This window comes from Calypte anna, chromosome Z (genome assembly GCF_003957555.1).
Source record: "Calypte anna isolate BGI_N300 chromosome Z, bCalAnn1_v1.p, whole genome shotgun sequence".
Taxonomy (NCBI): domain Eukaryota; kingdom Metazoa; phylum Chordata; class Aves; order Apodiformes; family Trochilidae; genus Calypte; species Calypte anna.
In genome coordinates, this window is record NC_044274.1 from 40511728 (window position 1) to 40646727 (window position 135000).

At 38.7% G+C, this 135000-nt stretch overlaps 1 protein-coding gene across 1 annotated transcript; it reads left to right on the forward strand.

Moving 5' to 3' along the window:
* The first annotated feature begins 19163 nt into the window (after positions 1 to 19163).
* Positions 19164 to 120865, forward strand: SLC24A2 (solute carrier family 24 member 2). The gene is made up of 11 exons (XM_030467231.1): positions 19164 to 19229; positions 21169 to 22266; positions 75014 to 75052; positions 76119 to 76227; positions 90271 to 90321; positions 96358 to 96453; positions 97514 to 97602; positions 110790 to 110918; positions 117939 to 118028; positions 118473 to 118639; positions 120478 to 120865. Exons 2-11 carry the CDS (start codon positions 21331 to 21333, stop codon positions 120725 to 120727), a joined length of 1956 nt encoding a protein of 651 aa, XP_030323091.1. The 5' UTR covers positions 19164 to 19229; positions 21169 to 21330; the 3' UTR covers positions 120728 to 120865.
* The last annotated feature ends 14135 nt before the right edge of the window (positions 120866 to 135000 follow it).

Genomic DNA, 135000 nt, shown 5'->3' on the forward strand with positions numbered 1-135000 from the left:
TAATAGTTTAAAATCTTAGATGCAGTGTGTGCCACCCGCAATCATGTCTTTGCAGTATTACTTATTAAAAATGATCATAAAAAAGTAATTAGCAAAAATTAAATCATCATGTTACCTACCAGTGGCAGAGAACCAGGCCTATTGGGTTCAGTGGATAAGCACAGCAAAATACTTTTCCTGACAGTACATGGCTGGCAAACTGAGAAGAGGCACAGGCTGTAAACATCAACCTTCCACCTGCAAATATTTCACCCACTTGTTTTTCTACATGGAGTTTGTGAGTCAGTGGGGAAAAAAATACACTAAAAGTTCTCTGTGTTTTTCTGCACTTCTTTTATGTTAGAATTTTAGAAGGTCTTTGTGTATTTTATGTTGTTACCTTGAAACTGTGCACAGGGGTCACAATGACAAATGTTATCCCCCTGCACTGCATCTGTTCTATTTTCTGAATAGCACAAGGCTGCCTGCCTTCACAAAAATGTGGTGTGCGTAAGTGCTGCTAGCTCTAAAGGCTTCAAGAGAATTGAGCTCTTCTGACATTATTCTTTAGATGGCACTGGGATGAGTTCATTCTGCACTGAGTGTATAGGTCCTACAGGACACAGAACTTCAATATAATCTGTCAGGGGCTCCAATGGACTGTAATTTTGCTTTCAGTAATTGACTCATCTACTGAGTAAGCATCCTTCTGCAACTTAGTGTGGATGTGTCAGAGAGCAGAGCTTCATCTTCTCTTGTCCTCGTGTTCAGAGATAAGTGGCTGAAATACCAGTCCAGGACCTGCCAAGGTAGTGGGATGCTCTTTCACACACAGGTTACATATCAGACCAAACCCAGACTCTCCTCCATCTTCATTGCCTGTTGCACCTTCCATCTTGCACCTTGTCTGTGCTGCTAGCTTTATTTTGCTTCATCATTTCCACTGAGCCAGACCAGAGCAGGTCAGACAAAAAAATGGTGCCAGGAGGCAAAAAACATATGCCAGTCATTTCATGGTTTCCAGGATAAGATTTGGAGAAACTGCTGAAATTATTAGCTGGAAGCAGCCTCTTGTGACAATACTTGTGCTATCTTAAGACTGTACAAATGTGCTACTAAAATTAAGCAAATCATATAGCCTCAATAAAAATGATCATGGTATTAGCCTGATTTTCTGTCCTGCACACTGAGTCAAAGGACTCTTAATTGATTAATTAGTTAACTTTTTGATGATGGTGTGTGTAGAAGGCTGAGGGCTTTTATCAGAAATGGTCCACACAAAGAACTGCCTGGCATGAAGGAGATAGTTCCAGGCTGCTGTGCTAATGACCTCTCAGGACTCACTGATGCACTTAAGAGTCCCTGCTTCCCCCATTATCTCAGCTGTTTGAATGGAAGATGCCACTTGAATGAGATAGAAAGCAGTTAAATATGCAGCTCTGGCATGAAATAATTGCTTCTCCAGTTCTCTTCTGCATATTCCCAGAGGGTATTCCAAGAAAGTAGATCAACCCCATTTTTAGCTCAGTCTTAAATTATTGAACATACTATACACCAGGCCACCAATTTACAGAAAAAGTAGTTATGAAAAAGACCTGTGCATCTAAAAGTACAGGATCTTTTTTAGAAATATGATAAAGTACTTTCTTTTTTTTCATGTATGTGTATGACAAGTATACAATTATTTTTAAAATCAAATTTTTTCATCTTGTGAGGATACGTTTCTGTGGACGGGAAGGATAATTACTGGGATGGTAAAAGCCATGGAAGTCAATGTGCTTTTTATAAGGTCACCTTCTTTATCTTAAAGGGACTCTTGTACAATGTAATGTTAAATCATGTAGTGTATGGAAATGCCTACAACTCCAATACCCCTTATACTAGAGGAATACATGCACTGATATCCGAAGTGTGACTCCTGTACACACAGGTATCTGCCTCACTTGGAAAGCAGTAAAGCTGCAGCAGGGCAAGATGAATCAGAGAATCATAGATTTGCTCAGGCTGGAAAAGACCTTCAAGATCATTGAGTCCAGCCTTGTCCTAACCCTATTACTCTGTTCCTGATGACCCACCACTAAACCATGTCCCCAAGCACCACATCCAAATGAATTCAGTAAATACCCAGGAGCTGAAATGAGTGGTACTATAGCTCTGCTGCTAATGGTCTACAAAATGTTAAGTAAATGTACTATCTATATAAACTGTAAGAACATCTCTGCATATACCACCAGTTCACTAGAAGTATTAGTGAACTAGAGACCTTAAGTCATAACGGGCTAAGTGTAGGCAAAACAGACCAAAACCTGTGCCCAGGAGCTTGCTAGCCATTTTATAGCACAGTATGGTACAGATGCACACATGGTTCCACAGTAACTACAGCCTGGCATTTGATCTGCCCTCCCTCCTTCCTGCTCTGCCTGCTCCATGATTCCCTGAAAGTTCCTGGTAGCTCCAATGAGAATGGCAGTAATTGGCAGGTCAGAGGGACCAGGTCTACAAGACAGTAATTGGTAACAGTTGAAACACAGTAAAAAAACAAAAGAAAACAGGACAGTGAAGCAGTGGAGTAGGACCTAAAAAGAGTAACCACTTCACACCACTCCTTGCTGGGCTGATCTGAAAAGAGGTGAAGGCTGCTAACAGCTCAACATCCAGCCTGACCACCAAGACAATTAAACAGAGTAACTTCCACACCCCTTGCAAAAATGCAGTGTCACGTTGGTGCTGAGCTATGCATATGGGAGGATGAATGAATTATACAGGGCTTTTTGAATGCATCTGTGCAATCAGCACGGAGAAGTTACATAAAGCTCTTCATCCTGACAAATGGGACAGTATTTGTCTTTCTGCAGCACAGTTCACCCAGGGACAGGTTCCTCGCAGGAAATCACTGGCCAGCTGGCTCCCTTGTAAAAGACACAGAAAACAAGCTGACAATTTTCGCTGTGGTTCTCAAAAACATTTAAGAATGGCCAAATCCTAGATCCTTTATCAAGCCTGAATAAAACAGCTTTTGGGTGAAGGATCTCAAAAGGGACAGGAAAGCCTTTGAAAGCATAGTATCTGAAGGTTTCCTGCAGGTTGTGCAGTCCTTCCTTCCTTTTGCAAAGAAGAGAGACTAAAAAATAGACATGCATACCTTTAGATCCCCATTGTTACATCCCCATTTCTACTCTGGCAGGTGTTGTACAACCTTCTTTGGCATGCAGGAGTGGTGAGCCCCAGCTCCTACATTGAACAGTCTCCACTTCTGAACTGCTGCCCACAGAGCTTCCTGCAATCACAGACAAAACAAAACCTGCCACAGGGTGGCTTGTAAGCACCTAAAAGCATCTCAGGTTCTAGGAGTGTTTCAGTGACTATTTCACAGAGTACACTTCACAGAGCAGTTGCTGATACTTCCTGGCTAGTAACGTGTTCAGAATTTTTTTCTGGCTGCTTTAAGAAGACAGATGGACAGAGAACTGAGAGTCCTGAGAACTCTGCTTAATATTTGGAGCAGTGTAGTAAAGAGTAGCTAAAGAAAACCTTATTCACACACTGAACTGCAATAATTACATGTTGTTTATTAGCAGAAAACCCACAGTAAAACATGCTAGCCCAGTGGAACATGATTTTTTCTTCACCTCTGCAGTGGGCTGAGAGTAGCAACACGGACAATTACCATAGCTCATCTACTTGTACTGGCTTGATTTGGAAAATTACTTTGTGTTTTCAGTAGTTAATCTGCAGTAAAAAAAAGTAGGTTTTTTTCATTTACAGATGTGTTTGTGTGTTTTTGTGATACCTATGTGACAAGAGAAAACATGGCCCAAAAATGTTCCAAGTACTTATTAGAATTTTCTGACACAAAACCTCTGTGACTGTCACTACTGTTCTCTCAGTCTGAATCTGTCTGACCCATTTCTATAGCTGAATGTCTGGTTAAACCTCCTCTAACTCTTCTACTGTTCTTGGAATCAAACTGGCAAGAAATTAGATTTCAGCATTTATTTTCAATGCTATTTAAATAATAAGATATTCAGCAGTGACATCTCTGCTGCATGGTCTTCTTGCAGATGGACTCCAGCCACTGATAGAAACCAAAGGAGCAGAAGCGTGAGTGGATTGTAAAGCAATCTATTAATTTATCGTGACTGGGAGGACTCTGCTTCCTTCTTATCTGTTTGTAGCTTAGAAAGAAAGAGACAACAGCAATACTAGCAAAATCCTAGTACGGACCTCTCAGTTTCCACTGGAAAAAAAAAAAAAGTTAAAATTTACCTCTGGCTCTGGCTTGAATTCCTTGTTTCTTTTTGATATTTGTCTCATTAAGTTGACAATTATTATCACAATAAAATCAAAACATAAAAAGTACCTAATTTCACAGGGAACAATAGGACAATTTTGGTTGGAAAAGACTTTGAAAATCATCAAGCCCAACTGTTAAATCCAGCTACTAACAGGGGGTTTCCTGGCTGTTTCTTTGCGTTTCTGAAACACCCTGGAGGGAAGAGAAACTTGTCCATGTGATGGTAGGTCCTTTTCCTCCTCATCTTTGCCCTGCGGTCACTGACCAAGAGGATCCTAACCTGCGAAGCCTCCCCACCCATTGCACTGCTGATGGACATACACTTGACAGAGCTATTCCTACCAGGAATAGAGTTAATGACTGAAGAACAAGGGGCTTGAGCTACACAATTCCAAAAAGGGGGATTCCATGTTCCTCTGAGGTAGGCACACAGTTGAGTACCCAAGGCACTACTCAGTGTGAAAAAAACACTGCCAATGTTGAAACACAGTTCTGAAGAGGGCATCTGGAAGAGAAAGAAACCTGTTATAAGCTCTGAACTTCTGGAAGATTCAGAGAAGAACCAGAGGCTTTAGACTGTGAACAGTAGATTATACTCCACCAGTCCAAGGCAAGCCTGCTGAGGCCAGAACAGGGGCTACCATTAAGCAGAAGATTACTGACATAAAAATTCAAGGCATCGTGGCTACAGTCAGCTGAACAAGAGTTCAGAATGGTATGTAAGCAGACAGATAGATGAGATGAAACAATACTACCTGTCTTGGTGAGTGTGTTCGAAGACAGGAGGATGGGAAAAACTTTTAACATATGAGGACAGGACAAGTGGGAAACCTTATATCAAAGTTATTTCTTTTCCAGTCAAGTTAGTCACCCTTCACTGTCTGTCTCTGTGTTGCTTTTTTTTGATGTATAAAGTTTCTCAAGGCTGAAATCACTGTAAACACTGGCTAATAAATTTGCATGCCCACATGTAAAGACAGCCTCAGTAAAGTAAGTGAAATGGACTTGTTAGTGAAATCAGCAGTGCTGCAGGACTTGAACACTGAGCAAGCCTGATATTTTGTTGTGCCAGAGCTTCTAGGAAAGGGCTCTGGACGTTGTTGGAAAGATGACCCCATGGAAAAGTCTTGAAGAATAGCAGAATACATAGTGAAAGGGAAAGGGAAACGGGAAGACTGCAAGACAGAAGTAAAGGTTAAGGTGAATCTACATATGCTTCAAAATAAAAATAGGCATTTTGACTTCACTTATTAATAAAGATAATGGTGTTTAACATGGAAACAGAGAACATACTTACTGAGGTTGGTACCATGCAAGCAGAAAGTTATGTCAGTAGTACCTGTATTTAAAAAGGGAAATCACAGACTGAGTCACTAAGCTGTGGTTGTATGATAGTTGAGGTCACATTTGGACAGCAGCAGATGACCTCTCAGAGGAAAGCTGAGCTGAACCAGAGGGAAATCATGATTCCTATTTCTGTTAAAGTAGTTTGCATATACAATGGGTTTTTTTATACCAACTTCACACTATCTGTAGGAAGAAAAATAACACTTGATCTAGTACAGAACCTGCTCAACTCCCTCCAAAAAAAGCTTAGCATGGTTTCAAACTGACTGAGAGATTTAAGACCAACTCATTCCCTTGTATTATAAGCACTGGATAACCTGCATAAGTTTTTTAACCATTCTTTTGAAACTGGATTTACGGTGACATGACTACTGCCTAATATAGCCTTAATATCACATAAATTTCCAGATAAAATTTTGAATGTGAGAGGAGTTAAACACTTGGATGCAAATAGGATAAACCAAAGACAAGTTGTACAAAGTATAAAAGAAATTAAAACACATTCCGTTTTTTAGGTTTGGGGTTTTTTTTGCAGAGTACCTGAAGTTTCCTGTTTTCCAGCCAAGTAAAATATCATAGAGCTTTCTGAAGCCTTTAATACACTGCCACATGCAAAATTAGGTGATAAAGCAGGGCATTGGGCTATGTAACCCTGGAGATTATCCCCAGTCACATGTTGCAGGTTTTGCAGCAGTGAAGATATAAATGATAACCAAATAAGAAGTGGCTGTCAGGAGTGTTACTGCTGAACGTCATGGTCACTATAGTGATTTTTTAAAAAGCATTATCCCTTATGAAGTTTGTATTTACTGCTGATTGTACTGTAAAATTTTCACAAATTCTAAATACTTAGTCCTCTGTAGATCCCACCTGTTTTTTTCTTAATGTACTTCACCTACTGGAAGTACATTTTCTTCCTTAAGAAGTAAAATATTTGACAGAGAGAGGGTATCTTACTATGAACTATATGCACTTGAGTTTAATTTAGCAGTGAAATTATTGCTGTAATTTTCTCTCATTCTTTGTAGTACAAGGATTTATACTTTCTTACTGCATTTCTACCGACAGTGTATCATAAGGAGCCCTGGCTGGTGGTAATTTATGTACACCTGATTACTTAGCAAGTCTGATCTCTGTGAGGTCAAGGCTAATCTGTTCTAAAATCCAGACCTTCTGCTTTTGTTTAATATAGCCCTCTGAGATTAAAATGGGATTAGAGCTCATCTGATCAGGAGAATAACCTCTGCAGATGAACTCTTCTACTGTTCTTTTGCAAAAATTGGTTGGTGGAAATTATGTCTTGGAGTGGCCGTGGGTCTTATACATCAACATATATAAGGCATTTGATGTATAATTTTAAACAAAATCTTAAACATACATAAGGCATCTTAAAATTTTTTTGTGTGTCCCTGTGACAGTTTTGAAACTAGACTTGGAGTATATTATTTCCTGGAGCCAGATCTAAGTTGTTACTTTACATCTGGAATACCTGAATACAAATATTAGGATGGGTAGGGGCTTTGTCATTCATGGACTCCCAGTTTACTACAGAAATAAAATTAAAGTGAATTTAAATAACTAGAAATGTTAAGCGTCACATTTAATAAAGTGTTTAAAATTTCACTCATTTCATTACCTACTACCAAGGCTTCTTTCAAAGTTTTCTCTTCTTTAAACACATGCAAGTGCTAACTGTGCAGAACTAAGACATTTTCAGCTCATCTTGGTTCAAAATATACATTATAGATATCACAGAAACTAGCATGTCTGTATGATACAAATGATATTCCTCAATCTTGAATTGTGATGAACCCAAATGTAAGGATTGACAAAACCCAAGTAAACCTAGTAGTTTAAACTAAACTCTTTATTTTTCCCTAGTGTTTTCAGTAAAGCCATTCTTCTGTAGTATTTCCTACCTCAAAATTGCATTTTTTATGTTAAAGAATAAGATTGCGATGTGAGCCTAATAGTGGAAGTAAACAGAGAAAAATATGTCGACAATATGTTTTTTCATTATCCAGATTCTGTGAAATGCAAAAATAATATAACTGTTAATTATAAGATGATATAAAATATCACCAGTAGCCTGCAGTGAAAAGCTCTACAGGGAGAGTTCTGAAAGTGCTAAATTTGCACAGAGAGGATGCTTGGCTGCTATCCTGGATTTCATCTTGCTCTAGGTGAGGTCATGCTGTGGCTAATGTAATTAACAAGGTCAGTCTCACCAGTATAAACCTGTACTAATTCTACTAAAGCACAGAACTAGAACTGGGAAGAAAACCTGGGATTTTGTCCTGGGTTGAGGTACTGCCCATGCTAGCAATGATACCAGGTTGTGCTGCAAGCATATTTCAATGCTTCTCAGTTCTGGCATGAACCTTGGCCATTTCATACCACTGATGCAGGGGGAGTCGGAGGGGGGTTGTTACTTCCTAAGAGAAATCTGAGAATGATTCAGCAACTAAGGTTAGATGCTTACCTTCTCTAGCATTTAAGGTTTGTCTTTGGTCCTCTTTAGGTACCAGAGAGAAGGAAAGCCCCCTTAAAAGATAAAAATGCATGTTTAAAGATTTGTCAGAGTTCTTAAAAATTTTTCAGCGCAAGCAACAGAAGGTACTTTTAGTGATCTTTGTAATTACATCTGAACCATATGGGGTGGGCTACCATATGCTTTTTACTTGAAGAGACAATTCATCAACTGAAAATATCAAGTACCTCACTAAATGTGAGACATCACTAGATGTGGGAGGGTATCAGTATAAGCCCATAAAATTCATAAAAAGCAACATTACTGCAGTCATCAGCATATTATAATAACGTCCCATCTTCCTCTGAAAAGTTACCTTGCATTCTCACCTTATCAGAAAGCACGGATCATATTTTTTTATCTGCCTATCATGCATGGAAGGTTTTCCTTGAAGATTGCCTGTGCTGCTCATTATGCAGAAATTTTGATGTGGTAAATTATGCAGAAATTTATTTTCCACTGGTTTTGAAAAGTCATAACAACCCACAAATGTTACTTCATTCACCATGTCATTATAGAAAAGAGGTATAGAAAAGTTGATTATTTCATTAGATTGAATCAAAATTACTGTGGTTAATGTGATAATGGAAAGTATAGCTATTGAGAAACAAACATGTTGATGTGTTGGTGCCCAGCTATGCTCATTTTGTAAACTATGATTTGAAGGCTGCACAACTAGCATATTCCAATTTCTTAATTTGCTTTGCAGAATGATTTATCTTAATGGCTGAAAATGGAGCTTCAAGTTTTAAACCATTGCCCCCTGTAGTCTCACTACACGCCCATGCAAAAAGCCCTCCACGAGTTTTCTTGTAGTCCCCCTTCAGATATCAGAAACTCACTACAAGGGCTCCTCAGAGCCTTTTCTTCTCTAAGCTGAACAACCCCAACTTCCTCAGCCTGTCTTCAGAGAGGGGGGGCTCCAGCCCTCTGATCATTTTAGTGGTGCTCTCTGGACACATTCAAGGAGCTCTATGTCCTTCTTATGCTGGGAACTTCAGAACTGGACACAGTACTCCAAGAGCAGAGTAGAGGGGGAAAATCACCTCCCATGGTGAGTTGTCTATACTCCATTTGATGCAGTCCATCATATGGTTGGCTTTCTGGGCTGCATGCACACATTGACATCTCACATTAGGTTTCTGGTCCACCATCACTCTTTTTTTCTCCCAAACTGCATTCATGCATGGCATTGCTCTGACCCAGGTGCAGAACCTTGCACTTGGCCTTGTTGAACTTCATGCACCAAGCCACAAGACCACCAAGGTCCCTCTGGATGGCATCCCTTCCTTCTAATGTTGACTTCACCACAGAGTTTGCTATCATCAGCAAACTTGCCGAGGGTGCATTCGATTCCACTGTACACGTTGCCAACAAAGATGTTAAAAAAGATGTTAAATTGCACTTGCCCTGCAGCCCTGGAGGACCAGCACTTGCCACACATCTCCATTTGGACACTGGCCTGTGAGGAGCAAGAGGGCTCCCCCCTGTTTTGCACCTGTTGGCTGCACCAAACCTCAGCTGCTCACCCTCCCTGTATCCTGATGGTCTGATCCTCAGATGCTCTAACACGGCTGTCCCAAGACCAGCCATGCAAGACCAGCAGTGTAGAGCTGCCTAGTTTCTGCGTGGAATTCCCTCCTTCCATCTCCATTTCATTTTTCATATCAACCACAGAGCATGTGGTTCTTCTGAGGAAGGAGAAGCACGTTGGTAAGTATCCCTCTGCTAATTTGTCTGTGACTTTTACCCTCCTCTGACACTCATGGTACATGTGCTCTGCTTATTTATGAAACATCAAGGTTTGCTGGAGAGCAGAGAGACTGTTTGGAAAAAAGTGTGTTGATTTATTAAGAGAAGGCATTGATTTATATTCCAAATGAAGTTGCAAAAAACAAACATTAAGGATGAGTATATCATACCTACGTGAAGAAGAGCATTCCCTGTCTGCACATTTAATTTCAGATTTTAAAATGTATTAATCATCAGTGTAACAAATTACTGACAGAATGTGTCTCACGTGAAAATAAATCCAATCAATAATTACACTTTCCATTCAAGTGCCAGCAAAGTCCTCCTTTTGAGAACCTTGTTTTGAAAGCAGCATGACAAGCAGACAACGTTTTCTCCTTACTCCGCCCCCCCCCAAAAAAAAATGCAGGGAAAAAAACTGAGCTACAGCTAGGTTGTGAGGATTTCAGACAACATACACAACCTTGGCAATTAAGGTAAATTCCATGTCTGGTTCATCCAATTTGAATTCTTGGACTAACTAGGCCACAAATTAAATTAAACAATACATACCTCTGGGCTCTTCAGGAGGTTACAGAAACCACTCACAGAGGCAAAAATTTTGACAAAATAAATCTGGATTTTATATTTTGCATGCAAGCCCCCACAAGTCACTTCAGTGGAGCTGGTTCCATCCAGAATGCACCTAAAACTCGAATTCTTTATTTACCATATAAACTCCTACACTAACCCAAGTGACTTTCAACCCTGCAAGTGTCTAGCACAAGCTTCCTTCCTACACCTCCCATTCCTCCCCATAATCATTTTTGTAAGGTATGGCCTTTGCTAGACAACATTTCTCTGACTTCCAAACATTTTGGTATTACTGCATCCAGACATTGTACACTGTTACAACACAACAAAAAGCCTGTGTGCAAAGGATGAGGTCTGGAGACGTAGATTTCCTGTAAAGAATGAAGTACCAATGCTCCTGCTAACAAAGGCCATGAACATCTCTTATCCACATGTTGGGCAGCTAGAGGTAATGACAGAATCAGTGCTTTATGTCTGAAAGCCAATGTTGAACTGCTTCACCCTGCAAGCTCTTGCTGTACGTGTGTGAATCAGGATGTTCCTTTAAAGGACAAAAGGAATGAAGTGGTCCAAAAATGTAGATTTTTAATTTTTGCCAGGAGGGATTTCTAGTCTTTTACATCAGCTTCAATGCACAAAATCTCAGCATGCAGCCACCCTTTTCCCTAAATCTGTCAAACCTGCCACTTAACATGGTATTATGTTCATTTACTGTTCTTCCAAGAAGGTCTGGTAATCAAATTGCTGAAAAAAAATTCATATAGGCATAGGCTGGCCTGCTTGATATCTGCCCAGTAGATGCATGGCAATCAGCAACACTTTTTTAATATAGTTGTATATCACCATGATGATTTCCAAGTCCATTCCTCCTAAAGAAATCATAAAGCTGTGTGCATTATAAGAGGCAACAAAACTTCAAGAAAGAAGTACAGTTTTCATTTCAAAACATCCTGGAGCATATCTAAATTAGTTCTTTTAGATTTTAGGGTGTTCTTTTCTTGCACTGTGCCAGCAAGATGCCTAGAAACCACCTTCAGGCCAGCAAAGGGTTGTCAGTCATTTGCTTTGCATGTTTAGGAATAGTGGACAAGTTGTATGGACCCTCATTAACTGGGCCCTACTAGAGGGGTCTCCGTGTAGGTGGAGAGAACCACAAGGTACCACTTGCTTTGTGTGGTTCCTTGTTGCCCCACAGGCACACTCACCAGAGGCAGTTTGTTTTCTTCTTTTAAAAGCAGAGATGTTCTTAGCCCTGAAAATTTGTGGCTCAAACTCTTTATATAGCCCATGCTGAGAAGACCTGCACCAGAGCTTGGGTGCCAAAGTGGTCTGTTGGTTTTGTGAAGAGTATCAGTTTTCTCTTATTTTGTTGAATGCTTCCCCTTGTAGGATCACCTGCAATATCTCCACTCTCAAAGTCTTAAAAGGACTTCTCCTTTCTCACACTGTGCTGTAGGTTTTGCTTGAACCACAGTTCCAGTGGTAGCATTGATTAGTAACCCCTTTGATCCCTCAGATCTTTACAAGTTCAGCTAAAATGATGGATCAAAGGTCATTATAGTCCAGTATCAAGCTTAAAACTGCTTACTCATCTTTTCATAGTCCATGTGATACCTGCTGCTCATTGATGTCTTACCTGTTCTCATGAATTGGACTTCTGCTTGTAGAAATTATTACGGATGTGTTTGATAAAGACTTCATAAACCACAAGAATGTTGTTAGTTTAGTTTCTTTTGCTACTGTTGAAAAATACACATCTTGACTACCATGTTTAAAAGAGAATCAACACAACTGTACTTACAGTGCTCAGTATAATTTCAGCTGTGTTAAATCTTCTGTTCCTGTAAAATCTTCTCTGATCTGGGAGACAGTACATATAAGTTACTAATAGATATGAAGAAATCATAAAAGGGCTACTCTTTCCCAGTGATTACATAAAATTGTGAAGATCTTTACTCGTTATTTGCATTAAAATAGAGATAAAAGAAATATAATTTGTCACATACTAAGTATTTCAATTTATTATTTATATTTATATGATTTTGTGTCTTAAACACACATAGAGAGATAAAGTTGACAAAGGTCAGTAACAGTCAATAAGGCAGTCCAAATCTGTATGAAAACCACAGGAAAAATGAGCTCAGGTAGCACCTTCTAAGCCCTTATGGCATGAAATATTGGTCACTGCAGACTTCATTCAAGGTTCCACTGGCCATTTGGTATTTGGAGGGAGACTTCCAGATTCGCAGGAACTGATGCTGATGGTCCAGATGGCTATAGCTGCTAAGTCAATGTCTTTTAGATCTGACATAAAGCAGAGATTTTCAGCTTTAAGGATCACATATCTGGAAAAAAAAAACAAAAAACAAGTAAAGTAATTGCATCTGTCTTCTTGAATTGTTGTTAATGTAATGAACATGTTACAGTAACCTTTAAAATATCTACTGGGCAATGCATTTGAGCTTTTTGAATATTTAAGCCACTTTCCAAATTACATGTCATTTGTTTATTCCTATTGTAGCTTCCAGAGTGAACTGTGTCATGAACAAGATGGCTTTAAAAAAACAAACAACCTCTGAATGTTTGATTTCTGACCCCCTTATTGTATTTTCCCTTATATCTCCCCTACAGAAACAGTTATTTGCTGCTTCTTTCCAACAGCCATGTTGGTCTGTTTTGTTTGTGTGATTCTTTAAACAGCTACTGCAGTATACCAAAAAGGATAGTTGTATTTTATCCTACAGAATACAAATTTTTAAGCTGAGGGAATTTTGCTAGGCTTGGGGTGTAAAAAGTAACAAGTCCTTAATGAATGCTGAAAGATTACATGTACATGAATTATTTATTTTGTGACAGACTTCCATTTAAAAAACCTGTGTATCTTGTCTTCTGAAAGCTTCTCAAAGCACCCATTTATTTTGGTTCCAGCTTTCCTTTTATGTTCTGATTCCAGATTCTCTTATTAGTTTGAAAGGTCTGGGTTTTTTCAGCTGATGGAAGTAATTTTGTGGTGCTGCTTTAAACCACTCTTTTGATCTTAGTCTAAAATTCAATACAGCGTGACTCAGTGCTGTGACGACTACTAAGTACAAAGCCAAATATGTCAGCTATTCTCTAGTGCAACCATTGAAAATTTTGAAACTCTGCTGATAGATGGACTCTTTGGTCTATTGACATGGGCATGATTTAGTGCATGTGATAAGCGCTTACAGTGCATATGTGCAGCAATATTTAATTGAGCAGTACTAATTAGTACTATGCACGTAAGGACCTAACAATGTAAAAGGGAAATGACTCTGTGACTTTTCTTTCATTGGAAATGTCAAAGGGCCAGCACTGACCTCAGCTCTCAAATGTTTTTGTCATCTTTGCCTCTTTAATTCTGCATTTGCTGCACACTAGCCCTGTGCATGATTAGTCAATCAGGAGATTGTAATATTTAATTTAATAAGTTCTCATCATTTCACATCTCATTATTTGAGGATAATTTTTACCTGATATTTATATTCCATGAGGGTGGAGAAGATTACTTGAAAACTAGATTACTACTGAGATAAAGACAAATGGTTTATAATTCATCAAGTGCAAGCAGTATAAGAAGGCTGAGCATAAGGACAGAGAAAAGAAGAAAAAGGTAATTACTGTGTGATGGTATAGCAACAATTTCAAGGTTAACCTCTATCCCTGAGGCACTCCTAAGTGTTGCAAGTCACAGGAGCTGAGATTTTCATGCTGAGGCTCCTAGCAACGTGATACCTGAAACTGCTGGGAAATTGGCAAGGATGTTGGAGCTCATCCATGAAACCAACAATTGTTCCTAAGCCTGCTGACTTGCCAGCTTGCATGTATTCTTCTAAATGAGACTGGTAGGCCACAGATTACAGCAAAATAAGCACTCCCATTGACTTTAGGGCAGTTCTCTGGGGTTACATTACAGCACTTAGATACAAGTATCTTCTGAGGCAAAAATTATCACACCTGAAAGTTGTGCCACTCTATGCTGCTGGTTTTGGAAAGTGCAATTACCCTGTAAGTAAAAATATTCATCTAGGTATAAAATACCTATATCATGATTTCAATCATGATATCCCATACTGTATTTTTTTCCTGTTACATTGCTAGGTGCCTGACTGCAGTGGCTCTGCCCTGATAGGGACATCTTAGGCCTAGAAAAAGAGGAGGAAGATTTATACTCTTAGTGAATGAGATTCTCATGTTATGATTACATTCACAGTTGCCATACATCTAATTAGTATTTTAAACATGACATTATAAAAACATGTTATTTGGTGTTTTTAAAATATTACAAATAAGCTTTTGTCTTTTAGAATCACAGAATTTCTTCAGTTGTAAAACATCTTTAAGATCATCAAGTCCAACCATTAACCTATTACTCCTAAGTCTACCATTAAGCCATGTCCCTAAGAACCTCATCTACACTCACTTTTCAAATGCCTCCAGGGACAGTGACTCCACCACTTTCATGGGCAGCCTGTTCCAGTGCCTGACAACACTTTTGGCAAAAATATTCTTCCTAATAGGCCAGGGAAGATTTATCTTTAAATGCATACTCAATTTATATTTCCCTATCACTGCGTTCACTAACAAAAAGTGGAATAAAATAAAAAAAAAGCAAAGAAAGAAAGAAAAAAAAAAAGACGTTAGCTTTAGCCCCCTTAATAAAGACATTTGCAATATTTACTGTAACTATGCAGAACACAGGTAAAGCTCTCAGATTTCCCATCTTGTGCATTAAAAAACAACAAAAAACCCCCATCAAAAACTCCCAAAGCTTTTCAAGTTAGTCATTTGTTAAAAAATGTAAATTTGCATTACAAGTGATGATGATGTAGAGAAACAAGATAAACCAGGTGCCTTGAGTTGCCAGTGAGTGGGTGTGTGTCCCACCTTTATTGGCCCCCTGGTCTTGCTCATGCCCAATAGGGGCCTGTCCTAATCAGGCACAGGTGGACTCACACCCACTCTTTGGCAACTCAAGGCACCTGGTTGACAATGTTTCTCTACATGATGACATACTGTAACAGTACTAATACTTTTTTCCAAAGGCTTGTGTTAGCAAGCAAAACTTAGCTCACTGCAAGTGAAACAGAAATATCACATGATCTTTGAGATTTAATGATAAGCCAGTCCTTACAGCTGAAGATAAAGTATGTCTTTTGTACCTTCTACAGCTAAGCTGTTGCTGTGACAGCAAATTGCAATAGTTATGCAGGTCCACATGGCATTTTAACTTAGTTTTTTTTGTCTAGGGAGGGCTTCTTTACCATTGTACATGAGTTCAGCTCTAATTCCCCAATATATGGAGTGTACTTCAGGTACCTGGACTGTAACTTCAGGTACCTGAAAGATCTGTCATTGAGAATTTAAAGTAGTTTCTGAATATTATCTTTTGATGACCTCTGTAGTGCAGGTTGCTAGAAAGTTGTTCTTGTTGTTAATTTGAAGAAATCTGTTTAATTTTGCTCAATATATTCCTCAAGAATGTACTACTTACATAGTATAAACAGGTTTTGCCCATTAGACACTGCCCATATTAGTACAAACAAGTAAATGATTTAACAGAATTTATATCAGTGTTTTGATTTAACTCTGTGTTGTCATCTTTTTCACCCTCTTTCACTTGCTATACATTGCAAAGTGTTGAAACAATTTTACATTTCAAATGTCACCTGTTCCCAGATGTAATTAGCATTTAAAAGCTTAACACCAATTTTCATTCAAATATGCCGCCTCTGTAGTCATGGTAACCTCCTCATCAGATTTATCTTCCAGCTTTAGAAGGTACTGCTGAGGTACTTAGAGATGTTGTCATCCAGGATTTTTCATTTGGCTCCTTCACTCTCCTGCACAAGACACTTCTCTGCTTGTTTCTAGCTACCCAAAGGGTTGAAATAGCAAGAGAAGAACCAAAAGAACAATACTCTAAAAAAAAAAAAAAAAAAAAAAAAAAAAAAAAAAAAAAAAAAGGTTTGAGGGGGTCTGTGGGGGGTGGGTGGAGTCTCTAGTTAATGGAGCTTCCTGCAAATAGGAAGTGATGATAAAAAGTGCCTTATGATTTCAAAGGGCTCATCACAGGAGCCTGTGCAGGAAACTACACATAAGCTATTAAAAACATATTCAGCACGTGTAAGAAATGGAAGTCTATTCATATACAAAAATGTGTAGATGCAGAATGCAAGTACTTAGCAGATGTCTCTTCTCTCCTCACTTAAGCAGAGAAACGTGGAACCAGAAGTAAGCCACAGACTGTTTCATTGAAATAATATAATTTTTATGAATTTAGCCAGGATATACTTTGATGTTTAATGTTGTGAGAAAAATATGGAACTTATGTTATTGTTAGTTATCATTCTTAGAGTAATTTAAATACTCTTTTTTGTCTCTATCATTATAATTATGCAGCACTTATGTACAAACAGGTCATCTGATTCAAAATGCTTAAATTAAATAAATGCTACTCTATGCTAGGTAGAGATACACATCTGTGAGCCACATCATTCTTGTTACAGATTTTCTTGTCCTTTGCTTACAATAGATGGTTTTTGCTGGTGAAAAATCATTACAAGTACTGAGAAACAGATGGATGTTACACTTCAGATACATAAAATTTGGTTTTTGTAAGTAACATAATTATATGGGATATTATAATTAAATGGGATTTTCTATACATTTTCCCTGTGATCATTTTCAAAACTCACCTGCTTCCACTTTTATTTCAGAAATTGATCGACATTAGGGTACTAAATACATATCCCAGCCTTCCTCTAGCCATTTGTGAAGCTGTGGCAACAGCCTCTGGATATCATTTCCAAGTGGCCACTTCTCAGAGACTGCAAGCCAACAATACAGAAGCCACAATATAACATAAGTGTGCTTAAGTGTCAACACTGTGTACCAGATGCAGGCTGGATTTCTGAGGTGCAGCCACTTCATCTTTGTGCTGCATATATGGATACAGACAGTAAATCTGCAATTTAACTATTTTTTACCTATGTGGTGGTCTAGAAGAATGGTTAAAACAGTCTCCACATGTCTCTTAGCCCCATCCTGAGCCTGAACAATGCAAGTCTGGGTAATCAACAGGCACGCTCTATCAGCTGTCAGACACTAATGAGAACCTCACCATGTGTAATGTGAAATAAATGTAAACCACCTGTGCAAAGTCTGCGTTTGAAGGGCACTTTGTATGTGGGAGTCAGACATGGCTCTCTCTCTGGAAATTGTAGCAGATTCAGAAATACCTTCTGAACCTTGCACCTCTTACATGTCCAGATAGTCTCTATGATGCCTGTTGGATTTTGGTGTATCTGTTTTTGCCATCTACTTAGAAGAATGTAAGGGTTTCCAAACAATGCCAAGGCAATCTAAATGGCCCAAGTGCTACAAACCGCAGCTGTGGAAACACAAATAGAGCACCAGGCCTGCTCAGACAACCCTTACTTTTTCACATTGTATCCTGATAAGAGTTTAGAAGACACCTACAATGTCCATGGTTTATCACGTAATAAGAACTTCTGTACCTTTGTATTGTTTATGGAACACCAAGAAATCATTATTTTCTGTTTGCCATGTGATGAAATGAGAGTTCAGAGTGAATTAAGCAGAAATCTTTAAAATCAAACTTATTCTTTAGCCCTGAGTGACTGTTCAGTGTTTATAGGAAACCTTTTCAGAATGAGAAAAGGATATCTTTGAAAGAAGAGTATTGCTAGTGAGTTGCTTACTGACCTCTTCCCAGATCTGTCACTGTCCCAGGGCTCTGCATTTTTCAAGGATTTCCACACAGAGGTCTTTCCCAGCTGCCCTAAGCCTGTAAGGCTCTTCCTGGGGTGTTGACCTGCCTATACTAGGTTACTTCAGTTTATCTACGGATTGCTCCATGGGTTTTTCTATCAAGACCAGGGAGTGCAAGTGGTATTTCAAAAGAGCAGCACCTGCAGCAACTGGAAGCAGCACCAGGAATTAGCTATGTTAAAGCTGCATTGTAACAGTTTCTTTGTATTTGCATCTTGAAGCAGTTACTTTTAAAGCTTTAAAAAGCACAATTTATTGGGAAAATAAGGTATGTTGAAATATGGAGACCAAAACAGAAAGGTTCTAGTTACCTTCTTCACCTGCATTTAGGGTTTTCTGTTTTTCTATGTGGAAACTCTGAAATGAAGCTCAAAGAGATTTCAGCTTATGAGTAAATGAATGATTAGTAACTTTACAGTGAACGCATCACCGCCTTTAAAACAAAACCCAAAATGCAACATCTTGTTCTTTAATAACCTGACCTCCCTTCAGATAACACTTGGCATAAAGGACAATTTGAGCAGAAGACCTCTCCTTTTCAAAACTGTGCTCCTCCTCGAGGTCAGAAGTCTTGCTAGAAGTGCCGAATTTTATTTCTGTCGTTCTGCACCGGCTAACCCAAGACAAAGGGGAGAAGAAAAAAGCCAAAAAACCTCCCCACCCTTGCTCTAACATCGACCAAACTCTCCGGGAGGGTGGGGTGCCGCCGTTCGCAGGGCCGCGGGCGGGGGTGGGTCGCTGCCTGCTCCGCCTGCGCGGGGCGGTGCGGGGCGGTGCGGTGAGGATCGGCAGACAGCGCGACGAAGCGAACTAAGGCACGGCAAGGTACGGCACGACACGGCACAGCAAGGCAAGGCAAGGGGCCGTGGCGGTGCCCGCCCATGCCCCTTCCCTCAGCCCTGCCGAGCGCCCGCGGGCCGATGCGCAGCGCACCTCCGGGTAAGCGTCGCCTGCTTGTGCGGGGAGAGAGGGGAGGAGTGTTGGGCTGCGGCGGTGCGGAGTCACCCCTCCCCAAATTCCCGCCCCGATGGGTGGTACCCGGCTCCTGAGGGGTGCTCTGTGCCCCGAGCCGGACGGTCAGTGTCTGCGCAGCTTTCCGCGGCTTGGAGACTTTCCCAGGCTGGACTCTCTTCCATCTCGGAGGGAAAGAAAAGTTTGTACGTCGCGCAGGGGCGCGGAGCGGTGCGGTGCTAACGTGTGTCGGGTTAGGCGAGGTTCTGCGGCATCTCCGCGGGGGGACGAGTAAGATGGGGCTACGCTGCGCAAAGGGGGATGGTGTGTCGGGGACCGCACTCCGCAGGGGAATGGGTGGTCGGGGCAGTCTGCTGCTGAGTTTCGGGGCAGAGCCCAGCCCGGCTGCGTCCCCCGTTTCACATCCGTGTGATTGATGATAGCGGTGCGGGGCGGCCGGACAACCCCCCTAAAAATTGCGGACCGTGTTGGTGTGGCGCGCCGCTGGCTTTACTGCTTACTGGTTTTGTGGCGGTCCGGTGAGCAGTAACTCTGAGGTGGAAAATAAAATATCTCCTCTGCGGTGCCGTGTCTTGCAGATGGAGCGTGTCTCTACGACATCTTCTTAGTATGGGAGCCGTTCGCAAAGATCAGGAGAAACTGCATATTCCTTAATAACTTTGATGCAAATAGCTATATATAATAGTGGGAATTCTGCGTTTGCAGATACAAAATCAATATTCTGCTGATTAGTAGGCTGCTCAATAGTCAGTTGTTACTACGAGTGACTTGTATAAGTGGAGTAACAGTAATTTTTTAGTGTGATAAGAAGTACTCTTTTGAAAGTATTTTGTATTTTTTGCCATGTAAAACTCAACTTGCTAAGCATAATGTTTATGTAACTAATTTCTACACTACCTGGATTCTTCAACTTCAGTAACCATAGCACCTGTTATTATATAGTGGGTGGTTTTTTCTGTTTTAGAAGTGCTGTTGGTCCAGTAGTCTCAGCTCTGGCATACAGGAATAGTCTTTCTCAGGTATTTTGATTTCTCACCATTTAATCTGCTTCAGAGTCACTTTTTGTGTGAATGCAAACTATTTCATAAAGATCTTTAAGACCAACAATTCTAAAATATACTTGCCACGTAGGTATTGTTAATAATTTCCTATGTTTCTGGCTGAACGTGCAACGTAAACCAAAGCAAAACCAGAGGTGAATGAAAATTTTGCCTTAGTTAGTCCACACTAGTGTCCTAGCTAAGTTTTCTGTGTAAATTTCAGTCAGTTTGTGGGGAAACTGAAGAAAGGGTGAACGTATTGGATCTTCATTTTGATCCTGTTCCAGCCGTGTTGTGTTTAACCTAGACATCAAGGACTGTTGCTCTGTGCATTCATTACATTTCAATTAATACCAACTCAGCTGCCTAAAGGTCTGATGAGACGCTTGTTAGCACTTTGATTGCTTTTTTCATACATTACTGCCCCTGCATATGGGATTTGGTTACAACATGATCATCGTGGAAAGTAATTACAGAAGGTAATAATATTTGGCATACCCATTAAACTAGGAGCTTCTTCATTGTTGTGCAACATTTGGGGACAGTTTTCACCCTCCACTAGGGTTGTTGTTTTGTTGGGTGGGTTTGTTTGTTTGTTTGTTTGTTTTGGGGGTTTTGTTTTGTTTTTTTTTTTTTGTTAGCAGTTGAGCAGTGCAGTGGCTTGGAGGCATAAATGATTGGACTATTGACAATCCACAGGGTTACTGCTACACAAATACGTCATTATTGCGTCTGATGCAATTGTGCTATTGTTAGTATGTTGTGTTACAGTTGGTAATAGTCTCTTTTAAATTAAAAAACTAACCTAGTGTGTAAAATGCTTCTTAGAAGCTTCTAATGACATGCTGTTTCTTTGTTACTAACAGTACTTGTTTGTCCTCTTAAGGCGAATGAAGAGAGTACTTCCTATGAAGAGTGAAAGTACTTGTTTCTGGGAAAACGCTTAGAACACCTCTGACTTCAAAGCTGAAGAAAAAAATGAAGGAACAATCCATCTGACTGCTTCAGCATCTCACACAGAATACAAAATGGATCTTCAGAAAAACGCTGTTACTGGTGTCTTGGAGAAGTGGTGTTTGGAGGAACTGCTGTTCAGTTGCAGACAGCACCAGAATGTTAGGAAAAAACTGAGACTGATACGAATTATAGGGCTTCTTGTCAGTGTAGTGGCCATTAGTACTTTCTCTCTTTCGATGAGTGCCTTTTTCAAGATGGAGCCACGTAGCAGGGCCTTGGCCAGCAACCTAGGTAGCCAAAAGATGGTGCATGGGCACCAAAGAACTCTGTTGGATATCACTGAACAGAATGAAAATGGCAGTCCAGACCAACACACTTCTATGAAATATGAAGCTGAGCACAGCAATGCAACAGATGATCATGCCAAAGGAGAGTACCCTGAGGACCTTTTCTCTCTTGAGGAGAGAAGAAATGGAGCAGTGATCCTCCATGTAATTGGAATGATTTACATGTTTGTAGCCTTAGCCATAGTCTGCGATGAGTTCTTTGTTCCTTCCTTGACTGTCATCACTGAAAAACTAGCCATATCTGATGATGTCGCAGGGGCAACCTTCATGGCTGCTGGTGGGTCAGCCCCAGAACTCTTCACTTCTTTAATAGGAGTGTTTATATCCCACAGCAATGTCGGCATTGGCACAATAGTGGGATCTGCTGTGTTCAATATCCTGTTTGTTATTGGAATGTGTGCTTTATTTTCTAAAGAGATCTTGAACCTCACCTGGTGGCCACTGTTTCGAGATGTGTCCTTTTACATCATTGACTTGATCTTTCTCATAATCTTCTTTCTGGATAACTTCATAATGTGGTGGGAAAGCGTAACACTCCTGATAGCATATGTTTGCTACGTGGCTTTCATGAAGTTCAATGTCCAAGTAGAAGAATGGGTGAAGACATTTTTAAACAGGAACAAGGTTGAGAAGGCAACAACAGCAGATGCTGAAGACAAGGTTGGTCATTTTTAAATTAGCATGTAAAAATGTCCTTGTAAGTCCTGAGCCCTTACATATTACCCATCTCATAAGGATCCCAATAGAGCACATTATGCAATATAAAAAAGTTTTGTGGTTTGCTAAAAGGTCTTTTTGTTTGGTCAGTCCAATAGCATTAAAAATATAAAATAAAAGGCAGTCTTCTTGTAAATCAATAGCTTTTAACTCTAAAATTATCCTGATCACACAGAAAGCAAGACAAAATGCTAGTAAAAAGGCATAAACCTTTATTCAGCATGTTGGTACATTGATGAGGTCTGAGATATAGCTACTATTTTTTCTCTAAGATTTTGGATTAAGCACTAACAATATCTGGGGAGGATCTCATGACAAAATTTGGCTTTTAAAGACTTCAAATGTGCTTTCTTCCTCAAAAAAAGTAAATCAGAAGAGTATTCAAAGGTAATTTTATGTATGTTTTTCATTTACTGATGCTGATGTACGGTATTAACTTCCAGTTGTAGTTAGTGGCAACTACATGAAAAAAATCTCTGGAAAAGCAGTCATTACAATGGCAAAAGGCAGAGGCCCTCTGTTTAAGCAGGCTGGTTACCCATTCTCTGTATTTTCAACTAAGCAAATTAGCTTTTGGCCTAATATCTGGCTACAAGTGGAGAATTTATGCATGATGGCTTGGTGGGTCTTCAAGAATTACTATCATCTTTTAAACAGCTCTCTTCTTAAAGCAGGCTACATTTAAGGGACTTAAGAAGTTGAACCCATAAGTACTTATGTAGGTAGCAGTATGCTAACTGGATGTTTAACACCAAAATTAAAGTGTGTGGTTTTAAATGACAATAGGGTTATTCATCAGGTAAGTTTTATTATCCAGTAAGTACTCAGAGTGTCAGGGAACAGTTCACTGTTTTGTTTCTTTTGCTTAACAGCCCTGTACGGGTGGTTCATAAGAGACAGGATCCACTGGTACAAGTGAACAGGCAGATAGACATGAGAATGTAGAGATGAAGCACATAAAACTACAGAGACCAGGTACCTGCCTGTGAGTCACAGAAAACTGATTCTGCCTATTTGCCATCTCTGAAGGGAGAAGTTGGTATTTTAGGAGTGCAAAAAAGTGCTTTCAGTTTTAGGACAAGCTATGAAAAAGTCCACTGGGAAGGAAACCAGAACATTCTGGTTTTTTGCTTGAGTTTTGTTTTGTTTTTTTTTTTTAAGTTGTTGTTGTTGTTGTTTTGGGTTTTGCTTGTTTTTGTTTGTTTGGGCTTGGGTAGTTTTTTGGTTTTGTTTAACTAATATTTTCTAACCAAGTTTAATACATATACACTCATTTGTAATTTTATATTTTCCTTTTTGTTCCATTCTTTTTCCCAAAGCAGTGTGCCCATCTTCATCTTTCTCAAAATGCCTAACTGGGATTTTGTAAGAAAATGAAAAGAAGGGACAGCACAAACAAAATATTTGCCATAATGTATGAAGGGATTCTTGAACTATGTTAGTGTTTTTCCAAATCATGTCATGTTTCACAGGGCACTGTAGGTACAGCTTGTGCTATAAAGTGTGTAAGGATAGGAGACTGTGGTATATCAAGCAACTGTTTACTGCATCTTCATCTCTCCATAAACTGCATTTGAAGGAGATGTGAACCTATAACTGGTCTTAAACAACAGTCAGTATGAAAAGCAATTGTGTTGGGTTGTCAGGTCTATAGGGTGAGGTAGAGTAGTTGAATACTATGGTAAGCACTCATTTTCAACTGGAGAGAAGAATAAACGATCTGTGAGCCACATTGAACATAATAAATGTTGAATGTATTATGGATGGGCTTGATACTTGTTGAATGTAAGCTAGATGGACACCTTTACAAGCACTCATCTATTGTTTTGATATATTAATTAATTTTTTCTTAGGGTCTGTTCTATTATAGGTGCACAGAACTTGGAGATGAAAAAAAATAGAAAACTGGCTACTTTTCCTGCAAACTCGAGTTTTGCGTGTTTCATGGGTATTTCAAGATATTTTTCATTAATTAATTTAAAGTTAATTAAAATGATAAAATTATATATTCATAAATTATTGAGGGATAGGAGAGAGTGAGAGAGATGCTGTGATTTTGTTGCATTTAGCTAATGTGTATTTTCTGCTTCCTGGTGAAAAATAGCTCCGGAAGGTATCAGACTATGTATTTCTTCTAATGACCCATGCTGTAATTTTTATCTTTGAATATTCATGAATATGACATTATCATTCATTATGAGAAATCTAACTATCCCATTGAACAGCATCTATCAGTTATCATAAAACTAATTTTTTGATAGCAAGGATGTCAGAGATCATGTTATTTGGAAAGAATCTCATTGAACTTATGTGTTCATTTACTGTTATTAGTTAATCGGTTTTGTTGCTTTTTAAATTAAAATAATAATAATAATAACACTATTTAAAAACCCTACAAACTATGCTATATAGTCATGAGCCTTATAAAAATGCTTAGCACTCTCAGCTTGAAAGTCATTGCCTAAATCAAAGGATAAAATGTTTTTTGTAGCCTGGTATCTGGTGCCTCGCAGTGAGTGCACTGCACACGGGTGGTTATTTCCTAACCAGTGGGGATTGCAGTATCGCAGAACTGAGTCTTGGCTTTGCTGGGAAAGGATGCTTTGTTTCCACAGTGCTAGCTGTTAGCCTAGATTGCTTCCAGTTGCTGAGAGAGTGCTATGTCAATGCAAAACATAATCTTTTGTAATAAATTTAGTATATCAAATGCAGAATTTGTGATCTTGGTTGTTTCTAGAGGAAACTTTTGCAAAACAAAGTCTTTGGTAATAACAGATTCTGCATTTGATATTCTAAATTTATCTCAGTTGTTTCTAGAGGAAACTTTTTCACTCTTTTTTTTTTTTTCCTCATTGAGGCAGAAATTTGCTAGGCAGCTCTCTGGAATAATTAGGTTTTAGGGTGTCTTCAAAGAATTTTATTTCAGGAGTGTATAGAACTTTTTTTTTTTTTTTCACTCTAACCACTACTACCTCTGCCTATGTGTTGTTGATTCTGCTGTTGCCAAACTGGCAAATGTTCTGTTAAAAAAATGTGCCCGCTGTATTTATCTTTAAGACTTTGTGTTGTAATCCGAAAGCAGCTCAACAGAGTTGAGTGATCTAAATAAGGTATCATAAAGCTGGATAGTTGAAGGGTTAGGTGGCTTATTAGCAAACAAGTATCAAAGAGTAAAAAATCTGATCAGATTGAAAGCCTCTGAGATACTAAAATATACTTTTATGTTGATTTTGGTACTTTTTTATTACTCACCTTTAAAGTTTGAAGAACATTTACATTTTCATGAAGGACAGTATTTCCCATGGAAAAAAAGGCTTCAGATAGGAAATTATTTTTCTGGTTAGCTGTCATTTGCTCTAGATGCATTAATCGAGTTGCTAGAATGTGTATGTATCTCTAGATGTCTATTAGAATTCTTTCTTCCTTCACTGTTTTTGGGAATTAAACCACTTTTTTTTATACTAGAAATCTATGAATGTTCAAACTTAGCTGCTTTTTCTGGTCAGTTTTTTTGGAGTGTCAGTTACTTCTACAAATGTGAATTCAGACAGAACTCTGTGAGAATGTAATTTTGCTCACTGTTTTCCTTCAAAGGTTTCAAACAAACATGGTCTGGGCTCTTAACAGGCACACGTTCAGAGAAACTGTTAACTTGAATTTTGGTAACACTTTGGTCACACCGATGGGAACTGACTGCAGGCTTTGGGAATTTATAGCTTGAAGTGCATCAGCAAGGTCCTGTGTGAACTATGTCCCGTCTCACCCTGACGGAAGCATGATACTGATGAACTCAAGATAACTATGAAAAGGATGGAAAAAAGGAAGAAAGGTCAAAAAGCACAACAACATTAGAAGCAGGTTAAAAAAATAGATGGCCAGCTTCTACAATTTAGGGCAGCATATGAAATATGCTGACCAAGATGGGTCCCTGACAAGGGACTGAAGCTTGTGGTCTGCCCTGAATGGACTGTACAGGAGGTAGCGTCATCCCACCACCAGATAACTCCAAAAGACCCTTCCAGCCAAACTTATTCTGTGCCTTGGGTTTTAGCTTTTATGTAGTTACCCTGCAAAAAACAGATTATTTTTTAGAATTAGGAAGGAAATTTTGATATTTATTCTACATCCTCCTTAGTTAAGATGTTTCAAAAAAGGAGCTTGAAGTTGACAGGAAGAGGCAAATGGGAAAAGCTGATGTCCAAAGTTTTTAAAAGTAAGACTTTTTTGACCTTCTGTTAAGATTTCAATTTTTCCATGGTAGTCTGTATGGTGAAGGTATGCTGAACAGATTAGATCATGGCAAAACATCATGTGAAATGACATTTCATTTCTCAGGTACTTTTTTTCTTTAAAGGTGAATGGAGATCACGGCAGAAATACTTGCATCTGATCTCTCAGTAAATAACTTAAAGCAGTTCTCCTGGCAACTAGGACAACAAAATGTGGGTGGCATAGGGATATTGTGCAATGACATCTGTTTCACTGGCAATGCTGTTTTAGATAAATAGCTTATGGTCTATACAAGACTTACAGATTTTCTGCATTTACAGAGAACTGCATTTGGAAAATGAGCTATTTTTATAAAAAAGGCATAGTTTAACATTATTTTATTGCCACTTGTGTTGTCTTCAGAAACCTAAATAGTGTGTGTGCTATTTTAAGATCTGTATTGATCTCCAATGTTGCCACATGGTATTTAATGGCAGTATTTGCATTCTAAAGGAGAGGTTGCTAAAAAGATTTTTAGCTACTTACCTACTTGGTGGCTGTATTAACACTGCACATGTATAGCCCCTGTCATAATGTGTAACCTAACATGTGCTTATTTAAGAAAAAACACAATTTACCTGCAAGCATACAGGGAAAAATCGAATTTGCTGAAGGTCTGAGCTTGTAATTGTCAATTAATTCCTGAACAGTTTCAAAATCTCAAGGTCTCAAAAAACTGTGTTACTTCAGTGTTACTCCAGTAGCAGTAACTGTTAGTTGGGGTTCCAAGTATTTAGGATTGTTGATTCAGTTTAGGGCTATTTTTGACAAACCTAAAGGCTGATACGTTACATATACAACCATTAGTACAGTGAAATGGATACTATTCTCAGTTTATTTAGTGTCTCTCAGACATTTATTGAATAAAAAGCTATTAGTATAGTGGGCTTCACAGCTGGAGTCTTTTGTGTTTGTATGTATGTACCCTGGTAATGAGCAGAAAGTGACAGCATGGAAATGTTGAATAGGTTAAATGCTTTTAAGTAATGTCCATCCACTAAGATTTATTAGGTCAGCCTTGCTTGTTATGCTGGGAAAAGGAAGACTAAAGCTGCACCACCTTTAATTAGTTAATTAAAGGCAGTGCAGTTAATTAGTTAATTAATAGAGGGACGAAATATCCATCAATATATTTAAAAATAAAACCCACGAGCAATTAAAAAGAAGACAGATTATATTTCTGCTGCACAAAACCAGCTGTGTTGGCAAATGTTCACCATGTAGTATTTCAGCAATATTCCAGACATGATTATATTTGTTGTGATAGAAGCTGTACAATGAGGAATACACAGTCACAAAGTCTGTAAACTCAGTTTTGGGTACCTTGGTCTGGGTCCTCAATAGGCTGTGGAAGCAACAGGATAGTGCAGGTGGAATTTCAGTCCCAAAATCAGTATACCAGACCTCAAAATGTGGTTGTATGTGTGGCTGTACTTAAACTTTGAAGGAGCTTCACTTCTAAACAGAGATCTTGAGATGCTGTAGTTTTTCACCCAGGCTTTTTCAGAAATGCCAGAGCCAGGTGGAGCAGCAGGGTACTGCTTTTCCATCTAACCCACATTTCTCTTCGTTTTTTCCAAACCTAGTTTGCCAGATTTGCCTCTGAGACTAGTATTTAACAAAATCCAATGGCTTTTACAAGCTCTTCAGATTCTGCTGTTGAGAGTACTTGATTTTTTTAATATAATTACGAGAGACTTAGACAGGCTGGAGAGTTGGGCAGGGATAAACATGATGAAATTTAACAAGGGGAAGTGTAGAGTTTTGCATTTGGGGAAGAACAACACGATGTCCCAGTATAGGTTGGGGGCTGACCTGCTGGAAAGCAGTGTAGGTGAAAGAGACCTGGGGGTCCTGGTTGACAAGAAGATGACCATGAGCCAGCAATGTGCCCTTGTGGCCAAGAAGGCCAATGGCATCCTGGGGTGCATTAGAAAGGGTGTGGTTAGTAGGTCAAGAGAGGTTCTCCTCCCCCTCTATTCTGCATTGGTGAGGCCGCACCTGGAGTATTGTGTCCAGTTCTGGGCCCCTCAGTTCAAGAAGGACAGGGAAGTGCTTGAAAGAGTCCAGTGCAGAGCTACTAAGATGATTAAGGGAGTGGAACATCTCCCTTATGAGGAAAGGCTGAGGGAGCTGGGTCTCTTTAGTTTGCAGAAAAGGAGACTGAGGGGTGACCTCATCAATGTTTTCAAATATGTAAGGGGTGAGTGTCAGGGAGATGGAGTTAGGCTTTTCTCAGTGGTGACCAGTGATAGGACAAGGGGTAATGGGTGTAAATTGGAGCATAGGAGGTTCAAGTTGAATATTCGAAAAAATTTTTTTACTGTAAGGGTGACAGAGCCCTGGAACAGGCTGCCCAGGGGGGTCGTGGAGTCTCCTTCACTGGAGACATTCAAAACCCGCCTGGACACGTTCCTATGCGAAGTGCTCTAGGTGGCCCTGCTCTGGCAGGGGGGGTTGGACTAGATGATCTTTCGAGGTCCCTTCCAACCCCTAGGATTCTATGATTCTATGATTCTGTGATAATTATCTTCCAAAATCACTGCTCCTTTTACTTGGTGCACCACTCATCATATAGAAGTTTTTGATGGAAAGTTCCAGCTGACTCCCCTACTTGTTTTAAAAGGCAGTAGTGAGTCCTTCACACCCTGTTTTAAAAGGTGGATTTAGGTACCTGTATTTTGTAAAGCTTGGGATCTGGGTTGTAGTAGCTGCCCTAAGTGCAGTGCTTGTTGCAGCCTTGAGGGTACCACAGTACAGTGATTGGCACTGCTGACTTTAGGGTGGCCTTGGCTTTTCTGAGTGGTGATATTTCTTAGCCAGCACTGTACCACCAGGGCAGCATACCAGAAAGTTTTGTTTGATTAAGTGCTACAGCTCTGTTAGTAATGTGGTGGTTTATTAGCATAAATCAGTGTTCCTCTGCCAACTGTAAACATCAGAAAACTGCTCTTTTTCAGTCCTTTCTCCTTCTGGAATTGTTTCCAAGAAGTTGGGAATTTTGCTTTTGTAACTGTAGAATAAGATCATAACAAATTTGAATTTCTTACTGCATAATGGATAGTATGTTCATACTGAAGAGAGTCCAATAACAAAAGCAATGTAGAAATGGAAGAGTGGTGATCAGAACAGTCCTTAAAAATAAGCTATGTGCCCATGCTTGGCTGATGCTTGTTGAAAGCCAGGCTTTTTAATCACACAAATTAGAGACCACCTGGGTAGAAAGGTTTTGAAAGGACTAAATGTAAAGTGGACAGTCTTGGTTCCTCTTCTCTGTTGCTTTTGGTTGGATATTTGTAAATCTTATAAATAGGGTGTAAGGTATGTATGGTGTGGGATTTTGTAATTAATTAAACTTTTATCCCCAGGCAACAAACATACAAAACCAGTTAAGGCTTTCAGGCAAAAAGCAATCAATTTAGTAGTTCAAAATTAAAATAGCTTCCCTTGGTCCCTTTGACCAAAATTCAAAATCTCATTTTAGAGATCTCATTTCTCATTTTAGACAGAAAAAAAAAAAAAAAAAAAAAAAAAAGAAGGAAGTGTGGAAGCAAAGGAAGCCTGGAAGTTTACACTTTAAAGAACTCTCTGGGATGAGTAGTAGAAGTGTTTAATACATGCTGTAGAGCTCACATGGAAGGATGTATTGGAAGTGAACATAAACAGTATCTAAAACAATTAAGACGTCCCTTATCTATTTAACAGCCTTTTTTGATATATAAAAAATAAACTTCAATATAAATAATGAGTTCTTAATTTCTCCCCAGTCATCTACAATGTTTTTCCTAACCTGAAAACTATGACTAGTGTGGTGTTACTAATTCTAAAGAGTAAAGCATGATGTCCCTTTACCTTAATCTAGATTAGCCATGTCCTGTTGTATTTCAGACAGTTCTTGCTTAAATATCACTTTTTATTGTGTAACCTAATGGCTGGCTCCATTAATCTGTGCACCAGTAAGTATGCTAGTGGCACAAACTAGAGATTCAAATTCTTTCTTAAGACTGGCACCTTTACAGCATCTAAAATGGTAAAATAGAGCAAAATCAGATAATTGTAGTGTATTTATTATAAACAGATCAATTATTACACCTCATATTATGAGATATAGGTGGTTTAGAAAACAGGTGACTGGCTTTGTGATTTCAATCCAAAATCCCTCATAAAGTACTTCTCTTGAAAATCTTCATCTAGCTGTACAAACCACTCACATTAGTAATACTTAGTTGTGCGTTTCAAAATCCTGGAAGTTTGGGCTGTCAAAGAGAATTCCTTCTTACATCATGCTCTTGACTCTCTATTGTTCTAACACAGACATAAAGGTTGTAACTATTACTAATTTCCATACTAAAGCAGCGGGAGATGATAATCTGGTCTTCGTAACACTAGCTGTTTAGACAACTGGATGAAATCAGTTCCTTCTGGCTTATGGTGGAAAAAGATAAATGCCCTTCAGAGTACCTGGTAAGAAGAATGTGATTCATCATGTATATGATTTTTATGTACACTGCTATAAGCTTATCTTTGTCTATAGTTAGCATATCATCAGTCTTTTTCCCATCATCTGAGCTGCCACTGAGCTGTTGATTATTTATTACACATAGATGTCGAGGAGTTAATTTAAAGAAACAGGTTTTTTCTAGGAATAGATCTTTCCAAGTTTCAGTCAATGATGCATCCAGTAAAAGGCAGCCTATTTTGTATAATAGGACTAAGGCAAAATGGTAGTATTAGTGCTCTATTTTGGTTTTCTGGAAAAACAGGAAGATCAGGTGGTTTAGGTTTGGTTTAGTTTAGTTTTGATGTGTGTGATTTATTGCAGTTGTATTGCTCAATACAGGTAACTGTTGCAGGCAAGCTGAAAACTGTTCAGGCAGAACAGGTAGGCAATACCTGTAACTTAGAGGAAATACCATTGCTATTTGCTGCCACTGGTGTTTCGTTTGCTTTCATGTGTCCCTGTTTTAAAAGAGTGAGATCTAAAAAAATGCAGTCCTGGAAAAACAGCCATTGCCTTGCTGGTAGTAGAGTTGAGCCCCATGTCTTGGGGGAGTAATGAGAGTGTTGCTCATGTACTTGTTCCTGTGGCAGGTGGAGGGTTCAGAGCTCACGTTGCCTCCAAAGCAGCTTTATCAAGTGGTGTAACTACTGCTCTGCCTCAGATGACAGTGGGTCACTTTGGGTAATTTTACTGTCCCTGTCAGATGCAATTTCATCAGAGCAGTTTCAAAAGGTACTGCTCAGTTATTGTGTTTTGCAGTACTCCATTACTATTCCACTGTCCTCTGTATCACTGAAGTTGTATTCATTTATAGGAATACCCATAAATAGCAATGATCTTAGGTGCCTTCTAAGGTGAGAGTGTGAGAACAGGCTTAAAAGTGTGTGTGCAATCATATTAACACTATTGTGTGGTGCTACACTTTGGGGAAGAATAGATTGGTGCTAAGTAATTTCTTGTCTGAGACAAACAATAAAAGATAGCTGGGAATTTGTACTGCCTACCACAGGGAAAAATTAATCATAAATTTTCCTCAGGATTTAATCCTGCTTTATCACCTCTTAACTGCTTACTGCTGGCAGTCTAGTCTAAAGTCAGTGGTAATGCCAGTGACATTTATTGCATAACCAGCCTGCGTAAACTTTTCACCCTCTCACATTGCTGTAAGAGATCTCTATCGAATATGCAGCACCAAGGAGAAGGCCTGTCTGCTGTCACAGCCTGTGTTTGGTGACCTTCAGGGCATCGTTTGAGACCTCTCTGGTCATGTAGGCTTTAGCCTGAGGGAGAAGGTTAAATTTTGCCAGGTTTGTAAGGCTAAAGGATGAGACCCTCTTTAGAGATGAATCAGACATTCAATTTGTTGTTTAATTTGTGGTGCAAGCTTTTATCGGATTGCTAATTAAATCCCTTTTTGTTGCTACCAAGCACAATTGGCAGCTTATCATTTAGCTAAAATTTATGGCAATTATACGTCTGAGTGGAAAACCCCCAGGTTTTGGAACTTCAGAAATTGCTTTGTCCAGGGGTGGGGGAAGTTAGAAATAGCATTTATGTTCTTGTTTATGCATTTTTAAAGCAGTCATTGGAAGCAATATAAAAGCGTTGTGCCACCCAGCAGCTATTTTCTTTTCTGTTAAATTTTATTGCCATTTAATTATTTCCTGTTTTCTGCTTTTCTCTTAGTATTTCTCGTATGTATTTGCTACACTTTGTTTTAATTGGAATGTTTCAGAGTTCCGGAGGCATGTCCTGTTTAAAGGGTTCATCTTGGGTGGACAGATGTAAATAACTATGAAATACTTTGCAAAGTTTGGATTAAGAGGTGGTTACTATATCCTTACCTTACTGAAACCCATGAAAAATAGTTAAGATCTCCAGTTCAGGATGAGTTTTTGATCCATATGTACCTTTGCAGCAGGCATAGCAATGCTAGATTCTCTCCAGAAGCCACAGAGAGAATGTATGAGTCTCCTCTCAAAAGAAAAAAAAAAAAAAAAAGGCAAAAGTCCTCTAATCATGGATTGTTGTGTTTGGTTTCTGAGGTAAAATTGCTACTTGCTCAGAATCTCACTCTCCATAATACATTGAAATGATTTTGTAAACTTTTAATTGTCGCCTTTTCAGTCCTTATTGAAGGACTTTTACTATAGCCATTTACTATTTATTTGCATATGTATGGGCACACCTATGTATACACATGTATGCATGCACACGTAATCCTGAGTCTGAGAGGTGCCATGTAGGCCATAAAAAGTCATATGTCAGATACAGTGCAGATCATAGGAAGTTAATTTGCATGCTTCCCACATCATTTCACCTCTCTTCTGCCTAATAACCTATTTCCATAAGACTTATTAAAATATTTAAAATTTCTGAGCAGCACTTTTCTCTTAGTTTCTTTCCAGATTAGCTGTTCAGAGAAAGATGTCTGTGTGTTTGCTGTAAATTTGGACTCCTTCCAAGCAAAAAATCACTCCTGCCTGAGGCTGGGGACATGACGTACTGAGCTATTGACATATTTTATTATACCTTAATATAGCATGTTAGTAATTCCTGCTGTTCTGTGCCTCTATAGAGATGGAAATGGGAGGTCCACATCACTACTGAGGGATAATTTCTCACTTTGCAGTGAAGTAATCAGAACCTGACTGTCTTGGGGGAATGGCCCAGGGCAGTATTTTTTTTACTACATGGCATTTCATGTGGAGAAAAGGCCATTTCATATTCAGAAAGGTGGACAGCTGGAATTACAGTAACTGGAACTTGTTACATAAGCAAGAGACTGTGGTGAATTGGAATGTGAATTGAAATTTTCTTATTTTTTAACTTAAAGTATCTACCCGGAAAACACAAGCTATCTTATGCAAAGGGACTTAAAAGTAGCCAGCCTCATTCCCTAATTATTTGCAAATACATTAACATATACATTTATGAATATATTATTAATTATTTGCAAATATCAATATTGAAAACCAGTATTTAAAACTATATTAGTGTTGAAAGGACTTATTGGATAACATCTTTTTCCATTGTTTGTTCGCAAGCAATTCCGTAAAAGTATCTAGAATGTAATATATGGTATGTATATTTAGCCTCCAAAAGAACATGTAGCCTCCTCTCCCATGTTAGGGCAGCATGGGAAATGAATATTGATTTGTAATCTTGCACATGGACATGCACAAAGAAATGCAGACTCTCATCTGAAAATAACACCAGTAGGCTCAGTAACAGGCAAGGACTGAATTGCAAACTCATGCTTTAGTTTTGGATTTATGGGTTGAGATGTGGCTCTCTCTTTCATTTAATCTTCTTAGAAACCCGTGGCTTTCAGGCCTTGGAGAACGTTTTAGTGTCCTGTGGGATGGTTTATTTCTGCTTGCTTGATTGGATTACTGGGTGCAGGAAAAGCATTGGCCAGCATATTAACTGCAAAGTGGTCTTGAGGCAAGGCAGAGCATGTGGCATCTGAGAGAAAGGTGGTAGCTACAGTGAGGTTTGGTGGAAAGTAGCAATAAACCAAATACCATATGCGAGGCTCTCATTTAGTGGCATGCTGTTTTTGAAGCATCCTGATAAGCATCTTCTTGTTGGTAGCCATTTTTGCCAAAGTGTTAGATGTTAATAGATTTCCTGCTTAAGAATTTTCCCCATAATTAACATTATTGTGCCTTCTTAAAAATATTAGGAGAATAAGTAGGGGGAAAGTGAAGCTGGACTTGAACAAACCTGTAGGTGTAGATTTTTGTAAGTCCAAGAATTCTTTCCTGTGTTTTTGTGAGGGGAAGGGCTACACTGACTATAAGGTAGAGCCAAAGTTGATTAGAAGTTTTGGTGTTGATTTTGTTAAAAGTGAAATTAAGCCTGAAAGTCATGACATGGAGAATTATGATCTTGCTGCTTCTCTGGTCTCTCTGTGCCACTGTATAATTCCAAGCCTCTGACCTGTTCTCTTTGAGTATTAAATCACCCCTAGCAAACAAGGAAAGCAATTTCTTTGGGGCTCAGAGAGAGCAAAACGGGCTTTATCAGCTTTCTGTGACCTTGGACTTAAACTGGGAAAGGGCACTCAGTGTTTCACAGCCTGATTAGTCCTGTCATGTGGGTAGTTTTTGGATTATTGATAAATCTCAAAGCAATTACAATATGGTGGGCCCATAATAGTCTAGCCTTTATGTGACAAAACCACAAGATGAGGAGTTTTCTCCACCTCAGTCTCCTACATTAGTTTTGAAGTAAGATGACAACACTACAGAACTGCACAAAACAGAAAAATTTTAAAGCAGACTTATTAGTAGCTAAGAGTAGTATTTGGGGAAATGAGTATACATTTTGAGAAATCAAATACTGTTAAGAGGAATGCCCTGAGTTTGACCTTATAGTCATATGCATAATTGAAACTGACAAATTAATGTGCATGTTGTCTTCTTATACTGTACTGAAATAATAAATATATATTTAAGTTTTAGAGTTACACTGTCTTTTAGAATAACATGTAAAATAATATCTTAGATGTGTTTTAAAGGTAGCTACTTGAACAGGAGATGGACCTTTGTAGTCTTTCTCCGTTATTTATTTACTTTCTCCCTTATTTACTTTGGTGAGGGTGAAGTTGTAAAATGATAAACAAAAATAAATTTTTAACTGTATGTTTGGATAGTGTTATGAATACTAGGTTCTGAATAACTTAATACTCATATTTGCTCTTCAAAATGTATGTATTTGAGGCTGTTATGTGAATATCTAAAAAGCAAGCTTGAATATGAAATCGATTAACTATACTTGCAAATACGTTGGGCCCTTGATGATTTCTTGATTAATCCACATTATTAGAGAAAGACTAACTTTTTTATCTGAGTATCTGAACAGGAAGAGGCTGACAAATTTTTGCCCCACCAGGTTCTGCATCTGAAGTTCTCACAAGTAGATAGCTACAGGCTATCTTTTGTCATTCCTAGAAACCAATGCTGCCTGCATCATTTTTAGGGGTCCAGCTCTTTGACAGAAAAACACATTACAGGTGAAGTCAGTTTATTACTTTGTGAACACAGGAAAAACTACTGCCCTACAGTTCCATACAGGCACATTTTTGTGAGTGACACAGTGGAAGAGTTCCCTTCTATGTATATAACTTTGTCTTCCTACTGAAAACTACTGTGCAAAAATAAAAAGGCAGACTTATTTTCAGATCTAGTTGATCTAGTTGCCAATGAGAAGCTCAAGACCTCGACAATGGCAAAATGCAGTTCTTTTCCCCAGATTCATCTGGTTTAGCTGTGCTGCTGTGAATACAGTCTCCTCATGTTACTTCTGTGATCACTACTGGGAAATGGACATTCTAAAAATGAGACGTAGATCATTAGTGTGAGGATTAATCCTCTCCTTAATTTGGGAAAAATTAATCTGGGCCATCACTTACAGCACATTATTTTATCACAATAGCCTGGATATATATCACAGTATTGCACTTTCTGACACCTGAAAAGGCATTATGTGGGATGGGGTGGAGGGTGACAGCCTGATGTCATTTTGCAAGTGTGACCTTCAAGATAAGCATGATTTAAACTTACTGCTTTTCTCTGCCACTAAGCAAAATAAAATGCTTATTTAGGTGTTAATCAATTCCATGAACATTTCATTTGCTCCCTTGGTGTCCAGGTTAGTATGCAGATATCACATGCAGTTCCAAAGAAGTGCACACGGCGAATGAGCTATTATGTGAGTCTTACTGTTATATATAGAAAAGTCACTAGTGCTGCAGCCACAGAAACTATTCCCATGTATGATCTTTTTCTAGATTATATTTTTGGTAAGATGAGGTACAATTTTGACTTTCAGACATTTTCACTATTGGTTAACTGATTAACCCATTCTTTAATTAGTTGCTTAACTTGTCATTACCCTTCTAGGTGGATTACTGAATATTTACAATTCATTAATTAAATTGTAGATGGCTCTTAAAATAATGAGTAAACCCTCATTAGGATTCTGCAACTCCAGTTTCCAAAGGCAAAATGAGTGGTTAATTAGGAAAATTTAGATTACATTGTTTTTTCTCCATCTGCTTTTCACTGCCTTTGGACTTCCATTCTTCACAACTAAAGGCTAATTGTTGTTTTCAAATATTTTTACAATATTGTGAGGGAGTAGAGCCTGCTGTGAAGAAGCATATGTGCACACAGTCCCTTAACAAAAGAAAATAAAATAGCAGTCATGGCTCATTCAGACTTGCTGGTTGGGTTTGGCCAAGAAACTTCTTTCACTCTATCTGAGATCCCCTCAGACTTGTAAAATCATATATGTACCTTATTCATCCATGAGAAAATCCCCTGAATGTGGGTTTTGATGGGATGTCACCCCATCAAAATAATAAATATTAAAAGATTTGTGTGTAGAGTGAAGATAGTGGTATTTCATGCGTGAAATGTAGAGCATCATCTGTTTGTCCCTGTTGCAGTGTGTTCTAAGCACTATCCTTCTCTGATATCATCAATAAATTGTTGAAATAGAGATTATAGCATCACCTTGTGTCAGTATAAGGATAAGAGTAAGGCATAAGGATTGGAAATTGGTAATGAAAAAGTTATTTTTTGAAAGACAAAATTCCACCCATTTTATTAAGGATTTTATGCCACACCCCATTCTTATGCATATGTTCCTTCATATTAACCACAGGTTTTGTATCCTAATTACCACTGTCTATTTGCAAGGGAAAATCTGAAATTTACAGTCCTCTCTTTGCTAGAGCACCCACATGAAACATGAATACATTATCCTGAACTGTAGGGTTTGGGCTGAAGAGGACCAATCAATGCCAAGCTTCACCCAGTGCTCCCTGACTTCTAGGGCCTTTTACTGCTTACAGTTTCTTTATTCAGCCTCTTACCCCAAAGGGAAAGTAAGGAAAACCAGCATATTTGGGGCAAGGAGCCACAACTTACCTGTTTTTCTAATATCTTGATGTTTCAACTCTGACATGTCAGGTTTGGCAGATGCTCTCAGGGGCTGAGATTGTTGCATCACTGTTTCCCTGAAGTGTGGGCCAAGAAACTCTTTCTGGCAGCCTGTGAAGGACCACGTAAGAAAGTGCTTCCTGATGCCAAGAGCAGGAGAAGAATCTGTTCTTTCAGTTCCAAACAGCAGGCAGGGTTTGCACATTGCAGAGAGCCAACCAGCTACATGAGGCTGGCTTTCTGTTTGCAGTAGCTGGATGTCACAGTTGTTGGCTTTAGTGAATAGATGTTTAGGATAGATTCAAAGTGCTAAAAACTTTACGTAATCCAGCATGCACTGTGCAGGAGGTGATGACCACTAGAATGCTGCTTGGCAGTAAACATTGTTGAAAAAGAGAAGCAGGATTTTTTAAATCTTCATGACACCTTGTACCTTGCTGACTTTTTGTATCAAAAGGTTGTTATGTTGATCAATATTTACCTCCCTAGCAAGGAGAACTTTGAAGGATCAGTGTTTTCTAGGCTTGAGAAAAATGGACCTAATACAATAGGTTGTGTGCTAAGTTTGAAATGTATGAAACTTACTTATGTTCACGAAGATACATGGGGTTAACCGTAAGGTCAGCATTGAGCAGAACTGCGTATTTCTGTGAGTGGAATTATATACAAAATATATCTGTGCTTATGAATTCTACTTTTGGTAAAATGGAGAAAAAAAATCTGTGAAAAAAATCTGCTGCCTTACTCAATGTACTTCTAAAATATAGCACTACTGTAGACAAATTTCTATGTCCACTGGGAGAATTTATTCCTCATAAAAGGCATAAGAGCTTAAAAAAAGAAATATACTAGAAATATTTTTTATGTAATTGAACTGTATGACTGTATGGTGACTGATAGTAGTTCTTACCTGAACCCATGGTGGCAATTCAGTTGGTTTTGGTTAGTTCCACTTGGGTACTGTATGTCCAAGCCAGCATGAACCCTCTAAATTGTAATTCACAAGAAAAAGTTTGAGATCAGAAAGGAAGACCAGATGAAATACTGTGAAGTTCAGCTTCTGCCCTTATCAGCAGAAGCTGTCGTGTTTTTGATGTTTTCTAATCTTTAGCAAGGCTGCTAGCATCTCTAATGCAGCATGTATGCCAATGATAAACTCATCATGCAGTAAATATATTTTATTAATGCTACTATCGCATAAATCCTATCCAAGATGTAGGAGCGACCTTGTTTTGCCAGAAGCAGAACCAGTCAACCATATGTGGTCCATTACTTTTTGTGACTATTGGCCATTTCCATCACATGGAAATGCAATGGAAGTTCATGATCTGATTTGTTTCACTGTTTCACCAGTGTCAAGTTGGTTAGCGTAGAAGACACAGTTCACAAAAACTTTATATAATGGGCTATGTGGAAACCAAAACAGTAACTTACTGAGTCTATTTCTTTGTTCTCTGAGTTGGAAAAAAACTGATATATAGTTTAAGATTTCAGCAGAAGTTTATCAGAGCAAAGCTGAAAGAACCTTACAACCTTAAAGCACAGGCAAGTCAAAATTACTATTCTAAATTACTCTTTTAACACACTATAGAATTAATCATGACTCATATCAGTGGAATGCAAATTAGTAGCCACAGAAATGAGCAATGGTTTGCTGCTACAAAATATACATATCAAGACTTGCTCTTTGTAAGTGCCATGTCAGTTAGGAGTCTTGAGGTTAATGTTTCTGCCCTTGTTAAAAAGAGGGCTGAAAGCAGTCAAGAAACAGTTTCAAGTGTCAGGTTTCACTGTCATGTATGCAGTATTTTGCTGATAGGTGTGTAGATGCATTTTAATTGTGTCCAAGATGCAGCTTGGATATGCTAGCTCTCTGACAGTATTATTGAGGAAAGTACAAATTTTCAGTATGCCTGGGGCAGTTAATCCCTGAATAATGACAGCAGAGGGTTTCTGCTTACCAAAATGGAGAAAGCAGCACAGCCAAATGTCTTCATTCCTGCTGTGATGTGTTCCCATTATAGATACATGCTAGTAGCCCTTAAGCAGAGAGAGACAGTCCTTTCCTATGTTTTTTTTCTTTTGTTTTCTTTTTTCTATGTCTGTATTTAAACCTATGGAAGAGCATCTGGTTGTGAGAGGACAGGTCCTCTGGAATAATTTAAGGTTGCAAAGACTAAAACAGACATGCTATTCATCACATATGTCCTCTAATAAATACAGTGCTAAAGTAACAGTGCTACCAGTTCTTCCCTTATTAAAAACTTTTCATGTGGATTGAGACAGAAATCAGAGAGACAATGTGTGATAGTGCCATCTGGTGACCTTCCTTTAAATTGTGGAGTGAAAATACATGATTCAACATTTGATATTTTGCTTAGAAACACAAAAGCCTTTTAAACTTCATTTTAGATTCAAACTCTCAAAGTTCAGGGTTATCAAGAAAGGCTGTTGTTTCAGCCCATTAGAGATAGCTGAGGGCATGCTGTTTCAGTATGGGTATAAAATGCTGGAGTGTGTTTGTTTCTCTTGTGATACTGACATTGAGAACGATAGAACAAATTTTAGGTATCCTGACAGGCATATGCAGCTTCTCACTTCAGCTGAGAACTGCAGTACCCAGACAATTTGATGATTATGTCAGATTTAGATTAGTATAAAGTCAACTGGGATGACACCTCCTGAAACAGGCCACCCTCTTGCTGATTAAAGCTGTTTCTTCATGATGTTCGTTGTAGGGCTTGATCTCCTGCAAAGCAACAGATTCCCTGCAAGCCATGGCATGCAGTAACTTGTTTCATCCTTAGATGATGGGTCTTAGTATTCTGTTCAATCTCTCAGCTCAAAAGAAAACATTAGCTTTGCAGGTGATGGGCTTGGAAGTTTGCCTTTGTGTTCCAGCTGGACCTACTCAGGAAAGACAAGCAACCTGATAGCATATGTTGCCCAGCAGCAGTTTAGATAATTAAATACTATCTTCAGTATTGTTTCCTAGATATGTTTGCCATTTTCTCCACCTTCTTGCTCATAGAGGAAAAGGAGATACGATTGTCTTTGTTTGAGACCTGAGTAGGCAAAAACAACTGCATTTACACTATTATACTAGTATAATAAAATATGGCACTAGATTATGCTTACTTCTAGTAAGGAACACCCTTCACCTGACTGCACAGATAATTAATTATCCAGACTCTAGGGCAGAAGACTAATGCTGGAAGAGATTAGTCATTGTGTACATGATGTACAACAAATAAATTAATGTAAAAGACAACATGGATGGATCAGATGTAAGTGGGTTGATTTTCAGTAAGTTGCCAAAGCTGCAACTATAAACACAGATATAAGAATCAATAACTACTTCTGACAGGCATAATGTACTCACAAATAGTGTAGCTTTAGTTTCTGGTAGCAGTAAAAAGAAATACTGCAAAATACTGCGGGGCTCACAGCTGCACAAGTATTTGGACTTCCAGACTTTAAATTCTGGAAGTCAGATGCTTATGTGAGCTTGAAAGACAAGACTATTATAATTTCATTGTTTACCTTTGTTTTTGTAAAACAGAAAGTTGACTGTATATGTCACAGAATCATCAGAGTTGTAAGGGACCTCTACAGACCCAGTCCAACTCTTCCACCCAAGCAGGATCACCTACAGCATATTACACAGGACTGCATCTGGGCAGGTTTTGAGAATCTCCAAAGAAGTGGATGATATGGTTCCTCTGAACACAGAGAATGTAGACAAGCTTATAGAAATAAACAGCTATTGTTTAAGTACCTCTAATGAGTTTCTGCATTTAGAATCACACCAGGGCTGAGGCTGATGCTACCTCTGGTGATGGTCCAGTCCCACCCCATTTCAGGCAGGCTTAGCTGCCACAGGTTGCTTAGGGATATACCTGGTTGGATTTGGATATCTCCAAGGAGGGAGGCTCCATGCTGCCCCTGAGAAGCCTGTTCCACTGTTTGACCACCCTCACAGTAAAAAATAATAAAGAAAAATTCTTCTGAAGGTTAAGAAGAAATTCTTGTATTTCAGTATGGACTGCTCCTTCCTGTCCTTTTTCTGAGCACCACTGGGAAGGATCTGCCCCTTTACACCCTCCTGACAGGTATTTATACACATATGTAAGCGCTCCCTGGGCCTTCTCTCCTCCAGACATACCAGTCCCAGCTGTCTCTCCAGCATTTCATCACATGCTCTGGCCTGCATACTACCCTGAACTCTTGGAATGGTAAATGGACAGTTATTTTTCTTTCCTATGTTCAGTAATTCAGCCTCTTTCCTGAGACTGAAAACTACTGCTACTTTAGGCTCTTATTTTCATACCTGATTATTCATATTCTCATTATCTGAGATTGCCATCATTTTTATACAGAGCCCACTCACATTTATTACATGCATGATAAAAAAAGACAGCAGGAATTTAAATTAAGATGAATCTCGTACACAGTCTCCTCATCAAGGTAGTTAATTGTGTATCAGCCCAGATTTTTGTTAGTAACCTCAAAGTCTAGTTTTTAGCTGCTTTGCTGTAAGAATAAGCAATGTGCGTGTTGTGTTTTCTGTGCTACACATGCTTGTCCCAAACCAATATTTTAGATTTTGCAGGTTAAATTATTTATGATGCATTTCAGCTTAAATAACTCCTCAGAAAAGGAAAGCTTGCTCTGCACAGCACTAGGCTTGTGGGAATGACATTGCTTTATTGTTGGTCTGCAGGTCTCCTTGCTTCCTAGTTAAGATAACTTAGAGAAAATGCACCAAAAAGTGGGCGTATGGAGAGGAAATAAAAGAACTCATTAGTCTGTGAATAGCCAAAGGAGAACAGCCTGTTCTTCTGGTGCAGATGGAATGAGGAGAGGAGAATGGGGCACTTTTCTTATGAGACTACAAAGTAAAAAATTTTTCACAGAAATTGCAGGAAGGTAGGGGTTGGAAGGGACCTTGCAAGATAATCTGTGCCAATCCCCTACACCTACAGCAGTCACCTACAGCAGCTCACATAGGTACATGCCCAGGTGGGGTTTGAATGTCTCCAGAGAACGTCCCTGAGCAGCCCACTCTAGTGCTCTGTCATCCTCACAGTGAAGTAGTTTTTCTTTATATTTATGTGGAAACGATCTCTGCTGAACTTCTGTTCTGGCACAACATAAAGAAGAATTGTTAGATTGCTTTAGATTGGCACTATGAGCTGGCAACACTAGCTTGCTGCAGTTGATGCCAAATGCCCTGTCTGTGAGGTATCTCTGAAGTATTAACTAGGACTAACTGAATTGATCTGTTTATCATAAGTGACATCTCATCAAGAACTTAGACTTTTAAGCAAATCTCGACAGAATTAAAATTCAGTTGTCTCCCCATTTTTTTTTTTAAATAGTACTGGTAACACAGCCTGTTTCTGAGCAACTGTTACTTTAGTTTTCATGAAATTAAAATAAGTTTATTATCACCTTTATTTTGCCAGCTGTTTCTTCCTCAACACATTTATCATGTGTGCTTCACAAATTTCTGACATTTTTCCTCTTGGAATGAAAAAAATGTCAGTCTTATATTTGCCTACATTTACAGCACCATTTTCAATCTGGAGGGCAATAAAAAATGCATAGAAGGTCGCATCTGCTTAAATTGCACTTACAGTGAGGTGAGATTTGTCTGGCATGAGACTCCTCCAGTATGGTTATTGTGATGTGATTCTCTTTATAGCCCATGAAGAGAAGTAGATGCATCTAGCATAGATATCTAAGACAGAAATTCCAGCATTAAACCCAGGAAGTGATTTTTGTCTCTGATACACACAGGGTAAAACTACAGAACTGAGGTAGACTTGTCTTTAGAGAGATGCACCCCATCTCAGTTGCATGAACAAAGTTTTTAAAACTTTTTTACTCACTGTAAGGAATGAAGGTTTCAGTCAATTTAAGGGCTAATTTCAGAGTAAAACATTGTAGTTTTGGGTTTGGGATTTTTTGTCAGATTTGGTGGCTAAACAAAAATAAGCAATTTAACAGCTCTTGCAGCAATCACCTCCTCTCCTTTCACTTGCTGGACAATGTCTGATAGTCCCTAAATGTGAAAACCTTTTTTAAGAGACAAAAAGCTGAGCATGAATATGAGAAGTCATGTGAAGTTCAGTGGGGTGCTGCATCCCACCTTTCTGACTTTCTGGCTTCCAGCTTTGTTGACTACCCCAGCAGGACTCTTTCCGTAGAGCAGCAAAACCTGTCCTCTAAAGAGTGACCAAGGTTACTAATACGGGATTGACCTCTGTCTGGGAGCCTTTAGCTGGCAGCCACGATGGGTAGGTAGGGCATGGTTTTCTCCTTCACACGTAGCAACTATTAAGAGGGCATTGCCTTTCAGCCTTCAGTCAGACTGATTTTCAGTTATTGCAAGAAACTGTTGAATACCTTCAGTATCCAAATCACAGAGTCACAAGGATTTCAATTACCACCCTCATCACTCACCACCAGAAAGCACGCCACCACATCAGGAGGAGCAGAAAGGATTAGAACAGTTGAATTTTAATGGGTGACTGTCAAAGGCACTGTAAATGATCAAAAAGAGGGAGAAGAAAAATCAGTTGGCAGATCTTTTCTACCTATCATGTACCGATAATGGAAAAATGTTGTACATCTTTATAAAAATAGAACGAGTCTCCTGAAGAGTTACACAAGGTGAATGGCAGCTGTCAATTGCACTTCTTGATGAGATGCTGAAGAATAGGCATGAACAGGCAGTGGTTGCTGGAGGCTTGACTGAAATAGACACAGCTGTTAACTTGTTTCAGGTTTTTCTGCTCATAGCTTTATGCCCATGTGCTAAACATAGAAGTATTTATTATAAATCCTCTTAACATACACCAACGCTTAAACTTCCTCAGGAATCACAGCACACTCTCCCTGCATTAGGATGTGGTGGAGAGGGCAGTGAAAGCTGTGGTTTGCCAGTTTCTGTGGTGCTAATATTTAATGTGCTGCCGTGGTTTCAGTTGTCTGCAGGAACTGCTGTGACTTTGCAGTGTTCTTTGCATTCAGTAATCAAGGGGCAATTTTGTAGCAGTTGTTCAGTTCAAATGTGGTGAGATTTAATCTTTTTCACAGAGTTTTGTATGTGTAGGAGGCCTCATGGAATCAGAATTAGCTAGGCACTCTTCATAAATTGTGGTGGGACTGAATAAGGTTGTGTGGGGTTGTTATTCAACAAAAGTGGCAGAAGTGTGCCTGTTCTACCATGTGCTACCATGTGTTACAATATAGGCCGTGAATCAGTATTGCTTTGTGACTCGGCATACTTGCTGTTTTTGAGACCAATCCCTTCTGCTCAGGTTGCTTGGACAGCCACAGGCAGGTTGCTTCATGATGACAGGCCGTGTAAAGTCATCCAGTTGAACTTGCTGTGATGAGGCTTCCTGGGGTAGAAGCCTCCCCAAAAGCAGCGCGCATCTAATTGTCTTTGCATCTCACTAAATAAAGGTAACATCTGATTATAATAATTATCTGAGACTATGTGATACATGAATGAGAACGTTTGGGAAAATACATTCTTGGACAAAACCTAAATATTGCTGGATCATGTATTTATTACTTGTTTCATAGAAGCACTCAAAATATCTGGGAAGAAGTTTCTTACAAATCCAGCTGGCTATTTAATGTTTCTCTGGATGGGAAATCAACTTCCTCTCCTCACAGCAGGGAATGATCTTTCATCCTGTATACAGAAAGGTGATAAGAAACAGGGACATTCATACTACAAAACCTTCCAATTTTGACCCTATCACAGTCTCTACTAGACTTTAATCTCTTTTGGTTCTTCAAAGAGGTTATTAAGATGCGTATGATAGCTCAGGCATAGAATTAAGAGAAATGTAGCAGTGAAGACAACTGTATTTTTAAGGTCTGTAGGGAATCCTTCACTCTTGGTATAAGAAAAGTTTTACATGGCAAAAATATTTGAATCCTGATATCAAGAGTGAATGAACAGCCACGCCATGGAGCTTATGCACTTCCTCAGTGTCACATTCTCTAGTAAACAAGATGATAAATAAAGCAGGACTTCCTTACATATTAACAAAATAAAAGATTTCCTGGGATGCCAGCCAGTGTGGAGGAGCATGAATGGTTAATGTGGTAGATGTTACTGATTGCAGTAGCTGTGCTGAAACAACTGCAGTGCTGGTTGCAGTTGTCTGAAAAGCAGGTCTCTAAGTCTGGGTGTTTAGAGAAGGAAGGCTAGGCCAGGGAGATGGAACCCCTGAGCTCACATGAATCATCTGTGAATTGTTGTGGGAACAGGCCAAAAAGGTTTTATTGTATGCAGCCTTTGGAGCAAGGAAGAATAAGAGTAAACCTATTTCTGAGTCAAAGGTACTTTTTTGATCAAGTTTTATTGACTGATGTGTAGTTCTGCCTCAGTGCCATTCCTCAAAGTCTGGGACACAGAGCAGCCCTACATGTTTTAAGCAGTTCTCAGACCAAACATCCCATTATTCTAAGCAAAAAAATTGTGCAACAGTGGTGGAAAATGGGTGATTAATTTGAAGGAAACCAGCAACCAAAGATAATGTTTCCTCCATCATATTAAAGGCTTAGAAAAACTAGTAATTTCTTCAAGTGAGTATCTACATGACATCTAGAAATTCAGAACTGCATTGTTTTATTAGCCAGGGGGTACCCACATAGCTATCAGGTACCTGTGATGGGAGAAAAAAATATCTCACAGAACATTCAATTGTGAGCAGATCAGGGGCTCCTGGTGATTCAAAGCAAAGCTGTCTTTTTACATGACTCTCGGCACAAAGCAGAAATACTTGCTATAGTATAATTTTACTTTTTTCCTACCTTAGGTATCAGTATTTAGCTTGCACAGACTTCGTGTCTGTGATCACTGTTATGGTTAAGTGTTACACGGCATTTGGTAGAGTGGAGCCTGGTTAAAGATCTTGCAACCACAGTTCCTGGTGTCCAAATGCTCAAAAGGACAGAACTGTGTAGGTTTAGATCAGAGCACAGGTTTTGTTTGCTTTTTAGATAAATATCTGTATTTGACATAGCTATTAACTGGCAAGGATGATTCTTTGACAAAGTCAACCAACTCTTGAGTAACTATGGACCCTCAATAGAAATAATAAAATTTTCAGTTACATTGCTGCATTACAGTATGTGTCACCTCATTTGGGCACTGTGCTTATTTTAGCCATCAGATAAGCCTATGATGCTTTTATATTCATGAGCTGAATTTTTGAAAATTTTAATACAATTCAGTCATTCTAAAGTAGGTGATGCTAGCCAAGACCGAATTTCAGAACAATAGTGTCTGTTGTTAGAAGAGTTATTCAGGTAGAAATGGCTGCATCCCATCAGACAGGAGTTAGAAGTATAAGCCTGGAATTTTTAAGATTTTGAACATGTTTGCTGATCTTGAACCCAACATCACTGTTCCTGAACTGTAGGTCTGCATATGTCTATAACTTTTCTCTATCAATCATGTTTGATGCTAAGCAGCTAGTTTGTAGATCAGCCTAGATATGGTACAGAAACTCAGCCATCTTGTAACATAGTGCCTGAAGCTTGTCCTTATTGAAACCTTTCATGGGTCAACCAACACAAAAAGGACTGGGCTTCTCACAAAATGAAGTATCTCAGAGGGTTTGGAGATCTAACTGGACACATCCTGGGTACCTGGAGGTTCAGTGCTATGTTTGCTTCATGCATGTGCTTGACACAGAAACCTTCCTAGGCTGCTTCCAGCCTAAATGGCTCTGTAACACCTTTGAAATATGGTGTCTGCAGTGGGAAAGTTGGAGACCTAAACTCAGTTTGGCCCGTGGGAGATCTGTGCTGTCTTTCTTGTCTGCCATCAAAGTATTTTAACCACCAGACTGAAGGCTCAAAATGTGGGGGCCACACTTCTGCATCTTTGGGGAAGGTTTGCCATTGATTTGACCCTGCCTGCTACAGGCAAGTCCAGTATGAGGTATCTTCACAAGTAACTGTGAAGGGTATTTAAATGAACTTTAAATTCTTCATTTTCATGGATGTGGATTGCACTTTTTCAGGGCAAGGGAGAGGCAGAGGCACTTGTTTCATGCACTGAATGGGAAGTTCATGGGCCTTACTTAATTCCAGTTCCAGTCTTACGTACCTAAAATGTGTCTGCTGGCGTTAAGGCTTCCCTTGGAGGTGTCTCCTGGTCTGCATAGTCTCTGCTATGTTTTTGCTCACCACATGCTGAAATACGGCTCCTTTGCTACACAGTGTCCTGCTAAACAAGAACTATCCAAATGGCAGGGAAGACGTAGAAACAGAGGTTAGTGTGGGTAGCATTACTTTCAGTGACCGATAAGCCTGCAGAGGAAGAGCAGAATGAACAGAGTATTTTTTAATTCCATATTAATTTCAAATAGGATGGTTAAATCAACCCTCAAATAGCTCACAATGGCATTTTCTGCTACACAGTTTCTGGCAAACTAGTTCTGTGCAGCATAGTTTAAATTGATACTCCTGTTCCCAGAAAAGAACAAGATGACATATTAAACTGTAGAAATTCGTGACTCAGTTGTGGGCTGTGTTTTTGAATGGGGATTTTCCAAATTAAAAGAGAAAAAGAAAAAAAAAAGAAAAATCAGTGTACAGATTTAGAAGTAATTTCTGTATTTCCAAATATAAACACTATTCTGTGTGAGACAGGGGAAAACGACTAAGCTTGTATTGCATTCATTATTATAAATTATCTAGTTTTATGATGTTTATTTTATTTCCTTGGTCTTTAAGTTGTCATCTCTAACTCATTTATTTAAAATTTAAAGTGAAAAGTTTTTAGTTATCTAATTTTACTGTGTCAATATTCAGGTTTTATCTACAGAATATTTTATGTTAATATTTTAGGTAAAATGATTTATTCAAGGTAAAATAATTTTGCCATATTAATACAGAGAATGCTTCTTGTGATTTTCCAATTTATATTCATTGTCTTTTGTAGATTCATGCAAGTAATGAATTTGGCTCTGCTATTGGAACACTTGCCATAAAATATTCTTCTATTAATAAGATTACAATCTATTATGTTAGACAATAGCCTGCAACAGTACAGCTGATTAGAGTCTGACTTCTTTTATAAGCAGCATTCTAATTAAATATTTTAATATTATTGTGGAAAACTGATTCCAAATGAGTCAGCTGCTCTCATTGCAGAGGCTATTTAATGAATTCATTTTTTTAAATGAATTCATGATTTTTTTAAATTAAGTGTTGTCTGCAATCTGTTTACCAAGAAGATTAGTTTCAAAAGAACTCAAATAGATAAGATGAGCTAAAAATGACAATGCCACAGACTCACTATCGTCCATATACTGCTAATCCACATAAAAATTGTCAATGTCTCCCCCTGTTCCCAGGAAGGACTTCGTAGCAGGTTGTAGCACTTAGCCCCGAGTGCCAGCGCTCCCCCTGGCACTGCAGTTGCAGGGGTTAAACATCTCTGCTGATGCACTGATTCGCTTTTTCTTCTAGAAATCTGGAATGCCATTTTTACCAACCACTGAAATACATTTGAGTATCCACATGAAAAGGTCTCTCCCTTCTATGCTCACTTTGCATATCTGTTCAGCACCCAGGCATTCATGCTGAGGATTACTTTAAATCTTCGGCTTTGCAGCAAAACATTTAAGCAATTCGTATTATGACCATGGGAGTGGAAATTTTTCCTATGTGACTAATCTGTGTCTGTGCAGTGGCAGGTAGTGCTTGGATAACATTTTACCTCAGTTCATGCTTTCTTACGTTCAGATTCATCAATATGAAACAGTTTTCATTAGTGCATTTTACATTCTTTCGGTGAAATAAAGCTAATGAACAATTTGTTCCAGTGATGCAGCATTCTAGTAGTTTCTGTGGAATAACAGTTTTAGGAGGCTGCTGCAGATGGGACTGAGTCAGCAAAATATCTCTTTTCATGATCCCATGGGAAGTCTCAGTGGAAGAGAGCAGGGCAGGCATGATAAGAAAGCCACTGCACAGTATCTCACACGGGTCTACCTGAGCCCTTGGTAAAAGTAATGAAATATGAAATCAGGATGTTTATCTCTATTCCTTTAAAGAGCACAATAGACATTCTAAAACATTGTTTTCTTAAGGAAAAGCTCATGAGCCATTTCTGCCTGGGAGATTTAATTCCTTCTTTCCCCTTACTCTAGAAACACGATTGTTCACTACTACAAGCTATTCTTGGTTTGGTTTGGTATTTTTGTCTCTATAATGAATTGAATCCATGCTTGGATTTTTTTGCATTTTGAAGGATGAAATGAAAGTTGCAGTTTTCTTGAAGTCCGTGTCTCTATCTTAAACAAAAGTTTACTTATGTTATTATGCTACCATTCTGCATTATCACATAGCAAAATGCAATTGCTGTCAAAAGAAACTAAAGGCAGAAGTAGTGAAAAGAGTAAATTGGCTTTGGTTTGGTTTTTTGCTCCAAGACTATATATGTAAATGTTAATCAGAGATTTAGCTGCTATTCGTGTTTAAAGTAATTTTCAGTCGAAGATTAAAAAGAAATTAATAATACATTGAAATAAGTCCATAGGAATTCTATGAGCAAATGGGTAGATTCCATCATCAAAAAAGCTTTTTCACTAGTAAGTTGCCTCCTTCTGCAAAAAACAAACCAAATAATTTGGAAGAATAGACACTGCTACACAGTGAAGCCTTGCAACACCTAATCTCTGAGCTGCAGGGATTGAACTTTTGCCCCCTTCTGGAGAAAAAAGGAGAAAGAGGGGGGGAAAAAAAGGAAAATGTTAGTTTTTTTCCTGATAAAACTTCACCTCACAGAATGGCCTCTGAACAAGTGCACCGGGGAAAATAGGAGATAAGGCTTGGCCCATGGAGGAAGGAATATTCTGCTCTGCAATTTAGTATCAGGTGCACTTTTTCCCAAAGTACATCTGCTTGAACATTCATAGATGCCACTTTTAAAGGTTTAAGCTTCTGCCTTATCAGAACTTTGAGGGGAAATTGAATGAGAGTTTTTTTGGGAGATAGTAAGATTTCTAAGGCAGTTTCCTGGCCAGTCTATGTATTAAATCCTGAGCACTCTTGGATTAAATTGCGTAAAATGGCTGTGGAGGAGTTTAAGATGTCTGTTGCTCAAGGCAATATGCCAAGGTACAATGGGTTTAAGGTGTATTTAGCCACCCACACTGCTTTAGGAACCTGAGCTATGTTTGAAGTTTAAAGTGTCATCTGGTTCCCACAGCTTGGTGCTTGCCAGACCCCAGTGGTGTGACTCAGAACGGTGCATGAAAATCCAGGCTGGAACATGGTGGTCTGTTCTTTTAACGAAGAGGGAATTACAAGAATTATTACACTGTTATCTTTTAGTATTGTTTTCAGGTAAATTTTCTGAGTGCCACTCTGACTTAAATCTAAGCACCTTATGTTTGCGTAAGCATAAGGAAGGAGGTCATTTCACACTTAAGCATTACTGGTTTTGAAGGATATTTGTTAAAATTAACTCATTTAGACTAAATGGGGTGTTATGGGTTGGGTTTTTGAGTTTGCTTGTTTTGGTTTTTTTTGTCTTCCTGTTCCTTTTCAAAAGTCGAAACACCAGTGTGCACGTGTGCTTGTCTGCATGTGCTTTATGCCAAGGGAGTAGTAAAGGGTAGCTACATCAGATGTCCTACTCTTAGAAGGGCTACCTAAATATTCTCGTGTGCAAATATGACTCTTTCTCTCCCATTGTGTGGTAAAATTTCTAATTTTTTATTTGCAGTAGAAGGTCATTATTTCGTATCATATAATTCTGGTAGTTTTACATCCAAATAACTGTGTTCTTACTAAGTATTAGAGGAAATAAACTCCTGTATAAAATCCAAATTAATTAGTCTGGCTTTAGATGAAAGCATTAGGGTAATATTTACTTGGACATTCTGTCATATAATTGTGGTCAAGCCATGTGGGATTATCCCACAAACTGTGCTAAGTGGCCTCATTATGTGAACACAAAAATTAAGTACTAGGTTTTCTAATTATAATTCTAAGTAAATCAGATTTTTCTTTTAAATTTTTCATTTTTTTTTTAAATATTTTATTAATATGGCTAAGTATTTTCATGGATGTAGGTTCTGTTATATTAAATATGCTCTTAGATTTATCTTCTAGACTTAGTCAACCACAGGATTTTCAACAGAATCAGTGCTGTTGAACCTAGCAACATATATATTGCCCTTAATTTTAAATGCCATTATAGCACAGTAAAGGTGGCCTTTTACAATTGCTAGAAGAAGAGGATTTAAGAGGCAATGTTATAAGTATACTCCCCTGCTGAGTCCTTGAAGTTAGCTGCTCCCCTGGCTTAGTCTCCCCTGGTTTAAGAACAAAACACCCCACGTAGGTATTAGTAGAATGAACAATAGTTTTATACAGCCATGAATCCCACAGAAGCGTGAACTAACTCTGTCACTTTCTTTGTAGTTCTAGTTCACTTGCACGAATTCTGACTTTAGTCAAAACCTGCTTCAAGACAGAGACCTTAGTTTTAAATTTTCCATTTAGTGTATAAGAGAAAACAATTATATGATCCTCCTTGCTCTTTCATCCTGAAAATTAGCAGATTTATCAAAGTGACACATACACATCAGTGAAATGCAAAGATGAGCTCACATTCTGTAGTTGAGATTTATTTTTGTAGGTGACTGTGAAGCTTTCCAAAGTACCCTTTATACCGAGGGTTCCATTTCCACTTGTCTGTCAAATTTGTCTTCCCCATATCTATGTTTTAAGTGGCAAACACATTATGGGATCCCATCCTAACATGATTTTGCAGAAATCTATCAATAGCTGTTGAAGTGATGAGCCACCAGTGAATCATGTTGGCTAAAAGGCAATTCAGAAAAAATAGAAGGCTTTGCTTATTAAATCAAATGCCTAAATAAATTTAAACAACAACAGCAACAACCTGCTTCCTCCTAAAGTGGAGTAATTTCAGGGGTGGGAGGTATATGTGCATATGTTGAATATAGCACTATGAATATCAGCAGTTTCCATTTTATAATGAAGGAGAATTTGGTAACTTGCACCACATAGTCACCAAATAGATTGTATGCTAGTAAAATTCTAATGGACTAAATCCTAGTAAGAGTAGAATCTCCTCCTACATTTTCATCAGGATATGCTGCAAGTACTGCTTGCAAAACTTAACATGGCACTGGGCTGGACTTCTGTGTCTTGAAGCTTGCAATCAGAGGCAATGATGTTGCCCTATTCTGTGAACGCACATACAGAGGGTGACAGAATAGGTAACAGAAGTGTTAAAGCCCCAGGAAGAAGGCAGATAGATATGCTGGTGCTCAGAATTTCCCACATATGGAGACCTTTCTCACTTCTAGACTGTTTCTGTCTCCAGTTTATATCCTTTTGTTATGTCCATGTTTCAGTGATAATTTTTTACAATTCTTTTGTGCTCCTGCCACTCTGCCTTTTTTTCTATAAAGAGGAATAAAGGTCTGAGGTCTCCCCTTGCCTCCTCTACACCTGTGTGTCCTTCCCAGCACCTGCCCTAGTAAGAACCCATATTTCCTGTTGCCATACAACAGAGATTTGCCATCTTGCAGCTGAGCTTTTGTCAATGTCTATTGAAGGGCTGCCAGTCTTTATTGGAAGTACTGTTCTTGACGCATCCTAGAATTTAGGTTTTCCACATTTAAAATGTACGTGGGTTATCATCATCCTGTGACAGCATATGACCTGTCTCCTCTTCCATAATTTTTTACTGATAAGTAAAAAAGCCCTTCAGTGATAGAAAAAGCTGAGGAATTATTTATTATTGTGTTATTATCTGTTCTACTGTGATTCTCTAGGTTTTGACCAGTTCCATGTAATGGAGGTACTGGAATGTCTTAATGAAACATCCTTGCTGTATATGGGCTTAATTGTAGAGACCTATTCAAAAATATTCAAAATAAGCCATTACTAACTGAGCAATGCAATTTCAGGGATTTTCACTATTTATGACAGGTGACTTCTGAAAGCAGATGATATCCTTGTTCTAGCAGCAACCTAGTGAAAGCAATGAAGTTCATCCATGGACTTAAGGCTCCTAAGAAATCATGCAGAATAGTTCCATTATCATTTCATTAAATTATGATTTTTTAAAATTTGAACAAGGTTTTAACAAAACAAGAATACTGTATTCACAGCTCTGATTTGCCATCATCATAAGTACTGAAGGGAGTAAACCTCCTTAGGAAGTGAGATAGAGACAACATAACTTCATTTACAGCTTTCTGCCCCAGGAAGTTTCTGAGGGCACAGATCAGTAGATTTTTTTCCATTGTGTTCTCATATGCTGTTGCTGCTGATGTGTAGTTCTTTGTGACATATACTTCTTGTCAATAAAGGCTGTAAATTAGGCCCTATGAAATACTTTGAAAGCTTTACAAATGGTTCAAGAAAGCTGGACTCATGTTTTAGCACAGTCACTCCCTTTTTCATTCAGCCACAAAACAACTAAAATTAATATTTGAAATTAACATCAGAATACTAACACCTGAGTAGGTCTCTTTTAAGGCAATGTTTGGTTGCTTTTTTTGAATTTTTTTATGTCTGACAGTGAACATCTGCATTGCTACAACAGACTGCAGTCAGGATGTCAGCCTGGCAGACACATTATGACACATAGAGAACGATGTGGATTAATTTCCAGTGCCTCATTAGTGCTAAGAATTCTTCAGTCAAATGAGTAATACTGCCAGATGCAGTATTTAAGACTCAACATTCTTCATAAAGTCCAGCAAATCACAAAATAAAAAAGACAGGTGAAGAAAGCTGGAAATCAGTTTACACTGTTTCTGGAAAAAGCAGAAAAATTATATTCAGAATAAAATCAAAACAAAAATAAACAGCTCTCCATTTCATGGCAATTGATGCAGTGGAAGACACTGCATCAATTAAAATTCTATCAAGTGCAGCTGGAATCAACAAGAAAAGCAGTGGGTGGGGAGGATTATAAAAATTATAAGAAAATTTCCCTTTGGATATATCTTTCTCTGTAGGCTTGATAGAAAAAATAAAATTCGTGGAGTGTGTACATTAAGGCTTCATTTGGTACTGTGTAGTATTTTGGACCTTCTTGACCTGAAGTTAGTAAATAAAGCCAAGAACAAGAGGAACAATTGAAAGATGCACTATACATGCACCTTTAAGTGTAGCCATTTTCTGCAGATCAAGGGAAAGCTGTGAAAATGCACATTCAACCAAGATATTTGCTGTGGCTTCATTTGCCTGCTTATCATTAGTTGCTTAAGCAACAAAGACTAAGGTTTCTGAAATAATTTATGTATGACTTATACTAAATCTGAGATTTACAGAACTTCAAAGATGCTATATTTTCCATCTTAGGCTGCTAAATGTCAGAGGTCCCTTCTCATTGTTTGTCAGCAAGATTTGGTTTGGGAATTTATTCTTTTTTCATTCCAAGACTTCTGATGCAACACTGACAAATGCACACCCAAAGGACAGGATCCTGCTCTTCTGCAGGATTCTCAGAAGGTTATGGAACAATATCAACTACAGGGGGATGATCTTGTTAGATAGATATTTAGCATCAAGTCCAGAGAAAAACAAGTTCATACCTTTATTTTAACTGGAACAGCTTTCTCATTTCTAGACAGGTTTTGTGATTATCCACACAACAGTGTTCTGGCCAAGGACAGATTAAGAAAGTGTAGGAACTAAGGACTTTCATTTAAACAGCATGAAGTGCTTGGCCTGGGTGACTGGCAGAGCCTTGCTGACACAAGCACCCATCTAGACAGTGGAACAAAGTAAACCAGAGAAGTAAAAAACAAAGTAAACCAGCTGATCAGCAGGCTTCCTTTTCCCTGCCTTCAGAAGATTCCTTTCTCCTAGAGAACTAACTGGAAATTTATTGGCCATAGCAGCAGAACCCTGAATGATACAAAAGGAATGTTTTGCACCTCTATTTCACCACTCTGGTAATGATTTTGCTTGCATCATTTTGCTCATTGCTTATAACAGGTTAGCATGTTGGTATATGCTTATTGCTACACAGACTTTCAGTACAGTGTTGAAAGGATGGGGTTTTTTTGCAAATATCATAAAATCCAGAAGTAAATGTTTCTATTACATACAATTCAGGGTTAGACTATGACATAACTTGAATCTCAAATTTATGCATGCATTTCAACAATATTATCATTTTGGAAACCAGGCAGGAAGATTAAGTCTTCCAATGTTTGTTTTCATCACCCACCAAAAATACTGCCAACTATGAATAGGATTTAACTAAAAGCAGATGGAAATAGAAGCATCAAGTGACAATGGAGTAGTGAAGGAACTGGATAACTGAAGCTAATATTTGTCTCTTTCATTGAATTTTCCATATGTGACTGGCAAGACGCTTCACAAAACAGTCCATATTGGTATCTTAATATTGCAGATGGGGAAGCAAACACCATCAAATATACATCTTACTCTGTTTGTTACACCAAACACTGTTCGGTGTAAGTAAGGAGTTCTTATCTGTAGGACTTTAAAACTCCATTGCTGGTCCTAGATGTACAGCCCTCTCTAGAAAGGAGTCCATCACAGAAAAGATGCAGGTTGCTCTCATTCTTTCTCATTATTCATTATTTTACTATTTTCTGTGGCTAATAAAAGCCACAGTTCTCACTTGGGACCTACTTCACAAGTGTTCTTCCGTACACATTTGTGTGGAATCATTCAATTTCAGATGCAGTTTTCAGCATCTAGAGAAATGGAAGCATTTTCCATGGTTGCAGAGCCTGTACACGAGGAAAGGAATTTGCCAGTTAGAGGAAGAAAGTGGATTTTTTGCTTTAGCTTCAACTCACAGTACCAGTATTGCCTCAATTTTAATGTTTAACTGGCTTTTGCTAGATATATCACAAGAAGTGCCTGTAAGCACCTCTATGCTCTTTCCTTCTCCAGCTCTGCTAGGATTTCCAAGGTCATCCAAGTCTTACTGTCTTAGTAAAAAATAAAGATCTCAGTAAAGCCAAGATCCTCCTACTTTAGGTTACCATTATCCATGTGGGGACAGAACCAGTGGCTTGAAAACATATTTAAACCAGCCATATACTGGCAACTTTAAAAGAGTGGAACACTGGAACTTTCGGCAGCTTGTAGGACCATTTCCTGCCCTAAGCCTTGTTAGGAGAAGTTCTGTCCCTGCTTTTGGTCATTGAGATTGAGAAGTGATAGGAATTCAGCAGCACTAGGTGGTGCCATGCAGGCCTCTATCAGCATTTGAGCCAAGAATTCAGCAGTAGTATGAAAAATACAATTTCATTTTCTGTCTGCAAATGGGAAAACTGGACCTACATCTATCTCATTGAGTAGTTGTCTTCTTTGTCAGGACTTACCTTTTCTTTCTAGTTCTCCCTTACAGTGCATAAGTGAAACCAATTATTTGTCCAAAAAGAAGCAAATGTTAAAACTTTAAAAGATGGTGTCATATCCTCTAGAGCTATATGTATCCTATAGAGCCCTGGTATGAAGTTCCAGTTCCTGTATTCCTTGCAGCCTCCTTGAGACTTTGTCTGGACACTCCTCTAGGTGGTAAATCCATGACTCAGCCTTCACTTGGAAATAACTCTGACCAAGAGACAATGATTGACAGGTAAGTATCCCCACTTTAAAGAAAATATTAATAAGATGTAGCATAATGAGCCAAATTCTCTGATTACCACATGGGAAATTTGGAGCTTCTGTACTGAGATGAATGGAAGTTTTCTGGTGCCCAATTTTCTGACATCTAAGTAAACTTAGTAATTAACACTGTTTAAATAAAAATGTGAATGTATTAAGGGGAAGAGGCCTTTCTTACTATGGAGCTAGGACTAGGCTCCCTTGCCTTCCAGCAGAGCAGAAATAGATCCATCAGACTGTAGAAAACCACTCAGTGTGGGAATTTCCATTTCACAAAGTATATGAAGAGTTCTGAAGCTTTCTAGAGAAAAATGCTGTATTACCCAGAAAGCTACTTTAGTAGTGTAAGTGAGTAATGTCCAGGATAAATGAAGTGGTTGTTCTTCCAGAAGAAATACAAGTAAGGTCTTGTTCCTTCTCTCCTGCCAGGGAATGTTATGGCCCAGCTGTATCCCAACAGCTCACAGGGAGGAATGAGATGTCAGAAATTTGTCTGATCAAGTGCTGTATCCTGCTTATCCATTTGCATAGGAGACAACACAGCTGAGCTAAGCTGCCTGTAAAGCACCTCTGTTAAGAGTGATTTGGGTAGCCTAATGATCTTACATTTAAATGCGACTTATGTCCGCTACTAATTTTATTCCATTTGAAGCAAGGATATTTATGCAAAATGACTTAGAACTTAATGATCTAGCTTGTCTGACACAGCAAATTTCAGATGCAGATGGAATGGAAATTTCAGCAGTGTTTTGTGGATCCTTTGGAGGACTGCAGGGACAGCTTGTAGCCTTCCCCAATGACCCTGCTCTTCCCCTTCCTTGCTCATCATCTGTGAGGGAGAAACAGAAAGTCAGTGTTTACCCCACATCCCAGAGTAATCCACAGAGGACTGTCCTTGTTCTCACTTCAGTGGCTTATAGTCAACTGCAGTACAAGTGCCTAAGCAAAATTTCTGATGTGTTAATCTAATCTACTGATTTGTACAAGCATTTGTTATATTAAGATGTAGGACAGGAGACAGTAATAAGAGGTCCCTAGGAATGATGGGACTCCTGCCTTTGGTTTGTGTGTAACTTTACCAGGGATGCTATGAGAAGCAGTATAGCAAGGAAAGAGACCTCTCTTATCTCAGCATGGAAGTAATTGTCCTCCATTAAGATTTGGATTAGCCTTTTGAGGTTTATATAACAAGTCTTTTAACAAACATTGCAAGGAACAATTACTGTTAAATGTTATTCAGAAGAAGATTCTGGATGAAGAATACTGCAAAAAACACATAGACTACTTCATTAGCCACTTGATGGACCTGGAAAATTCAGGTGGAACACAGCAGCCTCATGTGTGGTAATGTACTGAAAATGTGTGTGGCATTGTAAATAAAAATGAAGAAAAATATTATACAGTTCAATAGACAGTTGATTTAGATCAAATAGCCCCTATCCACCAGTTTTATGAAATGGTTTCTTGGCCTCTCCCAACCTCGTATTATTGTGTGAACTGTATCTGCCTTTTAGCCAGAGATATATCAATGGTAAATTAAGTGATTTTCTTTCAAGGACAGATGTTAAAATCAGCAGAAGTTTGATTTTAATGTTTCGGGAGGAGGCCACCTTTACTTTTTCAAAAATGCTTTCTAAAATAAGTACACGATAATTACATTTATATACATGAGGCTCAGAAGGAATGGAATTGCTGAAATTTCAGTGTTACAGTCTTCTCTCCTTCAAGCCATATGACTGAACAAAGCAAAGCCTTGTTGTTGGGGTAAGGGTACTTTATTGCAGTGTACACTGTTAAAATATTTTCTTACTTTTGTGTCATTGAGACTAAACCTGAAATACTGTATCTGAATATAGTGGAGGAAGATTGTAAAAAGTCATCTAATTGTACCCTTAGGAAGTGCTTATCATATGTTCTCTAGAAATCCAAGCTCATCATACCCCCTCATTCTGCACAGTGCTTACTCAGTCAGGTAGTGAGCACTATTTATTGAGAGTAAAAATTATAAATATGATGAAGATAATGTGTCCTCTCAATTCATCCTTCTAATAAAATTTCTGAATTACCACTTTTTGTCATCTAAGACACATTTCTTACATGTCTTCATTTGACAGTGCCATGTGCTAATTAATTATCACCTAGCATGAAAAAATTAAGGGGAAAAAATAATAAAATCATCATTACTTAATAAGATCAACTCTGGCCTGTTGTTGGATGTAGGCAGAAGATGTCTTCTCTGCAATTTATGTTCATTGCTGAATTGCCCATGTCTCATATAGTTGTTACTTTTTACTGTGGAAATAGACTCATCTGATTTCCTATCACAATCAGTATTGTTTGATTGGCTTATCTCTAAAGTCTTCTTAGTCATTATTTATGGAGTAGGATTGCACATAATCTTGGAAGTAAAACAATAATTTAAAATATATATATATATAGTAGTCTAACTGTATGTCTGTTTTGCACTAGTGGATATACCAAAATATTATGAAGATGTTATGCCTTCACTGAGTTAAAAGCAAAGTCGTTAGGACACAAAAAGGCAACCTCCAAAGAATATTAGCTAAAAACTTCCATTTCATTTAGTTTTGTTGGGTCACGAACTTGCCTGTTATGGTCAGCACAGAATTTTGTCCTTAGGCAGGTTCTAAATGAAAATGAAAAAATGAAAAAGAAAAAAGGAACAGCCAGCCAGTAGTGTGAGCAGTGCTAACAAGTAGTCAGTAGAGATGGCCACAGGCATAGTGTGGCTGATGGATTTTGTAGCGGATGAAACACTGCAAACATAAAAATATAAAAAGGGTAAGGAACTGGTATATTTAATCTTTTGCTTTAAGGAATTAAAAATCTTTTTAACAGTGAAGACATTTTCAAATATTGAAAGCCTAACATTGATATGAGATGTTGTAAAACTGGAAGAAGTTTCTGGGATTTATATTCTTTTCTGACATAAACTGCAACAGAGAAAATTGCCTTATGGAGAATGATTTCTCCTGCCTTTTTCCTATGTCAGGAAGCTGCATGCTGAGTATCTAGATTGGAAACACATCAAAATGCAGATGCTTTATTTGGTTACCTTAATAGCTTAATAGGCTTTAAGGATTATTACTCTCACAGCCTTTTTGAGCTTATAAAATCGTAATGTATTTGCTCTTAGAAATTACAATCTCAGTTCCAAGAACTTTTACTTGCATGAGCCCCCTAGCAAGTTGCCTGATATGGTGCCATTAGGGATCTGCACCATCACCATCCTGAGCTTTCAAAAATACTTTGGAAATTAATAAAGTGCAAGACAATTCAAAGGGGAGCGATTACTCTATAAAGCTATCATTTTGCACTCCCTTTGGTCCCATCCCAAAGATTTTTGGGCCACTTGTATTCATGCTGTAGCTAACCAAAAAGCAAATGGTTGCAAGTGGTTGACAGTAATTGAAACTGTATTTATGTAAAACTGTGGTTTTGGGTGACATTGGCAATGACTCCTCCTTGATAAAGAGAAGTTCTCACCTACAGCAGACACAGCAGAGGAATAAATTCACTTATAGGAGTGTTGGGCTACGAAATCTGTTGAGCTGCATTTGAATTCAAATTGCATTTGAATTGAATCTACTCAAAGACAAATCTCCCCTAGTTTGCATGGCTTTCCCAGGGATTAAGTTACAGTCCCTCTGTCTCCTGAACTGCCGGGTGCCCACCCCTTTGGGCATCACAAGATTTTCAAGATTTGTTTTTTGTTTTGCCTTGTAATCTTGAGCTTTTCATATTTAACCTACTCTCCTTGACCATTAAGCTGACATTAATGCAGTTTTTGTACTGCCATCCATGGTCCAAAATTGATGCTGGTGGGAGTTTTGCAGTATGACTACATCTCTGGCTGCAGCTGCTATAGCTATAGCCCTGAAAACATCTGTGGGGTCGCTTGAAAAGATGTAATGAAGAGTTACTTATAAAAACTATACGCAGCATAATGATTCCTCAGTGTCCAGCACTTTCCAGTTGACAGGCTGCATTGCTATTTTTAACACTGATGACCTTCATTTAGATATTTCTATAGGCTTTTCCTCCAGATGTTTCTTGCCTTCTGTGGTGTACTTCAGGGGAGAGACAATGACCAACTGCTGTGAGCTTTTCTGACTCAAGTAGCATAAATGTGTACATTTGGAGTGATCAGACAGGAGTCATAATTGCATCTCACCATGACACTTACTCAAAACTGAGCCTGTTTCAGCTGTGGCAGATGAATTCACTGCTATCAGAAGTTTTTTGAGTAGTTCTGTTGATCTCTTGCAGGGAAGTGAGATTTGCACTGCGTGTCTGTTTCTGGTCTGGAAACAGAAGCTCCATCAGATACTTCTGACCACAGCAAAGGTCATATATAACTTTTAGTCCCCAGGTCACTGACAGACCTTACAGAAAAATTGGCAGTTTTAAAGGAAAATGCAAGACAAGTGAATATGTTAGTGGTATAGACCTTATCAAAAGGGAAAAAAAATAATTAGAAAGCAAGACTGATTCAGAAATTGTTGAGAGAAAAAAAAAAACACATTAAACCATCAAATGGTCCTTCTAAGACCATTAGTCTGAAGACTAGACCGGAATCAGACTAAGAATCCTGTATTAAGTCTTTTCTGCAGGAGTTTCTGAAACCTTGTCCATTAAGTGTGTGGAATGAGTTTATTCCTGTTAAACATCCCAAATCTGTAATTATTCTTAAAGATCTTGGAAAAGCTATAGGAGAGGTCAATTTTCTGTTCATTTGCATGAGTCCCCTCTACTCAAAAGGTGAAGTTTCACTACAAACAAATGAATCAGCAGCTATCAGGAGGCCGATAGCTTCTATCTTTGATTCTGTTAAGAAACTGCCGATCTTGATGCAGTCATTGCTGAAAATTTTTGCTGATACCTTGCAGAAGATAGATACAATAATATGAGAATAATATGTATGAGAAGAAGGTTTGCTTCATACTGTGTGCTGGACTGCATGTGACCACATTGCCACTGTCAGCCTTCTAAATCTGAAATGAAAGTTGCTTGCTTTAAGCCTTGTGAATGGCTTATATGAGTCTGTGTTTAGCAGGTTGTCTTTGTAAGGACAGAGCAGCAAAAAGAAATTTATAAATGAAACTGAGATTCATCATCATGGCTTAGTTTTCCACTGAAATTAGAATTTGTAAGTACTATAGGCATTAGTTTGCATGAGTGAAAAATTAGGCAAATGCAGAGGATATAAATGGCATAGCAAATGAAATACTTTTTGTCATCAGCAAAAAGCAACTTGTAGAATATAGATCTCCAAGCCAGATTTGTCTTCAACTAATGAAAGAAGAAGGCATGTGAATAAAGAAAAAAACAATGCATTTTTCAAAAGAAGTCAGGTACACAGACATCACAATAAACTCTGAGGTCCTAAAGGGTAGAAAATGAAGTGCAGATATTATTCAAGTTCTTCTCTTATTTTACTAGTTTGCACTTTAAGAGATAAAATGCAGGAAATAATTTTAAAAGTAGTGCTCAAATTCCAAGTAAGAGGAATGAAAAGCAAATCTAGATTTACATCAAGTCTTGAAATCACTGTTTCAATGCAATAGCAAGCACAGCATTATTATAGGAAATTCCTAGTAGAGTGATGATGGTGAAGAAGTTTTTCTTTCTGAGTAAATTTTATGTAAGTAGAATCCAAATTACCACATTGGACTTTCACAACTCTGTGTAGAACCTGACTTCTTGTTGCAACAGTTGTGATGCAAGTGATTGGCTTTTGGTTTTCTGGGACATTGCAACTTACAGTTCTTTGTTGTTGTAAATTATTTGTCATTAGGTATGGGAGATGCACTTTTGCTGGGTATTCTTTCATTGTCCAGGAGGGCATAGTTAATTTGCTCCACAAATATTTCACGATCACTATGATCTTTATTAAAAAAATATATATTCTTAGATGTCAGGATTAATTTTCCATGTCAAGTCATAATTGAAATGATTTAACCAACAGGTATACATTTATTTGGAAGATTTCTGTCCCATGTTTTCAAGAGAAAAATATAAATTCAGTGCCTTACCCCCAAAAAATCAGTGTTTAGAATTCAGTCTGCCCCTGGATCTATCCATGGCTGCTTCTCAGACAGAAAGTACAGGCTTTGTAAAACAAATTTTCAGGCTGTCAGTGTGTGTCCTTATTTAGTGGCATAATAGATGAGAGAAAAGCAACTCTGATAGTGTGGGTATCACAGAAATTTGTGGCTATCAGAAATTTGAACCTTCTGTGCTTTGACAGCATTTTTGTCTTTTTTAGTATTATCTCTTGACTTGTTTTCATTCAAGATACCTCTTTGTTCTCTGTGGTCTAAACTAAAGGGCAATCCTTTTCTGTATTAATGCATTTGGAAATAAGGCTTGTACAGGTGTGTTAACTATTTCCATCAGAGGAATGTACATATGTATCTTCCACAGAACGAGTAAGAGTCTGCAAAGCTTTTTTTTTCAGATGCTGTGCACAGCTGTGATGGCTAAGGTCTTTGGTGAAATCACCAGTCTGTCCCCACACAAATCTGTACTTTGCTATTCTCCAGCTGTGCCTAGAAAATAGGTGGGCATTGGCAATGCTCTGATAGATTGTCTTCGCTCAACAAAATCTCCTGTCACCTGGATCACTTCTGCAGCCCTTGTTTCAGACGGCACTATTAATCCAGTAGACAGGAGCCACTCTTGTTTATTCCCCACCTGACCAAGCTTTCAGCTAGCAACGAGGCATGAAAGACTTTCCGTCCTGTTACAGTTGCTCGTTTGTCATCATTCAGCAAGCTCCATGGGTTCTTGATAGCGCTGTCCTCAGTGGCTCTGAACCTGGTGAGGTGAAAGCAGAGGGTGGCATAGACACGGTGTGACTGCTCTGGGTGCTGCCAGGCAGTCCCTTGCCTGCCAGAAGCAGTGGCACAACTTAGCATAATGTGTCATAGCATTAAGAAAGCTATTTCTAAACCTTTGTGGGCTGTTGGTTTGTTTTGTTTGTTGATTGTTGGGGTTTTTTTCAGTGACTACTGCTGTGGGAGCTGACCAACACAGGTGGGAGACATGGTACTTAAATGCCTTTTCTAAAGATATGCTGGCTATCGGTATTGTTAGAGCTGTTGAACTCTCCAGATCCCCAGCCCAGCCTGATCTTACTTATCAGCATAAGCATATGGATCTAGAGACAACAATCTTTCCAGTGGTGTGTGGCAGCGATATGGGACTTTAAAATAAGCCAAGGTCTCAAAAGTTTTGCACCTGACTATGTGCTGGCTGAGTCTCCAGGCTGAGCTGGCGAAGTCCTAGCACCCCACAGGGTGAAGGAAGAACCTGACTGTCTGACTACAAAAGTCCTTACCAGGGAAGGTCGAGGAGACTGTGTGAAACAGGAGCACCTCCTAAGGATAAACTTTGATAAAATCTCATTTTAATAAGCATACAGTGATGTCCAGAGTGAGAGAGACTTCTTATTTAGTAGCATGTGATACCAAGTGCTTTTGTAATTCTTACAGATGCATATGCAGGGTAAACAATCAGCCAGTAGACCCCAAAGATAGAAAATATTCATATTGCAAAATGCATCTTCTATTTTCATTGTATTTTGCCCTATATGAAGCAAATTATGAGACTGACAACTTGCTTCAGTGTTCTATGAAATAAAAATCACCTCTGTTGCTGCGTGCATTTAGTTTTATGCTAATTCCATGGAATAATATGCAGTGATGTGAAATCAGACTTTGAGCTATTTCTTTTCTGTTCTTTAGATCTGCTGGAGGTTTTCCATGCCAGTGTCCCCTGCAGATGCTATATATTTATTTATATAAAGAGTGTGGCTTTACCTGACCTTAATTTTTGTCATGTAAATCTCTATAAAAAGGGTTTTATAGTTCAAATTTAAATGGAGTATTGAAAAACGTGAGTGGTTTGAGAGATTTCTATGTTTGTATGTAATGGAGTCCAGTTTAGAAATAAAACAGTTAACATGAACTGGAAAATTGTTTCAGTCACGACAAAACAAAAATGTGTACGTTCATAAGAATGGGAATTTTCTATAAAACCAAAAATCAGTTTATGGATTACTTCCAGGTAGCTTAAGACTGCAAAGCACATAAAGATTTCTGGCCTACGTTACTGAACAGTTTTATTTCTCTGACTAATTCTGTTGTATTTAAGTTTTATTATAGGGAACTAGGTTGTTCCCTCTTGGAACAACAAGATCTTTGTAGCTCTGAAAGTGGGTGCATTACCTAAAAACAGGGATTTACTGTGTTTACTGCTCAGAATGTAGCCACAGGAACTTTGTAACTTGGCTATTAAACAATCAGCAAGTATTTATACCAAAGCAGAATGTATTCTTCTATGTTTTAAGGTAATTCACACCCAATGCAGTGCTTTATGAGAGCCTGGCATTGCTATACAAGTCCAGGTTTTGGGTGTTTTTTTGTTTTTGTCTTCATATCCCTTCTGTCATGGTGACTTCACTTGATGGAAGGGCTGACTTTTTGTTAAAGGCTTCTCCTCATCCTTTTCTTTCATACACCAAAGAAAGCCTGAGTGGAGCAGTAGCTGGGTGGAAGCCTGCACAGTATTGAAACCAGTGGGTTCTTCTTGTTAAATGCAGATAGTTATGGTCACACTTCTTAATGAAAGCAGATAGATGAAACTGTAGGAGCATGCTGGGCCCCAGGAAAAAGGTCTTCATGGTGGGCTGAGTTTCTGTGAGCATTTTGTGCTATGCCTGCCAAGGAAATAGGAGGAAAAATGCATCAGAAAAGTCCGAGACATGATGAAAGAAGAACAGGCTGTAGGAGAAAAATCATAAAAGGAAAGGATTGAGGCAGAATGATCATTTGGGGAGCAACTGTTGGGTGAAAGGAGACTTACAGCTGGGGCTAATGCTGTCATTTCCTGGTTGAGACTACTGCAGTGCTTAAGAAACCAGACTTTTTCAGTAGTGGAATGGTTTTACATAAAAGATAAGGTTACTTTTTCTGATAAAAGACCTTGCAGATTTTGATTTTGGCGGGTGTCCAAAATAACAAATCTCAGCAGCAGTGTCTAAGAAATCTCATGATTTGTAGTGAAGCTTGCTTGGCAGCTTGGAAATAAAGAAATGCTTTTTCTGGTGCTGTAAATAGGAAACAGAGGTGGAAAGCAGCTACAAGCCTGAGTTGGGTCTGCTAGCTGCCTAGGCTACCACCCTCATGACTTCACCATAAACACTCTCATGCTTTCCTGTAGTCCTGCCCTTATGTCTAAAGAACTACTGCCTGCTGTATCTTACACCCTTGCCAGGTTTAAGACAAACCATTTGATGGCATTTACATGTTTCAGGTGATTAGGAAGACCTAGGAGATACCCCTTTGTCACTAACCCTACTGATGAAAATAGCTGAAAATGGTTATTTGAAGGATAAATATGGAGATGGCATTCGATGTCAGTTTCGAGGACAGTGAGACTGAAGTAATCTATTCAAATATGCAAAATTAAGGTGTTTGGTTTTAGTAGTATTTTGTATTGCCTCAGACTTGATGTCTAGGTTCCCATTTTAAAACTGAAAAAGTGTAATGTAATTCAGTTAATGGGTGAATAAAATCATAAAGACAACTTTTCACTAGCTTTCCTTTTCATTGTGCTGAAGACCTGACATTCTATTGGACTTAAAAAGTACAAGTGTTTTGTGTGCTTTGATTGCATTGATTATCATGTAATCTTGTACACCCATAGTCTCAGACCTGTTAAAGAAATAAATCATCTCAAAATAAAAGGTAAAATTTTGATCTTCTATCATTAGAAGATATAATTTTGATCATAGAAGATCTATGTTCTTCTTAGGTAAGAATATTGCAAGAGGTACATTTTGTTCTTTCATTTATAGCTCTTGGAGGTTCTGCTTTTAGAGTTTTGCTTTGTATCTTATTGCTATGAACAGGTATGCTGTGGTCAGTAGAAAATGCAAACCACAAAGAGCACATTTACTTGCTGAAGAGAACAGAGTCGTATCCTGTACCCTACCCCTAGAGCAACCAGAATTCTTAATCACAACAAATTTTTTGACTACTAGTGTCTCTGTTCCTATTTACAGATTGGGAAATAGAGGAACAGAAGTTATTTGCTAGATTTTTAATTCTCCCAATGAACAAGCATTTTAAGTTTTGAAGCTAAGTTTGAAACATTTGTACCTTATGCGTCATCCTAACCAGTTTTGTGCTAGTTTCCTTTTTCCCTGCTCCCTCTTCTTTAAAATATGTGAGGTACACCAATTTAAAAGTTATTAGTGTTTAATGGAGAAGGTGGTCCCCCAAGGTAGCTACAGTATGCCAAGCGTTTCCCTTTGTTTTGTTTAAGGGTCAGCATTTTATTCAGTCCCCTTCTGATTAGCAATCCTCAACTAGCTTTCTCAAAATCATTCATTATTTTATATTCCCCTTTCACATTTTGTAACATTCTTCCTGCAGTCACTATCCTGAGAGCTAGATCATCTGGCATGAATTCCTGCCAGCTGACAATAAAGTTGGCAGATATTCTGGTAACAAAAGTCACCTGAAGGGGAAAGGCAGATGGGAAATAATACAAAGAAGTGAGCAGAGCTTGCTGGAACAGGGTCCTGACCAGAGCAGTTGAGGATGCACTGATTCAGCATTTCCCATATACCCATACACGGCTGGGTTCTTCTGTGGCCGCAGCTGTGTGCGGCCAAGTCCTTCAGGATCTCCAGGGTGTTTGTTGGAGGAGGAAAAGCAGCAAAACTGCAGCCTTTTCACCTTTGAGATGAATCCTCTGCAATGCACAGATAACTTGCTGCAATGAGATTTATTGGGTAGTTGCAAATCAGCATAGCATCAGCAAACACTAAGATTTGTCCAACATTTTCCTCCAGAAAATTATTGCTACTATCTTTAAGGTAAACTCTAAAACCTCAATATTCTGCAGCAGATCCTTTGTGTATTTAGGTAAGCAGAAATCCTAGGAAATCCTTTTTTGTGCTGGCTTCTTTGTAAGTTGTTCAGGCTTGATTGGGTAGTAAGAAATGTAAGAGTAGGCATCTCCTGTCAGTAGTCTCCAAGGTACAGTTGGAGTTCAGCTGAAAACATTTCCAGACACTTGCCCAGAATTTGCAGTTTGTTTCTGATTTTAATTCAGACATGTTTTAAATTTTGAGATCTTGATCTTGGAAGCCTCACTAATTCTTTCGCATGTGATATTACTGATGAAGTGGCAGCTATTAAGCACTTTGAATCCACATATTTTAAAGTTAACCACATAAATCCATACTGAAGTATGGACTTAAAAGTGTTACTTTTAAACAAATGTCTTCTGGGCTTAAGTACCTAATGACTGCTCTGGATACCAAAATAGAGGGTTTAGGCTAGGTTTTTTTCAAGATATTCTTTTGTCCCACTCAAATTTACATAGACATACAGAGCTATGGTGCTAGTTTATATAACTTAAAAAATAGCAAAAGCTGACTTCATTGGCAAGTCTTGAAATTAGGATAAGAGGACAACTTAAAACTGCATAATTACTTCTGACACTAAGGTGATTAAAAACTCATCAGGTCTTAAAGCCTGAGCTATGACATTGCCAACCTAAGCCAAAGATACCTGACTTTAAGCAAGTTCAGAGAAGGTAAGAGACATGGGGGTGGACTCTGCCTTTCTTGTACATGTTGAGTAACTAACCATCACGTACTTGATCTTACAGTCCTATTTCCTATAATAGTATGCATCTGGAAATAAATCAGTTATCCTCATATTATCATGCAATTTAGCACCTGACACCTTAACCATCCATTTGTCACTGCTTGAATCATCTAGGCTGCATCTCTTCTGAACAGCTATGAGGATGCGAATGCACATTGGGTAATTGCATGACCAGACTGGCAGAAAAGAAGCATCAGATCTAAATTAACAAAGTCATTCAGCTTTGCACAGCGCTACAACTTTCACAGTAGGTGCCTGTAAGAATGCAGCCAGGTATACGGAATTGCTGGACCAGCACAGTGTCTTTGAAAGTTTCAACTTACTTTATCAAATTCTTCATTTTGATGAGTAAAACAAGCTTATAACCTCAGTTTAATTTTGGAAATGGTTCTTGCGAATCATATCCATTTTCTTCAATGATACAGAAGTCTGCTTCTTCAGATAGAACTTCCTGATTTACTTTACTTTTAGGGAAACAAAAGGTGAAAGAAAGGAAGAAGGCAGTGTAGCTTTTTTTAGTGTTTTTTCCTGCAGTGTTCTTTAAAAATCTTTCCCCTCCTCTGTTTTAAATTAGGTACAAGGCTCTTGCGTATAGTTTTTATAAGTAACTCTTCATTACATCTTTTCAAGCGACCCCACAGATGTTTTCAGGGCTATAGCTATAGCAGCTGCAGCCAGAGATGTAGTCATACTGCAAAACTCCCACCAGCATCAATTTTGGACCATGGATGGCAGTACAAAAACTGCATTAATGTCAGCTTAATGGTCAAGGAGAGTAGGTTAAATATGAAAAGCTCAAGATTACAAGGCAAAACAAAAAACAAATCTTGAAAATCTTGTGATGCCCAAAGGGGTGGGCACCCAGCAGTCAGGATTCAGTCAGGATTCTGATCCACAGTCAGGATTCAGGTAACGATCAACTGAGTTGTAATATATAAGTTAAAATTCTTACCATCAATTTATGGATCCAGTTTAAATGTATAAATATTCCCCTGCAGCCGCTTGCACCCTTTCTCACTAATGAATCTAGGGAGTGAGGTAATGAGATGCATCACCTTCAGTAAGCCAGCTATTCTGCCCACATTGCAGCACCTTCCATAGAGCTCAACGGTGATGTTCAACTTTTATTTCCATGGATATTGGGAAGAATTTTCATTTAAGTATATTGAGATTACTAGGATTTGCACTTTTTCAGCTTTCTGCCAATCATAGGAAGCCTACCCAACAAGAAGACAAGGTTTATACATGGGATTGATTTGGGATGTTCACAGAAAGGATGACTAAGTGGTCTAATTTGGTAAAATCCAAAAATGGACGTATTCAGAGAATTAGGTAAAATAATACCTTAATTCCTTTTTTTGTTCCGTCACTGAGCTCTTTAGGTTTATTTCTGAAATCTGTCTGGCTGAGTTTATTGCTTTGGATTTGAGTTAAGGATTAATCTAACTCATCATATACTTTCAAATAAAAGCTGAACATTTCTGTTCCAAGCACATTACTAGGCTCCTTAGTATACTGATTTTTAGAAATTATTTAGACCTTCTTGAGTTAACCAGATAGACTTCAGTGGCTGCCTTTGAAATGCATCTCATTTTCTTGCAGTTCAGCAGAACAAAAAACCCACAGACCTTAAGTGTCTTGCAAAGATTAGAGAGCCCTGTGCATCAAGAACATTATCTCCTGTAATTTAATGCAAGACAGACACGAAGTGAACACGCTGATACGTACAAAGTTGCCAAGTCCAGATGCTGCTTTTGTAAAAAGGTGTAAAGAGAGAACAGCAGAAGTACTTCACTATAAAGCACCTTGAGAAAATTTATCAAAACCCTGTCCAGACTCATATTTTACAATAGTTACAGATGCCATATTGCATTCAGCACCACGGTGCCAACCAAACATCATGAACTTTCATCATTCCCATCGAAGCTGATTAAAAAAGAAAGACAGGGTTTTCCTTATTATAGTTGGAAAAAAATTAGCAAGTAGGAAAGAAATGTGAATTTTCCCCCCAAAATTAATTAATTGTCTCATGTTTATTTTTTATATATATATAATTTCGATTAAAACATTATCAGGGATTGTATGCCAGATAATTTTGAAGATAAGTATACTGGAACGCATCACTTTCATTTTGCAGAACAATAATAGGTTAATGTTTCTAAAGGAGTTATGGCATATAGTTGCAAAATGCAAGATTTTTACTAGTAATTCCTTCAGAAATATATGGAACGCACAGGTAACGTGGAATTTCCATTGGTTTCTGATTCTGAGGAAACTAATAGGAAAGAGTTGCCATGATTTAAGACCAAACTTATAATTGCAGAAAATGCATCTTTTTTTACTAAGAGATCATTACTGGGTGTTTCAAAATACAAAGCATTCATTCTCACTGCAAATATAGACAGCCATTTTAATCTTGGATCAGCTTTTAAGTGTTGTCTTTAAAATAAAAGTGTTTAAAATATCTGAATACTAATTGTTTCTACAAGGAAAAAATTATACTTCAGAATGCTTTTCCATGCAATGTGTGATGGCCATATTACACAGCAATGAAAATGTAAATATAAAATTCACTTTAACCAGCAAGAACATAGTTTCATTTACAATCACAGTGGGGACAAAATTCCATCAAATACATAGTGTAAGCAGCAACACCACAACTGAATTTTTCAAGGCCATTTTTTAAAACTTTATTTTAAGGTGTTACAGTTAATCCAGGAGATGATAAGTATATTATAAGTATTTAGTGTCATCAAAATGTCAAACCTGTGTTTATATTCCTGATTTTACAACTACGGAGGCATTTCTGCTTTAAAATTCTATTTATATTCCTGACTCAAATGTTTCTTCTAGAATGTAATTTGGCTGGCAGATTAAGCACAGAAAGAATTGCGTTACCAATGATGTGTGAAAAAAACAATTAAAAAAATCTATTTCACTGTGTTGTGTTCCATTCTGTAGAGACAAAGAATTGCATTATTTCAGATGTTATTTTGCCTTTTATTTCCTTAACACATATGCAAAATGCATTTCACAATTCTGTCTTTGTAACATGATTACCCTCTACAAATTAAATTATGTGGCACATATTATTGTCTGGTTGCTTTTATGTATTCACACATCATCATCCCATCCCCTTTCAAGTAAATCACAGTATTTATTTGACATCTTCAATTGGGTCAGGTTGCTTAAGGCCCCATGCAACCTGACTTTGAGTGTTTCCAGGGGTGAGGCATCTACCACCTTTCTGGACAACCTGTTCTGGTGTTTCATCACACACACTGTAAAGCATTTCTTTCTAATATCTACTCTAAATCTACCCACTTTCAGTTTGAAACCATTACCCCTTTTTCTATCACTATTGGCCCTACTAAAAAATTTCTCTCCATCTTTCTTATAGGCCCCTTTAAACTAATGGAAGGATTCAATAAGGTTTCCCTGCAGTCATCTCTTCTCCAGGCTGAATAAGCCAAACTCTCTCGGTCTTTCTTCGTAGGAAAGGTGTTCCACCACTCTGATAATTTTTTTTGCCCTCCTCTGGACCTAATCCATCAGTTCCATGTCTTCTTTGTGCTCACAACTCTCCTATCTTCAAAAGTTTGAAGCCCTAAATAATAATATTTTTAAGCTTTTCTTGAAATTCCAGTCTTGAACAGTCATCCACATCTCACAAACTACTTTTTGCCACTATTGCCACTGATCTTTAGGTCTTGACTGCCCCAAATCACTTCTTTACAGACAGGAATTTTTCCTGGCTTGTTCTTTTTACGTTTTTGAAGATTCTGTCACAAGATAAACTTACCACCCATGAATGTCCCTTGAACTATGCACAAATTTAGCGTGGATTTTCCAGTGTAGGTGTGGATTTTTATCTGAAAGAGCATGTGTATGTATCCTATATATATTTATATATACTCACAATATGCAAAAAATTTCCAAGATGCATCATTATTTTATTGACATCATACAACATAGATATTGTATTTTCTTTTTTTCTCATTTCTTTCTAAATCATTAAAAGTTCTTTCTCTAATGGTTGTCTGCAGTGTAGAATTTTCAGGTGTAGAATTTTTTTCTAAATATTTCTCAAACAAGGGCAGTCTAATTTCAGAGGTGACAGGTAGTTGTTTTATCAAAACAAAGATTTTATTTTCTTCCCCTCCTTATCTATTTTTCCAGCTAACAGTAACAGTTGGGGAGGGGGCAAAGTACACTTTTGACAAAGGCTTCAGTTCTGGTTATTCTTTTAATTATTACAGAACAGAAAAGAACTGCTTTGTTGTCAGTGTTATCTCAAAACTGCTTGCCTTCCACTGAACCTTCAAGCTTAATTCACTAACACAAAAGGCATATCATAAAAGTTAATGCTCATGTGTATCCAAAAACTGGGTTTCATTCCACTGGAGAGATTCATTATGGAACAGTTGAAACATAATTTGTTTTGTCTGTAGTGCACCAAACAGGAGTGTTCAGATGGTGGAAATTATTTATATGCCAGCCTGTGGAGAAAGGGTTGTGGTCAAATACAAATGAATATGAGACAGCTGAAGTTTGCACTATTTTAATTACCAGAGTTACTAGAGTTTCATGTTTTGTGTCTGCTGGTGTTAGCCTCCCTTCCTCAGCATAAGCAGAATGACTAGAAAAATAACACAACTCTACCACGTAATTTTTAGGGTGTCATAAAGTCCCAGAATAGTTTGGGTTGGAAGAGACCTCTAAAGGTCATGTCATGGAAACATATTCCACAACAAAAGTTCTGGATTTCTGTGTAACACAAGTGTTAAATCTATTAGAGAAACAAGAAAAACTCAGGGCTACAAATCAGATGCAAAATTTTTCGCTTGCTTGTTTTCAGTGCAAATTCTTTCATACCTCAGAACTGTCTTCTGGTGATGTGCTCTGCTTCTGTTGTCCTAGGGATAGAACATAGGAATCATTAACTATTTCCAGGGTACATCAACTTATTTGACAACATTAATTACCTTTAAAATCTATCCAGAGCCTCACTTCCCTTCATGGCAGAGCAGTATGTGCCATGTTGCCTGCCCTTGACCAAAGCTGCCAGTCTGGGCTAAATGGCAACTTGCTGGGAGTGGTTAAACTGAAATAACATTTTTTTAATATATCTTTGAATAGTCCCTTCCTGCAAAATACCAGTGTATTCTTACTCCTCTTTAGGCTTTCCATGGAATAGCTGGTGAATACTGAGCTTTTTACTGCTCTTAGTTTTTCAGTCCTCACTCTTACAAACTGGTTGATGTACAGGATTTATTCTCTGCATAATTTGTACACAGTGAACATCTTGATCTGCAGCCCATCTGCTGTGTGCCAGGCCATGAACTGACAACAGTTTCTCTCAAACTGACAAGAGTAAAAAGACTCCTGCAACATTGCAGTATGAATTTACCCAGATTTACTTGATCACGAGGATGCTTTAATTCAAGTGGTTAAAAAAACTAACACAATGGCATTCATAGGATCAGACATCTGTTCTGATTTACTGCCTTTCTGTTCTGTGAGTGCTTCATCTGACACTTCTTTTTTTCTTTTTCTTGTCCGTGCAGTCACCTAATGCTGGCGACAAGGATGACCAAACACTGACGGTAGGCAGCAATTAGTGTGTGTCTGAACACTTATTTCTGAGGATGGTAGTGAGACAAGCTTTATTTTGGTTTGACACACATCAGCATTTTTCTAAATTACTGGTATTTTTCCCTGCTTCTGTGCTGCTACAGTATTTAATTAATTTCTTTCCAATGATAAAGCAGTGAATTAATTTTCTTGTTCTATCATTTTTCATTTACATTTTATATGACACTGAAGTTTAATCCATGTAACGGGTATTACTGTAAAATACCAGTTTCTTTAGGGTTGTTTTTTTTTTGGTTTGGTTTTTTTCTCTGTAGTTGGATTTCAGCATCTTGATAGTCAGCAGTCTGTGGGCTCTGATTATCCTTTTTATCAAAACAAGCAGCCATCCATCCACAACCAATCTGACCCTATGGGATATATCAAACGTGTCAATTATTGCACTATAAAATGGCATGGGGAAAAGGACTCCAGAATAAGTTTTTAATTTCTTTAAAAACATTTAAAAGATGCTTGTATGGTATCTCCACTGCTGAGGGGGCCTGCACCACCTTACTACACTGAGAATCTCCTTGTGCAATTAGTACTTAATGGATTGAACCAAAACGAGACCTACGTTTCACTCTGATTGAGCTTTAGAACTTTGCCATTTAAAAAGGGTGTTCTCTGCCCTTCTTCTCCATAATTTTGATAATCTGTATATTTGCAATAGACCAAGGCAATAAAATTAGACCTTATTTCAGGAATTTAATGGCCCTACAAACAAAAAAATTACCAATTCTTCCTGATGCAGATATGAGCTTCTTATTTTCTAAACATTTTCAAAATTTTCTTTTTCTGTGCTCTTTTTCTGAACATTCAGAGATTAGTAACTAACCTGATGATCCACCCCTCCGGAGAAATTGTCTTTACATGTGGCAATGTTTCAGGCAGTGTGTAGTTCAATACAGTCTACTGTTGATGATGGTTGAAAATGTTTCACCGTGCAGTGAGATGTGAGATTCATTCAGAGTATTTCAGACCTACCTCCACATAAAAAGCAAAAAACCTTTAATTCTTTTCCCTTATTTTTCCACCTAGACCAAGCCACGTCTGCAGCGAGGAGGAAGCTCTGCATCTCTCCATAACAGTCTCATGAGGAACAGCATCTTTCAGCTCATGATTCACACACTTGACCCACTTGCTGAAGGTATTCCTGTTAAATTTTCTTTTTTTTTCTTTTGCAAAAATAAACACTTTCCTCTTCCCTCTTCCCCATTAGACTATTTTTTGCATTTTTGTTGCTTTCATGAGTCTTTTCTGAGTCTGTCTGAATTTTCTGAGTTTTGCACTCTTATGGCATAGTACACATGATCCCACCAAGCCTTGCAACTTATGAAAAGGGCTTATTGCAATGCTAAAAATTGCAATAGTTGATGAGTATTATAATTACTGTTTAACTTCACCACTGGCTTCAGCAGCAATGTAAAAGTTACAGAAATTTTATCCTCTTGTACTTTCATAAAGGCTTTTTTTGTTTGTTTTCTTTCCTTCTTTTGGTATCAGAACATGGTGGGGGGTGGGGGGAAGAGAAAGAAAGAAATTAAAAAAAAAAGAAAGAAAGCCAGAATGGTGAATAATTTGTTGTATGGAATACACAAAAGAATAAGACTCTACTGGTTGGACTTGCTTTATCTAACAGTGTACTTGCTTTATCCAAGTGTGCTGGTTGTTTGGGTTTTTTTCTTTGAGAAATTATCACGGAGAACATGATTGGTTTGATCTCAAAAGTTGACAGAAAAAACACAGCTGCTTTGGAATTGTGGAGTGATGTCAATCTCAGCTTCTGGTATATTTAAAAAAAAATTCAGGCCAGTGCTAATTTGGTGAGTGTTTATGTCCGTAGAAATTTTCTTGCTTTAGTAATGAATGTCTTCAGAAACAGCACTTGTGAAGGAAGCACGAGGGACCAAGAGACCTACAGTATTACTGGCAGTGAGTTACTGCCACTATGCAGTGATAATAAAGTGTATGTAGCCCTTCCCTTGTGTTTAGATTTCTTTATGTTTCTCATTGCAACACTGTGCAAGGCTTTTTAAGTTGCTCTGTATCTCTTGGACAAGGTAAATCTACTTTTCTATTTCCCCCTTGCAAAGCAGCATCTGGAACTAATTTTGTCAACAAAAGGGGCATTTTAGCTTTTGCAATCTCCATACCATTATTTGTACTCTCACAATGCTTCTCTCTCTGGTTAATGCTGCTCTGGTTAATTCAGTGCCAAAATCTGTTGCCTATTAGAGTGGAGTCATCAACACAACATGCCCAATCTCTTCTCATTCAGTGCTGGAAAAGGACGTAAGAAATTTATTGCAATCATGTGTCTGGCTTCCTTTATTTGCATGACTTCAGCAGGAGAACAGGCTTTCAACCTGTTACACCCAGTGGATCTCATCTTTACCCACCTGCTAGCCAAGCATTCCATTGTACCAGAAGAAGAAAAAACTTCTAATCTGAATTTTTCATTTTTTTAATTTAAAAAATTACATTTTTTCATTGCAATGCTTTGCATTCCTCTGTGGTATCTGAAAGAGTGCTAATACAAACAATAAATAATAACAGTCGTCTGAAACAAATTTTAAAAATCATTTTTAAAAATAAAAGAAAACAGAAGCAAGTTGGGAAGAGCCTGTTAGCATAGACAGAACCTCTGTGACAGATTGAAGACTACAGGAAAGCTAGAAATGTTGGCTGGAGTTCAATTTGGACTTTGCAAAGATTCAAAAATAACATCATCTCTCAGGTATTTTTCTATTGCCCAGACTTATTTCACCTGTTTCCCAGACATAGCTCACTCAGTGTTCAGACCTTTTCTCACAGCTTTTCTCCTGTAGAAAGCTTGTGTCATGTAGGGCGGTCCAGAGCATTTCCCCTTTACTTCAGTACAGAAAAAAAAAGGGGGGGAGTTAAAATCTGAAGACCATAGTAGGAGACAAAAGCACTTGAAAATGAGGTATTACAATTAAGTTTATCAGGTAACTCAATACTGTGTCTTCATTGTGTCAGTAAAGCTCTTGAGATCAGTGCATATTGATAGATATAGCTGTAACAGTTAAAGCTTATTTAAGTTACACCAGTAAATTTTTCATCAGGCTTTCTTTTCCCATCATTCTTAAATGTTTGTTTTGGTTTCTTTTTCTCTCAAAACTCATATTTGTCCTGAAATTAATATTCTTCAAAAGAAAAGAAATATAACATTCATGTGGTTTTTAATCAGGTGCAAGGCAGTAACTACCTATACATTTCATTAACCTGACACAATGAGTTAAAATTTACAAGGGGGGAAAGAGTTCTCATGCATTTGCAGTAAATAATGTCTTTTAATGCACAACTTTAATGAAGAAATGACAAAGAAAAAACAGTAAAATAGTCTATGTATGCACACACATCCAAGTTGGTATTTATATCAAAGGAGCTAATATGTCAAATTTCCACAGTATTCACAAAATCAAAATTTTAACTATGAGAAGACAAAAGTGTCAATATAGAGGTGCAATTCATTAAATATTTTTGCATGTGAAACTCAGGGGGGTTTATTTTTAAAAATACACCCAGATGTATAGGAGAAATGAGAGAAAAAAGCAACTTCTCTATCGCACATTATTGTCATTAACCTTTTCTGAGGTACCACATCATTTGTAAGCAGTTTTGGTTTTTAAGATCCTTTGCACCGCAGGCAGTTTGGAAGGCGGACCCAGACACTGTTGGGTATCTCCACAGAAAACTAATAATTTTCCCGAGATTTTCAGCTTTTAAATGTTCACATTCATTATTCCATATCCAGATAATTCTGCAAATGTCCAGAAATTTTAGTTTGACATAAATATTGTGGCTGGCCTAGGTAGGTAGTAGTAGTTAACAAATTTGAATGGCATTGTTACAATCAATTAAAAAGTATGTTTGATAACAGATGCGAGTACCTGCTACTAAAGATATTGTCTGTTTGGTTCAGTATGAATTTTACCTACAAAACTCTCATCATGTTCTTGTGCTTTCATCTTCCTATGTATCATGAACATTGAATAATCAACTATTTACCAGAATATTCTGAGAAGTTCAGTCCATTGCTCTGTAAACTCACCATTTTGGAGGATCTAGACATGTAAATAATTACCTGACACCTTCTTAGGCCCATGTGGCTTTTTCCACTTCACATGCCCTTTCCTACAATAACAACAAAAACAACAAAAAGAAATAAACAAGTGTCCTGTGTTAGTTCTGTGTAAGCAAAGGAAACTAGCTAGGTTGCAGTCATGTAATGAAAAATGATGGATTTAGTGCATCACCTGTGAGGTCAAAGGATTACTTCCGAATCATTTAATGAGAGTATCGATCAGTTTCAGTGCAGCAACAACAGAGAGATGTTCTGAGCATTTTTCTGTCCCATTTTAGTCAGCTTTTATATCCTCAGTATTTCTGCCAGATGATGACTTAGATCAATAGGTCAAAAACACTGTATCATTAGCTGTCTTTGTTGGATTTGCAGGAGAAAAAAAAAGAAAAAAGAAAAAAAAAAAAAGTGTATGAAAATATCATGAAGTGCCATTCTCAAAGCTAAAAGAGCATGAAAGCCCTAAATCAAAACTGACACATCTATAGGTACTCCAGCACACCCTGCAGTTGGCCATACATCTGTTGTCCTCCTCCCTCTCTCATTTCTTCTTGCCACACTTGCCACCATTTACTTACTTTGCCTTTCCTCAAACTGCAGCTCACTCATTGGCACCCACCTTCTCTCACCCTCTTCCCAGAGGATGTCTCCCTCAGTTTTCACTCTCTTTCTGGACTGCTGTGTCCATCAGCCAAAACACTTCCCAGCAGATGACAGGAGCCCTGCAGCTGGCATAGCCAAGTGAAGTGGGTTTTCAATCTCTGGAAAAGCAATTGTGAAGTCTGAGCACCCTGTGCTTGACTCTTCACAGCTTCTGGATCAAATGTTGCTGCTGGAAGTAAAATTTCTTGCTGTTGCACTGCTGCTGGCAGATGCAGCTTTTCTTTTTCTCTGTGTCAATAACAGAGTTCATGGTTATATTCTCTTAAATAATTGCAAGAGAAATGGGGGCATGAAAAGGCAGAGTGGTCTGTCATTTGGACTTGTGTGGGCTTTGCAAGGCTGGTAGAAGAGGCCCCATCTAATTTCTCTTGGTAGCATAAGCAGTACAGAATGTATAAATAGATTTTACAACTATTAAAGGTCAGCGTGACCTATGCAGTGTTATTGCTACATTAATATGCAATGTATTTGTAAAAAACCGGCTCATCATATTTACTTCTGAATAATTCATTTGGGAAGACAGAAAAAGCCTTTACTTTAATTGAGATCCACCTAAAAATGCACTTTACTGAATGTAGGAAAATATTAAATGAGAGAGAAATGACCTTGAGAAGCTTTTACTTTCCACAAAATGCAGATGAACAGTGACCCTGACAGACAATTACACACTTGTGAACCTGTCCTTCCTTTTACCTTTTCATGCAAATATGGGTTTACTGTGGCTTATGCCTGTGTTGTGAAAGCGAGCTTGTAAACTCCCTGTAATCAGTGCACTTGCAAAGCATTCACCTCTGACAGATAAGTAATGTCTGAGATCAGTAGGAGTTGCTGGATGTTTGGCACTTTGCTTTCAGGCAGGTATGTGGACATGTTGTAAATTTAACAATCTAAGACAAGGAAGGCTTCTCTTCAATATCTTGGTCACAGCATAAAGATGGTAAGAGTTCAGCCACTCTTAACAGCTGAATGTGTTGGGTATTCATTAATGAGACATGAACTTTACAGTAGAGTTGAAAACTAATTGTTCATTACAAATAGTAATATCTGTGTGATATCAGGGTTTTGTTTGTTTTTATTTTATAGAAATAATGACCTTGATACAGATCATTTCCTGAGGATTAGATTAATGACTGCCTATCCATCAGGCTATAATCAACTCTCAGCCAGTCCTGTGCCATACTTGCTGGAAATCCACTGGAAATCCTGTGCCATATTTGCTTCTGCTTAAGTGCTGATCTAGGAATCCTTTCTTCACTGAATAGTGATCTGGACTGCTCGTAATAGCATTACCCATATGAATAAGGATGTCATCATCAGACCTGCTATATTGGTCAGGACCCAGCCCAAAATCCAAGCAGTTAAAATATAAATTTTGGCAATTACTGATCATCTGTGGCTGTATCTCAAATACCTTTGTCCTCGTTTTGAAACAGATATGCCTGGGTTATTAAAATGTCAGGTTTATAAAGATCGCTTTACACTTTTTAAAGCAGAGGGCTGTTGTTTTGCAGTGGGATCAGGGGAAGGAAAGGCATGGAAAGTATTTTGCCTGGAAGTCTCTGCCATGAACAGTAAGCCTGCCTTTGCCTTCCAAGCTCTAGGTTACCTGAAAGAGTCATTTCTTTATGACTGTGGAAGTTTTCCTCACTGGGAGGAAACATACAAGTACCTATAGGGAAAAGGGAAGATATTGGTGGTGAGGATTCAGGGCAACAGTACAACCCAAGCTGACTTCCTTTTCTTGCACATCCTTAGCAGGGTTCTGGAAGAATGAGATACTTTCCCTACCATACCACCCCTTTTCCATCAGCTGATAAGGTGCCACAGTCTAACAAAACATCATATGCAAATAGCATTCTCTGCATGAAAATGAGTGTGATATATATCTCTGTCATGGCTCAATCTCCAGTCAGGAGTTGGTATCTTTAGACATTCTCTCCTTGTCTCTAGTCCTATTTCCAAAATAGAAAACTACAGGATGTACTTCTGCAGAAAAGTTGCTCTTTATCCTAAATGCTTTATTATTTTTTAAAATCTAAATATGGTGCATATTATTGGTGAGAGAAGTAACCTTCTGTTACAGAAAGCTGAGCTGACAATTCTGTAACTCCCTTCACTGAATGCAGAAAAGTACAGTGGTATCACTGCCTGTGATACCAAAAGACAAAAGAAGAGCAGAAACCTGCATTCATACTTCTTGGAACAATAAAGAATGATGTGATCCTCAAAGGTTTTGACATAGTAGTGAATTATTTATAGCAACTCCCTAGATCCTGTTTTATTCCTAGCTACTGATCTTAAGACTTTCCCTCCAACTGTTTCCCTCCCTGCTTCCCTCCAACTATTTTGCTTAATTTGCTGTTGCTACTTGTGTTCTCTCCCAGAGAGCCACAGAAAATGCCAGCTTACCCAAAAGACAGCTGACCAAGGTTGGGTAACCTTCACCTGCCTGCTCACTCAGCAGACTCCCAACTTTGGTCTCATTTTGCAAAACTCTTGTGCTCTTACTCTTTTCTTGGCCTAGATGAGCTGCTCCACCATGTCTGTGTGCACTCCAATTTGGAGCCTTTTTTGAATTAATCTGTTTGTTTGTTAAAACTTCAGAGAAGTAAGGCCAGGCAGCTCAGCTTACACCAACTTGAAGTAATCTGAGTATTTTCCTCAGATCCAGTGTGTGGGTGCAGCATGACTTCAAAGTGCTTTGTATCACAGTGACAGAAATAATTTGTCACTGTTTTATTAAGGATAACAGCATTTTTTCCAAGAGGAGAAAGTATACAAATCTAGATAAAATTAATTTTTAAAAAATATTTATTTTTCTATTTTTGCTCTAGATTCTTCGTCATTCTTGAGTGTCCCTTAAGTGCACCCAGGGGCTTGCAAAGGAGCTCAGCATCCCTATTGCACACTTGTTCTTAACCAGCTTTAACAGTTCTAGCTTCCTCTTCTGTCCCACCAGAGAAAAGCAGCCCTCTGAGCAAGGGGTTCAAGAGCATTTTGGCTTTCTCTTCTGCTGAAGACAGACATTTTTGCAAAGGACTTCAGCCAGAGGAGATGGGGGGGTCTCTACCAGGCTCACATACAAATTAATAGTTGTTAGTTACAACCTAGTGTCTTATCTTTACCTCCAGTCCGTGGTGTCTCAGTCTGATATGCAGATAGGAAATGAATGTAAAAAGGAAGCTAGGTTTACCTTCAAAATGGAGTGTCATGTCTTACAAAGGCAGTACTCATACCCTCTTTATGTAGCTAGCTGTCACAGAATTGGTTTGTTTTTCTTTCATGTAGGGTGGGAGGAACCCCTTGAATTATAGAATTCAGCTAATGTAACTTCCTACTGACACAGGGTCATATAGAGCATGTTCCCCAGGAGGCTGTCCTGTCATGGGTTGAATATCTCCACAAACAGAGACTACACAGTCTTTCTGGGAAACACATTCCCTTGTTCGACCATCATCTCATTAAAAGGCAGTTTTGTGTCAGGATGGAATTTTCTGGTTTTAAATTTTGCCCATTTCTCCCCACCCATCAATGTGCATTTGAGAAGAGTCTCATTCCTTTTCCTGTCTCTCCAATTAGGGATAAGATCCCCCTGAGCCTCTCCTCGAGGCCGAACAGTCCCAGCTCTCTCAACCTCTCCTCCTATGAGAGATGTTCCAGTCCCTTTGTGCCCTTTGTGGCTGAGTGCTTATCTTGCTTCAGTATGCCCATGAATCTCCTGTTTAGGCAGTCCCAGGACTGGACCCAGCACCCAGATACGTCTCATTGGTATCTGAGGGGGAAGTATCAGCAACATCAACCAGTGCTTTGCATAGGGGTCAGCCTAGTGCTGTTGGCCACCTCTAATCTATTGCAAGGTCCTGTTGCTAACTCAGCTTTCAGTGGTGTGGTTCTTTGCACAGTCATTAGCAAGAAGAAAGCTTTTCCCCAGGGAAGATTTTAAAAAACTAAATGAGGTTGGTGAAGTGATGAGGCACATCATTCTCCAGTGAGGTATCCTTTGCCCTTTCATTACCTTTCAGCTGTGGAAAAGACCATAGAAACTGTGTTCCTAATTTAGGTACCTGAGGTTGCATATTTAATGTAAATGCAATGAGTATTTCTCCAGAGATCTCCAACATCAAACTGAATTCAGAAACTGTGGTTCAGAACTCACTGCACTGCCAGAGTGAGCAACAGCATAGCTAGGATAGAAACTGTGGGTTAGAGCAGATCTGTTTAAATATTCAGGGATGGTATGTTAGGTAGCCCTGTTAATATCTGTCAGAGTTGAGAGATAAATTAAATAGCTGTTATAATAGCTGAATAAGGACAGTGTCCTGCCTGTCAGGGTAGCCATCAAACAGAGCTTCCCTTGCAAGGACTGTGTTCATCTTATCGGGATGGCCACTAAAGGAGGGGCTGCTCTTGTGAGAATAGGTTCCCTTTTATCTGAGTGGTTACCCAAATGGGGTCTCTCCTTGAGAGAGCAGAGTCCTGATGGCTATCAAGTGAGGTCTCCACTTGAGCACAGTGTCCACAGGGAAGCTGTTTTGAGACAAATAAGCTTTACAGGATTCTACAGTTGTGATGCTCTCAAACTCTACAGTGATAAGTGTCAGGCCTGTTTAACTTCAGCTGGTCCCAAAACAGAGAGAGAAGACAGCGCTCTGTGCTCATTTCACTGGCACAATTTCTAACTACTTAAAAATTGAAGAACAGATCCTCCTTTAAAATCAGTATTGCTCTTTGTAGATAGGAAATTGAAATAATGGAATTTTTAAAAAGACCTTTTTTAATTTATTTTTGAAACTCTGAAATATAATACTTGTGTTTGATTTGTGGTAAATGTTACTTTCCACAACAATTTTTTTCTGCGTGTCATGTTTTATGCTTTTAACATGACTATTCAAGCTGCTCACTGCAGACAAAATTCTTTTCTCTCATCTCCATGGTATTTTCCAGTGATGTTGTGTACTTCATGTACTTCTTGGGATTTGCTACAGAGTGTGCAAGGAAGACATGAATATTTAAGTACATGTGTGATCCCAGAGCAGGGTACAGCTATCCTGACTATGTATTTCCATGCTTATTGGCTTTGACTTCATTGTAAGTTACTTTCTGACTCTGAATTTCTTTGTTAAAAGTGTTAAAAACAAAGACCATTAATAATTTACAAACCTGCACAGATTAGGGAGTAATGGTAGCTAGGAGGGACTTTCCATCAAAGTTGAAAGTGGAATATTTCCTTTAGTACAGCTTGCACATGGCAGAGGACCTCATCCTGGTTTCTCAGGGAGGTAGTTGTGGCCTCATTCCTGGAGATATTCAAAGTGAGTCTTGATGAGGCTCTGAGAAACCTGATAGAATTCAGGGTGTCCTTGCTTACTGCAGGGGAGTGGGACTAGATGACCTTTAGAGATCCCAAATTATTCTGATTCTATGATTTTATGACTGGATAGTTAGAGGAACAAACGCTGCCCCTGCATTATTTTCCTTGGACATTCTGAAAGCAGAACAGCTGGAATTTATTGCAGTTGAAGTTGTTTGTGTCCAGTATCCTGGACACAGGCTCAGTGCCTGGAGCCACAGACACCCAGTGAAACACACTGACACAGTCAAAATCAGTTGTAAAGCTCCCATTATTATCATCAGAACAAGATTTTCACTTCTACATCTTTGAATTCTGTTATTTCTTAATGTCTGAAAATTCTTTGAAGATAAATGTTTCTCTAAAGACAACGGGAAATGTGTTTGACCCAGAGAAGGTCAATGCTGTTTTGTATTGTTTGTGATTTGATGTTATTACATTCAAGAGAATATATGATAATTGTCTTCAAGAGTTTGGTTACTTAAGAATGTAAGATAGAAGAGGAAACTTAGCCCTCACAAACAAGCAGCTTCATGCCTTTCTTCAGTAAATAAATTTGAGTGTCACCTAAAATACAAGAAGCAAGGTCTTACACATGATAGTCATATACACTACTTTCCTCTATGTTGTATATGTGTGTTAAAAACCTGACACTGCTCACCGACTTAAAAATATTTGCTCTTTTACCCATATCAATTAAAAACTTGTGGATCCCCTGACAACATTTCCTTTTGTCACCACAAAGAGATTTGCTAGACAGTGTGGCCTGTAGGAACAGTGTGCCTTTATTTCAAATCCTTCACTATAAATGAAGTAATAGGTTATTATCCAACTTACGAATTAGGTTCTGATATCTGATTGAATTTTCTCAAGACCATAATAGATGGAAGAAATGACAGTAAAGATTAGGGAAAGACAATCTAGTCCTTCTTGATGTTATAATATTAATTTCTCTAGGTCTCTAAGTCCTTTGGTCTAACAGGAGTTAGCTTTCTTAAAACAAAAAGACTAACCAAGTCTCCAGTTCTTGGTTAGTGTTCATGTTTACAACCTTTTTAATAACTGGCTTTAAAGTTGCAGTTCTCAGCTGCAGGCTGAGATTTCATTCTCAGTTTTGAGCCCCTACTCTCTCATTTAATTTCTTGTCTTATATGTTCAGCAATTCAGTAGGTTGAATTTTGGGGTGTAAAAACCCAGGAAAAATATGTGTTCTCCATGTGCTTGTTTCAGGATGCCTCACAATTCCTTTAAAGTCAAGCTTCCCCTGATGCTATTGCACCTCCATGACTGGAAGTCAATCACAGGGAAGGTCAAATAACTGCAATGATGAAACTTCACTAAAAATTTAGGGGTTGCCTTCTGTGATTTCTCTTTATGAGTTTTGTTTTAAATAAAAGATACATCATCTTCGAAGCTGCTTAATTACCTTGGAGAAGTGTGACATGAATTTCACACTAATATGTTTTTTATGGAAAGTGAAATTTTTCTGCTTGTCGAAGAAACCCACAGAGCATTACTTTGAGTAATCTGAGTTCACATATTTCTCAAAGGGATACACAAGTTTAGCAATGCAGGTTACTATCTTTAAAATAGCTGTATGTCTTACACATATTTTGAGAAAGTATTTTGAAGCCTATTTAGGACGTAACTAGTTACAGCTTCGGGTTTATCTGCAATCTTTGTAGCAGGACAGCAAAGATTAAAACTGGCTATGCTTTCCTTCTATGGTAGCCTGGGCAGAAATTACTGTTTCAATAAAGAATGAACCTGCAATACTTATTGAGTGAATATTGAAAATAAGCTGAGTAATTAGGTGTATTATTTGAAATTACAAATAACGTAGAACTGCTGACTAACAACATTTTTCTTTCTGCTTATTTTTTGTATGGTGTGGCATCTCTGTACACAGTAGAGAATAGTGCATAATAAGGCAAATGTTGTAATCCTTCAGGAATGTCAGACAGAATTACCAAGAACCCTCCATTCTCTTCTGTTGTAAAAATATGCAGAAGGGAATAAATTAATTCAATGGATCTCTCATTGTCCAAGATCAGTTGTTAAGCTGCATCTCTGCATCCTCTTTGTTTCATGTGGCCATCAGGAATGCAGGTAATGGCTGTCAGCCAGTCTGTCTGCTACGGCCTCCCCATGGGAACAGCAGAGCATGTTCATGAAGCTGGAATTATCAAATCTTAATAGTGTTGTATATGGGGGTGTTTTATCACGGTATTTCAGATTTCCAGTTCCATTTAAAATAAGTTCATTTTAACAGCTGAGAACTTTTTCCAAAACAAGATTTTTTTTCAAAAAGTAGTTCAATTCAGTTTGAGTTTACTTAGAACCATGTTGAATGGAATCTTAGTATAACTTCATATACGCATATATATATATTCACATATATATATATATGAAATTCACAAAATAAATACCAAAGCTGCAAAATCTAAATTTTACAGCATCAGCAAGTTCAACATATTGGAGGGCGATTGTATAGAGGCAGGCCTTTCATGTTGCTGAGCAGCACTGACCCAAGTAATTTTGAAATCCACAAAATAATTCATGTGAATATGTGTGGTTGATGCTTTCTGGCATCATTTTTGTGCATTGTAGTCAGTGGGCTGAGGATCATAGAAAATGTTGTACTCTGGGTATAGCACTATAAAAGCATTCAATCTCAACAGCAGTTTTAGAGGTTTTCTGGAAATAATATTGCTAACTGCAAAAATTAACCTCTTTTAATCTTTAGAGTGCTGAATTTCTGGAGTGCCCAGAAACTATTGTCAGCATCATGCACTCTCATGCATCTTGTTTCTTTTTTCTTCAGTCTCTGTCAGGTCAGAGTCTCCTCCCTTCTTTCCTGTTTGTCTTGTATTTTTCACTTAGGGTAGGAAGCCAGTAGAGCTAAACTAGATTGCCAGTATGTTGAGTATCTTGCTTTTCTGCTTATGCTGTGCTTTATTCTGAAGGTTTAGCATAATTCAGCCTGTTTTTGACTTCCTCTGAAACCAATTCTGCTTCATCCATTAAGTCAGAGGCCTCATGTCACCATTCTGTTAATTATTAAGTCTGCTGCTATAGTGAAATCTTCTTTTTAACTTCGCCTTTCTTCACCCCATCTTACCCTTTTTTCTCCATGAGCCTAAACAGCTCCTCTTGCAGGGCTGTCTCCTACATGTAATTCAATTTCTTTTGGAATTCACTTGTGATTCCATTACTCTTGGACTCCTTTTGACATCTGTTTTCCACTCCTGTCCTCATTCTCCAGTAAATGCCTTGCCTCATGCTCTAGCAAAGCAGAACCCAGATGCATCAAGGGAGAGATCAGTGAGAGTAAGTTTAAATGAAGATGCTGCCTGTAGAGTCATCAGATACTGAGTCCTAATTCAACAGCACATGTGGCCCTCAATGATGCATGCACAGAGGTCCATATTAAAAGATGTTGTGAGCTCCTCACAGGTAAGGAATTCAAATCTTTTGGATTGAAGTGAAGCTGGTAGGACAATAGCTTCTTTCAGGTAAAAGCAGATACAAAGATGTGTTGCAACATTTAGTTTTTAAAACATTTTTTTAAAATACCTGCGTTTTATATCAGTATAAAGTATTAAGTTCTATATTTAAGTCATGTCTCTCTTTGTTTTAAGACAGAATAATGCCATACACTATTGCGCATATGTATGTGCAAGTAAGACACTGAATTGTACAAGCAAAAGTATGTCAATATTTTGATTTATTATAACCTGGTTTTGATAGAGTATGTCCGTAAGCAACCACTAAAATCCAACTCTAATTATTTTTTTAAAAATAACAGTGATAATATGCTGTATTTCTTAGTTACATGGCATAAATCTTTCTCTGTCTGCAAAAGATGTAAGAAATATTCATTTGGCAGAATTGGAAGTTTGCAAAAAGTGTTTTTTTCAAAGTGGTCTTTCAAGGTATTAGATTTGCATATCACCACATCATTTTACTTAGAAACTAATAGCCAAGCCTCTATTGAAAGGAAACCTCTTGGAATATCATGAGTTACATCAGCTAAAAAAAATAATTGGACAGCATTTGTACATTTAGTTGCTTAAGCTGTTTCATAAACATGAAGACAGATTATTTCTAAATAAAACGGCACTGCCAAACTGTTAAGTGTGCTTTTTTAAGTGATTACCCTCTGTTGAAGCTTGGATGATCAGAAGCTCAGTTTTAAGAGTTTACAGAAAAATGATGAGTGAAATCATCTGCAAACTCCTCAGATAGATTATTTACAAATTCTTCCTTGTCCTTAATTTTTCTCTGTTCTGTTTTGTACACCTACATTACCTACTATGTTTATGTGTACATACATACATTTACATATATGCCAAACTATTAAGAAAAAAGCACTTCAAGAAATTAGGTGTAAAGCTACATCTGGAGAAAAAAGGTTTGCAAGATTGTATCACACAGAAAAATAACAGTAGCCCAGAAGATGTGGAGAACTCTGCATTTCATCTTTCCTCTGTCCTGCTAGAATATAAGAATGCCATAGATCCAGATCTATTTCATTATTTAATTAATTTAGGTCTCATACCACCTCATAAAGTGAGTAAATATTCTGATTTCTCAAATGATGACATAGTGGTTAAATTAAGTAAACCCACTTCAGCAGTGGTATCAGAGCAATGTTTGTGGAACACCATTATGAGCAATTTCTTAGAATATACATTTTGAGATTTGTTTGTTTGTTTGTTTAACTTGGATGCATAAGTATGTGAATGTCTGACCTGAGGAATATTGAAAGAAGCTGGTTTCCAAAGCTTCTGCTGATTAGGAACGGTCAAGGTTTATTGCATTTTCCCAAATGTAGAGGCACCAAGCTGGCAATTGCCTTAAATAGGCTGAATTTTAGATTTCAGTACTTCTCCTGCCAAAGGAGCAGAGTATCCAAAGCCAGTGACTTGTGAACTTTTGAGCGTGAAGGCAATACGATTTGTGTAATCTGTGTTTTGGTGTCCTGCAGAATTGTTTTGTATAATCACTGCTCAACTTTATGAAGCACATGCAAAAACGTGTGTTTTGTGTCTTTTACTGTGATGCTGTAGAGCTTGAATCATATGGAAACCTAAAATATTATGACACAATGACTGAAGAAGGTAAGAAATATTTTAGAATTTTTTTGTATCAGCTTTTTTGGAAGCCTTCTGCACCTTTTATGTGTTTACTTTTTCCTTCATCCTTCTTAATCCTCTTTTCAGTTTCTCCGTTTTTTTAAAAACTCCTTTTTGCATGTTTTCACTGATGGCGCAATCAGTTATGGCACTTTTTTCAAGTTTTTGTGTTTGGCATTTCAGTTTTGCAATTTCAGATAAGGAAATACAACGGAATACTTTTTTTAGAGAACACACATGCAAAAACCACACTTGCAAATTATATAGCACAATATACTACTTCACAGATGGTAAATTCTAATCACGTGCCATGTTTTACAACGCATTAAAGAAGATAAATTAATCTGTAGGTTTTCAAATCACTCAGTTTGTGTACAATTACTAATTTACTTCTAAGTTACAATACTTTATTGTATTATTCAAAAGTAATGAATAAACCTTGAAAACTAGGCATGACTATTCCTAGAATATTAATTGTATGCTTAATTGCAGTGCAAAAATCATGCAATTTAAAATCCTGGTTCTAGGAATACCAGAAGGAGGTAATTAGGACTTCAGTTGGGGCTCAATTAAATATAAGGATATTTTTCTGCTGATTGAAGACCATGTCAGTTTATTATACTAATTCAGTAAAGCAGATAACTGTGTACTGCATTTCCAGCACATGCTTTCAGTTGTAGTGCAATCAGCATTCCTATGATTCTAAGTTTCACTGAACTGAAACCTGATTGTCTGTAGGATCAAGGCCTCTTGTCCAGCTCTGATTAAAATGCCATACACATGGTTTCATGAATGTTCTGTTCAGTGGAATGTTTGAGGATGGGCATAAGCTTGTGGCTTGTAGAAAAATTAGCCACCTAGTCCTACTTATTTTTAATGTTGGGAATACAAGGCAAATAGTTTATTTCTCTGTTTTTAAGAACACAGTTATTTTCTAGTTCAGATGAATCCTGAAGTTAAAAAGGTTATAAGAAAATCTTCATCATATGGCTTACTCATAATCAGTTTCTCCAAGGCAGGGGGAAATAAAAAGGTGTTGACTTCTGACTATTTCCCATTTTCTGCATCTGCTGTTGGTATTCAAATATAATTGTACTGTTGTGGGTCTGGCTGTAGCAAACAGTTCCTTCCATCTTTGTGTGTATTGTTGGAAGATGCTGATCTCTTCTGTAGCAGGCGTGAGCAGCAGCTCACAGGGAAGTTGTGCCACATCATCTTCCTTTGCCCTGATTCCTCATCTGGTTCACAGGATTGGCACTGAAATAGGAAAAGAGGCCAGGGAGGAGATTTTACTGTGCAAACAGTGGCATCTATGTCGCTTAAATACACCTTTCAAGTACCTGAAATGAATCATTAAACCGGGCTATTCAGATACAGCCACCGGAGCTAAAGCTTTTGAAGTATGTCTCATCTCAGTCACCAGATCACAGTCTTATTAAAATCAAGATACAAAAGTAACTTCTCATTGTAACCTTCAAGTTGGTTATATTAAGGTTTTGCTTGGTTGGGTTTTTTCTGAAGTCTTATATATACCATTGCAGAAGTAGTCACTACATTAGTAGCCTTCTGATATTCACAAATACTCCACTGAAAGTTAAATGTAGATGTTTGTGAGAAAATACCAATAGAAGTGTGATACATACAATATATGTGTATATTAATACTGTGCCTATCCTGAAGTAATGCTCTTAATAATGTAATCTCAGAAAGCACTCCTCATGAATAAATAATCCAAAACTATAATGTAGCAATAGCAAAAATCCAGTATCCAAAATCTTCCAGTAGCAAAAGTAAGAAAGAAAACTGTTGTCTTTAGGAGGATGAGCAGTGACAAGAGTCTATGATACAGTTTACCTGATACAACTGTCATCATCATTTTTGAGGACAGTCAGACATTGGAATGGTCTCCCAGCCTCCACTTGGGAAAGTTTGAAGTCTCAGCTCAACAGTGTGCTGACACATGTGGTACAAACAATAACATTAGAAGGGTTGGACCAGATGATCCTTCAGGTCCCTTCCAACCTCATATTCTATGATTCTGTGATTGATTTTCATGTCTTCCACAAAAGGAATAAAGAACACTGGATCCCTGAAGTGGTATTTAGGTCAAAGTGTTCTGCATCTTAAACTTTCTGTTTGTATATTCAAAAGTATAATTACTATCAGTCTGCATCACATTTATCTTGATTATCCATTCTGCTCCTCTGCCTTTTTAGACAGAATTTTTTAATACATTTCTAATTGAAAGTTAGTCACAGGAACATATAAAGCCATTTGCAAAGCCATGGAATTTTTTCTAATATATGACATCCTTGTCAACAGGTCCCCAAACCCAGAGTGGAGATAGGCAGGAAATTCCACTGGTGGAGATGCTGAGGAACTTCTATTCTTATTGCTGCACCAGAACAGTCAAAGACAAAAAGTGATGGTTAGGTCACAATGCACAATCAGATATAGCATAATGGCCAGAGGACCACTGTCCTCCAGGTCTTAGAAACTGATATCCACTGTTTTCTTTGCCCCTTTTTGGTCTGAAAGTGACTTTAAATTAATTGCAGATTAATCAGGCCCAACTAGGAGGAAAAATGTACTTAATAGAGTACCCTCATAGTAATCTTGAACTGTCAAGTAACCTCCACTGACAGCCTACAATGTGACAAAACTGCACATGTTCTCAGTAGATATTTCTGTAGGATTTTAAAGTTGAAGGAGAAAGCCCATGAGGTAGATTTTATGGAACTGATCAGTTGTGACCCACTGGGTATGTTCCACAACTGGCCACAAGCAGGACTCGTAGGTGCAGTTCAGATTGCTCAACAGCCAGAGATCTGGCATCTTCAGACTCATGAAAGGTTGGCTGTTGCTGTGAAGATGTAGTAATTTGCGTTTGATCAGAGACTGAAGACTAGACAAATGGTGGAGTCTTGAATTTTTTTTAATGAGTGAATTTCTGAAGGTAAACTATTTTCCCATCATATTCAGGGCTTTCCTAACCCAGGGAATCTATAGTTTTCAGTTTAGACTATGGTCAAAGGATTTGCTTTCTAAGATATCCTTGATAAGCAGGAGAATCTCTGCCAGCTGGAGGTACTGATGGTACTGATACAGATCAAGACATATCTATATTATATGATACAGATTTGTTTGCATATATTAAGCCAATTTAGTTTTAAGCTACCTTCTTTTCTAATCACCATGATCTGCTGTTCTTTCTATCCTACCCTTTGTAAACTAAATGGGCTGCAAATCTGTCTAGCAAATCTAGGTTACTCAAGAATTTTCTATAAAAATCTATCTATTTTGGGTCCTTGGAATCAATCATTTTTATTTACCTAAACTCTCATGATACCAGGTGGTGTGAAAATTACCTTTAGGTAGTCAAACCTAGGATAGAAATATTTAACAAATATTGAAGTGCAAACATAAGCTCCTACCTTCTCATAGTAACATAAAATACCTATGGACTGTTTCAGTAACCCCAGCTAAAGATGAGAAAAAAGGCATGAGAGAGGATCTGTACCTAAGGGTCTTCCTGTAAAAGTGAAATTACACAGAAATATCCTGAGCTGGTCCTTTTTCATAGTGATTGTGCTTCCCCTTTGCTGAACAAACTTTGATGTGGTTTGGAGGAGGAAATGTCAAGGAAAGGGACAGAGGAAGAATAACTCCGCTGGTTTTTGACATCTCACTGTCTTCACGCAGGCTGGTACTGCTGCTTTCCTCAGTTTTGTGCTTTTGGTACTCTATGTTATGTCTTTTACACATTTCCTCACACTGTTACCTACACTGAGCAAATCTAATGGAAGGTAATGATATAAAACAATGTAAGCTGGACAATGCTTGTACTAAGAAATTAAACTAAACCAAAATACAATTTCCATTTCAAATGCGGAAGTTAATTTCCATTTGTAACTCTGGGACACGCTCCTGAATAAAGTGGTCTAACTTAAAATGTTAAAAGTCAGTGTAAGAAATCCTTATCCTAGGAAGAAGGAAGATATTGGGAATATGAAAAAAAAGTTGGAAACAACTTCAATTAAGCTAACCTAAACCAGTGTGGATACCTGCAGAGACATTTTCAGTGCAATAATGGCTCGAGTTACACTAATAAAAAAACCTAAATATTTCCAAATGCTCTCAAACAAAAGCCTAGGCTATCTCTATAGAATTCTGAATCACTTTAATGAACCTCTTTGAATTGAAGCTAGATTAAAAGGTGCTCCTGGAATAGATAAAGATGAGGATGGCAGGGACATGTATTTCTCAGAAAATATCTCAGTTGCATCATTTGCATTACTTGCAAAAAATGCATCTGTGTATTAGGAGCATCACAAACCAAACTCTGAAGCATAGGAACAGACTTGATACTTTCAGCTTAAAACATTTGGAAATTTGATTTACATTTTTTTCCTCCATTTTTATTTTGTCTTAATCTGATATACCGAGCAACTATGTTTCTCTTGATATCTCTTTTTCTTTCTTTAACTCTTTTCTTCTTCTAACTAAAAGCTGGCACTCACCCTGAGCACTGAAATAATGAGATGGCTTGCTATTTTATGATTATGTTCTACTCTGAGATATTCCTCTGCAGACAATTTTACTCTAGGTTCCATGTACCCAAAACGATAATCTTTGCAATATATTGGGAATAGCTAATGACTTTTTGGAGTACGATGTGTTTCTGAAAAGGTATGGACTGCTGTAGAGACAGAAATGCATATTAAATCTTTGTGGTATTACCTTCCAAGTGATTTGCTGTTGACATTAATTGCTCTTTTCAGCAAATGGTAGCTGCTAGTCTCTGTGGACTGTGCAAATGCTCCTCCACATACAAAACTGATGATGCAGGGGTTTAAAGCTCCCATTTGTGAGAAGGGAAGAGAAGACTACTTTCTTGACTAAAGATTTATTCTCCTGTCTCTTTTATTTTAGATAAGAAACAGTAACTCTGTTATCCAACTGACTTGAGTTAATTTGTGACTTCTCATTGTTACTTCCCACTGCTAATCAGTTATGTGATTCCACTGAAATATCTGGTCTTAAGAGTATGATGTTTTTGCCTCTGGGACACCAGAAATTTTCAGTGGAAGTGAAGAATTAAAACAGTCTCGGTCCCTGTAATGGCATTAATTGGAAGCACACTGTACCCGTTTTACTTTTAAAAAATATTAAGAAAAAAAAATAATAAAGGGCAATAGCAATGAGGGTAACAATAGGGACAGAAAATTATCTTTCTACTCAACATAGATGGTCATAAGCTGTCCAAAGAGTCTTTATATAGGAAAATCAGCAAATGCAGAGGACAGATTAAGTTAATTTCACTTATTATTTGCTGTCTTTGACACTGACTTGCACGCTGAATATGTTATTTGGACTTAGTGGTCAATAAACAGTGACAAGACCTGCGGCGTCTCTTAGGATAGAATGAGCTGCACTGGATATGGTATAGATGATTAGCTGCATGGTTAACATCACAGGAGACAAAAGGCACCTTCCAGGTTGAGAAGAAACTTTACCTTTGAGAAGCTGGTATGGAAATCATATATTCTGGAGATTTCTTCTCTTTCTGAGGTACCTGTGAAAGTCACAAAGGTGACTACAGTCCCCATGATGAAATACGTGTGTTCATTTGAAATTATGTGTTCTTGTACTATCAATTGAGAGTTGAAAATATTTGTTTGTTTATAGTATCTTTATTTATTTGTGCTCATCTTCTATTTAGGCTGAAATCCTAAGCACTTTTATAGGTGGAACTTTACTGTTTGCTTCTGAAGAAAAAGAATATCTTTTGTTTTCAATTTCTTGTTGTAATTATTGATGAGTTCCCAGACCAGAAATTCTTTTCAACAAAAAAGAGGTATAAATAAGAACATCATATAGCATTTTATAACAAGTTTTCTGCCTGAAAGGGGATGGAAATGGACCATCAGTACTGATTCATGGAGCCTATCTATGGAAAAGAAACTTTGTTTCTCATAAAAGCGTAATTTTAATTTTTATAATTACATTACTTTCTTTTAGGAAAGTTCAAGGAAAGAGCTTCAATTCTGCATAAGATTGCCAAAAAGAAGTGCCAGGTTGAAGACAGTGAAAGACAAAATGGAGCTGCTAATCATGGTGAGTGCAGCAGTGCAGATTTATCACCTGTTCCTTTCACTGTTTGTTTGAAAAAATTTAGAGACTTATTTTTCCTTCTACTTCACTTTTGCTTTCTTAGTAAAAATATTGTGATTCCCCATACAAGAGAGTCTGAAAATTATCCAGAGGACAGGAATTAAGTGCAAAAAGCGAAAGTTAGTTAAGGCACCTAGAAAGCCTCCTGAAAGTGTTGAAGACAAAGTAGCAATCCTGATTTTGTATGTGTTAAAGTGATAGAAGTAGAAAGAAAAAATTTACTCACAGTTTGTATGTGAAATTTTAATTAGTTTATTGAGCTGCTCTAGGAGAATCTGTGTTTTATGTGGTATCATCTTTGTCACAAAAAGAAACAGCCTTCATATTTCAGATTTGACTTTTCTATCTGTGAGTTGCTGAGAGATGTTTAGGCCCATTTATGCTAATTGTGCAAAATTACCCTATTATGGTTTTCCATTAAAGACAAGAATTTGCATTTCAGTTTATAAGTTCCTACAGAAAAAGGAAATACATATTATGTCCTGTTTTTCTACTTTACCTTGGCATGTTTCTGCATTAGAAAATAAGATACAAATATATCTGATAAAAGATGAATGATCTCATCAGTTGACCCTTTTTCTGACCTTGTGCTCTGTGTAGATGCTATTTGCTTCCAGAATCAAGCAATCAAGTGAGACACTGATAATAAAGAACAATGCTGGTTAGGGGGTTTAAGAGACAGCACACAAGCACTGAAATAATTGCACAGTCTGTCACTCTACTATGACTGTGATCTTGTTTATTTTACTTTGGAAGTATCTCCATAGACTTCTGTGTTTACTTCTGTGCACAAGAGCTCACCACTCAGAAGAATGTAATTCAAAATGTATATTTGTCAGATGAAGAAAGAAATTTCGTCTCTCTCTTTTTAAGGCAGATGTTGGTTGACATTCACTATTTGACCATTTACACAGACCAAATAAGTTAAAGCATTTTCAACAATAGATTTGTTCTTAATATTCCTTCTGTTGTTTTCTACTCTGATTTATGGATGATGCCAAAGAAAAAAGTGCAAAAGTGGAAGTTGCAGTAACACCACCAGCTGATTCAGGACCAGTGCAGAATGGAATCGCCCACAACGTTGATGAAGAGGTTAATACCTTTTTCATTCTTCTTTTGATATTTATACTGGTAAATATATTATATGCTTGATTGTGCATTTCACTGATCGTATACATCTTAATAAGAAGAAGCTGCTAATATGAATTGTCTACAATATACTTAGTCTTCATTCACAAACAAAACCCAAGTCTAGTTTGCTATATATTAAAGCTCGTCTGCCCTTCAGCTTAAGGTAAGAGGGTAGATGTAAATGTGTTCTTTTATAAAATGTATTTTAATATATCAGATAATGTTTTGACAGCCTTTAATGCAGCTAATGGAAATTTCTTGTCTGATTATCACCACTGCACAAAACCTGTATTCTTAAGAGGATAACCTGTCATTTTGTGCTTTCTGGGATAGTTAGAAATAGTTATAAAAGAGGAGCTGCACACAGACGTCTTCATCCTGCCTTCTGTTATCTTGAGACAAACAACAAATTAAGCTGAGTGGGTTGTACTAAAAAAATGTTTCTTTGACTCTTATTGCAGATGGTTAAAATCTGCAAAAGAAGTAATTAAACACTTTAGAGTATTTTAACATACACCTTTTGTAGATAATGAGTAAGTGCATAACTGTGTCTAATTCGTACAATGGCTACGGAAATAGCTATATGGTTGAGCTAGCTTTTTCCCTAAATAAATTGTAAATCTCAAGAGTATTTGACTGCAAAATTTGGCACTTCCAGACCTTTTTAAAATGTCTTTCAATTTTTTATTACACCACCTGCACCCCAAGTAGGCAAATAAGAGGAAAAATGCTGCTGAATCAATTTTGCTAAACCTGGGCACTGCTCCTTTAGACTGAGACAGCAAAACCTGAAAGAGAGAAAGTCTTGTTAAAAATAATCCTTGATTCAGTAGCTTTTATAATGGTTTTATTTGTACAGTTTACTTCTTAGTATACTCCTTAGGCTGTATTGCCACAATAAAGTTACTGCAAGGTCTATACCATAACATGGACTACTCTGTATTAAAAGTGGGATGAACTTTGTTACATTTACATACAGCAAAATCATGCAAAAAAAGGGTAGTAGCCATGTTTTGTTTTGAATTGTCCCAGGTTTAAGTTTTGGTATTTTAGTTGCTTTCCCTTATTTATCATTTAACAAAATTGTAAGTCTGAATTCAAGGTCCTCTGATTGCCTTCATGAACAGAGCAATACCACTATAGGTGCAGTTCTTTCTATGAAAGGCTTTGCAAGCCATAACAAAAATCAGGTGTGTGAGTAATGGAGTGTGTTTGTGTCTGACTGCTGCATCCTGAACACAATTATCCCTCACTAGGAATATAATTTGTACTGAAACATGCTTGCAACAGGGAAAGTTTATCCTTTTTTTTCCTGCGAGTCTGGAAAAAAACCTGCAATGTGTAGTCACGTACGTTTTTAGGAAGTGTTCTATTGTCTTTATTTAGCTGAAGGTGGAAAATTACAAGATTATTTTGGCCAGCTGGTGTGTTAGTGCAATAAATACTGGCAGATAGCTTTACTTTTTTACTTTTTGCAGATAATTTTGGTCCCTGGGAATAGAAATTGAGAATAAGAATCAAGAGTCTAAAAGTTATGGATAGTTCTTGGTATCCTGAATGATAGGTAACTATAATGACTCTCCCATGCAAAGGAGAGCATAGTAGAACATTAAATTACTTTTTCTGTTAATCTAAGTTAGCAGTTAACTAAGTGTGTCAGACTGACATGCCACTTAAAGATCTTTGTCATCCCAGCAAAGCATTACTCTTACAGAAATGAGATGAGTAAAATCTGTGTGACAAAAATTCTCAGGACCATACTGAAACACTCAGCATTCACTCATGTCACTCCAGTCTACAAGAAGGGCAAGAAGGAGGACCCGGGTAACTATAGACCTGTCAGCCTCACCTCCATCCCTGGAAAGGTGATGGAACAACTTGTTCTTGTCACTATCTCCAGGCATATCAAGGACATGGGGGTCATCAAGAGCAGTCAGCATGGTTTTATCAAGGGTAAATCATGTTTGACTAACCTCATAGCCTTCTATGAGGAAATTACTAGGTGGATAGATGATGGAAGAGCGGTAGATGTGGTTTATCTTGATTTCAGTAAAGCATTTGACACCGTCTCTCACAGCATCCTTGTAGATAAGTTGATCAAGTATGGGTTTGGTGATCAGGTAGTGAGGTGGATCAGGAACTGGTTGAAAGGAAGGAGTCAGAGAGTTGTAGTCAATGGGGCAGAATCTGGTTGGAGGTGTGTGACTAGTGTGACACACCTCACACTAGTTGGAGGTGTGTGAGTCCCTCAGGGGTCGGTACTGGGACCGGTGTTGTTCAATATCTTCATCAACGACTTGGATGAGGGTATAGAATGTACCCTCAGCAAGTTTGCTGATGACACTAAGCTGGGAGGAGTGGTTGACACACCAGAAGGCTGTGCTGCCATTCAGAGAGACTTAGACAGGCTGGAGAGTTGGGCAGAGAGAAACATGATGAAATTCAACAAGGGGAAGTGTAGAGTTTTGCATTTGGGGAAGAACAACACGATGTCCCAGTATAGGTTAGGGGCTGACCTGCTGGAGAGCAGTGTAGGTGAAAGAGACCTGGGGGTCCTGGTAGACAAGAGGATGACCATGAGCCAGCAATGTGCCCTTGTGGCCAAGAAGGCCAATGGCATCCTGGGGTGCATTAGAAAGGGTGTGGTTAGTAGGTCAAGAGAGGTTCTCCTCCCCCTCTATTCTGCATTGGTGAGGCCGCACCTGGAGTATTGTGTCCAGTTCTGGGCCCCTCAGTTCAAGAAGGACAGGGAAGTGCTTGAAAGAGTCCAGCACAGAGCTACTAAGATGATTAAGGGAGTGGACCATCTTCCTTATGAGGAAAGGCTGAGGGAGCTGAGTCTCTTTAGTTTGCAGAAAAGGAGACTGAGGGGTGACCTCATCAATGTTTTCAAATATGTAAGGGGTGAGTGTCAGGGAGATGGAGTTAGGCTTTTCTCAGTTGTGACCAGTGATAGGACAAGGGGTAATGGGTGTAAATTGGAGCATAGGAGGTTCAAGTTGAATATTCGAAAAAATTTTTTTACTGTAAGGGTGACAGAGCCCTGGAACAGGCTGCCCAGGGGGGTCGTGGAGTCTCCTTCACTGGAGACATTCAAAACCCGTCTGGACACGTTCCTATGTGATGTACTCTAGGTGGCCCTGCTCTGGCAGGGGGGGTTGGACTAGATGATCTTTCGAGGTCCCTTCCAACCCCAAGGATTCTATGATTATATGATTCTAAGGTTAGAAAGATAAATTTTAAGTTCCGTTTGGATCCTGTTCTGAGAGTCCAACCTCACCACTGCAGTGAAATACTTTTGACAATTTTTTTAACTTCAGCCAAAACAAAACCCAACAAAATCCAGATAAGAACAACTTTTAGACTTATGTTCTCAGAGGTCAGTAAGGGATGACATAGCCTGGTGTAACCTGTTAGTGTGTACTTAAATCAGCCTGTAGGCTATATGAAAATTACAATGGACTCTTCATAGAGCTCAGTAGTTTAATAAGGAAACTGATCTTTCGGTGTAAGATTTTTTTTTTCAGGTGAGGTTGTTCAGTGAAAACAATGAGGGAAAAGCAATCCTAGGCAATTGCATCTCACTGCAATGTCCACATGCTATCATTCTAGACTGTAACGAAGTAGTTTCTGAGATTTTCAGAAATCCACTATGTCAAGCAGCCTCATTACTCAAGACAATGGTTTCCATTTCAAGCAACTGCATGGCAAGGAGGAAAAATTATTTCAGGAGTACATTACTTAGCAATGCCTTGCTTTCATCTCCCTTTAGACATTTTAAACTTTCACTGAGGAAGGGTTTGGAACTTTTATGTTAATTTCTAACATAATGTTATTATAATGTTGTTATGTAAATTTTATAACTAATATGTTAATAAGGGCATTCTGAAAAATTCTTATGCTGTATCAGAGGTGGGATACATCATTTATCCTTAGTGAAATTACAAAATTAATCAAGCAGAGCAGTTTGTAGCTGATGGAGGAGTGATTCTGCAGATTTAGCTCCATCAGTCTGAAGGAAAGGATTTTGGAGGTCTGCTGTCACAATAAAAAATAGCAATCCGATAATTTGAGATGGCCCATGCTGGGTTCCTCACCATTGGGATTTCTAATTTTGTCTTCTCCAGTGATAACCTGACAGATGCTGCTATCTCAGACTGCTTTCATTATTGATATGCTGCAACCTATATAAAAGCACAATTAAAAAGTGTGTATTCAAATTTTTGAAATGTTGTAATGAAACCATTCACTCATCCATGTGAAAAATATGATATCTCATATCTCTATGATACTTAGGATCCTACTTCCCTGTGAGGATTCTCTGCCTACTTCATACTGTACTGGGACCCTTCCTCAACATATTGCCTGGCTTTCTGTGCACAGCTTCCTGATAGACCTGCCCAAGCTGTGGCATCACCCTGACACTAACACTGGGCTGCTCAGTTTCCTTCTCCCTTGTACATTGCATTCATGGACACTGATAGGATTTCTCCTGATTTATGGAAGTGTAGGTAATGACTGAATCACACAGCATTCATGTGTCCTTCTTCTCTGATGAAGATTAGAATTTGAAGAGGGGAAATTTGTTCATTGCCTTCCCCCACTTTCTTTCTAGCTTTTCCAAACTTTATGCAGACACCACATAACCCTTGGAAATAGTGTAGCTTCAGAGACAATGATTATCAGTTCTAACTGCAGGCACAGGATAGTATGACAGACAGTATTCATCAGTCATTTCTTCTCTTTAAAAAAATCACTCATTGAAGCTCAGGGACAAGAATAAATTCATTACAGCTCAGGTCTGATCTACAAATATGCTTGAATTTTGGTATTTTTGTGGACAATTATTCTCCATTTTACACTGAGAACATAATTTTCTTCTGCTCCATGAGTATAATTCAATCTTGATTGGCTTGATTTTTTTGATTATTTTTCTTTTGTGTGATGCAGAAGGAAGTACTGTAGTGTCAGAATTTCTCAGAATAATAATGTCAGAATGACATTGCTTCTCTCCAATTTTCTGCTTGCGCATGTCCAAAGACAAAGTTTTGTGATATCTAAGCACTGTTCAGAAACTGCCCAAAGAAAACTTACTGATAGTGTCTCTGTTTCCCAGTGATGACAATTTAGAACTGAGAAAATTAGGGACATTGTCCATCTTGAGGAACCAACCTCCAAATAGGTTATTGGGAGGAAAAATGTTGTCCTGAAAATTGTGAGCAAGGCCATAAGTGTATTCACAAAGCAGGCCATCAAATATTTGTAAAACATTTTTGCAGTCAGAATATAGAAAACTTGCACAGGGATTTAATTCTTTTTCCTCCAGAGAGATTGTGGCTGCCCACTCCCTGGAAGCGTTCAAGGCCAGGTTGGATGGGGCTTTGAGCAACCTGGTCTAATTGGAGGTGTCCCTGCCCTCCACGTGAGGAGGCTGGAACCAGATGATCTTTAAGGTCCTTTCCAAGCAAAAAAATTTCTGATTCTGTGACTGTCAAGTTTCACTATTATCTTTATGCTTTTCCCTCTTTCAAAACAAGCATAGTCATATTCATGGTTTTTCTTACTTTTCAGTGGTGAAGATTATGGTGCCTGGGTCTAGACACAAGCATTTCAGTAATATAGAATTCTGTACTGGAGTTAGAATTGTATGAAAATAGGTACATTAAAATTAAGTTACCCACTAGTAGAAAGAGAATATGCAAATAAATCCATCTTACTTATAAAACACATATTCATTTAAAAGTATGATGCTGACAAAAGGATCTTTGTGCAAAGAAGTTCTCAGGCTAAGATTGCAAGAAAATGGGAAAAATAGTTTTTAAGTTCTGTTTTAATTTTCCTGCATTTGCAATTTAAACTTCTTTTTTAAAAAAGCATAATACTCCAACTACTATTATTTGGGTTTCTCTATGCCTCTCCTGATTTCTTCATGGTTATTTTGGTCATCCGTATGATTCAAAACTCCTTTCTTCCAATTCTTTCCTCCTTTCCTTCTTTTCCAAGGTTGCACAAGGTTGAAATGCTTCAAAGGAGAGGGAAAGACACTGTAATTGAATGACTTTCACAAGGTTTCACTCATGAATTAAGTGAATTTCACTTCATTTCCTTTTTCCTTTTTCTTTTTTCTTTTTTCTCTTTTCTTTTTTCTTTTTCTTCCAGTTTCTTTAATTGTCCCTTCCATCCTGTACTGCCTTGCTTTTCCTTTTTTCCCTGGGCCCTTAACTCCATTCTGACTCTACACTCCTCCAGGAAACATCAGCTTGCCCTCTTTGCTTTAAAGTGATTAAAGTGATTACAGACATTAACCAGAAAGATAAAAAGGAGGTTAAAGAAATGCACAGCAGTGGTCTAATTAAAAGCCCTGACAATTTAGAAAAAGATTTACAGAATCACAGAATCAGCCAGTTTAGGAGGCACCTCTGAGATCATCAAGTCCAACCCTTGATCCACTCCCACTGTGGTTCTCAGACCATGGCACTGAGTGCCACATCAGTCTCTTCTTAAAAACCTCCAGGGATGGAGAATCCACCACCTCCCTGGGCAGCCCATTCCAATGCCTGATCACCCTCTCTGTAAAGAACTTTTTCCTAATATCCAGCCTAAACCTCCCCTGGCACAACTTAAGACCATGCCCTCTTGTCTTACCAATAGCTGCCTGGGAGAAGAGACCGACCTCCCCCTGGCTCCCACCTCCTTTCAGGGAGTTGTAGAGAGTGATGAGGTCTCCCCTGAGCCTCCTCTTCTCCAGGCTGAACACCCCCAGCTCCCTCAGCCCCTCCACACAGGACTTGTGCTGGATCCCTTCACAGCCTCCTTGCTCTTCTCTGGACCTGCTCCAGCACCTCAATCTCCTTCCTGAATTGAAGGGCCCAGAACTGGACACAGGACTCAAGCTGTGGCCTCACCAGTGCTGAGTACAGGGACAGAATCCCTTCCTTGGACCTGCTGGCCACGCTGTTCCTGATACAGGCCAGGATGCCATTGGCCTTCTTGGCCACCTGGGCACACTGCTGGCTCATGTTCAGCTTCCTGTCAATCCAGACTCCCAGGTCCCTTTCTGCCTGGCTGCTCTCAGCCACTCTGTGCCCAGCCTGGAGCTTCCCATGGGGTTGTTGTCGCCAAAGTGTAGGACCTGGCACTTGGCCGTGTTGAACCTCATCCCATTGGAATCATCCCAACTCTCCAGTCTGTCCAGGTCCCTCTGCAGAGCCCTCCTGCCTTCCAGCAGATCCACACTCCTCCCAACTTAGTGTCATCTGTGAATTTGCTGATGATGGACTCAATCCCCTCATCTAAATCATCAGTGAAGATATTGAACAGAACTGGGCCCAGCACTGATCCCTGGGGGACACCACAGGTGAGCGGCTGCCAATTGGATCAGCACCGTTCAGCACCACTCTCTGGGGGCCTCCAGCAGTTCCTAACCCCACACAGAGTGCTCCTGTCTCAGCCCTGGGCTGACAGCTTTTCCAGGAGAATGCTGTGGGAGATGGTGTCAAAGGCCTTGTTGAAGTCCAGGCAGACTCCATCCACAGCCTTCCCCTCATCCACCAGGCGGGTCACCAGATCATAAAAGGAGATCAGGTTGGTCAGACAGGACCTGCCCTTCCTAAACTGGCTGGGTCTGATCCCCTGTCCATCCTGTAGGTGCTGTGTGACTGACCCCAGGATGATCTGCTCCATGACCCTGCCAGGCACAGAGGTCAGGCTGACAGGCCTGGAGTTTCCTGGGTCCTCCTTTCATCCCTTTTTGTGGATTGCTGTGACATTCATCAACTTTCAATCATCTGGGATGTCCACAGTGAGCCAGGACTGTTGGTAAATGATGGAGAGCATCTTGGTGAGCTCTTCTGCCAGCTCCCTCACCACCCTGGGGTGGATCCCATCTGGACCCATAGACTTGTGAGGATCCAAGTGGCCCAGCAAGCCACTTTTCAAGACCTTGGGCAACAAGATCAGCACTGCCCTGATGCTGCTTGCAGAAATTCAACGAGGCTTTTCAGAAAAGATTCCCAACAAATCAATTGTCCCAGACAGTAAGACTCATAAGATACTGCTTCCACCGTGAGCAGCAGCAAATCCTCACTTTGATAAAACTGGAATCCTCCAGATGACAGACAGCTGTGGTCTTCTTCCCTAAGCCCCTAAGCAGCACTGCAGGTAATACCTTATCCCATCATACAGTCTATAAGATGTTCCTGCTTCATTTGCAGCCCCAAATTGCTTTCCCTCCTGCTGGATAATGCATCTTCCTCAAGGATTTTGTTCTACTTTCAGCATTCAGTCTCTTAACCTTCACCAGGTTGCCACAAGGGAGAAGACTTATATAAAACTTCATAGAATGGTGTTAAGCATGTATAAGAAAATGAAAGAAAACTGAAAGGACACTGACAGTATCTCATTAAATGCTTTATAGAGTGCCCTTCAAAGAAATTATGCTTCTGAGAAGTCCAATTGTCTCCTTGCCCTCTCCCCCGCCACATTCTTCACAAGCATTTGATTGTGTTCAGTCATAGTCATTTTAACCTATGGCTTTCCCCAAAATAGCTTCCAATCTGAACACCTTTTCCTCCCACCTACACACACGCGCATGCACACACACGCATACACACATGCGCACACTTTTACCTGTTTCCATGGAAACCCCACTGTAAAACATTTACATGCCAATTGTATTAGAGATAACTTTTCCATGAGAATAGTAAGGCAACTTGTGTGTTTTAGGAAAATGCCACTAATGCTGTATTGGTTTTGTTTTATATAACCTGCTTACATGAGCAACAGTGTGGCAAAGCTTGCTTTGCCTTCCCCATCACAGCGGAGCAGGAAGGTGCTCTGAGCTTCAGGACAGAGGCCATGGTGGGGATGGATGAATCTCCCCTTTCCCAATGTACTCATTCCATTTACACCAAATTAGCACGATGTGAATCTCAGTAGTAGTGCTGTGTTTGTTGTCCCAGGCCATGATTCTGGACTATACTAAACATTTCTATTTTGCAGAGAGAGGGCAGAAGAGATCAGACCAGCCTTTGCTGTAAGGCCATGATATATTTCAGCATGCCTGGTATTTGTTTGATTGATCACTAAAAATACATTTTTCAAAGCCTAAACCTTTTTTCAGTTGCCACATTCAAACCAAAGTAAATTCCTGCATCTTGTTTGCTCTTTGTAACTTAATGAGAGGGACAATGACATCAAAAGGGATCAATCTTTATTTTCCCAAGGCTTCTCAGTTGCCTAGTCTACATTTTTTCTGCTTTACACCAGTCTGACTTACTCGAAAACTAGGACAGTAAAAATGGCATGAAGGCTTATTCTTTAGATCTATCTACATCACACTATAGCTGCTTGCTTCTCTTGGTGAGCTGACTGCAGTTTTGACTATTCAATTCAGAGTATTTCTTGTGAAATCTCTGCTACTAACATGGGCATAAAAAGCTGCAAATCAGCTCCAGGAGCTGTGCTTTCAGGTATTTGTACAAGACCCCAAGAGGCAAAAAGTGGCTTTTTTGAGACATTTCACACTGCAGAGTAGATTCATGTAAACTACCCACCCTAAGAAGAGTATTCATACATGCACAATGCATTGTGAAACCTCAGGAATTTACTTATATTCCCTGCTTGAATTCTACTAAAGAGTTCATGAGGAAAAACATTGTTTTTTCTCTTACTTACCCCATTGCTCTACTAGCTTAGTAACTCACCTTCTTTTACAAATTTTTTTTTCCCAAATGACAGGTAGGAGAAGATAAATGAGCAATCCAATAATCCAATACATAATAAACTAATAATGAACTAAATAATGAACTAAAATAATAAACTAATTCCTCTTTTAGTAATCTAAAAGCAGAAACTTGACACTGTTCTGTAAGTTGCAGTACAGTGCCAGTTGCCTTTGTCCTCTGCCTTTCTAGTGAAATAAATTAAAGTAGATTTGCTATTCTAGAAAAATAATCTCAATTCTGAGAATCAGCAATTAGCTCTGAGACAGTTAACATTCTGAGATATCATAATTTTCCTTGATTTGCTTTTGTGAGTAGTTGGGCAGAGCTCTTCACTTCCCAGAATAATTAAAAAAAAAAATAGAGCTTAACAGTCTTTTGCAGCACTATCAAGCAAATAAAGAAATGGGCTACTTATCGGTGGTACAATGTCTATACAAAAGCAAATTGAATTGCAAATAGTTCTTCTCTGCAGTGTTCTTTCTTCTGGAGTTGTAATGGTATCTCTGTATTGTTTAATGATATCAGAAGTCAAAATGCACAAGAAATGCAGAAACATGAGAATTCATAGTTCAGCTTTTCAGTTTAGTTGGGCTAACAGAATAAGCCTCATATTTATAATTCATATGCTATAGCTGTTATACCATATGGACTTGTTGGTAAATAGTGGCCTATTGAGTATTTCAGAGAAATTTGTGGTTCATTTTATTTGTTTTCCATTTTGCCTTACTGTCAGGAAAAAAGTATAGCAGGGTAGTTTGATGTTGTGCCAGAAAAGCAAATGTTTTTCATAAGCTAATACAAGCATAAGCATCCATGGAGACAATGATTTTATGATGTTTGCTAGAAGCAGTGACTACATTTTGACTTTGGCAGATGGAGTTTGATACAAGCTGCTGTTTATAAACAGAACAGTTATTGATGAAATGCCACCATATGTTTCTATTGTTCTTATAATGTGAAACACAATATAATTTCCTACATGTGGAAAACTTTTCTTGGAAGATTCGGAAAACTTGTCAGAGCAAACCAGTAAGAAATATCTTCTGTGGATTATAGACAAGTATTAGGTAGATGCCCTTGGATAAAGAACTTGAGAAAGATGGAGGGTCTAGAGATTTGGCACCTTTTTCATTGTTTGTAATGAGTGACATAGAATTTTTGAAGTAGCAAGAAGTTATGAATATAAACAGATTGGTTTAAAAGAAAATAATATTTTTTACGGAGGTTTAAAAGAGAGCACAGGGCTAAACAACACTTCTAATCTCAGTTCTCCAGCGTAACTATATTTTTATCATATATTAATTATATATTTATAACTGTATTTTTTTATGTTTAAAGAGGTACCCTACTAAACCTGGTAGAATATGCAAAGGGAGCATTCCCCAGAATTAATTTGGTTATCACTACTGATTAATTCTGCACTAGGATATGAGTATACATGCTTCAAATGTGTATGTAACAAAAAGCAGTACTGAGCACAACCAGGAAAAAACAAGGATAGAGTAATAAAGAATGGAAAGAATTATGACAGCTAATGAGAATTTCAGAGAAACATATTAATGGCTATTAATATGAAGGTCTAAAGCACCTTCTGCCTAAACCTTTAATTTGTTGAAAATGAAAATATATACCACATTCCAGTACTTCTTCCCCGAGTGCCCACGTCTGACTGTCTCTCAAAGCAAGATACTAGTAGGCCCTTGTTTTGAAATCCATAGAAGCTAGATTTGCAAATACATTAAGCTTCCTTACTTCCACTTATTTTTGTAAGGTCAGCATTTGAAAAGAAGGGTGCTGATTTCCAGATTCTGAAATAAGAAATGGAGATCCAGTCTGTAGCACCTGTAATTCATGCGGGAGTTAAACCAGTGAGACTAAGTTTGCCCTACAGCACTGTGGACTCAGGCTTGGCCTTATGTTTTGGGGATAACTCTCCTGGGGAGAGCAGCACAACATGAATGTTAAAAGGTCTCAGATGGAGCAAGGTTTCTCAGGAGACATCTGGCAGATCTCCATTTGTAATTCTTTGTGCTCCATTGCCACAGCCACATCCATTGACTGTGTGGAAAGAGCTGCATGCTGGTACAGTTCCACACGGACCAGCTTAAGTATTAATTTCTATACATTTTGCAGACTTGTGTGCAGACTCAGACTAATGTAAAGCTTTTGTTTTGATAAAGTACAGCTGTTAATCATGGCTAATCTTTAAAGATGGCAATTCAGGAAGTACTTTGTAACAGTTCTGTTTATGAACCACTCATTTACGGATCTTTATTCCAGCTGAGTCCACTACTTGAATTATATGCAGGCCACTCAGAAAGAGTTACCTAGGCAACCCTTCAATTGGTCCTTTTTTTCTGAGATTTTACCTCAGTCATCATATTTCAAAGCTGAGCATCCATTTCAGATTGATTTTCCTGCCACAATGGGAGAGAAATGGATTTGGTTTTTGGAAGTAGCCCCACAAACTTCTTCAGTCCCCCAGAGGTTAGGCTTCAACATTTGCAGAACTGAAATACAGATCATCCTCCTCCTTTGGTAAAAAGCTGAAAGCTAAAGGAAAAAGGTAGCCTCTTAAGAGATGCTCAGGAGCCTCTGGAGTAGCCTGTGAAGAGTGAGAAGTTGTGCCTACGTACATTCAAAACATCTTTTAATAAGGATACCTATTATGACACTTCAGTGTCATCTTGCAGTCACACAACTTTGGAGTTTCACAAGAGGATTAAGAAGTATAGTATAAGGGTTAACAAAAAGTTATCTGCTGTTAACATCAACACATAACTGTCAATGTAACTGCTGCCTGTCAATGTTTTAAGAGGAAAGTAGGAGTTTGCTTCCAGTCTATCAGTGTCAGGTGATACAGTCATGGTGGAAGAGCCTGAGCTAAGACTTGGGCTTGGTTCAGGAGGTACTGATCAGTTCAGCTAGCTGAGTAGTTGAACAATTCAGGAGTTAATAACCATGGAATAATTAAGCGTAATAATTAAGAATTACCAACAAGTAGACAATTTTATGACCAACACCAACATATGGTGACATTTTATCAGTAGCTTTATCCAGACCTGTTTTAATCCCTGACTAGTGTAGTCTGAATTCCAAGGGAGAGCCTGTGAGAAATATGAGAGGCACAGGGTTCCCCTCCAGGATGAAGGCACAGCACCTCAAGGGACCAGCATCAGTGTCAGCACAGCTGCAAACAGATGTCCTCAGACAGCTGCACTCCAGGGATACCATACTGTGTGCCCCCAGATTTTTTTACTGTGTCCTAGCTAATGTTGTTAGGTAGGTATGGTGCTAATGCCATGTTTTCAGACCCCATGGATTCCCACCAAAACACAACACAGTCCTCAGGATTCTTCTTTAAAGACTCCCTAACCTCATTCCTCCACTTGAATATTGTTCTCAGTGTGGCTTTTCTTACAGGATGAAGAGGATGAGGAGCAGCCTCTCAGCTTGGCCTGGCCTGACACCCCACGCAAGCAGTTCACCTACCTTATTGTATTTCCCATTGTTTTGCCACTGTGGATTTCCCTCCCAGATGTCAGAAATCCTGTAAGTAACTTGCTAGAAGTCAGTGTGTTCTGTACAGCAGAGTGGTTCTCTAGCTAAATGCCAAAAAAAATGAAGTTTAGTGGATTTATGTAAAAATAGAGCCAATGTTTGTTTTTTTTTAATAGTTTCTCCTTTGAAGAAGACATCACAACATCAGTCTTCAAATTCTCAAATGGGTGCTTATGGGCAACTGGTTGGTAATAGCTGTACAAAGATTGCCTTTTGTACTCACTAATGCTTTATGACATAAAGTGAAAGCTCTTTAAAATTCTTTGAGGCCTACAAATACACATTTCTAGATTACCGCTGAAAATCCCATAAGTGCCAAGGAAGTCTGTATCTCTGTAGTGCCCTAAAAATTACAGTTAGAGCAATTTTACACTCATTAAAATTTCTCTGTGGTTCAAAAATTACAATACTTGATTCTTTGAAATGCCTGCTCTACTAGACCTTTGTCTTCTATTTGCCATTTTTTAATTTTCATATTAGAACAAGATACCAAAGTCCTTCCATGTGTAAAATACTTGCTAGTTCTTTTCCCAGCTCAGCTTGAAGTGATGTGATAGTGATTACAAATGACTTACTGTGTCCGTTTTTCAAGTCTTAACACTTTTATATTCCCATATACAAACAGATCTGACTGGGGAGGCTCATGAAAATGAAAGAATTCTTTACTAGTGTTTTTAATCTCTTTTCCTTTCTGGATCAAAAATATATTTAAAACTGCTGCAAGAGAGGGATACACAGTTTATAAGGTTCTAAACTAACACCCCTAATGCTTTTTTTTCTTAACACAAACACTGAAAAACTTCTCCATCCCACACAGTAAAAAACTTCAATTCAGTGCAAGAAACGAGGTAAGTAAGACCTCTGGTTTGTTTTTAGATAAAGCTTTCTCAAAGGACATAAACTGACATTTTCCTTTCCAACTTTAAGCTTTCTTTTAGGTTTTCAAACAACTAGATAAACACTTTTTGCTTAGTAACACAAAGAGCATAATACACAAATTACAAGATTCAAAACTACCATTGTAGTGTTTTTCATAATTTGGCCCCAAATTAGCAAGTGCTGCTAAGAGGTATGTACTTGCATAATTTTGAAAATCTGAAGTTGACTTCAATAGACATATAGACTTACCCAATATTCTGTACTGTATAATTAAGAACAGTTGTTACTGTAATAGTTTTGGAAAGCTAATTTCTCAAGATGTTGCATGCAACTGTGTGAGGCATGAGATTATTGACACTGGTATTGTTCACAACAGAACCAATGTGTGAACATCCAGCAGCTAAAACACCCTGCTGTAACACAAAAGATAAGCACAGCTGTATATGCCAGATACATCGATGGTCAACAGAGTTTTAAAATTATATTCACTGAAAGGAATACCTGTTTACACATTAGAAAAAGAAATTTAGTTTTAAATTATATGTAGTAATAACAGAAGCGATAACAGGCTGTGTCAGTATGACAAGCTGCTTATTTTGAATGTTACTGTCAAAGAATTAACCAGATGGTTGCATAAATTAAATTTTCAGGGATGCTTCATTAGTGTAAATTATCTCTAAAATATTCCCACTTATGCCTACAGACCACTCCCTTTATTCTCTTCTTAAGAAAACCAAAACCCAATAGCATAGTTCAGGGTGTGCAGCAGAAAACAACTTTCCAGGAAATCCATGAGGTGAAAGTTAAAACAAGCCTTAATACTTAATATAGATTACTTAAATGGATGATTAATGGATACTTAAACAGATAGGCCTACCACGGGGGGCTTGATTTGCATATACTGTAATTATAGACAGAAACCCAAATTCTGCATCAAATTGCTCAGATTAGCACGTGGCTATGAGTGTTTGAGTGCTATATACTGATTTGAGGGACCAAAAGGAGCCTCCGACATCCTCTGGGGGTGTCCGCTTTTCAAAAATGAGTTCTCCTATCCCCCTAGAGCCTGTTTTTAAAGTCTATTTTTCTCTGCGGAAAACTCTGTTGGACTGACTTTGCTTGTTCTATACCATGCTATACATGGCTCCGTGAAACCCAGAAGATAGGGAAAAATTATTTCATGCACTAGGTCTCGGATAATAAGGTGATCAAACTCCTTGCTGCCTTCAGCTGTGGTGTATAGATTTGTAAATTTTTATATACTTAGAGTAGATCGCATATTACTTGAACTAATTCCTCAGCTGATTCAATAGCTAACATGCTTTAGGGTGTTTAGTGCCTCGGTAATACCTGCTCATATTAAACAGGTATGTATGAAAATCCTTACTATAAAATCAATAATGTCACTGGCAGTACACCAGAAATAGCTGTGCCTTTGGGGAATTACGTATATGACTTTTTGTTCAGGTGTTTTGAACAATAACAGGTATTTTTCATGTACTAATAACTCATATTCCCAGTGGCCCTGCATAGGCTGCAAACATAGCTGCCCACCTCTTTGCAGTAGGTGATGATGTGACCAAGGTGGCCAGTGACCAGTGGCAGATACTGAGCACCATGATTTTGTTATAGCCATAGTGTACTGTCCATCCTGTTGTGTTACAGGCCAGAAAAATGGCTATCACTGGACTCATATGGGGCAGGTTTTTATATCTCTGCAAATTCCCATTATCAACAAAGAGGTACAGCTTACATGAACTCTTGTTGCCATACAGAGATGCACAGTTACCAAGGGGACAAGGACAAAATGTTCCTGCATAGATCCAGTTACAGGAGCAGGTTCTGAGTAATCAGATTTAAGCACCATCAAGTATAAAAGAAAAAAGCTTGAAATGCAGATGGATTTATAGATGAGATCAACATGTGGGTTGTTTAGGTTAAAAGTAAAGATGTTGGTAATAATACAGGCTAAAATTAAGACACTTGCTTTGGAAACTATTAACCACTCACTATCTTTCAGGATCAGGCTCTTAGAAGAAAAATCCTCATACTTGGATCATTCTTACTACTGAGAGTCCTGTTTTTCAGAAACTGGCATGAAATCAGTACAGAAGTATACTAAGAAAGATGTCCTTAAGATTGCTGATAGACAGGAACAGTACCAATCCAACCAACCTACAGTGCAACTACAAAATCCTTTCCCTTTTGTTAAAAGAAAATACCATGCAAACTGAATGAGCCATAGGTTTTCTCATCTGTTACCATGATCACAACTGAACCAACTGATACTAAACTGGGCTCTTTGTCTTTACAAGGCAGCCATCACAACAGCTACCAGAAAAGGTGGGGAGAAATACTGCTGTTGGATAATTCAGACTAATTCTTCCAGGAAAATGCTTAGAATTGGCAGCTCTCTATATTTCCAAGAGCTAGGGAGTTGCAATGAGATGCATCTCTAAAAAATGCTGTCAACAGATACAAAATAATCATGATTAGTATTACACTCTGGAAATAAAATCCAGCATCCAAAAAAAGAATCTGCACTCTCATTATTGCTTTTTAAACTTTTTCATCTACATGCAAATTATATAGCAGCATCTATGGAGTCCATTCTTGATTTCACCACCTGTAATACACACAAGCTTTAAGTTTTGCTCTTTTTGAGTTTAAATGTTCCCCTTTTAAAATAGATAATTAAACTGTTAAGCCTATTAAAGTACTCTTAATCTTGAACTGCTGCTTATCAGTTAATTTTACTGGGAGAGGATTGACTGAGCAGGCTAGGAATACACACACTGCAAAGTTACTGAGTTGCAATTCTTAGCCACACATACTCTGTGGGTGTCTGACTCAGATAGACAATGTCTCATTATTTTACGAGACCCATTTGGTATATATAATCACACTGGCAGAGAGTTATTGCCAGCTCTTGCTGTATTAATTTTGCATAAGCCAGTATATGCTTGTATCTTGAGTGCTGTATAGTGGTTATTCAAATTGCACTGCTGTGAGATGGTCTGTAAAGATTTTGTGACCATTTACAACAAACTTATCACTTCATCATTGCATTTGTCATATGGCTTGCCAAAAAACCCCATCTTTTACAAGAACATCAAAAATACTGAAAGTTAAAGGAGCTGACTACAAAGAATGGTGAAAAAGAAGTGCTTGCTATGTACTTTTTTTTAAAAAAGGAATTTCTCTTTAGATTGATTTATCCCAATTCTGTTCATGTTCTGATCACTATTTTAACATCATTTCAAATTGTATTTCTTCTTCAGACTAAGGTCTCCTGTCCCCCAAAGCATATTAAGTTTTTATTTTAAAATTAAAGTCCATATGATCAGAAGTTCATAATCACATTTTCTGATCTGGTAAAAATTTAGAACTCTGTGTCAAATAAAGTAACTGTGAAGAATTAAGCAGATCAACGATAATAGCTTGGGTAATTCTAGAAACAGTGACTGTGACAGTAATAGAATTTATGTGAAAAGGATGTCTGCAGGTGCCACAGTAGCTTTTTATGCCTGTATTTAAAGATAATGTATTTAAAACACATGCTGGAATGATTTTCTTACTCCAAGAGCAGCTTAGTAATTTATTTATTATCCGTACCATATTTAATGTATGTTCCTATTTATATTAAACCATAAAGTTGTATAGATTTTGTTAGTCAAGTTTACAAGCTCAGTTTTCAGGAGGGTGTTTAGCACTATGAAAAGTGACCCCAAGGGAGTGAGAAAGTATTCTATAGCACAGCCTACACCTGCACCTGCTGCTAGAGCAGATATTGACCTTTTATTTGTCCCACCTTGCGATGAGTGTGTACAATTGCCATTGCTGACCCTACCTTTTTTCTGTCAGTAATGACCTGATTTCATTCTATTTACATCAGCAGAAGTTTACACATTCTCAATGTGCCATGGGCCAGCTTTACTTTTTCCTGATTCAGCTGACACAGTATGGTGTCATTCCCACATGACCAGCCCTAATGGCCATCCCAGTTCACTGACCACCTCTTAGTCTAAAGCCACCTGTGCTGATCAGTTCCTAAATATGACTTTATACTGACCTGGGTAAGCTGAATTAGCAAAATCCAAAAAGTATTTTCTCTCCTACAGTCATGTTCTAGGAAAGCCGTGCAGTCCTGTCTGCTCCCACACCACTTAGGAGTGAGGCACAGGCCAGTCAGTCTCCTGGTGCAGGAAGGGTACATCCTGCAGTGGAAAGGGGAGCAGTCAAAATGTGGGGCCCAAAACATCTGTAATCCCATGCCAGAACAACAGTTGGAAGTGGATTGAGAGAGGACTTACCAGGAAGAGGTAGTGCAGGTTGGAGCAGCAGCTGGAGTAAGAATCTAGAGTGGTACAACTTAATTCTACAAGCAGCCCTACTGGTTAATCACGAAAATGTGTTGGCACATCAGAAGTCATTGTCTGGGGTGAGGATCAGTGTTCAGAAGGTCAATACCCATTAAGGATGTGGTTCTTTCAAGACTGTTAGCATACACTCACAGTACAATTTTCAGTTTAAGCACTAATTTGATTTAGACAGTGATTGCCTGGATAGTACTGCAGTCATGCTTCTTTCCTGCAGTAGTTAACTTGATCTCTTTTTTATTACAGACACTGAGCTAGTCAATAGGAAACATGGATGTTGTAAAAGACGAAAAAGAACAGAAACCAACATAAACTGTTAATCCAAATATAACCCATTCATTGACTACAAGAATTCTGTCTATTCATAGTCTGACATTAGTAAGGGAGATATTGAAACCTAGAATGGAATTATGATATCTGTGTTGATATACAGATTTTTTAATTAATTGAAGGGCCTCAGGGGTGTGATTTACATTTTTTTTATAACAAGCTTCTCTACAAAATAGAGCAAATATGTGCTTAATGTAGCTTCTGTTCTGAGAAAATGGGTTGTTTTCCCAAGAAAGTAAATGGCTAATAAATTTTGGATGTGTATTTGTTTGGCTTTTTCATATGGTAGGCTTTGTTGGACTGACTGTGAAAGGTGTTGCACAAAGTTATTGATCTGTGAATGAAAGGTACAATTACCTGTTCTAACAATTTGAAAACATTCTTTCTGAGTAAGTATGAAGCTATTAATAAATGTAGAAGCCAAACCACCATTCAGCTGAACACATATGCAAACTGCATCGTAACAAAATATGATACAAATGACAACCCAAAACTTGCCATTCATCAGACAGGTTCATAGAATCATAGAACCATAGAATTGGCTGGGTTGGAAGGGACCTCAGAGATCATCAAGTCCAACCCTTGATCCACTACTGCTGCAGTTACCAGACCATGGCACTGAGTGCCACATCCAGTCTCTTTTTAAATATCTCCAGGGATGGAGAATCCACTACTTCCCTGGGCAGCCCATTCCAATGTCTGATCAGCCTCTCTGTAAAGAAATTCTTTCTAATATCCAACCTAAACTTCCCCTGGCACAACTTAAGACCATGCCCTCTTGTCTTGCTGAGAGTTGCCTGGGAAAAGAGACCAACCCCCCCCCTGGCTACTCCCTCCTTTCAGGGAGTTGTAGAGAATGATGAGGTCTCCTCTGAGCCTCCTCTTCTCCAGGCTGAACAGCCCCAGCTCCCTCAGCCTCTTCTCATACGACTTGTGCTGGAGTCCTTTCACCAGCCTAGTTGCCCTCCTTTGGACCTGCTCCAGTACCTCAATCTCCTTCCTGAACTGAGGGGCCCAGAACTGGACACAGGACTCAAGCTGTGGCCTCACCAGGGCTGAGTACAGGGGCAGAATCCCTTCCCTGGACCTGTTGGCCACACTGTTCCGGATACAGGCCAGGATGCCATTGGCCTTCTTGGCCACCTGGGCACACTGCTGGCTCATGTTTAGTTTCCTGTCAATAGGTCAGAAGGTATCATTTTACAGCTGAAGCAGTTGGAAGAATAAGGCATTGGTAAGCATACAGCAGTGTGGGGATTCAGTTTCTTAACATTTTAAAATTTTATTTTGATTATCTGATGATGATCAGAATAGTTTATCAGAGCAAGTGATCAGAACAAAATGAGAGGCCACGCCAATAGGAGTATTACACACACCAGCCTTTGACATAAGTGTTCACTGTTTCTCTCTGTTTCTGTTTCAGGGGTCAAAAAAATTTTTTCCTATTACCTTTTTTGGCTCAATCAGCTGGATTGCATTTTTTTCTTACTTAATGGTCTGGTGGGCACATCAGGTAAGGAGGTGGTACTGGTATAAAATACTAGCCCTACATCATGTTTTCAACTGTGAAAGATCATTTATAGTCAGAGTAAATCATCTATCTCATGCTGAGTAGCACTTTATTTTAGGAACTGCAACTGTGGCTTAAGTAAATCATTACTCAGTAAATGGAAAGTAGTTCAGAGAACTGTGGTTGTCCTGACTGCAGGACTTGTGATAATTCTTGAAACATCAGGGCCATCAGCAACCACTTAACAACACCTACTGGTTCTCTTTGACAACTTATCTTTCTCTTGAAACATGGAAATCTGTGAAAACAAGTAATCCTCCAATCTGGCCTGTATTCTCCAAGTTAGTTGGCAAGCTCCAGGTTAATATTCCTGGTTAAACAAGTTTACAGCAGAAGATACTTCTTCATGGCAGGATGTTTTTGTTGTTTTTGCTTAAACCTTTCTAGGTTGGAGAGACTATTGGTATTAGTGAAGAAATCATGGGATTGACTATTCTAGCTGCTGGCACATCCATTCCTGACCTTATTACCAGTGTTATTGTAGCACGCAAAGGTCTGGGGGATATGGCTGTATCCAGTTCTGTTGGAAGCAACATATTTGACATCACAGTGGGGTAAGTGCTACAGCAAGAAAATTGTATCTATTTTAACATGTCTTTTGTTCTTCCCATCTAGCTGTGGGTTTGCCAAGGTGTTCTACAATAACCTCCTACAGTTGATAACTTAAAAAAGGAGCGTGATGTAAATATGCAGCAGGTGTTACTATCTGAACTGCTTAGAAGTTTTCAGATGTTTTCATGGCAGAATTGTTAAAAATTTGTTGCCCAATTCTCTCTTTCATAGATTGTAAAGCCACCCAGGCAAGTAAATTGCACTCTAAAAAGTATGCAAGAGCATTGCTGCTGAAAGGGACTTCTGAAGTTTTTTTTATTAATTTAGTCATCTTGCTGTTCTTTGCTTGTGTTGCCATTCATTGTGCTTACACTAGAGCTTTCTTTTTAAATGATGATCAGGAACAATTCAGTCTTCAGTATTCTTTGTGTAGCTCGTTAGGCTTTTGTTAACAAGTGACCTCTTTATATACCTGGCAAGTCCCAAATTAAAAAACAATTTGCTAGTTGCACACAGTGTATACCTCTCACACTGTGAAGCAACAAAAGATTGTGCAGAAATGTGCTATTTATACCTTACTGCTTCATGGCAGCTCCATGGGATAGTGATGTGTGGCAAGAAGTTGGAAGTCAAATTCCTTTTTAATCTTCTGAGACCAAGCTCGACCAAGTCCAGAAATGCTCTAGTCTATGCCCCAGTGATTCAAAAATGTGCAGGAAATGTACAGACAAACTCTGGCTTTATTCTCCTATTCCTATCTTCATCACAGGACAGAAACCCTGAGAATCATGTCTATACTCTCAATTTCTCCACCTTTGGTTGTTTCTTGCTATCACACGCTCCAAAGAACAGCAATAGTTTCACACAGCCTCACCATGGCACAGATCATGGTTTTCTGCACAGGAACAAAAAGGAATTCTGAAGTTAAACGGGGTCATAAACGGCTTTTTTTAAATCCACCTGATAGCTAAAGGAAGTAAGTGCCATTGGGCACAGCAGTAACTCTGGGCCACTTTTTTCTATCAATCCAGAATTTTTAATCCACCAGATAGCAGTAACAATCTGCTGGAACTGGTGTATTTACAGCAGACATTGTACAGTTGAGCTCTAGGCTGGTTAGTTAGTACTGATGCTGTAATAAATTATTCTTGAGATGCTTATTCAAAATTTGGATGTTGTGAGACTCTGACAGCTCTCTTCATAATTTCTAAGCCTGCTAAGCTCCATTCAGTGGTTTAAGCATTTATTTCAGCTTGTCATCTTCCAGAGGGATGTTGCCTCATTCTGTGGCATCAGAAATGAGAACTGCAGTGACAGCAAATGCAGAAACAGCAACTAAACTGGAGTTCAGTTGAAGTTCACATTTTAAAACAGGTTTATACAGCAAATGTGGATAAGGGTTTTAGCAGCTAAACTTTTGCGGCAGTGCCTTGCATGGTGCTGGTTCTTCATGGCAAGGACATGTCTCTAGGTGATGCACTCTGCTGTAATGCAGGCTCTTGGAAAGAGATAAGTAGATTCTTCCACAGATGGCCTGAAATCCAGAAACAAAAGACTCTCCCTGCTCACAGACATAATGCCAGGTGATTTGTCATCCAAAGGATATATAACTCACTAACAATAAATAGTGGAAGAACTGGAAGCCTAAATCTGATTTGTTCTCCCCAAGAACCAACCACAGGCAAGGAGAAAAATTAGATTTATGTACATATTAGAAGAGTTCATGACTCACTTTATGCAGGAAGCCTCTGGTTGTAATTTGAAGTGCCTTCAGAAACTTTCTAGTGCCCCTTTCAGCACCTCTGCAGTGTTTCCAATTTATTTTTCTGTTTCTTAACAGCCTTCCTCTTCCGTGGCTCCTGTATGCTGTGATTCACAACTTGGCCCCAGTGGCAGTCAGCAGCAATGGTCTGTTCTGTGCAATTGTCCTCCTTTTCATCATGCTGCTTTTTGTCATACTCTCCATCGCTTTCTGCAAATGGAAGATGAATAAAGTCCTCGGCTTTCTCATGTTTGGGCTTTATTTTGTGTTCCTGATTGTCAGCGTCCTCCTGGAGGACAAAGTGATCCAGTGTCCTGTCTCCATCTAGTGGAAAGTGCTGTTTCGAGAGAAAAAAAAGGAGAACAAAACAAAACAAAACAAATCAAACCTAAACTAAACTAAACTAAACTAAACTAAACTAAACAAATAAAAACCATAGATATTTATTTAACGACGCAAAACAAAACAAAAAAAAACAAAAAACAAGAAAAAACAAACAAAAAACAATACAGAAAGAAAAAAGAAACAGAAAACACACAGCAGAAAGCTTCTATGAGGATAACCCGCGGATTTGTAAAATTTCCTCTCCCTCAATTTTAAAAGAAAGAAAGAAAAAAAAGGACACAGATGGTGGATCTCAGAGCTGCAGAATGACTTCTGCTGGACAGTGCAGCCACATGTGAAGAGCTGAGTTCAGCTGCACTGGGGTTTTCTTTGTCTGCTGCAGGACATCCTGGCTGCTCAGTACTGGACGTGCTGCACACACATGGAAGCAATGAGAGCTCCTGCTTCTCCTGTGCCTGTGGCACATACCCACAGACTTCTCATTCTCTGTAGCAGAATGCACAGACACACAGCAGGCTCAGTTCTCAAAGCTCTCATCTTCTAAGGGGAATGCTAATATTAACTTTGTGGGGGTGCCACCCCACACACACCCTGATATGGGATTTTTCTGATAATCTGCTGAAACTCCTGAGTGGAAAGCATACACAGAGTACATGAGTCTAAGGAGGGAAGAGCTTGCACATCTCTTCATATAAGCGGATTTCTATGATGTGATTTCAGGGAGTTCATCTGTGTTTTGATTCTCTGCATCACAGGTCTGTAAAGGCAATCAGCAGGATGTTAATGCTGGTTTATTTCATCTTGCAAAACTCTTCAGATTCCAAAAACTCTGGCTCTGGCACTGAAGGGGCAACACTGCCTGACCTATTTGAAACTGGTGCAGATTTTCATTGCATTCACGTGCAAAGACCAAAATGGGGATATTCTTTCTTATCTAATAGCAACACAGCATGCAGAGAGATCTCACAAATACTATGTGAACACACCATTCTTATTAACACAGCAATACCAACAACAGTACCAATGGCTTTCAGATACTGTTATATGAGTTTGCCTTCTCATGCCAGAAGAAAAAGGCTAATTTGCATAATATTTAATACAGAAAATAGAAGTAATTGTAGTGGCAGCCTATTAGCTGAAGTGAATATATATTTCACAGTCTAACTTTCACCGCTACTTAGAGTGTAAGGACCTTCACAGCTACATATAGCCATTGCTGGAAGAGATTCCTAGCTGATGTATAAAACTGGGGCAGTTCATCTTTGCTTTTTTAAGTCTTGAAACTAGGTAAGAGAAACTAACAACTTTAAATATAGTGGAGCTGAAGGAGACCTGCATGAAAATTTTCAGTACTGCTGGAAGTGTGAATGTCTAAAGAAGCCCAGGAAGAAGTGAAAATGAAAAAATGAAATTGTGAAAGGACAAGGTGAAAACCCAGAACAAAAAAAAAAAAAAAAAAAAAAAAAAAAGAAGGGGAAAAGCAATGAAGAATTCATCTTTCCAGTGGTTTGGATGATTGAAAAAGAGGAAAGAGGGAGGACTAGAATGTGTGTTAAGAAATTATTTCAGATGATCGTTGTTTGTTTAATTCAGATCTTATGTGCGGTTAGAGTTCATGAAATTCCAGCACATTTCTGTGACCTTTTCAGCATTGTTTTGTATTCGTGTTGCACTCACAATGGCAAAGCCGTGCTCACAGCTGTATAACAGAAGGCTCAGTACCTTTTGTCTTGTCTGTTTGTGTATGTTCCATGCTGTTTGTGTCTCACCCCTTTGTCCTTTACTTGTTTTCCCCATATGTGTTTTTATATAACAGTGTCTGTTTAGAGACTAAGGACTTGACAGAAAACAATGGTAGAGAAGACAGTAAAAAAAAATACATATTAAAAATTACTAAAATGTTAATATTATATTACATCATGAAGAAAAAAGCTAATGAGCAAAAGCAAGAAAACTAGGAGTAACAAAGTCTGCTACTCATGTCTTGTCCTGAAGTATTAAGTCCTAGCTACACTCGGAATCAGTATTTGATCTTAACTGTACTTTTGCAACATCTCTTGCTGCTTAGTGCTTGATAGTGTGAGCTTCTCTCATTGTGAGTAACAAATTGTGTATCTGAGATCCTTCATTGCTCCAGAATCCTTATCTACCTTAATGATAGTGCTGACCACCTCTTAAACCTTTATTTCTGTACACGACGGGAAGATTGGTGTGTACGTACCTGCAGTGCCCTCTACTGACAGGAACAGCAATCTTGCAAAATAGAATCTGCAACCCTAATTCTGAGCTCCAATGAAACAGGTGTCCCAAAGTACAGAGCTGGCTTGACAATATAATGTCACAGAGGAGCCACCAAATGGCTTTTATTTATGAGGACAGTGCTCAAAAATGGATTTTACCATAAGCCAAGCAATCCTTTCCCAAATGGGCAGGATAAAAAAGAGCAACCTGAAAGAATGTATTCAGGATCATGATACATTGCTGTATATGGGTGCTTACAATACAAAAAGATGCCCAGATTCACTGAATTCACTGAAATGCCCAGATTCACTGAAATTTCAAATTAAGAAAACAAGGAAATAAGAGAGTTCAAGAGTCTGATTTCTGTTCAGTACATTACTTTTTTTTTCCTTTCTCTCTTTTTCCTTTTCCTTTTTGGTTTGTTTTTTTTTCCTAAATGGCCTCATGGGCAGCATGATGTGTAACTGGAAAGGTGTGGTGCACTCTGCAAAGTGAGGGCAGAAGCACAGCTTACTGTCCTGCTGAGAGCAGGCAGGGAGAACAGGGTAACTAATCAAAAGCCCTACACACTAGGAGTAATTCAATCCAGTATTTCAGCCATCAAGAGATTGAAGAAAGACTTTTACATGTAGGGCTAAGGGCTGACATGCTGTAATGGTATTTGTATACTGTCTTAAATTGTATCTGACTCATTTCTTTCCTGTGTCTGCTTGCCCCTATCAGCATATTTATCTTGGAAAGTATTAAAAGTAATTGTTTCCTCTAAGGAGTGAAGCACCTCATGGATTCCACTGCCTTGTGTCTGCTGGGCAGATCATTATTCAAATGCCTGAACACCTATGTGATAAGTGGCAGCTCAGCTCCAGAGGTAACAGTAGAGATTTTAGTTGTGTGTGGCTTTCTGTGGAGGTTGGCAGTGAAAGCTGGTTATACTTACCAAGGCAATTTCCTACATAACTGCAAAGATAAACTTTTTCCAGGATTCTTGCATGATGATCTACACTTTGATTATAAGACAACAACCATGCTAATAAGAGAAAAAGGAGGAATGGCAGGGAGGGAGAAGCATGGCCCTTTATCCCATGCAGAAGGAGTTTGAAACTGAAGTAGTGAGAGCGGAGCCTAGAGCTGTTGCCTCCCAGGGACTAGATGTCCATAAGCTCTCCAGGCTCAGCACCAAGAAAGGTGTACCTCACTTTGCAGGGCACTCTTATTTACAATGACAGCAAAATTCCTGGCATTAAGTGATTCCCATTGTTCCTAACTGTTACAGTGTGTGTTTCATGAATACTTCTTAACATTGTACACCTCAAAGTCAAATTTCTGTTTTCTTCCATCAAAGTTCTGAGTGATTTCACTAGGGATCTGGGTCTGCAAACTGCCTGAATTCTACAGCAAGATGGCTGGTGCTGAAGCCTTTTGTACCTGTCTGTATGCCTGTACTTCTTTATAGAACTGATACTGCTATCTGGGTAATCCTTATGAAGCACAAATGAATGATTAATACAGCAATTGGTGTTATGATTGAGATCCTGTTCTGGCTTACTATTTTCAGGACAACACCAGCTTGGCAATAGAGTAAGACAAGAATGCAACTTTAGGCTAAATAGCCAACTCTCTGTGACACCATCAAACACAAAGAGAACCAATGCTGAACATGATTTTGAAGTAGGAATTTCCAGTAGCATCTGAGTAAGACTGTGGGTCATTTTGTAACCTATTTTAAAGATTCTTCTGCTCTGACTTTACTCAAATTAAAGCAGAGAGTGGGCCCCACAGTACAAAATGCCGTTTAGAGTTCTACAAGTATTTGCTGTTTTCTGCTAAAAAAAAAAGAATGAAAAAAAAGAAAAAAAGAAAAAGAAAAAAAAAAAAAAAAAATGCCATCTTTCCTCTGCAGAAGCTAACATGACAAATCTGTAGGGCAAGTGGTATAAAAAGCATTAAGAAAGTGGTCTGAGGTTGATCTCAAGAATTACATGTAGACATGGGAAAAAAATCTTTCTGCAAAGAAAGATTTCTGTATATTTAAAATTAACAATTTTACAGAAAATAGTGCTTTCTTGTAGTGCAGACAGGCTCTTTGTGTGTGTATGACTGTGCTTATTTATTGAAGTGATGCGGCTGTCTGCATAATCTTCATGGAGCATAAAGCACAGAGAGTGACAAGCTTACTTAGATGTCATTTGATGTTTGTAATGGCAATGAACCTACCATATAATTTCCACATATGCCACTCTGAAGTAGTTTATGGTCACTGTCACTCAAGGTACTGTTGTGTGTGGATATGAAGGTCCACAAAGCAGTAGATTAAACATGTGGTTAATAAGAGTACTGTAAAAAATAGATGCTTAGAAATATTCTTAATGTTTGGGTGTTTTTTAAGGGATTATTTCTCTGGTTGTCTTTTACTTCATTATGTATTTTTCAAAAAAGGGGATATACAATGTTTTTTAATTATTCTTCTTTCAGCAGTAATTCCTTAAAATAGCATCTTGTGGTCCATACAACTTAACTTTCTAAATCAAGTGAGAGTCTGTATCAGATAGATTATTTAATTTACAGCAAAGATCTAATCCCTTCTCCAGTAAATGGCCCACTGAATTCCAGAAGATTTCTGCCATTAATTTGGCCAAGATACAGGTTTTTAACTTGGGATCCCATATTTCATAAATGCATTTGCATAATAAACGTAATTGTCCTGGGAGCTAGGTACAATGAGAAAAACTGCATTCACTTCTACTTTTGGAAACCTTTTTGCCTCTTGTAACTAACAGTAATACAACTAAGAGAGAAGCAGGCATGGCTAGCTCCTTCGAGCAGATGATTCTTGTTTTCCTGATGTCCTTGGGAAGTCTGATGCATGAACTTGCAGATGGAAACTTAAACCTGCGGGAAGTGATATTGAGATCAGTACATGTTCGTACTTACTGACATGGAGAAGAGCCCTGCTCCAGCCTTGCTCCAACAGATGTGAATTTCACTCCTAGTTGAAATGATCCTTCTTGAATCTGTTAGTTACAGGAATGTCAGTAGTGAGACATCCTGGCATTTGCACTGGGACTGGGGAAAGTAGCTTCCAGATTGGAGTTATGCAAACCAGTGCAGCCATCCAACACAGACATCCTAGCTGGATCCCAGCCCCATAGTACAGACATGTCACCATGCCGCCCTGTAGCTCTGCTCTCTCTGTCACCAGTTTTGTCAGTGCACTGCATCTCAGGAGTCATCTGCCTGGATGGATACAGATAGTTTGCACATGCCCCTGCCCATTCTCCTGGACATAAACCATGTCTTCTCCAGAAGCCGTGTAATCCCACTTATCTGGCACTGAGCCCCTGCTCTTAGCCAGGCAGATGAAGGTTGGCCCCCACTCAGAAGCCACGTAACCTTTTGTTATATTACCACGTAGACCAGACACACAACTGGCCACATCATTCCTACATGAGACATAGTTGGCTCAGGACAGGGTTGAATAAGTAATAATGTAATTCAGGATTGATAAATAAACTGTACATTCATGTAAATTTATTGTAAATTCACCTCTCATCAAACACAAAACAAATCCAAACAATGAAATTTGTACGTGTTTTTAAAGATCTTGCACTTTACTATTTTTTTTTACTTTTATTTGATGTCACATAGTTGTCTTAATGCAAAAAGAAGCCATAAAAAATAAAAAAACAAAAACAAAAACAAAAAAAAACAAAAACCCAGAAGACTAGTATGGGGTTTCTAAATAAGGGGATTGTTAATTTTAAAGTAAAGAATCCATTTCACATCTCTGTTTTAAGATGTAATGTAAAATACTGTCAAGTAAATGTAAAGTAAACAGGATCTGGTTTTGCCTTAGTGAAGCTGTAAGTCAGGGGGAGTTTGCTCATTCTCTTGAGCTTCCCTGTGGGACTGCACAAAATGTTGCATTCTGTCTTTGCAGCAGGGGCTCAATCCCGACATCCATGTTCACCCCAGAAGGAATCCAATGCTTGCAGAGTCAGGCCCAATGGAGCAATTAAATCATTCTGTTAATTCCAATGCTTTCTCCCACTGAGATCACAGTAAAGGAAGCTCCTCATACTCGAGTTAAAGTTTACAATAGATAAGCTACTTCTGTCACCTCTCTTTTATGGAAGAGTTAAAGTTTCTAGGGTCAGACTGTTCAGTATAAATCAACCATTTATTTTATTCCCCCATCAGAAATAAGTAATGCCAAAGGGACTGTTCTTGGTTTTGTGTTAATTTCCATTGCCAAGATCTCTATTACACAGTCTTCATTTTGCAATCCTGACTCTGGGGAGCTGAATTATATGAGTAGAAATCATTTCAGTCACTTAAGATGGCAAGATCAGTCTACTGTATTATCATGCAAAGATAATAGTAGCGTGTTATAACAGACAATCAGATGCTATTTTTGTAATAAAGCTTTTTTAGCTTGCTTGTTTCACTTCATAGTTTCCATACTCTTTCATCTCTCATTTTCAACTCATTGTAAGAAAAAAATGGAGAAGTCCCCCATTTTTCCCATTTCCAACTTAGAAATATATTGCCATGGAAACCAGTCCAGGCAACCCCCTGAAAATTCCAGTTTTTCTCATTTGTTTATGTGTATGGATCATTATTCACTAGATGAATCCTCCTTTATCTCTGGATCAGTAAATTATCTGTGAATATAAGTTTGTATATAGTATGAAAGTTACCTTTATTTGTACATAGGCTCTTGGAAATAATCCCTTCTATCACAGGTCCTACTTCACTATATCTGCAGAATGTTTCACTGTGGCATGTACACTTTCTCACCTTATATTGATACAGATCTACATATAAATCACTTTATGTAATTGAGTTGTCTAAGTGTGAATAACAGTAACAATAAATACTAATAAAAAGACTTAATGGTGTGTCATATTGCTCTGTATCTTCTGTCCTAGTTGTGTCAGGCTTGCTATGGGCCTGAGAACAGTATTGGAACTGCCAGCTCTGGGCTGAATTATGACTTTCAATTCTACTTTTTATCATAAATGTTCAAGCAACACTAGCTGCCCCTTGCCATGTCACAGTGCTACCTTTTGTTCATACAGAGTAAGGAAAACAACCGTGTTCCAGTGAGCCTGAACTTCGGTTAAAAAAGGATTTTTCATCCACTGTGAACCCACTGGAAGAAAACTTCCTGGAGCAGTGCATGTCTGGAGCCCTCTGTCCCCTTTTGGGCCAAGCAACCTAACCTTTATTTACTGATACATTTCCTTACAAGTTGTTTTGAATGCCATTTTTCAGTTTGATACCTTTTCTAATCATCAGGCTGTACAGTCTGTCACCCCTGACAGCTAGAACTTTTGGCTTTCTTAAATCTGTCATTGAATGAAGCACACTTTTAAACAAAAGAATGGTCTTTAATGATTAACAAAAAAAGGAAATCCGTAGTCTTAAAAAAAATCCCATATCCAAATTTTCTGTCTTTACAAGTAGCCCCAGAAGTCAGCCTCCACTGTGACTGAAGGGTTTTTTGAGACACTGTGCCAACTGTAAAGGTGTGAGATAGAGATATCTCATGATAGAGAATTTTTATTCATCTGCAACCATACTATTTTAGATCGGAATTTTACCAAAATACCAATTTTAGATGGAAACAACCAAAGCGATTTGCAAATAGACTGAGAGATGAGAATGGTAGTAGTCCTCAGGCATTCATACTTGCCAAATCGGAACAGCAAGGTCAAGCACATATTACAAAAAGTGAAGTTGGTATATGCTACAGGTCACAGAGGTACATGTGGGATTCTCCAAAATTTAGGTTGTAGATGGACAGTTCGAAAGAAAGGCTGTGTTAGGCTTTATCTGAGAAGTGAATAAGTACAGACACACACCCAGAGCTGTTCACAGGCACTCCTTTCTGGCATGTGTTGTCTTATCCCACTTCTTGGTAACGTTTGATGCCTGCCTCAACTTCATCTATATTTGAAAAAAGTAGAGGATTTAAAATCCTGCATTACCACAGCAGGCTTTAGTGGCATATAACTGAAGTGAGCAGGGAAAGAATAAAAATTTGCTGTATATCCTCCTCAATACTACCTGGGGAAATGATGGCAAGTTTCTTTGCCATTAGTTTCCCCTTCCACAAGCAAGAATTGCACTGCCCCATCTGCAGTGCCTGAAGAAACAAACCTCTGTTCACTCATTATGTTTTAATTTGTAAATAGTTGTATTTGGGGCGTTTATTGACAGGGAGAAGAGCATTCCGTTGCTAAAACCAAGTAAAACAGGGAATTCCCTTCCTGTCAACACATCTCTCAGAAATAAGTATTTGTGCCAGACAGCTTGCAAAGAATATGGAGAGACAGAGTACAGGTTATAGCCCTAAAGAGAGAAATTTTATTATGCCTAATCATCCCTTCCTCTCCTACTCATGAAAACTTCCTTGTCACATTCTGGATAACATACATTTGTTTCGGCAAGGTTGCTTGGTTTTTGGGGGGGGGGGATTTGTTGTGGGTTTTTTTTTTTTTACGTAGGATTATGAGGTACTAGTGATTAGTCCATAAACCTGCAGTACTGTTTCTGAGTCCTCAAACCCAAAGTGAACCGTTTCTCACATGCCAGTCAGGAGAATCATAAAAGTTACCACCATCCCTTAAGTTAAAGAGCTCCAAACTGAATGTTTAAGCACCAGACTGACACGGATCTCTGAATGAACAAGGAGCATCCCACAAAGTTTTGTGTTACCTGCATTCACTTTTAACCTGCCCATCCACCAGCAATGACCAGCAAGTGTCATCCCTACACTAAAACCTTCTCCTAACTGCTGCCATGAATGTGAGAAACTGCAAGCACTTGGTTTCTCTCTAAGAGGATTGCAGCAGGGCTGGGGCAGAGCCAAAGAGGAGGTCTCTGCTTTCCTGTCCAAGGCAAAGGAGGAGACAAGTCTTGAGGATATGCTTGTGTATACTGCCCCTTCACTGCACCTCCTGTCTGATGCTGTAGAGAGCAAGGCAGGAGGGGAAGACTGAGGAAAACTGATAAGCAAATTACCAGTTGTGATTATGTCTAAAAGGATATTTCATAGATTGCTTTTCCTTCCTGCCTTGTTGGGGAAACAGTTCAGAAATATACAGGTTGTGAGCAATCCTGACTTACTTCAATTTAGGCTACATTGGGTTAATGGTTATTGAGGCCTAGTTAGAGGCTTTCTGAGAATGAGCTACTGGGAAAGAGATAACTTAATCGGCAACAGAGGAGGAAAATAGTTATGTGGGAAGAAGGTCCCGTGAGAATGGTATGTGTTGTTGGAGTATAAGGCCACCTGCATGATAAGATGATGTAAACAAGGCTCCTCTATATAAAGTGAGTGCAAGTTGCTAATAAACGATTTTCCTGCAATCATATTGATGCGTACATGGAATCCTTAAGCCTCCGCAGATTGCTTTCCCACACTGCCTCTCTGCAGCTCATTTTAATTGTATTGTAAGATAAAGGAATGGCTTTGTGAGAGTATAAAACCCACTCTCCCTCCACCACTTTCTTCCTATTCTTGGTTTCTAAGTAGGATGAAAGAAAGGGAAATTAATTCCAGAATTTACTAAGCCCCTGTGCAGATCTAGATCTACATGTCATCACGTGCTGCCTGAATATACCTTTCACAGCAACAGCCAACAATTGTTGATTCAGTACCTGCATTGTCTTCACTATAGGATTATAGCCTGATCCTTTTTAGCTATGAGATCCTGATAGCCTAACTATCACTAAAGATATTGGCTTAACACATCTCACAGTATGCAAGACTACTGAAGAATTGCTTTTGAGTATTGGAAATCTTAGCCACTTCCAGGGTGCCATAGTTTGAGAGGACCAGAATGATTTTTGGTAGCAGTATGAGGACCTGGGAGATCTGAGAGAAGCAGCAATACAGAGAGGTCGATATTCTATCCCCTTTCCTGCCCACACTCCATACAAGTCAAGCAGAGCGGCAGCCTCGCTCTCGTTCTCCTGCTCCTAGCTGTGCTGCTGTTCCCCTGCGCTGCTTCACCATCAGCTCCACAGCCACCTGCTCGTCAGAATCCACTTCCATCGGGGGCTGGGAAGAGCCGTGAACCTTCCTCCTGAGCCGGCCCTGCTTCCAGGCACCCTCAGGCACCTAACCTTGCCGGCATCGAGATCAGGTGGTATATACATATATATATATATATGTATGTATCTTTGTCATTATCCCATGTGTAATTCCCCTTTTCCTGCCCTAGTAAATCTGTTTCCATTTTAATTTCCAACGTTTAAGTCTCTGATCCGTATTCCACTTTTGTCTTCCCTTAGGAGGGTGGAGGGGGAGTTTATAGCAATTCTGTCCTCTGGTTTTTGGTCCTCCCAGACTTCTAAGCCATGTCACAGGGTAGCATGCTGTACTGCGCAGCATTTTGTGTCTCTATCAAAAACTGTCAGTAAACCTATTTGCTGTTACATTTTATAGCCTATTTTCTAAAAATTTACTAAAATCCTGTTTACTCCCCATGCAGAGCAATGATTTTCAGCAAAGTTCCTCCCAGAAACTGACTGAAAAGCAGGAATTCCTTATGGTTCATTATATTTAAGAAACAATTTTTTTCCAGAAAGCAAGTTTCCTGGACAACCTCTCCCTCCCTCCTCTCCACCAGCTCCTGCCCTGCTACAAACATGTTTATAACTTGGTGTTGTCCCCTGTGCGAAGGGCACAGCCAAGCATGGCAGAGCCAGACCTGCCCTATCTTCACCCCTGTTTTCACTGCCTGGAGCCCCTCTACACAACAAATCCTCTCTGCTCCCCACACTGCCCAGCATGCAGTCAAGGGTTGTCACAAGGGGTGCCCCACCAAGCAGAGGCTCAGAGCTTGAAGAGCTTATGCTGATTTTACCCCTCATAAGGCTCAAACAGTGGGAAGGACCCCCAGGACCCCCAACTAGAAGTAGATTTACAGCCCTCGTTAACTGGCATGAAACAGTCTCAGTGTAACTTTATACTCTCTGCTTGAAGTTGTAGGGTTTTTTTCTCATTTATGACTGGCATTTTTACGCTTTTTCAGCTTAATTAGTATCTCAGTAGATCACCAGTGTGTCTGAGTCTGACTTCACAGATTTACCATTGTCTCAAAAGGGCAATTTTAAAGTGAATAGCCCTGGCCAGGGTGGAGGACCAGGCCAGCCAGAGCTGAGCAGGGGGAGTGATACCGTGGGAAGAGATATGACCTACTGGGTGGAGACTGCTCCCCTTTTCTGAGGGCCAGCCTGCAATAGTGGGTCGTACCTCCAGGCATGATTAAGCCACCTTGATTGTACTTGCAAATGTACCTGGATGAGGGGGCTGGAACAGAGTGGGGAGTGCAACTTGGATGGTGTGGCTGGAGCCCTTGCTAACTGTATACTGAGGAGAGTAAGTCATTGCCTTCTCCACATTCTGTGTGACAGAACAGAAGAAACAAAGCTCTCCGGCAATGTTACAGCCCCTCCTTCAGTGCCAAGAGCTTTGCCAGCCCAGAGTGAGGCCTCTGAGGTAAAATCTTCAAACCCCTCTGTGGCAAAAGGGCTTCTGCCCTCAGGACAGCGTGAGCAGCTTCCAGCCAGGCAGCTGTGGCCGGGGAGTGCTGAGTGACTGAGCAAGGCCTGAGCTGTGAGGTCATGGCTGTGACGTCACACAGGAGGGGTCCTGAGGTGGTAGGACATGAGGGAGATCTTGCTGTTCTTATTGGCTATGGTGGTGCAGAATCCCTGTTCATGGTACCAGATTGCAATGTCAACAGCAGCCAACATGGCTCTTGGTTCAGTTGCAGGTGTGGTGGGCCCAACATGGTTCCTGCTTGAACATCCTGACACAATCTAGCACTTTCTGACCCTGCCTGCTGGACCAGTGAGTTGAAATAACTGGGTACCTTCTATTTCTCATGCAAGTACAGTGCTCTGGGTGATCAGGCACTCCCTAACGATAACCCAGAGCTCTGCAGTTGACCAAACGTACCTGAGACCTCTCCTGCCTTGATCACATCTCCATTCTGAAAGTTGCCAGAGATGACCTAATTCAAAGCATGGCCATCATGGAAAGATACTGACCAAAGCCTGTCATCTCGAGACTGTTCCCAGAAAGGGAAGCCCTTCAGAGCAATCCAGGATTACACCAAGCTGCCACCCTGTGTCTCATGAAAGAAGTTGGTCTGTCCAACAGAAAAGAGTAAAATAGTCTGTTACTTGTTACATAGGCAGGAAATAGAATGACTTATATTAATTTCTTACAGTTTCGTCCCGTGGATGAATTGGTGATATATTTCATATAATCACAGAATAATAAAATGGTTTGGGATGGAAGGGGCCATAAATATCATCTATTTCCAATGCCTCCAATGCCTTCCTGGGCAGGAATATCTCCCATTAGACCAAGTTTCTCAAAGCCAGACCCATCCAACATGGTCATGAACACTTCCAAGTAAGAGGCATCCATAACTTCTGTGGGCAACCTGTGCCAGGGAATCACAACCATCACACTAAATAATTTTTTCCTAATGTCTAGCCTAAATCTACCTTCTTTCATCCTGAAACCACTCCCCCATGTCCTGTCACAAAACACCCTTGTAAAAAGCCCCTCCCCAGCTTTCCTGCAGGCCCCCTTCAGGTACTGGAAGGCTGCTATAAGGTCGTCTTGGGGCCTTGTCTTCTCCAAGTTAAACCACCCTCAGCCTGTCTTCATAGAAGAGGAGCTCTAGGCCTTTGATCATCTTCATGGACCTCCTCTGGACTCACTCTAACAGCTCCATGTCCTTCCTCTGCTGGGGGCTTCAGAACTAGGCACAGCACTCCATGTGGGGTCTCAGGAGTACAAAGCAGAGGAAGAGAATCACCTCTTTCAACCTGCTGGCCACTCCTCTTGACGAAGCCCAGGACATTGCTGGCTTTCAGGGTTCCAAGTGCATACTCCTGGCTCATGTTGAGCTTTTCATCCACCAGCGCCCCCAAGCCCCTCTCCTCAGGGCTGTACTCAATCCATTCTCCATCCAGCTTGTATTTGTGCTTGGGATTACCCCAGTCCATATTCAGGACCTTGCACTTGGCCATGTTATATTTCACACCTCTCAAGGTCCCTCTAGGTGACACCCTTTCTCTCCAGCATGTCAGCCACACCACACACCTTCATGTCATTGGCAAACTTGCTGAAGGTGCACTCAGTCCTACCATCCGTGTTGTTAAAGAAATGTTAAATAACATTAGTTCCTGTACTGACCTTTGAGCAATGCCACTCATCACTGGTCTCTTCTGATCAGGAAGAGGTGGACATGGGTGGACACCATGCCTCCCAGAGAGGCACCAGTCTTGGAAAATGCCAGGAAAGGTAAGTGGCCTGCACCACGAAGAGGTCATACCCTCAGTGTGCAGAAGGTGATTATTGGGATTAATAAGTGATGTCAGCATGGTTGCTGAAGATCTAATTTTCTTTGAATTGCATCGACACCAAAGGGCCTGGCAGCAGGTGTGTTTGCAAACATTTGCAGGAAATCATCTCTGCTGACAAGAAGGAGATAATAATAAAACCCCTTACATGGGAGAGAGCAATTTACAGTCAAGGCAAGCAGAGTAAGCAGGGGGGCCACTTCCTTCTGTCGTTGTTCCAAATATACACATCTCTTAACATTACAGCTGTTGCTCTTCTCTGCAGTCAAAACCCCTGCTGGCCTTCCTTGTAACAAAATCATTGTCATCTGATTTTTGGGCTGATTTCAGTTCTGAATGTTGCAGAATAAAGGCAGTGACAGAGATAAGGGAGTGCAGTGAGTTCTGACAACAACTGTTAATACAGAGTAGGTTTTGCTTACAAAGCTCTAGGTTTCTATAGGATCCCACACCAGTCTCAGATAAGTCAGACAGAAGCTGACTTACATGAAACATTGTCTTTTTCATCAGCCACGCAGGGAGTGAGTGGCTTCTCACTTGGACTCATGCAGGCAGAATTTCCTCAAACCCTGCCATATGTCTGTGAAGAGCTGTGGATGGTGTTTTCCTTCTACACTGTTA

Coding starts and splice junctions, on each gene's coding strand:
- SLC24A2 (XM_030467231.1), top strand. CDS start 21,331: ATGGATCTTCAGAAAAACGCTGTTACTGGTGTCTTGGAGAAGTGGTGT. Junction 110,919..117,938: donor TCCCAGATGTCAGAAATCCT/GTAAGTAACTTG, acceptor TTTCTGTTTCAG/GGGTCAAAAAAATTTTTTCC. Junction 118,029..118,472: donor TGGTCTGGTGGGCACATCAG/GTAAGGAGGTGG, acceptor AAACCTTTCTAG/GTTGGAGAGACTATTGGTAT.